At 47.4% G+C, this 144,179-nt stretch overlaps 2 protein-coding genes across 3 annotated transcripts; one reads left to right on the plus strand and one right to left on the minus strand.

The window, feature by feature from the left end:
• Positions 1–25,641: 25,641 nt before the first annotated feature.
• LOC140721197 (NACHT, LRR and PYD domains-containing protein 3-like) lies at positions 25,642–65,184 on the minus strand. Its single transcript, XM_073036056.1, has 9 exons — positions 65,072–65,184; positions 61,304–61,471; positions 49,979–50,142; positions 48,486–48,581; positions 46,149–46,490; positions 44,343–44,509; positions 38,866–39,037; positions 38,693–38,758; positions 25,642–27,383 (listed from the first exon to the last, which is right to left on the minus strand). Exons 4-9 carry the CDS (start codon positions 48,493–48,495, stop codon positions 25,642–25,644), a joined length of 2,499 nt encoding a protein of 832 aa, XP_072892157.1. The 5' UTR covers positions 48,496–48,581; positions 49,979–50,142; positions 61,304–61,471; positions 65,072–65,184.
• A 37,843-nt stretch (positions 65,185–103,027) lies between these two features.
• Positions 103,028–119,224, plus strand: LOC140721227 (cell adhesion molecule CEACAM15-like). 2 transcript variants are annotated; one of them, XM_073036081.1, is made up of 9 exons: positions 103,028–103,097; positions 103,298–103,615; positions 107,601–107,894; positions 111,783–111,903; positions 113,111–113,166; positions 113,566–113,630; positions 116,476–116,517; positions 117,174–117,217; positions 117,527–119,224. In XM_073036081.1, exons 1-9 carry the CDS (start codon positions 103,046–103,048, stop codon positions 117,582–117,584), a joined length of 1,050 nt encoding a protein of 349 aa, XP_072892182.1. In that variant the 5' UTR covers positions 103,028–103,045; the 3' UTR covers positions 117,585–119,224. The 2 variants fall into 2 exon arrangements, with proteins under 2 accessions (XP_072892182.1, XP_072892183.1); XM_073036082.1 differs by having other exon boundaries at positions 117,570–119,224.
• The last annotated feature ends 24,955 nt before the right edge of the window (positions 119,225–144,179 follow it).

A 144,179-nucleotide genomic window follows, 5' to 3' on the forward strand; every position in this document is an offset into this window, starting at 1 on the left:
GAAGAGAGAGATCCCACAGGAGGAAGGGGGATGGAGGAGAGAGATCCACAGGAGGAAGGGGGATGGCGGAGAGAGATCCCACAGGAGGAAGGGGGATGGGGGTGAGAGATGCCGCAGGAGGAAGTGGGATGGGGGAGAGAGATCCAACAGGAGGAAGGGTGACAGGGGAGAGAGATCCAACAGGAGGAAGGGTGATGGGGGAGAGAGATCCCACAGGAGGAAGGGGGACGGGGGAGAGAGATCCCTCAGGAGGAAGGGGGATGGGGAAGGGTGATCCCACAGGAGGAAGGGAGATGGGGGAGAGAGATCCACAGGAGGTAGGGGGATGGTGGAGAGAAATCCCACAGGAGGATGGGGGATGGGTGAGAGAGATCCCACAGGAGGAAGGGGGATGGAGGAGAGAGATCCCACAGGAGGAAGGGGGATGGAGGAGAGAGATCCCACAGGAGGAAGGGGGATGGGGGAGAGAGGTGCCGCAGGAGGAAAGGGGATGGGGGACAGAGATGCCGCAGGAGGAAGGGGGATGGGTAGAGAGATTTCAAAGGAGAAAGTGGGATGGGTAAGAGAGTTCCCACAGGAGGAAGGGGGATGGTGGAGTGTGATCGCACAGGAAGAAGGGGGATGGGGGAGAGAGATCCCACAGGTGGAAGGGGGATCGGGAAGAGAGATCCCAGAGGAGGCAGAGGGACGGGGGAGAGCGATCCCACAGGAGGAAGGGGGACGGGGGAGAGAGATGCCGCAGGAGGAAGGGGGGACGGGGGAAAGAGATGCCGCAGGAGAAAGGGGGACGGGAAAGAGAGATCCCAGAGGAGGAAGGAAGACGGGTGAGAGCGATCCCACAGGAGGAAGGGGGACGGGGGAGAGAGATGCCGCAGCAGGAAGGGGGACGGGGGAGAGAGGTCCAACAGGAGGAAGGGGGACAGGGGAGAGAGATCCAACAGGAGGAAGGGGGACGGGGGAGAGAGATCACTCAGGAGGAAGGCGGATGGGGAAGGGTGAGCCCACAGGAGGAAGGGGGATGGGGAAGGGTGAGCCCACAGGAGGAAGGGAGATGGGGGAGAGTGATCCCACAGGAGGTAGGGGGATGGGGGAGCGAGATCCCACAGGAGGAAGGGTGACGGGGAGAGAGATGCCGCAGGAGGAAGGGGGATGGGGAAGAGAGATGCCGCAGGAGGAATGGGGATGGGGGAGAGAGATCCCACAGGAGGAAGGGGGGATGGGGGAGAGAGATCCCACCTGAGGAAGGGAGATGGGCAGAGAGATCCCACAGGAGGAAAGGAGATGGGGGAGAGAGATGCCGCAGGAGAAAGGGGGACGGGAAAGAGAGATCCCAGAGGAGGAAGGGGGACGGGTGAGAGCGATCCCACAGGAGGAAGGAGGACGGGGGATAGAGATGCCGCAGCAGGAAGGGGGACAGGGGAGAGAGATCCAACAGGAGGAAGGGGGATAGGGGAGAGAGATCCAACAGGAGGAAGGGGGACGGGGGGAGAGATCACTCAGGAGGAAGGGGATGGGGAAGGGTGAGCCCACAGGAGGAAGGGAGATGGGGGAGAGAGATCCCACAGGAGGTAGGGGGATGGGGGAGCGAGATCCCACAGGAGGAATGGTGACGGGGGAGAGAGATGCCGCAGGAGGAAGGGGGATGGGGGAGAGAGATCCCACAGGAGGTAGGGGGATGGGGGAGCGAGATCCACAGGAGGAAGGGTGACGGGGGAGAGAGATGCCGCAGGAGGAAGGGGGATGGGGGAGAGAGTTCCCACATGAGGAAGGGGGATAGGGGAGAGAGATCCCACAGGAGGAAGGGGGGATGGGGGAGAGAGATCCCACAGGAGGAAGGGGGATGGGGGAGAGAGATGCCGCAGGAGGAAGGGGGATGGGGGAGAGAGATGCCGCAGGAGGAAGGGGGATGGGGGAGAGAGATCCCACAGGAGGAAGGGGGATGGGGCAGAGAGATCCCACAAGATGAAGGGGGAAGGGGGAGAGAGATCCCACAGGAGCAAGGGGGATGGGGGAGAGTGATGCCACAGGAGGAAGTGGGATGGGGTAGAGAGGTGCCGCAGGAGGAAGGGTGATGGGGGAGAGAGATCCCTCAGGAGGAAGGGGGATGGGTGAGAGAGGTGCCGCAGCAGGAAGGGGGATGGGGAGAGAGGTGCCGCAGGAGGAAGGGGGATGGGGGAGAGAGATGCCGCAGGAGCAAGGGGGATGGGGGAGTGAGATGCCACAGGAGGAAGGGGGATGGGGGAGAGAGATGCCGCAGGAGGAAGGGGGATGGGGGAGAGAGATGCCACAGGAGGAAGGGGGATGGGGGAGAGAGATGCTGCAGGAGGAAGGGGGATGGGGGAGAGAGATGCCGCCGGAGCAAGGGGGGATGGGGGAGAGAGATGCCGCAGGAGCAAGGGGGATGGGGGAGAGAGGTGCCGCAGGAGGAAGGGGGACGGGGGAGAGAGATGCCACAGGAGGAAGGGGGATGGGGGAGAGAGATGCCGCAGGAGGAAGGGGGATGGGGGAGAGAGGTGCCGCAGGAGGAAGGGGGATGGGGAGAGAGATGCCGCAGGAGCAAGGGGGATGGGGGAGAGAGATGCCACAGGAGGAAGGGGGATGGGGGAGAGAGATGCCGCAGGAGGAAGGGGGATGGGGGAGAGAGATGCCGCAGTAGGAAGGGGGATGGAGGAGAGAGATCCCACAGGAGGAAGGGGGATGGGGGAGAGAGTTGCCACAGGAGGAAGGGGGATGGGGGAGAGAGATGCCGCAGGAGGAAGGGGGATGGAGGAGAGAGATCCCACAGGAGCAAGGGGGATGGGGGAGAGGGATCCCAGAGGAGGAAGGGGGACGGGTGAGAGCGATCCCACAGGAGGAAGGAGGACGGGGGATAGAGATGCCGCAGCAGGAAGGGGGACAGGGGAGAGAGATCCAACAGGAGGAAGGGGGATAGGGGAGAGAGATCCAACAGGAGGAAGGGGGATGGGGAAGGGTGAGCCCACAGGAGGAAGGGAGATGGGGGAGAGAGATCCCACTGGAGGTAGGGGGATGGGGGAGCCGCAGGAGGAAGGGGGATGGGGGAGAGAGATCCCACAGGAGGAAGGGGGATGGGGGAGAGTGATGCCACAGGAGGAAGGGGGATGGGTAAGAGAGTTCCCACATGAGGAAGGGGGATAGGGGAGAGAGATCCCACAGGAGGAAGGGGGATGGGGGAGAGAGATCCCACAGGAGGAAGGGGATGGGGGAGAGAGATGCCGCAGGAGGAAGGGGGATGGGGGAGAGAGATGCCGCAGGAGGAAGGGGGATGGGGGAGAGAGATGCCGCAGGAGGAAGGGGGATGTGGGAGAGAGATCCCACGGGAGGAAGGGGGATGGGGGAGAGAGATCCCACAGGAGGAAGGGGGAAGGGGGAGAGAGATCCCACAGGAGCAAGGGGGATGTGGGAGAGTGATGCCACAGGAGGAAGTGGGATGGGGTAGAGAGGTGCCGCAGGAGGAAGGGTGATGGGGGAGAGAGATCCCTCAGGAGGAAGGGGGATGGGGGAGACAGGTGCCGCAGGAGGAAGGGGGATGGGGGAGAGAGATCCCTCAGGAGGAAGGGGGATGGGGGAGAGAGATCCCACAGGAGGTAGGGGGATGGTGGAGAGAAATCCCACAGGAGGATGGGGGATGGGGGAGAGAGATGCTGCAGGAGGAAGGGGGATGGGGGAGTGAGATCCACAGGAGGAAGGGGGATGGGGGAGAGAGATGCCGCAGGAGGAAGGGGGATGGGGGAGAGAGATGCCGCAGGAGGAAGGGGGATGGGGGAGAGAGATGCCGCAGGAGCAAGGGGGATGGGGGAGAGAGATGCCGCAGGAGGAAGGGGGATGGGGGAGAGAGATCCCACAGGAGCAAGGGGGATGGGGGAGAGAGATGCCACAGGAGGAAGGGGGATGGGGGAGAGAGATGCTGCAGGAGGAAGGGGGATGGGGGAGAGAGATGCCGCCGGAGCAAGGGGGATGGGGGAGAGAGATGCCACAGGAGGAAGGGGGATGGGGGAGAGAGATCCCACAGGAGCAAGGGGGATGGGGGAGAGAGATGCCACAGGAGGAAGGGGGATGGGGGAGAGAGATGCTGCAGGAGGAAGGGGGATGGGGGAGAGAGATGCCGCCGGAGCAAGGGGGATGGGGAGAGAGATGCCGCAGGAGCAAGGGGGATGGGGGAGAGAGGTGCCGCAGGAGGAAGGGGGATGGGGGAGAGAGATGCCACAGGAGGAAGGGGGATGGGGGAGAGAGATGCCGCAGGAGGAAGGGGGATGGGGAGAGAGATGCCGCAGTAGGAAGGGGGATGGAGGAGAGAGATCCCACAGGAGGAAGGGGGATGGGGGAGAGAGATGCCACAGGAGGAAGGGGGATGGGGGAGAGAGATGCTGCAGGAGGAAGGGGGATGGAGGAGAGAGATCCCACAGGAGCAAGGGGGATGGGGGAGAGGGATCCCAGAGGAGGAAGGGGGACGGGTGAGAGCGATCCCACAGGAGGAAGGAGGACGGGGGATAGAGATGCCGCAGCAGGAAGGGGGACAGGGGAGAGAGATCCAACAGGAGGAAGGGGGATGGGGAAGGGTGAGCCCACAGGAGGAAGGGAGATGGGGGAGAGAGATCCCACTGGAGGTAGGGGGATGGGGGAGCGAGATCCCACAGGAGGAAGGGTGACGGGGGAGAGAGATGCCGCAGGAGGAAGGGGGATGGGGGAGAGAGATCCCACAGGAGGAAGGGGGATGGGGGAGAGTGATGCCACAGGAGGAAGGGGGATGGGTAAGAGAGTTCCCACATGAGGAAGGGGGATAGGGGAGAGAGATCCCACAGGAGGAAGGGGGATGGGGGAGAGAGATCCCACAGGAGGAAGGGGGATGGGGGAGAGAGATGCCGCAGGAGGAAGGGGGATGGGGAGAGAGATGCCGCAGGAGGAAGGGGGATGGGGGAGAGAGATGCCGCAGGAGGAAGGGGGATGGGGGAGAGAGATCCCACGGGAGGAAGGGGGATGGGGGAGAGAGATCCCACAGGAGGAAGGGGGAAGGGGGAGAGAGATCCCACAGGAGCAAGGGGGAAGGGGAGAGTGATGCCACAGGAGGAAGGGGGATGGGGGAGAGAGATGCCGCAGTAGGAAGGGGGATGGAGGAGAGAGATCCCACAGGAGCAAGGGGGATGGGGGAGAGAGATGCCACAGGAGGAAGGGGGATGGGGGAGAGAGATGCTGCAGGAGGAAGGGGGATGGGGGAGAGAGATGCCGCCGGAGCAAGGGGGATGGGGGAGAGAGATGCCGCAGGAGCAAGGGGGATGGGGGAGAGAGGTGCCGCAGGAGGAAGGGGGATGGGGGAGAGAGATGCCGCAGGAGCAAGGGGGATGGGGGAGAGAGATGCCACAGGAGGAAGGGGATGGGGGAGAGAGATGCCCGCAGGAGGAAGGGGGATGGGGAGAGAGATGCCGCAGTAGGAAGGGGGATGGAGGAGATCCCACAGGAGCAAGGGGGGATGGGGGAGAGAGATGCCACAGGAGGAAGGGGGATGGGGAGAGAGATGCTGCAGGAGGAAGGGGGATGGAGGAGAGAGATCCCACAGGAGCAAGGGGGATGGGGGAGAGGGATCCCACAGGAGGAAGGGGGATGGTGGAGAGAGATGCCGCAGGAGGAAGGGGGATGGGGGTGAGAGATGCCGCAGGAGGAAGGGGGGATGGGGGAGAGAGATCCCACAGGAGGAAGGGGGATGGGGGAGAGAGATCCCACAGGAGGAAGGGGGATGGTGGAGAGAGGTGCCGCAGGAGGAAGGGGGATGGGGGAGAGAGATCCAACAGGAGGAAGGGGGATGGGGGAGAGAGATCCCACAGGAGGAAGGGGGATGGGGGAGAGAGATCCCACAGGAGGAAGGGGGATGGGGGAGAGAGATCCAACAGGAGGAAGGGTGACAGGGGAGAGAGATCCAACAGGAGGAAGGGTGACGGGGGAGAGAGATCCCACAGGAGGAAGGGGGACGGGGGAGAGAGATCCCTCAGGAGGAAGGGGGATGGGGACAGAGATCCCTCAGGAGGAAGGGGGATGGGGGAGAGAGATCCCACAGGAGGAAGGGGGACGGGGGAGAGAGATCTCTCAGGAGGAAGGGGGATGGGGGAGAGAGATGCCGCAGGAGGAAGGGTGATGGGGGTGAGAGATCCCACAGGAGGAAGGGGGATGTGGGAGAGGGATCCCAGAGGAGGAAGGGGGACGGGTGAGAGCGATCCCACAGGAGGAAGGAGGACGGGGGATAGAGATGCCGCAGCAGGAAGGGGGACAGGGGAGAGAGATCCAACAGGAGGAAGAGGGATGGGGAAGGGTGAGCCCACAGGAGGAAGGGAGATGGGGGAGAGAGATCCCACTGGAGGTAGGGGGATGGGGGAGCGAGATCCCACAGGAGGAAGGGTGACGGGGGAGAGAGATGCCGCAGGAGGAAGGGGGATGGGGAGAGAGATCCCACAGGAGGAAGGGGGATGGGGGAGAGTGATGCCACAGGAGGAAGGGGGATGGGTAAGAGAGTTCCCACATGAGGAAGGGGGATAGGGGAGAGAGATCCCACAGGAGGAAGGGGGATGGGGGAGAGAGATCCCACAGGAGGAAGGGGGATGGGGGAGAGAGATGCCGCAGGAGGAAGGGGGATGGGGGAGAGAGATGCCGCAGGAGGAAGGGGGATGGGGGAGAGAGATGCCGCAGGAGGAAGGGGGATGGGGGAGAGAGATCCCACGGAGGAAGGGGGATGGGGGAGAGAGATCCCACAGGAGGAAGGGGGAAGGGGGAGAGAGATCCCACAGGAGCAAGGGGGAAGGGGGAGAGTGATGCCACAGGAGGAAGGGGGATGGGGGAGAGAGATGCCGCAGTAGGAAGGGGGATGGAGGAGAGAGATCCCACAGGAGCAAGGGGGATGGGGGGAGAGAGATGCCACAGGAGGAAGGGGGATGGGGGAGAGAGATGCTGCAGGAGGAAGGGGGATGGGGGAGAGAGATGCCGCCGGAGCAAGGGGGATGGGGGAGAGAGATGCCGCAGGAGCAAGGGGGATGGGGGAGAGAGGTGCCGCAGGAGGAAGGGGGATGGGGGAGAGAGATGCCGCAGGAGCAAGGGGGATGGGGGAGAGAGATGCCACAGGAGGAAGGGGGATGGGGGAGAGAGATGCCGCAGGAGGAAGGGGGATGGGGGAGAGAGATGCCGCAGTAGGAAGGGGGATGGAGGAGATCCCACAGGAGCAAGGGGGATGGGGAGAGAGATGCCACAGGAGGAAGGGGGATGGGGGAGAGAGATGCTGCAGGAGGAAGGGGGATGGAGGAGAGAGATCCCACAGGAGCAAGGGGGATGGGGGAGAGGGATCCCACAGGAGGAAGGGGGATGGTGGAGAGAGATGCCGCAGGAGGAAGGGGGATGGGGGTGAGAGATGCCGCAGGAGGAAGGGGGGATGGGGGAGAGAGATCCCACAGGAGGAAGGGGGATGGGGGAGAGAGGTGCCGCAGGAGGAAGGGGGATGGGGGAGAGAGATCCAACAGGAGGAGGGGGATGGGGGAGAGAGATCCCACAGGAGGAAGGGGGATGGGGGAGAGAGATCCCACAGGAGGAAGGGGGATGGGGGAGAGAGATCCAACAGGAGGAAGGGTGACAGGGGAGAGAGATCCAACAGGAGGAAGGGTGACGGGGGAGAGAGATCCCACAGGAGGAAGGGGGACGGGGGAGAGAGATCCCTCAGGAGGAAGGGGGATGGGGGACAGAGATCCCTCAGGAGGAAGGGGGATGGGGGAGAGAGATCCCACAGGAGGAAGGGGGACGGGGAGAGAGATCTCTCAGGAGGAAGGGGGATGGGGGAGAGAGATGCCGCAGGAGGAAGGGTGATGGGGGTGAGAGATCCCACAGGAGGAAGGGGGATGTGGGCGAGTGCTCCCTCAGGTGGAAGGGGGAAGGGGAAGAGAGATCCCACGGGAGGAACGGGGATGGGGGGGAGAGATCCCACAGGAGGAAGGGGGAAGGGGGAGAGAGATCCCACAGGACGAAGGGGGATGGGGGAGAGAGATGCTGCAGGAGGAAGGGGGATGGGGCAGAGAGATCCGACAAGAGGAAGGGGGATGTGGAAGAGAGATCCCACAGGAGGAAGGGGGAAGGGAAAGAGAGATCCCACGGCAGGAAGTGGGATGGGGTAGAGAGGTGTCGCAGGAGGAAGGGGGATCGGGAGAGAGATCCCTCAGGAGGAAGGGGGATGGGTGAGAGAGGTGCCGCAGGAGGAAGGGGGATGGGGGAGAGAGGTGCCGCAGGCGTAAGGGGGATGGGGGAGAGAGATGCCGCAGGAGTATGGGGGATGGGGGATAGAGATGCCGCAGGAGGAAGGGGGATGGGGGAGAGAAATCCCGCTGGAGGAAGGGGGATGGGGGAGAGAGTTCCCACAGGAGGAAGGGGGATGGTGTAGAGAGATCCCACAGGAGCAAGGGGGATGGGGGAGAGAGATGCCACAGGAGGAAGGGGGATGGGGGAGAGAGATGCCGCAGGAGGAAGGGGGATGGGGGAGAGAGATGCCGCAGTAGGAAGGGGGATGGAGGAGAGAGATCCCACAAGAGGAAGGCGGATGGAGGAGATAGATCCCACAGGAGGAAGGGGGATGGAAGAGAGAGATCCCACAGGAGGAAGGGGGATGGAGGAGAGAGATCCCACAGGAGGTAGGGGGATGGGGGAGCGAGATCCCACAGGAGGAAGGGGGATGGGGGAGAGAGATCCAACAGGAGGAAGGGTGACAGGGGAGAGAGATCCAACAGGAGGAAGGGTGATGGGGGAGAGAGATCCCACAGGAGGAAGGGGGACGGGGGAGAGAGATCCCTCAGGAGGAAGGGGGATGGGGAAGGGTGAGCCCACAGGAGGAAGGGAGATGGGGGGAGAGAGATCCCACAGGAGGTAGGGGGATGGTGGAGAGAAATCCCACAGGAGGATGGGGGATGGGTGAGAGAGATCCCACAAGAGGAAGGGGTATGGGGGAGAGAGATCCCACAGGAGGAAGGGTGACGGGGGAGAGAGATGCCGCAGGAGGAAGCGGGATGGGGGGATAGAGATCCCACAGGAGGAAGGGGAATGGGTAGAGATGATGCCACAGGAGAAAGGGGGATGGGTAAGAGAGTTCCCACAGGAGGAAGGGGGATTGTGGAGTGTGATCACACAGGAAGAAGGGGGATGGGGGAGAGAGATCCCACAGGTGGAAGGGGGACCGGGAAGAGAGATCCCAGAGGAGGAAGGGGTACGGGGGAGAGCGATCCCACAGGAGGAAGGGGGACGGGGGAGAGAGATGCCGCAGGAGGAAGGGGGACGGGGGAAAGAGATGCCGCAGGAGGAAGGGGGACGGGGGAGAGAGATCCAACAGGAGGAAGGGGGACGGGGGAGAGAGATCCCACAGGAAGAAGGGTGACGGGGGAGAGAGATCCCACAGGAGGAAGGGGGATGGTGGAGAGAGATCCCACAGGAGGATGGGGTATGGGGGAGAGAGATCCCACAGGAGGAAGGGGGATGGGGGAGAGAGATGCGCAGGAGGAAGGGGGATGGGGGAGAGAGATCCCACAGGAGGAAGGGGGATGGGGGAGAGTGATCCCGCAGGAGGAAGGGGGATGGGGGATAGAGATGCCGCAGGAGGAAGGGGGATGGGGGAGAGAGATCCCACAGGAGCAAGGGGGATGGGGGAGAGAGATGCTGCAGGAGGAAGGGGGATGGGGGGAGAGAGATGCTGCAGGAGGAAGGGGGATGGGGGAGAGAGATGCCGCAGGAGCAAGGGGGATGGGGGAGAGGTGCCGCAGGAGGAAGGGGGATGGGGGAGAGGGATGCCGCAGGAGCAAGGGGGATGGGGGAGAGAGATGCCACAGGAGGAAGCGGGATGGGGGAGAGAGATGCCGCAGGAGGAAGGGGGATGGGGGAGAGAGATGCCGCAGTAGGAAGGGGGATGGAGGAGAGAGATCCCACAGGAGCAAGGGGGATGGGGGAGAGAGATGCCACAGGAGGAAGGGGGATGGGGGAGAGAGATGCTGCAGGAGGAAGGGGGATGGAGGAGAGAGATCCCACAGGAGCAAGGGGGATGGGGGAGAGGGATCCCACAGGAGGAAGGGGGATGGTGGAGAGAGATGCCGCAGGAGGAAGGGGGATGGGGGTGAGAGATGCCGCAGGAGGAAGGGGGGATGGGGGAGAGAGATCCCACAGGAGGAAGGGGGATGGGGGAGAGAGATCCCACAGGAGGAAGGGGGATGGTGGAGAGAGGTGCCGCAGGAGGAAGGGGGATGGGGGAGAGAGATCCAACAGGAGGAAGGGGGATGGGGGAGAGAGATCCAACAGGAGGAAGGGTGACAGGGGAGAGAGATCCAACAGGAGGAAGGGTGACGGGGGAGAGAGATCCCACAGGAGGAAGGGGGACGGGGGAGAGAGATCCCTCAGGAGGAAGGGGGATGGGGGAGAGAGATCCCACAGGAGGAAGGGGGATGTGGGCGAGTGCTCCCTCAGGTGGAAGGGGGAAGGGGAAGAGAGATCCCACGGGAGGAACGGGGATGGGGGGGAGAGATCCCACAGGAGGAAGGGGGAAGGGGGAGAGAGATCCCACAGGACGAAGGGGGATGGGGGAGAGAGATGCTGCAGGAGGAAGGGGGATGGGGCAGAGAGATCCGACAAGAGGAAGGGGGATGTGGAAGAGAGATCCCACAGGAGGAAGGGGGAAGGGAAAGAGAGATCCCACGGCAGGAAGTGGGATGGGGTAGAGAGGTGTCGCAGGAGGAAGGGGGATCGGGGAGAGAGATCCCTCAGGAGGAAGGGGGATGGGTGAGAGAGGTGCCGCAGGAGGAAGGGGGATGGGGGAGAGAGATGCCGCAGGAGGAAGGGGGATGGGGGTGAGAGATGCCGCAGGAGGAAGGGGGATGGCGGAGAGAGCAACCACAGGAGAAAGTGGGATGGGGGAGTGAGATCCCTTTAGGAGGAATTTGGAATGGGGAAGAGAGAACACACAAGAGGAAGGGGGATGAGGGAGAGAGATCCCACGGTAGGAAGGGGGATGGGGGAGAGAGATGCCGCAGGAGGAAGGGGGATGGGGAAGAGAGATCCATCAGAAGGAAGGGGGATGGGGAAGAGAGATCCAACAGGAGGAAGGGGGAAGGGGAAGAGAGATCCCATGGGAGGAAGTGGGATGGGGTAGAGAGGTGCCGCAGGAGGAAGGGGGATGGGGGAGAGAGATGCCGCAGGAGGAAGGGGGATGGGGGAGAGAGATCCCACAGGAGGAAGGGGGATGGGGGTGAGAGATCCCACAGGAGGAAGGGGGATGTGGGCGAGTGCTCCCGCAGGTGGAAGGGGGACGTGGGAGAGAGATGCCGCAAGAGGAAGGGGGATTGGGAAGAGAGTTCGCACAGAAAGAAGGGGGATGGTGGAGCGAGATCTCACAGGAGGAAGGGGGATGGGGCAAAGAGATCCCACAAGAGAAAGGGGGATGGGGAAGAGAGATCCAACAGAAGTAAGGGGGATGGGGAAGTGAGATCCCACAGGAGGAAGGGGGATGGGGAAGGGTGAGCCCACAGGAGGAAGGGAGATGGGGGAGAGATATCCCACAGGAGGTAGGGGGATGGTGGAGAGAGATACCACAGGAGGTTGGGGGATGGGTGAGAGAGATCCAACAAGAGGAAGGGGGATGGGGGAGAGAGATCCCACAGGAGGAAGGGGGATGGGGAAGAGAGATCCCACAGGAGGAAGGGGGATGGGGCAAAGAGATCCCACAAGAGAAAGGGGGATGGGGAAGAGAGATCCAACAGAAGTAAGGGGGATGGGGAAGTGAGATCCCACAGGAGGAAGGGGGATGGGGAAGGGTGAGCCCACAGGAGGAAGGGAGATGGGGGAGAGATATCCCACAGGAGGTAGGGGGATGGTGGAGAGAGATACCACAGGAGGTTGGGGGATGGGTGAGAGAGATCCAACAAGAGGAAGGGGGATGGGGGAGAGAGATCCCACAGGAGGAAGGGGGATGGGGAAGAGAGATGCCGCAGGAGGAAGGGGGATGGGGGAGAGAGATGCCGCAGGAGGAAGTGGGATGGGGCAGAGAGATCCCGCAAGAGGAAGTGGGATTGGGCAGAGAGATCCCACAGGAGGAAGTGGGATGGGGTAGTGATCGCACAGGAGGAAGGGGGATGAGGGAGAGAGATCCCACGGGAGGAAGGGGGATGGGGGAGAGAGATGCCGCAGGAGGAAGGGGGATGGGGAAGAGAGATCCCACAGGAGGAAGGGGGAAGGGGAGGAGAGATCCCACGGGACGAAGTGGGATGGGGTAGAGAGGTGCCGCAGGAGGAAGGGGGATGGGGGAGAGAGATCCCACAAGAGGAAGGGGGATGGGGAAGAGAGATCGCACAGGCGGAAGGGGGATGAGGGAGAGAGATCCCACGGGAGGACGGTGGATGGTGAGGAGAGATCCAACAGCAGGTAGGGGGAGTGGGAACAGAGAGTCCAGTGGATGAATGGAGGATGGGAAAGTAAGATCCCACAGGAGGAAGGGGGATGGGGGAGAGAGATCCCACAGGAGGGAAGGGGATAGGGGAGAGAGATCCCACAGGAGGAAGGGGGATGGGGGAGAGAGATCCCACAGGAGGAAGGGGGATGGGGGTGAGAGATCCCACAGGAGGAAGGGGGATGTGGGCGAGTGCTCCCGCAGGTGGAAGGGGGACGTGGGAGAGAGATGCCGCAAGAGGAAGGGGGATTGGGAAGAGAGTTCGCACAGAAAGAAGGGGGATGGTGGAGCGAGATCTCACAGGAGGAAGGGGGATGGGGCAAAGAGATCCCACAAGAGAAAGGGGGATGGGGAAGAGAGATCCAACAGAAGTAAGGGGGATGGGGAAGTGAGATCCCACAGGAGGAAGGGGGAAGGGGGAGAGAGATCCCACAGGAGGAAGGGGGACAGGGGAGAGAGATCCCTCAGGAGGAAGGGGGATGGGGAAGGGTGAGCCCACAGGAGGAAGGGAGATGGGGGAGAGATATCCCACAGGAGGTAGGGGGATGGTGGAGAGAGATACCACAGGAGGTTGGGGGATGGGTGAGAGAGATCCAACAAGAGGAAGGGGGATGGGGGAGAGAGATCCCACAGGAGGAAGGGGGATAGGGAAGAGAGATCCCACAGGAGGAAGGGGGATGGGGGAGAGAGATCCCACAGGACGAATGGGGATGGGGGAGAGAGATGCCGCAGGAGGAAGGGGGATGGGGGAGAGAGATGCCACAGGAGGAAGGGGGATGGGGGCGAGTTCTCCCGCAGGAGGAAGGGGGCTGGGGGAGAGAGAAGCCGCAGGAGGAAGGGGAATGGGGGAGAGAGATCCCACAGGAGGAAGGGAGATGGGCAGAGAGATCCCACAGGAGGAAAGGAGATGGGGGATAGAGATGCCGCACAAGGAAGGGGGACGGGGGAGAGCGATCCCACAGGAGGAAGGGGAACGGGGGAGAGAGATCACACAGGAGGAAGGGGGATGGGGGAGCGAGATCCCACAGGAGGAAGGGGAACGGGGGAGAGAGATGCCGCAGGAGGAAGCGGGACGGTGGAGAGAGATCCCACAGGAGCAAGGGGGATGGGGGAGAGAGATGCCGCAGTAGGAACGGGGACGGAGGAGAGAGATCCCACAAGAGGAAGGCGGATGGAGGAGATAGATCCCACAGGAGAAAGGGGGATGGAAGAGAGAGATCCCAGAGGAAGAAGGGGGATGGAGGAGAGATATCCCACAGGAGGAAGGGGGATGGAGGAGAGAGATCCCACAGGAGGAAGGGGGATGGTGGAGAGAGATCCCACAGGAGGAAGGGGGATGGGGGTGAGAGATGCCGCGGGAGGAAGTGGGATGGGGGAGAGAGATCCCACAGGAGGAAGGGGGATGGCGGAGAGAGCAACCACAGGAGAAAGTGGGATGGGGGAGTGAGATCCCTTTAGGAGGAATTTGGAATGGGGAAGAGAGAACACACAAGAGGAAGGGGGATGAGGGAGAGAGATCCCACGGTAGGAAGGGGGATGGGGGAGAGAGATGCCGCAGGAGGAAGGGGGATGGGGAAGAGAGATCCATCAGAAGGAAGGGGGATGGGGAAGAGAGATCCAACAGGAGGAAGGGGGAAGGGGAAGAGAGATCCCATGGGAGGAAGTGGGATGGGGTAGAGAGGTGCCGCAGGAGGAAGGGGGATGGGGGAGAGAGATGCCGCAGGAGGAAGGGGGATGGGGGAGAGAGATCCCACAGGAGGAAGGGGGATGGGGGTGAGAGATCCCACAGGAGGAAGGGGGATGTGGGCGAGTGCTCCCGCAGGTGGAAGGGGGACGTGGGAGAGAGATGCCGCAAGAGGAAGGGGGATTGGGAAGAGAGTTCGCACAGAAAGAAGGGGGATGGTGGAGCGAGATCTCACAGGAGGAAGGGGGATGGGGCAAAGAGATCCCACAAGAGAAAGGGGGATGGGGAAGAGAGATCCAACAGAAGTAAGGGGGATGGGGAAGTGAGATCCCACAGGAGGAAGGGGGATGGGGAAGGGTGAGCCCACAGGAGGAAGGGAGATGGGGGAGAGATATCCCACAGGAGGTAGGGGGATGGTGGAGAGAGATACCACAGGAGGTTGGGGGATGGGTGAGAGAGATCCAACAAGAGGAAGGGGGATGGGGGAGAGAGATCCCACAGGAGGAAGGGGGATGGGGAAGAGAGATCCCACAGGAGGAAGGGGGATGGGGGAGAGAGATCCCACAGGAGGAATGGGGATGGGGAAGAGATATCCCACAGGAGGAAGGGGGATAGGGGAGAGAGATCCCACAGGACGAATGGGGATGGGGGAGAGAGATGCCGCAGGAGGAAGGGGGATGGGGGAGAGAGATGCCGCAGGAGGAAGTGGGATGGGGCAGAGAGATCCCGCAAGAGGAAGTGGGATTGGGCAGAGAGATCCCACAGGAGGAAGTGGGATGGGGTAGTGATCGCACAGGAGGAAGGGGGATGAGGGAGAGAGATCCCACGGGAGGAAGGGGGATGGGGGAGAGAGATGCCGCAGGAGGAAGGGGGATGGGGAAGAGAGATCCCACAGGAGGAAGGGGGAAGGGGAGGAGAGATCCCACGGGACGAAGTGGGATGGGGTAGAGAGGTGCCGCAGGAGGAAGGGGGATGGGGGAGAGAGATCCCACAAGAGGAAGGGGGATGGGGAAGAGAGATCGCACAGGCGGAAGGGGGATGAGGGAGAGAGATCCCACGGGAGGACGGTGGATGGTGAGGAGAGATCCAACAGCAGGTAGGGGGAGTGGGAACAGAGAGTCCAGTGGATGAATGGAGGATGGGAAAGTGAGATCCCACAGGAGGAAGGGGGATGGGGGAGAGAGATCCCACAGGAGGGAAGGGGATAGGGGAGAGAGATCCCACAGGAGGAAGGGGGATGGGGGAGAGAGATCCCACAGGAGGAAGGGGGATGGGGGTGAGAGATCCCACAGGAGGAAGGGGGATGTGGGCGAGTGCTCCCGCAGGTGGAAGGGGGACGTGGGAGAGAGATGCCGCAAGAGGAAGGGGGATTGGGAAGAGAGTTCGCACAGAAAGAAGGGGGATGGTGGAGCGAGATCTCACAGGAGGAAGGGGGATGGGGCAAAGAGATCCCACAAGAGAAAGGGGGATGGGGAAGAGAGATCCAACAGAAGTAAGGGGGATGGGGAAGTGAGATCCCACAGGAGGAAGGGGGAAGGGGGAGAGAGATCCCACAGGAGGAAGGGGGACAGGGGAGAGAGATCCCTCAGGAGGAAGGGGGATGGGGAAGGGTGAGCCCACAGGAGGAAGGGAGATGGGGGAGAGATATCCCACAGGAGGTAGGGGGATGGTGGAGAGAGATACCACAGGAGGTTGGGGGATGGGTGAGAGAGATCCAACAAGAGGAAGGGGGATGGGGGAGAGAGATCCCACAGGAGGAAGGGGGATAGGGAAGAGAGATCCCACAGGAGGAAGGGGGATGGGGGAGAGAGATCCCACAGGACGAATGGGGATGGGGGAGAGAGATGCCGCAGGAGGAAGGGGGATGGGGGAGAGAGATGCCGCAGGAGGAAGTGGGATGGGGCAGAGAGATCCCACAAGAGGAAGTGGGATTGGGCAGAGAGATCCCACAGGAGGAAGTGGGATGGGGTAGTGATCGCACAGGAGGAAGGGAGATGAGGGAGAGAGATCCCACGGGAGGAAGGGGGATGGGGGAGAGAGATGCCGCAGGAGGAAGGGGGATCGGGAAGAGAGATCCCACAGGAGGAAGGGGGAAGGGGAGGAGAGATCCCACGGGACGAAGTGGGATGGGGTAGAGAGGTGCCGCAGGAGGAAGGGGGATGGGGGAGAGAGATCCCACAAGAGGAAGGGGGATGGGGAAGAGAGATCGCACAGGCGGAAGGGGGATGAGGGAGAGAGATCCCACGGGAGGACGGTGGATGGTGAGGAGAGATCCAACAGCAGGTAGGGGGAGTGGGAACAGAGAGTCCAGTGGATGAATGGAGGATGGGAAAGTGAGATCCCACAGGAGGAAGGGGGATGGGGGAGAGAGATCCCACAGGAGGGAAGGGGATAGGGGAGAGAGATCCCACAGGAGGAAGGGGGATGGGGGAGAGAGATGCCGCAGGAGGAAGGGGGATGGGGGAGAGAGATCCCGCAGGAGGAATGGGGATGGGGGAGAGAGATGCCGCAGGAGGAAGGGGGATGGGGCAGAGGGATCCCACAAGAGGAAGTGGGATTGGGCAGAGAGATCCCACAGGAGGAAGTGGGATGGGGTAGTGATCGCACAGGAGGAAGGGGGATGAGGGAGAGAGATCCCACGGGAGGAAGGGGGATGGGGGAGAGAGATCCCACAGGAGGAAGGGTGACGGGGGAGAGAGATCCCGCAGGAGGAAGGGGGATGGGGAAGAGAGATCCCACAGGAGGAAGGGGGAAGGGGAAGAGAGATCCCACGGGAGGAAGTGGGATGGGGTAGAGAGGTGCCGCAGGAGGAAGGGGGATGGGGGAGAGAGATCCCACAAGAGGAAGGGGGATGGGGAAGAGAGATCGCACAGGAAGAAGGTGGATGGTGGAGAGAGATCGCACAGGAGGAAGGGGGATGAGGGAGAGAGATCCCACGGGAGGACGGTGGATGGTGAGGAGAGATCCAACAGCAGGTAGGGTGAGTGGGAACAGAGAGTCCAGAGGATGAATGGGGGATGGGAAAGTGAGATCCCACAGGGGGATTGCTGCCCGTGCCACGTGCTAGTGAGACTAGAAATAATGCAGCTAAAGACGTGGATGAGGGGATGGTGCATGAGGGAGGGGTTCATGTTTCTGGACAATTCTGTTTTCTTCCAGGGGAGGTGGGACCAGTTCGAATTGGGCAGTTTGCACCTGAACTGGAGGGGGACTAACATCCTTGCCGGTAGGTTAGCAAGTTCTGCTCCGGGGGTTTTAAACAAGGTTGCAGGAGGAGGGGGCAGTGTGTTAGAGCAGATAGTGATGTGGAGGAGGAAAATGGTCATGTGAGGACTGCCTGTATAGACAGATATCAATGGTTTGTACGTGATAGAAATGTTCTCAGGTGCATCTATTTCAATGCAAGGAGTATTGTAGGTTAGGCAGATGAGTTTAGGGCGTGGATTGGCACATGATGATTTCTACATTACTGCTATTAGTAAGACTTGGTTTGCAGGAGGGACAGGACTGGCAGCTTCATGTTCCGAGGTTACGTTGTTTCAGATGTGATCGAGGGCAGGGATGAAAGGGGGAGGAGTGGCATTACTAGTCAGGGAGAATCTCACAGCTGTGCGTAGACCGGACAGCCCGGAGGGCTCGTCTACAGAGGCCGTATGGGTGGAGCTGAGGAACGGGAAAGGAGTGACCACACGAATAGGGTATTATTATATACGGCCCAATAGTCAGAGAGAATTGGGGGAGCAAATCTGTACAGAGTTAGCACACCAATGTAAGAAACAGAACGTTGTAATCGTAGGGGATTTTAACTTCCAACATATTGACCTGGACTCCCACTCTGTGAAAGGGTTAGATGGCGTGGAGTTTGTCAAATGTGTTCAGGAAAGTTTTCTAAATCAATATCTTGAGGTACCAACGAGAGAGGGTGCAGTACCTGATCTATTAGGGAATCAGACAGGTCAGGTGACAGAAGTATGTGTAAGCGAACATTTTGGGTCCAGTGACCATAATGTCATTAGTTTCAAGATAATTATGGATAAGGATAGGACTGGTCCACCAGTTAAGGTTCTGAACTGGAGAAGGGCCAATTTTGTGGAAATGAGAGAGGATCTGGGAAGAGTGGATTGGGATAAGTTGTTTTCTGGCAATGATGCATTCAGTAAGTGGAGTTACTGAACTGCGCTTACATCCGGAGTTTGCATGTTCCTGCCAGGATTAAAGGCAAAGTTAACAGGGATAGGGAACCTTGTTTTTCAAGGGATATTGGCGATCTGGTTAAATAGGTGTTTAGCAGATACGGGAAATGAGGAACAAATAAGATACTTGAAGAGGATAGAGAATGTAAGGGAATACTAAAGAAGGAAATCAGGAAGGCAAAAAGAAGACATGAGGTTGTGTTGGCAGATAATGTGAAGGTAAACCCGAAGGGTTTCTACGAGTATATTAAGAGTAAAAGGATAGTAAAGAACAAAATTGGTCCCCTAGAAGATCAGAGTGGTCGTCTATGTGTGGAGCATCACGAGATGGGGAAGATCTTAAACAGTTTTTTTGCATCAGTGTTTACTCAGGAAACTGGCATAGCGGATATGGAATTAAAGGAAACAAACAGTAGTGTCATGGAACGCGGCCAGTGAAGGAGTGGAAATTTGAGGCTTTGACTCGAGAGATTCTGGCAGTTTTGGCAGTTGGACTGTGCAAATCAAGACAACCAAGATTTGAATAGCTCAGACTCAGCAGAAAGCAGCTGATTGACCAAGCAGTTTGAAAAGCTCGAACAAATAAATAGAGGGGTAGCTCAAGCTGAGCGGCCTGTGGAAAGCGGCCTGAGTGAGTGGAGATTTGAGGCTTTGACAGGTCTTTACAATGCCTCCTGAGACGGTGATGTGCCTCTCCTGTGAGATGTGGCAGTCTTGGGGGAACTCCCCTCTCCCGCAGAGTCACATCTGCCAGAAGTGCTTGCGGCTGGACGATCTGGAAGACCGTGTGAGGAATGTGGAGCAGCAGCTGGATGACCTTCGACTCATAAGGCAGAATGAGGCAGACAGAGATGAGAGCTACAGAGAGGTAGTCACACCTAGGCTGCCGGAAGCAGGTCGTTGGGTGACAGTCCGAGGGGGGAAAGCGAAGGAGAGTAGACAGGTAGTGCAGAGCACCCCTGTAGCCATTCCCCTGAATAATAAGTTTACCGTCCTGGATACTGTTGGTGAGGACGACCGACCAGGTGTGAGTCACGGTGGCTGGGCCTCTGGCACTGAGTCTGACCCTGTGATGCAGAAGGGTGGGACGGAGAGGAGGAGAGCTGTCGTCATTTGAGACTCTAAAGTCAGGGGAGCAGACAGGAGATTTTGTGGACGTGAGAAGGAAACCCGCAGGGTTTGTTGCCTCCTGGGTGCCTGGGTCCGGGATGTGTCTGACCGGGTACATGACATTCTGGTACGAGAGGGAAAACAACCAGAAGTCGTGATACATTTTGGTACCAATGACATAGGCAGAAAGAGAGATGAGGTCCTGAGATGCGAGTTTCGGGAACTAGGCAGAAGTCTGAAGATCAGGACCTCAAGGGTGGCGTTCTCAGGATTGCTGCCAGTGCTACGTGATAGTGATGGTAAGAATTGGAGGAGATGGCAGTTGAATGCGTGGCTGAGGAGTTGCTGCAGGGGGCAGGGTTTTAGATTTTTGGACCATTGGGTTCTCTTCGGGGGAAGGTGGGACCTGTACAGATTGGATGGGTTGCACCTGAACTCAAGGGGGAGCAATATCCTTGCTGGTAGGTTGCAAGGGGAATGGGACCCAGAGCGATAGAGCAGTGAAAGAAGTGCATGGAGTAAAGCCAGATCTGACACATAGAGAGGCTTTGAGGAAAGATCAGCAGAATAAAGGGTATAAAGGCAGTAAGGTAGAAGGGCTAAAGTGCGTGTACTTCAATGCAAGAAGCATCAGGAACAAAGGTGATGAACTGAGAGCTTGGATACATACATGGAATTATGATGTAGTGGCCATTACGGAGACTTGGCTGGCACCAGGACAGGAATGGATTCTCAATATTCCTGGATTTCAGTGCTTTCAAAGGGATAGAGAGGGGGGGAAAGGGGAGGACGGGTGGCATTACTGGTCAGGGATACTATTACAGCTGCAGAAATGGTGGGTAATGTAGCAGGATCCTCTTTTGAGTCAGTATGGGTGGAAGTCAGGTACAGGAAGGGAGCAGTTACTCTACCGGGGGTATTCTACAGGCCCCCAGTTTGCAGCAGAGATACCGAGGAGCAGATTGGGAGGCAGATTCTGGAAAGGTGCAAAAATAACAGGGTTATTATCATGGGTGACTTTAACTTCCCTAATATTGATTGGCACTTGATTAGTTCCAAGGGTTTAGATGGGGCAGAGTTTGTTAAGTGTGTCCAGGATGGATTCCTGTCTCAGTATGTTGATAGGCCGACGAGGGGGAATGCCATTCCAGATCTAGTATTAGTAATGAACCGGGTCAGGTCACAGATCTGTCAGTGGGTGAGCATCTGGGGGACAGTGATCACCGCTTCCTGGCCTTTGGCATTATCATGAAAAAGGATAGAATCAGAGAGGACAGGAAAATTTTTAATTGGGGAAGGGCAAATTATGAGGCTATAGGACTAGAACTTGAGGGTGTGAATTAGGATGATGTTTTTGCAGGGAAATGTACTATGGACATGTGGTCGATGTTTAAGGATCTCTTGTAGGATGTTAGGGATTAATTTGTCCCGCTGAGGAAGATAAAGAATGGTAGGGTGAAGGAACCATGGGTGACAAGTGAAGTGGAAAATCTAGTCAGGTGGAAGAAGGCAGCGTACACGAGGTTTAGGAAGCAAGGATCAGATGGGTCTATTGAGGAATATAGGGTAGCAAGAAAGAAGCTTAAGAAGGGGCTGAGAAGAGCAAGAAGGGGGCATGAGAAGGTCTTGGCGAGTAGGGTAAAGGAAAACCCCAAGGCATTCTTCAATTATGTGATGAACAATAGGATGACAGGAATGATGGTAGGACCGATTAGAGATAAAACTGGGAAGATGTGCCTGGAGGCTGTGGAAGTGAGCGAGGTCCTCAATGAATACTTCTCTTCGGTATTCACCAATGAGAGGGAACATGATGACAGTGAGGACAATATGAGTGAGGTTGATGTTCTGGAGCATGTTGATATTAAGGGAGAGGAGGTGTTGGAGTTGTTAGGACGGATAAGTCCCCGGGGCCTGCCGGAATATTCCCCAGGCTGCTCCACGAGGCAAGGGAAGAGATTGCTGAACCTCTGGCTAGGATCCTTATGTTCTCGTTGTCCACGGGAATGGTACGGGAGGATTGGAGGGAGGCGAATGCTGTCCCCTTGTTCAAAAAAGGTAGTAGGGCTCGTCCAGGTAATTATAGGCCAGTGAGCCTTACATCTGTGGTGGGAAAGCTGTTGGAAAAGATTCTTAGAGATAGGATCTATGGGCATTTAGAGTATCATGGTCTGATCAGGGACAGTCAGCATGGCTTTGTGAAGGGCAGATCATGCCTAACAAGCCTGATAGATTTCTTTGAGGAGGTGACCAGGCCTATAGATGAGGCTAGTGCAGTGGATGTGAACTACAAGGATTTTAGTAAGGCATTTGACAAGGTTCCACACGGTAGGCTTACTCAGAAAGTCAGAAGGCATAGGATCCAGGGAAGTTTGGCCAGGTGGATTCAGAATTGGCTTGCCTGCAGAAGGCAGATGGTCATGGTGGAGGTAGAACAATCAGATTGGAGGGTTGTGACTAGTGGTGTCCCGCAAGGATCTGTTCTGGGACCTCTAGTTTTTGTGATTTTTATTAACGACATGGATATGGGGTTAGAAGGGTGGGTTGGCAAGTTTGCAGACGACACAAAGGTTGGTGGTGGTGTAGACAGTGTAGAGGGTTGTCGAAGATTGCAGAGAGACATTGATAGGATGCAGAAGTGGGCTGAGAAGTGGCAGATGGAGTTCAACCCGGAGAAGTGTGAGGTGGTACACTTCCAAAGGACAAACTCCAAGGCAAAGTACAAAGTAAATGGCAGGATAGTAGGTAGTGTGGAAGAGCAGAGGATCAGGGGATACATGTCCACAGATCCCTGAAAGTTGCCTCACAGGTAGATAGGGTAGTTAAGAAAGCTTATCGGGTGTTAGCTTTCATAAGTCAAGGGATAGAGTTTAAGAGACGCGATGTAAAGATGCAGCTCTATAAAACTCTAGTTAGGCCACACTTGGAGTACTGCGTCCAGTTCTGGTCGCCTCACTATAGGAAGGATGTGGAAGCATTGGAAAGGGTACAGAGGAGATTTACCAGGATTCTGCCTGGTTTAGAGAGTATGGATTATGATCAGAGATGAAGGGAGCTAGGGCTTTACTCTTTGGAAAGAAGGAGGATGAGAGGAGACATGATAGAGGTGTACAAGATATTAAGAGGAATAGACAGAGTGTACAGCCAGCGCCTCTTCCCCAGGGCACCACTGCTCAGTACAAGAGGATATGGCTTTAAGTTAAGGGGAGGGAAGTTCAAGGAACTTTTATTAGAGGAAGGTTTTTCACTCAGAGAGTGGTTGGTGCGTGGAATGCACTGCCTGAGTCAGTGGTGGAGGCAGATACACTAGTGAAGTTTAAGAGACTACTAGACAGGCATATGGAGGAATTTAAGGTGGGCGGTTATACGGCAGGCAGGGTTTGAGGGTCGGCACAACATTGTGGGCCGAAGGGCCTGTAATGTGCTGTACTATTCTATGTTTTATGGAACATATAGAGATTAAAGAGGAGGAGGTGCTTACTGCCTTACAGCAAATAAAGGTAAATAAATCCCACAGGCCTGACATGATATTTTCTCGGACCTTGAGAGAGACTAGTGTAGAAATTGCAGGGGTCCTGGCAGAAATATTTAAAATGTCCTTCACCACAAGTGCGGTGCCGGAGGATTGGAGGGTAGCTCATGTTGTTCCATTGTTTGAAAAAATCTCCAAAAGTGCACCAGGTAATTACAGGCCAGTAAGCCTGACATCGGTATTAGGTAAATTATTGGAAGGTGTTCTGAGAGACCGGATATACAAGGATTTGGACAACCAAGGGCTGTTTAAAGATAGTCAGCATGGCTTTGTTCATGGCAGATCGTGTTTAATGAATCCTGTAGAGTTTTTCGAGGAGGTTACCAAGAATGCACATGAAGGAAAGGCTGTGGATGTTGTCTACATGAACTTTAGTAAGGCTTTTGACAAGGTCCCACATGGGAGGTTAGTTCAGAAGGTTCAGACAGTAGGTATCCTTGGAGAGGTTGTAGATTGGATTCGAAATTGGCTGTGTGTGAGAAGACAGAGAGCGGTAGTGGGTCATTGCTTCTCAGACTGGAGACCTGTGACTAGTGGTGTGTCTCAGGGATCTGTGCTGGGACCATTGTTGTTTGTTGTCTATATCAATGATCTAGATGATAGTGTGATAAATTGGATCAGCAAGTTTGCTGATGACACTAAGATTGGAGGCGTTGTGGACAGCGAGGAAGGCTTTCAAAGCTTGCAGAGGGATCTGGACCAACTGGCAACATGGGCCAGAAAATGGCAGATGGAATTTAATGCAGACAAGTGTGAGTTGTTCCATTTTGTAAGGACAAATCAAGGTAGGACATACACAGTAAATGGTAGGGCACTGAGGAGTGCGCAGGAAGAAAGGGATGTGGGAGTTCAGATACATAATTCCCTGAAAGTGTTGTCACAGGGAGACAAGGTTGTAAAGAAGGCTTTTGGCATCCTGGCATTCATTAATCAAAATTGAGTATAGGAGTTGGAATGTTTTGGTGAGGTTGTATAAGACATTGGTGAGGCCAAATTTGGAGTATTGTGTGCAGTTCTGGTCACTGAACTATAGGACCGATATCAGTAAGACTGAAAGTGTGCAGAAAAGATATTTTGCTTGTAAAGATTGAACAGGTTAGGACTTTATTCCTTGGAGCGCAGAAGAATGAGGGGAGATTTGATAGAAGTTTACACAATTAGGAGGGGTATGGACAGGGTAGATGCGAATGGGCTCTTTCCACACGGATTAGGAGAGATAAATTACAAAAGGACTTTGCTTCAGGGTGAAAGTGGAAAGGTTTAGGGGGAACGTCCTCATTCAGAGAGTTGTGAGAGTGTGGAACGAGCTGCCATCTGATGTGGAGAATGCGGACACACTCTTAAGTTTTAAGAATAAGTCTGATAGATGCATGGATGGGAGAGGTCTGGAGGGCTATGGACTGGGTGCAGGTCAATGGGACTAGCGGAATAAAGTTTTGGCACAGAGCATAAGGGCCGAATGGCTTGTTTTCTGTGCTGTAGTGTTGTATGATTTTACAATTCTATGAAGGAATATGGGGAGGTCAGTTCCCACAGGAAGAAGGGAGATGGGGAAGTGAGATCCCACAGGCAGAAGGCGGATGTGGAAATGAGATCCCATAGGCGGATGGGGGATGAGAAGGGATACCACTGGAGGGAAGGGAATGTGGAAGAGAGATCCCACGGGAAGAAGGGGGATGGGGTAGAGAGATCCCACAGGTGGAAGGGGGATAGGGAAGAGAGATTCCACAGGAGGAAGGGGGATGGGGAAGAGAGATCCGACAGGAGGAAGGGGAATGGAGAGGAGAGATCCAACAGGAGGGAGGGGGATGAAGAAGTGAGATCCCACAGGATGAAGGGGGTTTGCGAAGAGAGATCCCATAGGCGGATGGGGGATGGGAAGGGATACCACTGGAGGGAACGGAATGGGGAAGAGAGAACCCACGGGAAGAAGTGGCATGGGGAAGAAAGATCCCGCAGGAAGGGGGGAAGGGAAAATACATTCCACTGGAGGATGAGGAACGGGTAATAGAGAGCCCACAGGAGGAATGGGGATGGGGACGAGATCCCTAAGAATCGAAGGGGGATTTGGATAAAAAGTCCCACAGGAGGATTCCAAAGGTAAACGATAATCCTACAAGACGAGAGGATGCAGAACATTTTTGTACGTGTGTGTTGGGTCTGAACAGAGACCCAGAGGAGATGCGGCCTCGCTCTCTGTGTATCTGGTAGTGAGCAAAGTCACACACTATCAAGGGCAGGGGAGGACAATCTCACAATGGTATTTCTTTCCTTCTCACTGGGACAGTCTGCAGACGGTCTCTTGTCCCTCACCGGGAAGGGGGTGTGAATCTCTGACCCACCTGCTGCATTCAGTGTCGGTCTGGGTGTCAGTAACAGTGAGAAGGAACATTGTCAATGGACGTGTCACAGGCAGCAGGAAACACGGCCATTCCTGTGATTTACTACCATTAAACCAATGGTCGTTGTTCACTGATCTGATGAAGTCTCCAACATCCCTTCACAAGGAACCACAGAACCCTCCCGTCCTTGGGGAATTACTGACCGATCCCCTGGGTATTTGTCACAATTCTTCACAATCTGATTTATCACAGTTTAACCCAAATCCCTTTACATTGAAATGACACAATAGAACAGTTTCACAGTTCAGAGTGAGAGATAAATCATGTTACCTCAACTCCTGGCACTTGTGCAGCCCGGGTCCCAGCCGCTGGATTCCTTCACACTGAATGTGGCAGTCCTGCAGGTCGAGGTGTTTTATTGTATCACAGAGTCCGATGGCATGAGACAGGACCGCGCAGTCAATCGGGTTCAACGTCATTCCACGGAATGAAAGTGTTTTCACAGATCCCAGTGCGGCCTGAGCCAGTCCACGATTCTGAGACTCAAACAGGTAGTGCAATGTGTTCAGGAGGCTCCTTTTACCAGCTTCACTCCCTGTGTTTCCACTCTGGCGTTTAACCTCCTCCTTCACCCAGTCAATCACCCGGCAGGTTGTTTCATGAGGAAATGGACCCAGAAACTCCACCAGGCCCCGAGCTGTCATTGGGGAGGAGAGACCAGCAACAAAACGGAGAAATACCTCAAATCGCCCATCTGTCGTGCTGTGGGCATCAGTGAGGAATTTCAGGATATTCCCGGGATGTGGATTCAGGAATTGTGCAACTGCAGCTACAAACTCTTGGATGGTGAGGTGTGGGAATGTGTACACCACGCTCTGGGCAGAATCCTCTCTCTCCAAAAGCTCCATCAGGAACCCGGACAGGAACTGGGAAGGCTGCAGATTGTAGTTGATCAAATCTCCATCTGTAAACACAATCTTCTTCTCGAACACTCCTCTGAAGGCCATCTGACCCACCCTGAGTAACACATCACGGGGTCTCTCAATCTCAAGGCTGTGGTTTTTCAGGATGTTGTAAATATAGTTGGAATACAGTTGGGTGATGGTCTTGGGAACTCGCTGTGGGTCCTTGACTCTTTGTGTGAAGAAGGGACCCAGTGCCAGAGCGAGAATCCAGCAGTAGGAGGGGTTGTAGCTCATGGTGTACAGGATCTCGTTCTCCTTCACGTGTTTGAAAACAGCTTCCGCTACCGTCTGATCTTCAAAATGTCTGATGAAATATTCCTTCCGTTCCTCATCAACAAATCCCAGGATTTCAGCCCAGACACTGATATCCGCCTTTTCCAATAAATGTAACGCAGTGGGACGGGTGGTCAACAGCACTGAACACCCTGGGAGCAGCTTGCCCTGGATTAAACTGTACACAATGTCAGACACTTCACACCACCACTCGGGATCTGGGCACTGGTGCTTGGGATCTGTATCTCTCCGACTATCCGCAAAATCGATTTTGTGTTTGAATTCATCCAAACCATCGAATATAAACAGTAATCCCTCTGGGTTCTTCCAGACTTCTCTCAGGAAATTCTCAAAGTAAGGATACTGATCCAGAATCAGTTCCCTCAGGTTTATTCTACAATTAATGGTGTTTAAATCTCGGAATTTGAAACTGAAGAGAAACTGGAATTGTTGGTATATTTTCCCCATGGCCCAGTCATAAACAATCTTTTGTACCATCGTTGTTTTCCCGATCCCCGGGACTCCGGCCACTGCTGCTGAACTCCCAGATTTGGATTTACTCCAGGAAAAGCTGCTCTGGAATAACTGATCAGTACGGATTTTTTCCAGCTGTCTGCGGAGTTGTTTCTCTCTATAATCCTCATGGTCTCTGCCTCTTGCCAGCAGCTCATGTTCCACCAGTGTCCGATCTCGAACAGTAGAAATGACCGTGAGCTCAGCGTATCGATCAGCCAGCTGGAAAACCTTCACCTTCTCCGTCATCAGGATCGTGTTCACTCTCAGTGTTTCAGTTTGTGCCCGCAGAGTCTCCTTGTGTTTCTGATGAACATCTTCCATGGGAACAGAGAACATATTCAAAACGTTAAATGGCTCATCTGACAAATAACTTTATAACGGTATTTCAGCATTCAGTGTTTGAGATTACATGAATAAATTCAATGCTTCCATGGATATTAGGACAGAAATTAAAATTCTGTTCACAGACACGGAAATGACAGCAATGGATGTCCCTGAAAATGTCCAATCCTCATGTTCTGGTTCTAGTTATTTGTGAAGGTGAACATTCCCCTGATTGCACTTTCTGAGGAAGCTTAAACAAGCATCACTCCCCACTAACATCTTAACTACATTCTGCAGAGGCGTGGTTGAGAGTGTGCTGACCTTTTGCATCACAACCTGGGACTCCAGCTGCAGTGCTGCCGACAAGAAAGCCTTGCAGGGGGTGGTTAGGGGAGCAGAGAAGGTTATTGGGGTCTCCCTACCTTCTGTCCAGGACCTCTTTCAGAATCGATGCCTCCAGAAGACACGGTACATCATTAAAGACCCCTCACACCCTCTCCATGAACTGTTTGTTCTTCTGCCATCAGGCAAACGTTACAGGAGCATCAAAACTAAAACCACAAGGCTACTAAACAGCTTCCTCCCACAGGCAGTCAGACTGCTAAATAGCTGCTCTATCTGACTCTGCTTTGGACACTTTTAACTTGCACTGGACACTTATAACTTGATTTAAAGCGACATGTGGCTGTTGTGTTTTATTACTTATTGTTGTGTTTATTATTTAGTGTTGCGTTTGTTATGTTATGATTGCACTGCTCCTGGGAAACGCTGTCTCATTCTGCCCTGCAGAGCTGATGTACGGTTGGAACGACAATAAAGTTTTTGAATCTTGAATATCCTATTGCAGTCCTGACTGCACTCCCGTTACAACAACATTTCACTATATTTAAAGCATTGTTTGCCTCATTAACAGACGATGTTAATGTTGATCTGGTTTGGAACTATGGAGAGCAGGACACTGTGCATTTTGGCCAATCTGCACACTGGGGAGTCACAGGTGTCCACTGCTCTTGCATCAAAACAGGAGCAGAATATGCGGGAAATACTCAAGTCGGGCAGTGTCTGGGGGAGAATCACAGTGAAGTTGCGGATCGATAACCCATCGGAACGACAGGAATGATGTTGTATTTATTATTTAGTGTTGTGTTTGTTATGTTATGATTGCACTGCTCCTGAGAAATCCCGTGAAGGCAGTGGAGTTTTGAGATCAGAGTTTTCTTGTTCCTGGGTGAGCTGCCAATCACAGCCGACAAGCCCCATCTGCCCAAAGCGACTGGTTATAAGGCACCAGTAACCCACCTCTGCCCCTTCTCCTGTGGGAAGAAACGCTTCCACCGGGATTAGTGGCTAAACCGCACGTGAAGGCCAAGAGCTGGACAGAGGCTACTCGCCACTGGGAGCATTTAATAGGTCGTGGCAGCTCATCCGCACTGACACCCCCCCTCCCCCCGGTTATAACTATCTTAAGCAACCAAGGGGCGCTGTATTATTGACAATGAATCGGTAAATTGGTTTATTATGCACCACTGTAAAATGGAAAACTTTTCTGCATGCGATCCAAATAGATCATTACATCACATCGGTGCAATGAGGTTGTACAAGGAAAAATGGAACAGAATAGTTCAGGGAAACAGTGCTTCAGTTGCCGAGAAAATGCAGTGCAGGCAGACGATAAGGTAGAAGGCCAAAGGATCATTGGGAGGTCAGCGTTGAGTTTTTTTGGGACCATGTTCCTAAACTAGAAATCAACACCTTAAACTACAGTACTGTGCAGAAGTCTGAGGTGTATATTAGGACTGACACATTTTGTCTTTCATTTTCTAGTTTGCACTTTATCCCGTTGTGATGTGGTTTGAACGGCATCGTCTGGATGAAAGGTGCTTTATAAATAAGTCATTATTATTATTATTATTATTATTATTATTATTATTATCATTATCATCATCATCATCATCATCATCATCTTAACCTAAACTGGTAAAACTTGACGTACAGGCATAGCCAAGCACACTCGTGTCCCAATTGATAGGAGATTTCAGACTATTCTCGTTGTGTATAGTGTTATGGGTTTTCGAAGATTTACACAAGTATCGCCGTGTGGGCCTAATTTATTAATACTATTCTGAAAAGTTATGATACCAGTTATTGATATTACGATTGGGATAAATAATACCCTGTTCGTGTTCCATAGTCTTTCATTTTGCCATTTCAATTCAACATATTTCTGGTATTGTTTTTTACTAATTCATTTCTGTAAGTTATGTGTGTTTGGAATGGCTATATATATTTAAAAAGTTGCTTTTGCTTGTTTATCCTGTAAAATTACATCCGAACGCAGATCATGTATTATCCTATCTGAAATAATGATCGGACGCAGTATGATATGAAGGACTCTAACTCTAAAAGTGGAACTCTAAAAGTAATTTACGTTTAGTAAATTATGGTGTTTTTCATCAGTTGTAGTTTAAGCAATGTTTTTGTGAATGTTGTCCGCCATTTTATTGTGCTTGTGCAAGTAATGAGATACAGTTGAACGACTGCAGGATCTTGTAAAGTCGGATTGTTTGTAGTTTCTCTTAGAATTTTCAGCATATATCGTCTTGGACCTATTAGTCGTTTATTGTGTATTATTGATAACTACATGTGTCAACAACCTTGTCCTGTATTGCTACAATGATCCCTTCTGTTTCTGGTAAGAGGTCTCCAACTCTGAGACAGGAGCTCGACGCTTCCTTGTCGACATCTATGTCAATAGAGCTAATTGTGGATTTCAGAAAAGGCGAGATGAGGGAACACGACACACCAGTCCTCACAGAGGGATCTGATGTGGAACGAGTGAGCAATTCTACATTCCTGGCTGTCAGTATCTCCGAGTATCTAACCTGGACCCAATATATCGATGCAACTACAGAGAAGGCACAACAGTGGCTATATTTCATCAGGAGTTTCCAACATCACTCGAATATTTCTACAAATGTAACTTGCAGAGCATTGTAACTGGCTGCATCACCGTCTGGTTCACGAGGAACGGAGTAAGGCGCACACTCAACGATTCAGGAGCAACTTCTCCTCTACCATGCAGTTTCCAAATGGACATTGAACCCATCGATACTGCCTCACAAATCTCTTTTTAAATTTCTATTTCTGCACTACTTATTTAGTTTAATATTTCATATAATCACACAGACATGCACAGCTATATATGTCCAACTTCCAGGCCCTGAAGCCACTTCGCTGCTCAGCCAGATCCACCGTCTGACAGGCCACATGTCTCGCATGGATAACTCCAGGTTACCGAAAGCAGTACTCTACGGAGAACTCTCTCAGGGCGAGAGAGATCGTGGTGCCCCGCGCAGGAGGTACAAGGACCAAATTAAGCAGAGGCTCTCTCAGGTAAATATGGAGGTCAACGAGTGGCAGCCGCTGATCCACGGAAAAGCCAGGAATTCTGAGGAACCCAGAAGAGCGACTGCTGAAAAGAAGAGGGGATGCAAGAAGGATCCAACTACCCAAGCGCCTGCATCCCAGCTGTCCCTGTGTCGCAGCTGCTCCCGAGTCCACAGATCCAGAATTGGCCCCTACCGTCATCAACAATCGCGTCGTCATCCAGTACCACCACACACACACACACACACACACACACACACACACACACACACACACACACACACACACACACACACACACACACACACACACACACACACACACACACACACACACACACACACACACACACACACACACACCCACCTATTTGGGAAGAGAACAGGATTTAGGGTATGTTTCATGATCATTAATGCTTGGTGGAACCCCGGAATGTCCATGCCCTCAAACCCTTTTGTTCCCCAGATCTGGAGTATCTGGTGCTGCTGTGTAAACGTTTCCGGCTGTCAAGGGAGTTCCCGGCTGTTATTATCACAGCTGTGTAATAACAACAACCCCCAGTTGTGTGTTATTGTCACAGAGGGCAGATGATTTCCTTCAGAAATCGATCAGGACTTCCCAAACCACAAAATTTGTATCAACAGTTCTGTGTGAACAGCACTTGCCGTGTGACCGACTGCTTACATTGCTGGTGATCAGCAGGAGCTCAGGAAATTCAGCTCGGATCTGTGCAAAGTCATCCAGGCAGCGAAACGACAATTCAGAGATCGTATTCAGGCACAGCTTTCCACCAACAACACACACAGCTTATGGCAAGCTCTGCACCCCAATGCAGACTTCAGAGCTAAGTGCAGTGGTGCTGCCAACATCGCTGCCTGTCTCCCAGAGGATCTAAGTCTCTTTACGCTCGGTTCGATATCGCCAACACTGAGACCCCGAGGAGAGCCGACAAAGCGACCTGCACATTGGTCATCTCTGAGGCTGAAGTTCGCAGGTGTTTCCAACGAGTGGACAGTCGCAAGCCTGCGGGACCGGACGGCGTCCCAGGGCGGGTACTCAGGATGCGCGCGGCACAACTGGCAGGTGTATTTACGGATATTTTTAATCTCACCCTCTCCTAGTGTAGAGTTCCCTCCTGCTTCAAATCATCCACCATTGTTCCTGTACCTAAAACAACTAAGGCAACGTGCCTGAACGTCTGGCGTCCTGTCGCACTCACCTCAATAATAAGCAAATGCTTTGAGAGACTGGTCAAGGACTGCATCTGCAGCTTGTTACCACCCACACTGGACCCCCTACAATTCACCTACCGACACAACCCATCAACAGATGACACAATAGCCACTGCTCTGCACACCTCCTTAAACATCTGGAGAAGAGGGATGCTTATGTGAGAATGATGTTATTAGACTACAGTTCAGCATTCAATACCATCATTCCCTCCAGGCTTGACAAGAAGCTCAGAGACCTCGGCCTTCACCCTGCCTTGTGCAGCTGGGTCCTGGATTTCCTGTCAGATCACCAGCAAGTGGTAAGAGTGGGCTCCCTCACCTCTGCCCCTCTGACCCTCAACACAGGAGCCCCTCAGGGCTGTGTCCTAAGCACCCTCCTTTACTCTCTGTATGCGCATGACTGTGTCGCCACCCACAGCTCCAATCTGCTAATTAAATTTGCTGAGGATACTATATTTATTGGCCAAATCTCAAATAATAACGAGGCAGCCGACACAGAAGAAGTCACCACCCAGACACAGTGGTGACAAGAAAACAACTTCTCCCTCAATGTCGCAAAAACAAAGGAGCTGGATGCAATGTTGCAAAGACAAGAGGAATGGAGACGGGCTAACCCCTATTGACATCAATGGATCTGGGGTTGAGAGAGTGAACAGCGTTAAGTTCCTCGGCATTCACATCACTGAGGACCTCACGTGGTCTGTACACATCAATTGTGTGGTGAAAAAAGGCACAACAGCACCTCTTTCACCTCAGATAGAACCATAGAACATTACAGCACAGAAACAGGCCTTTTGGCCCTTCTTGGCTGTGCTGAACCATTTTTCTGCTTAGTCCCACTGACCTGCACCTGGCCCACATCCCTCCCTACCCCTCTCATCCATGTACCTGTCCAAGTTTTTCTTAAATGTCAAAAGTGAGACCGCATTCACCACTTCATCTGGCAGCTCATTCCACACTCCCACCACTCTCTGAAGTGAAGAAGCACCTTCCCCAATGTTCCCTTTAAACTTTTCCCCCTTCACCCTTAACCCATGACCACTGTTTTTTTTTCTCAAGTCCCGGCAACACCTTTGTAAACGTTCTCTGCACTCTTTCAACCTTATTAATATGCTTCCTGCAATTAGGTGATCAAAACTGCATACAATACTCCAAATTCGGTCTCACCAATGTCTTATACAACCTCACCATTACATTCCAACTCTTATACTCAGTACTTTGATTTATAAAGGCCAATGTACCAAAAGCTCTCTTTATGAGCCTATCTACTTGTGACGCCACTTTTAGGGAATTATGTATCTATACTCCCAGATCCCTCTGTTCTACCGCCCTCCCCAGTGTCCTAACATTTACCTTGTATGTTCTACCTTGGTTTGACCTTCCGAAGTGCAATACCTCACACTTGTCCGCATTAAACTCTATCTGCCATTTTTCAGCCCATTCCCCCAACTGGTCCAAATCCCTCTGCAAGCTTTGAAAACCTTCCTCACTGTCCACTACACCTCCAATCTTTGTATCATCAGCAAATTTGCTGATCCAATTTGCCACATTCTCATCCAGATTATTGAGAAAGATGACAAATAACAATGGACCCAGCACTGATCCCCGTGGCACACCACTAGTCACAGGCCTCCACTCGGAGTAGCAATCCTCCACTACCACTCTCTGGCTTCTTCCATTGAGCCAATGTCTAATCCAATTTACTGCCTCTCCATGTATATCTAGCGACTGAATCTTCCTAACCAACCTCGCATGCGGGACCTTGCCAAAGGCCTTACTGAAGGCCATGTACACAACATCCACTGCCTTCCTTTCATCCACTTTCCTGGTAACTTCCTCGATAAACTCTTAATAGATTGGTTAAACATGATCTACCATGCACAAAGCCATACTGACTTTTTCTAATAAGTCCCTGTCTATCCAAATACCTGGAGATCCTATCTCTTAGTATTCCTTCCAATAATTTATCTACTACCGATGTCAAACTTACCGGCCTATAATTTCACGGCTTACTTTTTGAGCCTTTTTTAAACAACAGAACTACATGAGCTATCCTCCAATCCTCTGGCAACCGATCCGTGGATATCGACATAATATTTATGCTAGGGCCACTGCAATTTCAACATTAGTCTCCTTCAAGGTCCGAGGGAATACACTGTCAGGTCCTGGGGATTTAACTTCTCTGATTTGCCTCAAGACAGCAAGCACCTCCTCCTCTTCAATCTGTATAAGTTCCATGACCTCCCTACTTGTTTGCCTTGTTTCCATAGACTCCATTCTCGTTTCCTTAGTAAATACAGATGCAAAATACCCATTTAATATCTCTCCCATTTCTTTTGGTTCCATACATAGCCGACCACTCTGATCTTCAAGAGGATCAATTTTATCCGTTATTATCCTTTTGCTCTTAACATACTTGTAGAAGTTCTTAAAATTATCATTCACCCTGACTGCCAAAGCAACCTCATGTCTTCTTTTAGCCCTCCTGATTTCTTTCTTAAGTATTTTCTTACTCTTTTTATACTCCTCAAGCATCTTATTTCCTCCCTGTTGCCTATACATGTTAGATAGATAGATAGATAGATAGATACTTTATTCATCCCCATGGGGAAATTCAACATTTTTTCCAATGTCCCATACACTTGTTGTAGCAAAAACTCATTACATACAATACTTAACTCAGTAATAATATGATATGCATCTAAATCACTAACTCAAAAAGCATTAATAATAGCTTTAAAAAAAAGTTCTTAAGTCCTGGCAGTTGAATTGTAAAGCCTAATGGCATTGGGGAGTATTGACCTCTTCATCCTGTCTGAGGAGCATTGCATCGACAGTAACCTGTCGCTGAAACTGCTTCTCTGTCTCTGGATGGTGCTATGTAGAGGATGTTCAGGGTTTTCCATAATTGACCGTAGCCTACTCAGCGCCCTTCGCTCAGCTACCGATGTTAAACTCTCCAGTACTTTGCCCACGACAGAGCCCGCCTTCCTTATCAGCTTATTAAGACGTGAGGCGTCCTTCTTCTTAATGCTTCCTCCCCAACACGCCACCACAAAGAAGAGGGCGCTCTCAACAACTGACCTATAGAACATCATCAGCATCTCACTGCAGACATTGAATGACGCCAACCTTCTGAGGAAGTACAGTCGACTCTGTGCCTTCCTGCACAAGGCATCTGTGTTGGCAGTCCAGTCTAGCTTCTCGTCCAACTGTACTCCCAGATACTTGTAGGTCTTAACCTGCTCCACACATTCTCCATTAATGATCACTGGCTCCATATGAGGCCTAGATCTCCTAAAGTCTCTCTTCTTCTTTATAAGAGTTCCAATATCCCTCGATAGCCAAGGCTCCTTATTCTTATTCATTTTGCCTTTAACCCTGACAGGAACATACAAACTCTGCACTCTCAAAATTTCTCCTTTGAAGGTCTCCCACTTACCAATCACATCCTTGCCAGAGAACAACCTGTCCCAATCTACGAATTTATAGATCCCTTCTCATTTCTTCAAACGTGGACCTTTTCAGGTTTAGAAAGTCAACCCGAGGACCAGATCTATCTTTATCCATGATCAAGTTGAAACTAATGACGTTATGATCACTGGAACGTAAGTGTTCCCCTACACAGGCTTCCGTCACCTGCCCTAACTCATTTCCTAATAGGAGATCTAATATTGCATTCTATCTAGTTGGTACATCTATACATTGATTTAGAAAACTTTCCTGAACACATTTTACAAACTAAAAACCATCTGGACGTTTAACAGTATGGGAGTCCCAATTAATATGTGGAAAATTAAAATCCTCTACAATCACAAATTTCTGTCTCCTGCAGTTGTTTGTTATCTCTCTGCAGATTTGCTCCTCCAATTCTCGCTGACTATTGGGTAGTCCATAATACAACCCTATTAATGTGGTCATACCTTCCTGTTTCTCAGCTCCACCCATATGGCCTCAGTAGACAAGCCATCTAATCTGTCCTGCCGAAACACTGCTGTAATATTTTCCCTGACTAGCAAAGCCACCACCCACCCTTCATCCCTCGGTCTCTATCACGTCTGAAACATCGGAACCCTGGAACACTGAGCTGCCAGTCCTGCCCCTCCTGTAGCCAAGTTTCAGTAATGGCTATGATGTCATAATTCCACGTGTCAATCCAGGCCCTCAGCTCGTCTGCCTTTCCCACAATACTCCAGGCTTTGAAATATACACACCTCAGAAGATTATTACCAACACACACAATCTTGCTATTTGTGACTTTGCATGAACTACCAACATCATTTATTTTTATCCCCGTTCCACTATCTACTCTGGCACTCTGGTTCCCATCTAGTTTAAACCCTCCCCAATAACACTAGCAAACCTCCCTGCAAGTATATTGGTCCCCTTGTAGTTCAGGTGTAACCCGTCTCTCTTGTACAGGTCCCACCTGCCCCTGAAGAGGTCCGGATGATCTAGAAATCTGAAACCCTGCCCCCTACACCAGTTTCTCAGCCAAGTGTTCTTCTGCCAGAGCATCGCACTCTTACCCTCACTGGTACGTGGCACAGGCAGCAATCCGGAGATTACTACCCTCTATGTCCTGTTTGAGGTGTACAAGTTTGAGAGATAAGAGTTTGGGTCGACAGCCTGTATTTTGTTTGTTATTTTTTTTTACATATGACTGGTGTCTAATACCAGAGGGCATTTGGTTAAGGTTAGATGGGGTAAATTTACAGCAATTGTGGGTAGTTTTTAACAGAGTTCTGGGTGGCTGGAATTTACTGTCTGAGTCAACATGGCTTTGTGAAGGGAAGGTTGTGCCTCACGAGGCTAATTGAGTTTTTTGAAGAGGTAACAAAAAGCAATTGATGAAGGTACGGTAGTAGATGTGGTCTACATGGATTTTAGCAAGGCATTTGACAAGGTCCCTCACGAGAGACTCATCCAGAAAATCAAGAGGCACGGGCTAAGTGGAACCTTGGCTGTTTGAATAAATAATTGGCTTACAGGAGGAAAGCAGAGGGTAGTAGTGGAAGGAAAGTATTCTGCCTGGAGGTCGGTGACTAGTGGAGTGCCGCAGGGATCTGTCCTGGGACCCCTGCTATTTGTGATTCTTATAAATGACCTGGATGTAGAGGTGGAAGAATGGGTGAGTAAATTTGTGGATGACGTGAAGATTGGAGGAGTTGTGGATGGAGCTGTAGGTTGTCGAAAGTTACAAGAGGATATAGACAGGTTGCAGATTTGGGCAGAAAAGTGGCAGATGGGGTTCAATCCGGATAAGTGTGAGGTGACGCATTTTGGAAGGACAAACCAGAATGCTGAGTACAAGTTTAATCATTGATTTCTTAAGAGTGTGGATGAACAGAGGGACCTTGGGGTTCAAATCCATACATCCCTTAAGGTCGCTGCACGGGTTGATAGGATAGTTAAGAAGGGCTATGGGATGCTAGGCTTCATTATTAGGGGGCTTGAGTTCAAGTGTAGAGAGGCGAAGTTGCAAATCTACAAATCTCTGGTGAGACCGCACTTAGATTATTGTGTTCAGTTCCGGTCACCTCATTATAGGAAGGATGTGGAAGCTATGGAGAGGGTGCAGAGGAGATTTACCAGGATGTTGCCTGGTTTGGAGAACAAGTCATGTGAAGCAAGGTTAGCAGAGCTGGGACTTTTCTCTTTGGAGCGTAGAAGGATGAGAGGGCACTTGATAGAGGTCTATAAAATTATGAGAGGCATAGATAGGGTGGATTGCTAGTACCTGTTTCTCAGAGCACCAATAGCAAACACTGGAGGACATATGTACAAAGTTAAGGGAGGGAAGTTTAGGGGAGACATCAGGGGTAAGTTTTTTTTACAAAGGGTTGTGGGTGCCTGGAACAACTTGCCAGGGATGGTGGTGGAGGCTAAAACATTAAAGGTATTTAAGAACCTCTTGGACAGGCACATGGATGAAAGAAAAATAGAGGGTCACGGGGTAGAGTGGGTTCAGTACTCTTTTTAAAGGAAGATATGGGTCGGCACAACATCCAGGGCGGAAGAGCCTGTACTGTGCTGTAGTATTCTAGTGTCTAGAGTCTAGTGACTAGGGTCATGTCGGAGGCAACTATGTTATAGATGCTCCTAGTTATACATGAATGTGCAGGAAATGCAAGGAAATGGTCAATAATATAAGAAAGGATACCAAAGTTCTTTTTTTCTTTCCCAGATATATAAAGAGTGAAAAAAGGGAGAGGGTCGATATCGTACCATAGAAACTGCTGTTGTAGTTGCAGTAACGGGTGAAAAGGAAATGCCAGACAAACTCTGTGCAAGTCACTGGCAGAATTCCAAAAGGTAAAGAACATCAGCAAACAGAATTGCGAGTAGTGCTATTACAAAGGAAAAGGGGCTTGGAGGATGAAAGGTCTGAAGATAGAAAAGTCACCTGGACTGGGTCATACAGTGTATCAGGAGCCTGCCTGGGGTGTGTTGGGATTCCCAGAGCGTTAGGACCTGGAGTGAAGGCTTCAGCAGAACCAACAGCTGGATTAATAGAAAAATATATTGTAGAATATTCAGGCTGCAAAGAGAGATTCTTTGAATTGTTACTTGAATCCAGAGATCAGCGAATGATTAATGACGAATTTTGATTCCCAGGCTTTGCCAAGTCACAGACTAACACTTGAGATGTGGTTTGAACTGTGCATTTTATCACTCACCTATAAGCTGAGTGGGTAATTCAGATAAACCTTGGCCGATGTTCATGTATTCCTGTGGATCAGGACCTGTTTAAATATTTAAAAAAATCCATGGAAACAGAGCTAAAATAATTAAAATAACTAAAATGTTTATCTCAATGTGCCTTTGTGTTCAGTCCGTGGTTTTAACATACCGAGCTCCTGTATTTCCCTCAGTATTCTGTCCAACTTCGGTAACTCAGTCCTCCACATCAGAAAGGATTCCCACATTGCCCTCCGGGCCCGGGAGCCTTTGCCATTCACCAAACTGAGGAAGAGTCTGGAACTCTCTGCCCGGTTTCCCTTCTCTGTCAGTTCAGTGACTTTCTACAAAAGGAAACAATGGACTTATTGTGGAGCAGACAGACAGACATGGAGAATGTGCAGGAAAGTATCTGTTCATGGCCCCGGTAGCTTCAGAACAGATGCAGTCACTGGGCTGTTGCCTCTTCCTCCCTGGGTTCAGTCATTAACAGAGAAACAGTAACTGAAGGAAATTCTAAATCAATAATGTGTAAGAATAAGGATTTCCTGACACCCTGCAGTAGATGCAATGTGATTAATTTCCTCGATCTGTCAATGTGCAGCATTACATCAACAAGATGTGACAACAAGAACGGGAGAGAGGGGGGAGAGAGAGCAAAAACAAATGGATGGCGTGCATCACTGAATCGTGGCTGACAAAAGTTTATAGTTGGGTGCTTAAATACAAGGATAAATATTGAATCGAAAGGATACGCAGGTAGGTGAAACTGTTGGGTTGAAACTGCTGTCATTAAAAATGAAAAGTCCTGAGAAAGAGGTGATGTCGGATTAGACGATGTGGATGTTAAGAAACTGCGTAGATAAAATGACCCAGAAGGAAATTATATACAGGCATGTTAACAGTAGCCAGGATCTGGGCTACAAATTACAACTGGGGAGAGGAGAGGCATGGAAAAAGGTCAATGCTAAAATTGTCACGGGGAGTTTCAATATGCAGGTAGCTTTGGAAAATCAGGTTGGTGCTGAATCCCAAGTGAGGGAATTTATATAGAATGCCTATGAGATGGCTTTTGAGAGAAGCCTATGGTTGAGCCCACTATAGGAAAGGCGGATCTGGATTCTGTGTTGTGTATTGAACCAGATTTGATTAGGGAGCTTCAGCTAAATAAACCCTTAAGAGGCGGTGATCATAAAATAGCAGAACTCAGCCAGCAGGTTGAAAGGGAGAAAGTAAAGTTAGAGGTATCAGTGCTACAGTAGAATAAAGGAATTACCTCGACATGAGAGAGGTGCTGGAAATAATAAATTCGAAAATGACACTAACAGGGGCAATAACAGAGCAGGAATGGCTGAAGTTTCTCGGAGGACAAACAATCACAATGATGAAGAATTATTCTAAAGGGAGGATGATCAACCGTGGCTGACGAGGTAGTCAAAGCAGCACAAAACCAAAGGAGAGGGCACAGAATATTACAAAATATAGTAGAAAGCTGGAGGACTGGGATGTTTCTACAAATCAACAGAAGGCAATTAAAAAGCCGTAAATAGAGAAAAAATGAAATAGGAAGGCAGGCTAGAGAATGATGTAAAATAGCTTACCAAAACGTCCGTCTGATATATGAAGATTGAAAGAGAGGAGAGTGGATATTGGGCTGCTTGAAAATGACAGTGGAGAGGTACTGTCAGGGGACAAGGAAATGCCGGAAGATATTGGTCGGCATTTTGCGTCAGTCCTCACTGTAAAAACACTAGAACGTGCCAGATATTTGAGAATGTCCGGTGGCAGAAGTGAGTGTATTTGCAATTATTGCGGAGAAGGCGCTCGGAAAGCTAAAAGTTCTGAAGATAGATGAGTCCAGATCAACTCACCCGATTGCTTCTGAAAGAGGAGGCTGAAGAGATTGTGGAGACATTAGTAATGATCACTGAAGAATCACTAGATTTTGGAATGGTTCCGGAGGACTGATCATTTTAAACTATAGACCAGTTAGTCTGATCAGCGTTTGGGAAGATGTCAGCAGTCGATAATTGAGGATAAGGTTTTGGGGTATTCGAACGCACATGATAAGAAAAAGGTCAACATCCATGGAAGGGAATCCTGCCTGACAGAACTGTTGGAATTTTTTGAGAGAACAGCATGCTGGGTCGACAACAGAGAGTCAGTGCAAGTTGTTTACTTGGACTTCCCGAGGACCTTTGACTAGGTGTCCCACATGGACCGATGAAAAAATGGACACATCAGTGGCAATTGGAATGTAGTATAGTGAGGTACGTGGCCATATACTGTAGCAGAAATAATGAAGACGTAGACTATTTTTGAATCTGGGAGAAAATTCAGAAATCGGAGTTGTAAAGAGTCTCTGGAGACCTGGTGCAGGATTCCGTGCAGTTTGAGTCTGTGTTCGGAAAGGCAAATACAATGCTAGCATTCATTTCGAGAGGATCAGAATATAAGGAGAAGCACTGGCCAGACCACACTTGCATATTTTGATCCCCTGTTCAGAGAAAATATGTGATGGCATCGTGAAAAATCCAGAGAGGAATCTAAACTAACAGACCCTGTGATATTAAACCAGATTTTGATGGGAATGGATCCTGGATGCATCTGCACTGGCTGGAGTGTGGAAGGATGAGGGGGAATCTGATTGCAACCTGTGGAATATCGAAAGGCATTGAGAGGACGTGGAGATGATGTTTCTAAGTGGGGGAGTCTAGAACCAGACGGAACTGCCTCAGATTAGAGGGACGTCCATTTAGAACAGAAATGAGGAGATTACTTAGCGGAGGAGTAGTGAATCTGTAGAATTCATTGGAACTGACAGCTGCGGAGACCAGGTCATTGAGTATATTTAAAACAGAGGTTGGTATCTTCTTGACTAGTCTGGTCAGCAAAGTTCACTGGGAGAAGGCAGGAGAATGGGGTTGAGGGGGATAGTACATCACCCATGATGTAATGGCGGAGCAGAATCGATGGGCCTAATGGCCAATTGTGTTCTGATGTCTTATGGTCTCATGATGTGTAAAGACAAAAGAAGATTAAGAAATGTCAGTGCGGCTATCTTATAATGGAGATGGTTACTGCTTGGCACTCATACCGTAAAATGGTAATGACTTCCTGAATGCAGGCATGGGTTTCCTGAGTAACTGAGGAATTATGAATTAAACATTGAATAGTCTTCAAGCAACATACACCTATGATGGAATTAAGGTAACTGAATATGGATGGACTTAGGACATCGCTCTGAGAAATAAGAGAGGCAGCGTTTAAGGGTAAGCACAACATTGTGGGCCGAAGGGCATGTACTGTGCTGTACTGTTCTATGTTCTGTGTCCCGGATTTGAATGATTGATCTCCTAGAACAGATATCAGTAGGGAATAATGGACAACAATTATGAAATAAATCAGTATAATTCCCTGATGGCCCACTGCACTGTAAAATAATCCCTCAGTTTCACTGCTACCAGGTCCGAGGAGTTACAGTTGTGAAAGAAATTTAACCAGTAAAGCAGACGTCTCCAGATGATGAATTTATAGATCAGCATCATCTTTACAGATCGCCTCTTGCCTTTGGATAATGCCTGTGAGATTCATTACAGACAGCGCCAATGAATCCCAACGAGAACAGAGTTACTCACGGGTGTAACACACTTGATTTTCTAATACCACTCATGGCTGAATAGGTCAGATCTAGGACAAGACAATCACTGTTTGTGAGCTCCAAGGAGAGTGACCTGAAATGGTGTGTCCCTGTCTCTCATTAGTCAGATATTCTGCAAGTTAGCAGGTTTTTTTTTGTTTGCCCCTTCCGTTTCAGGAAATCCTATTGATCTCCTTCCCTTTCAGGACAACCTGTTGATTTCTTGGGATCATGAGATATCAGCTAGTCACCAGATTTATTTTATGTTTTGTGCTTTCTTCTGCCCTTTTAGATCAATCTATTGATTTTTGTGGTCATAAGATATCAGCTTTGTGCGTGATCTTTCACATCTAATCAATCTCAGAGATTTTCGAGGAAGTTACCAGGAAAGTTGATGAAGGCAAGGTTGTGGATATTGTCTACATGGACTTCAGCACAGTACAGGATCAACAGGTGTACCTTGTACACCTACAAGGTGCCGTACAGGACGTCGGTCTAGAAGATTCAGTTGCTTAGCATTCAAGATAAAGTAGTAAACTGGATTAGACACTAACTTTTTGGAAAGAATCCGGAGTGTCACTATAGACTGTTGCATTTCTGATTGGCCCCTGTAGCTCGTGCAGTGTCACGGGAATCGGTGCTGTGCCTGTTGTTGTTTGTCATCTATATCAATGATCTGGATGAAATTATGGTTAAGAGCATCAGCAAATTTGCTGATGGCTCCAACATTGGGAAGGAGCAGTTGACAAAGAGGTAGATTACAAGAGCTTGCAGTGAGGTCTGGACAAACCGGAGAATGGGTTTAAAAGGGGCCGATGCAATTTAATGCAGACAGTTGCAAGATGTTGCACTTTCTATGGACCAATCAGGGTAGATCTTACACAACGACCGGTAGAACAAAGTGATCTGGGAATACAGGTACATAAGCCATTGAAAGTGGCAGCAAATGTTGATAGGCTCTGAAAGTAAGTTTCTTAGCGCATTATCCTTGGTAATTGAAAATATCGTGTACGATATGATGTTGTATAAGACGTTGGAGAGGCCTAATTTGGATATTATGTGCAGTTCTGCACACCTGCCTGCAGGACAGATGGAAATGTTTGAAAGAGTACAAAAAAAAACATTACAAGGATGTTACCTGGACTGGAAGACCTAAGTTATAAGAAAAGAGTGAACTGATTAGGACTTTATTCATTGGAACATGAAAGATTGAGCGGAGATTTGATAGAAGTGTACACAATTACATTGGGATATAGATAGGATAAATGCAAGCAAGCATTTTGTACTGAGGTAAAGAGGTACTACAACAAGAGGTTATCACCAAAGGGTGAAAGGTGAAAAGTTCAAAGGGTACAAAGGTGAAACCGGTTTACTCAGAGGGTGGTGAGAGTGCGAAACTAGCTAGCAGGGCAAGTAGTGCAAGTGGTTAAGAGAATTCTGAATAGATGCTTGCGTAATGAGCGTATAGAGTGCCATGGCCCGGTGCAGGTCAATGGGAATAAGTAGATTCTGTAGTCTGGCATGGAATAGATGGGCCAAAAGGCCTGTTTCTGCACTGTACTTTGCTGTGACTATGACAAGTCAGCCACACATTGTTTGGGAACTCACGGAACCAAGACAAGCTGTGGTTAGCTGGTTTCCCTGCCTCAGGTACCGCAGTGAAGCCGGTTGGCCCAATCCTGGATTAATGAGATGAGGTGAAGCTACCCGACGGTTCAGCCAAGATTTGAAATTAGTTTCAGACCGAATGCCTTTTGGAAGTCCAGATATGCAGCCACTGCTCTTACTTCACACTGATAAATACAGCAGGTGATACAAGAAAAGGTGATGCTAAACCTGCAGTTCCCAGTGCTCCCCACCTTAAAAACTGAAACCAGATCTGCGGGAGACGAGTCAAAGATCAAAGTCTCCATTCCCAAGTCGATCTCCTAAAACGTGCAGGAGATTAATGTTGATCACTATTCCCTCTGATACCAGCAGATCAGTGACAATACACGAACTGCACTCACCTCATTTTCTTGTCTACTGAAATGTCCCTCCTTTGTCAACATCCAACCCAGTCTCTCAACCTTTTCTTCAATTGCTTGTTTGAGTCTGTCCCTGTAGAACTTTGTCAGTTGGTACAGTCGATATTCCTCCCCCTGTGCCAGGAGGTCGGAGATTGTAAACTCTGGCTCTGTGAATATAAAAAGGAAAATGTTGGCTTGAACTCAGATATCCCTCGTCTCCACCGCTCTCACCCAACTCAACAAAAAACCGTGTCTTGAAACTGCCTCCAGATACAAAATAGGATTCATTCTCCATCTCCAACACCAGCACACTGAGCACGGAGTCCCCCTACGGCTGTGGGCACAGACCACTGCTGTTCACTCTGCTGACCCACGACTGTGCTGCAACATACAGCTCGATCCACATCATCAAGTTCGCCGATGAAACGACCGTGGTGGGTCTCATCAGCAAGAACGACGAGTCAGCTTACAGAGAGGAGGTGCAGCAGCTAACGGACTGGTGCAGAGCCAACAACCTGTCTCTGAATGTGAACAAAACAAAAGCGATGGTTGTTGACTTCAGGAGGGCACGGAGTGACAAATCCCCGCTGAACATCGACGGCTCCTCGGTAGAGATTGTTAAGAGCAACTATTTTCTTGGTGTTCATCTAGCGGAGAATCTCACCTGGTCCCTCAACACCAGCTCCATAGCAAAGAATGCCCAGCAGCGTCCCCACTTTCTGCGAAGGCTGAGAAAAGTCCATCTCCCACCCCCATCCTCATCACATTCTAAGGTGGTTGTATTGAGAGCATCCTGAGCAACTGCACCACTGCCTGTTTCAGAAATTGCACCATCTCAGATCGCAAGACCCTGCAGCGTATAGTGAGGTCAGCTGAGAAGACCATCGGGGTCTCTCTTCCCGCCATTACGGACATTTACACCACACGCTGCATCCGTAAAGCCAGCAGCATTATAAAGGATCCATGCACCCCTCATACAATCTCTTCTCCCTGCTGCCATCTGGGAAAATGCACCGAAGCATTTGGGCTCTCACGACCAGACTATGTAACAGTTTCTTCCCCCAAGCTATCAGACTGCTCAATATCCAGAGCCTGGCCTGACACCTTACTGCCCTATTGTCACGTATATTATTTATTGTAATGTCTGCACTGTTTTGTGCACTTTATGCAGTCCTAGATAGGTGTGTAGTTTAGTGTAGTTGTTGTGTGTATTTTTTCTTTTCCTCTGTTGTTTTATATTACGTAGTTCAGTCTAGTTTTTGTAATGTGTCATGCAACACCATGGTCCTGAAAAACGACTCATTTTTACTATGTACTGTATCAGCAGTTATGGTCGAAATGGCAATAAAAAAGTGACTTGACTTGACTTGAATCTAACACTTGCCTTAAAGCCTACCCAACAATGTTCTAGGCATTACGTAATAGAAGGACCACATTTAATATAAACCAGTCCATCCCCCATCCGACCCATACACCTATTCAAATTTGGATGGGCATAAACGTTGGGACTGTTGGTAATATTCGCTTCCCAGAGATACTCTCTCCATCCTGGCGAATACATTTCCCCTGATGCACATCCCGGAAACACTCTCCTCATCTGGACAGCTGCATTTCCTCCAATTCACATCCTGGAAATCCTCAGAGCAGGTAGTACATTTCCTGTAGTGGGGTAACGGCTGCCCAGTGCACCACATGTACCACACCCACACATTTTCCCTCTCCTCTGACCAACACTCCAACAAGGCCTCACCTTTACCCTCCACCCTGCCGCATTCTCTGAGCGCATCACCCTCATATTTCACTCACCCGCTCCTTCTTGGGGACTTGACAGTTCTGTGTTCAATGAGCTTCCGAGCCGGCAGGCAGTCGCTTCACTTGTGCTGGTTCCAGGGTCCTGATCGGTGTCTCTGACGTCACTGTCTCTGGGCTGACAGACAGTCGTCTCACTTGTGCCATTTCCAGGGTCCTGACCAGTGTCTCTGATGTCACTGTCTCTGGGCTGAATTTTCTCCTCCTCCTCTGCGGCCGGACTGCATTCCATTGGGACATCGCTCTCAATCTGACCCTGCTTTGGTACCTTGCTTCCCGTGTCCAGATCATCTTCCCTCGATGATCCGCCTGGTAAATTCCTCTTCAGTACTTTCCATACTAGTTTCAATTTTCCACATGAAATAAATAATGAATTGCAGGTTATACAAGTATGATTTAGATCTGAGCAAAACTGATTCAGACTGCAATGGAGCCGAGACTCTGGCTGACCAGATTTGGAGTGGAACTGTGCTGGTTAATGTGAACCGTACACCCTGTCAGGTGACGATCCCGATAAGCCGGTGACTGGACACATTTACTCCCAGTAAAATAGCACGATAAGCACAGTAATACTAATCACAGCAGTTGAACACACGGATGACCACGGGATCATAATGCACCGGTGTCCGGTGATACTGGGAAATATCACTGTGATTATCTTCCACAAGCTAAAATCTCCCTCGGTCACTAACTGTCCAGTAGTCTGTGTCACACAAAGACCAACAACGGGATGACACATGGTCCAGTCTGCTGGATCACACATTCTCCAGTTGCTTTGTCACACGAGGGGCTGGAGACTGGACAAGGGGACTGGAGTTGCTTTCTCCAGTCCCCTTGGTCACAGACTGACCATTCCCTTGAGACGCACGTTGTCCGGTCCTCTGGGTCGCAGGCTGACCATTCCCTTGAGATTTTTGCTAATCTCTCCCCTGGTTCCCATCTTCTCCCCCACCTGCTGATCATCATGTAACAACTATGCATGTCATTGGCAAAGTCTTGGTTATAGAGCTTTGTGTGTAGTTGCAGTTGCTAATCTATAGGATGGAGGTGATGAAGCTGGAAAGTGTGTACACTACGGTACTGGGCAAGGGTGTTGTTTTTTGTGTTATATGGTTGGGCTGGGGCAGCTTGCCCTGGAGCTCAGGAGCTTGAAGGGAAACCTTACACAGACACACACACATACAGTAATCAGGGGTGCAGATAGGATAGATGGTCACAGTCTTTTTGCCCGGGTAAGGGAGTCTGATACTCGAGGGCAGAGATTTAAAAGGGACCAAAGGGGCATTTTTCACGTGGTGGCTGATGGGTATAAATTGCATGCATCCAGAGGAGGCCGCAAACACAAATAAAATTACAAAATTGAAAGCATGTGGGCAGGAAAAAGGGGAGAAGAAGTTTACTCGGGAAACTTGAGAAAACTGCAGGAAAATGGGACATTTAGATCAGCATGAATTATGTGGGCCGAAGGACCCGTTTCCAGGCTGGAGCATCATTTTATATTCCAGCTGGAATCTCAGATTTGAGCACAATCGCAATGTCTACAGGTGACACAGACATTTGGTCATTGGTTATGCCGGGTTTCCCAGCCAAGATCCTGGGAATTTAAATTCAGGTAGAAGATCATATCAAGAGGGAAATATTTAGAAACTCAGGTTCACCATTTATCCACAGCCCAGACATTCACTGGGGTGTTAAAACTCCGAAGCAGATCACAAATGTATCTAGAATGAGCTGCCTCCTGTTCCTCAGCCATTCCCAGCACCGGCAATGATCTCCGCTCCGCTACAGAAAACAGATTTCGGTGACACCCCTCCTCCTTTGCGTAGCAGGCAAGAAAAACCAGGGGGGGGGGGGAGTTGGTAGCTTTCCTTCCAAAACCTGAAATGCTGTGTTATCATAGAATCTCGGAAATCCCGGAAATGCTCCTTTCATCTGCTTCTGAATTTTATAAATGAAAGTTGAGGATGTCTTACACATCAGGGCCTGTCTGGAGGTGAAATGGACCCTGACCCTGAACATTCACATAAACAACAAGATCGCTGTCACATTCCTGTCTGTGTTTCACCCACAACCACCTGATTCAGGAGCCCCTGCTCCTTTCACTCAGCTGAAGCTTTGTATGATGAGCGGAGTGATTCGACCATTACTGGTGTCAGGTCCCTGCGCTGGAACTGTTGGGTTGATCAATTACTCAAGGCCGCTTTACCAGTGGGATAAATGACACTGCTGGATGAAACTTTTCTATGCACTGTTAACACCTCTGTCAGTTTTTTAATCTGAACTATTGTGTACAAATGCGACAAAAGTTTAATTCAAAGATCCCTGTGATCATACCTTTGTCCATTCTGATTTTGACTGGCGATTGTTGATTGTCGTCGTCTGATAACACTTTGGTCGCTCTGCAGGACAGCTCCACCTGCTGGTGAGGCTCTAAATTTCAGAACAAGCAGACAGTCAGACAGAGAGTACGACTACTTTGCAAATATGACAGTATTTCCATCCCCTGTAGCATTTGGCATGGGGACCAAACATTCCCTGTTAGTAACCACTTCCACACCATATCTGTCCACTGATACCTGGCGCATCTACTGACAGAGTCACAGAGCAATACAATCCAAATTCAGAGCGTTCAGCCCAACGAGACAATGCCAACCACAGTGCCCACTGAGATGGTCACAATTTCCTGTGATGGGGCCATCTCCCTTCTGGCCTCTTCACTCCATCTACACACCCCAACTGCTTTTTGAATTATGCAACTGCACCTGGCTCATCCACTTCCTCTGGCTGTTTCCTCCACATGATCCCCAACATCTGCATGAATCCGCTGCTGATCAGATTGGCTTTGCAATCTCTTTACCAGCCCCTGTCCATTTAGATCCCCTAGATGCTACGATAATCTTCTCTGTGAACAGAACTACTAATGTTGTGCATTCTGCAAACTTACCAGTCAAGTAATCCTTGTGCAACCGCATCCAAATCATTGCTATAAAATAACGAATATCAAAGGTCCCAACTTGTAGCCTCACGGCACACCGCTAATTACTCGCCTCCATTGCGAGGAGAAACCTTCAACCAGCACTCTTTGCTTGCTACCTTGAAGCTAATTTTGAATACATCCAATTTGCTCTCTCTGGACAGCATGGAACCTGATCATCGAGACCAAGCTGCCACGTGACACCTTGTCAAAGGCTTTACCGAAGTCCCATGCACAACGTCCATTGGAACATAACTTTGAATTCCCACCTCTGCTTAATGTCACGTTCACAGGTTCTGACAATGTAATTAGCAGAAAAGTACTTGATGAGGCCAAGGTATGTCAATGTAAATTATGGGTTGCCATGTGCTAGTTAGGACTGAATAAAATGCAGTGTTGGGATATTTTGCTTTATAAATGGTCCGTTCTCAGCAGAGGCCTACGCGACGATATATTCGAGGGTAAGTATACCACTGCAGATTGCAATAGCCAATGGGATCAAGGGCATGTTGCTGCAGTTCATGGCAATTCCACATTTCTACAATCACTACAACATGACACACTTGGGGCTTCTTATAAAGGAATGAAATTGTCAACGCATTTTAAGATGATTATAACGTAACAAGGAAACATCAGAACTAACCAAAAGCTACTTCAGATGATGCAGCACCTTGAAATGAGCAAACACTCAGAGAATGTGAGTGACTGTAAAGAGCTGGGCTTCTGAAAGCACATTACAAGAACCTGGAGTGATTGCAACTTGGTCTGACCGAGGCATTCCACCTATTTCGTACCTTCCTTTGTAAAGATATGTAATGTTTACAGGACCAGTGTTCGAGTGAATGAGACTCACCAAACTTTCACCTGACTGAATCAATGAAAACTCTGAGTCAGAGGGTTCTCTTCAGTTGGTACTCTCAGTCCTCGGGCTGGTTCACTTGTCGCTGTTCCCTCGTTCTCAGTCCTGGCTTCTTTCCAGCTGTGGGCTTTTCTTCCAATAAATCTCTCACCGCAGGTCTAACTTTAACCAGAGAGATAATGAAGCACATTAACAATACAAAGGAGAAAAAATATCTGTGCTCAATTTTTTCAAAAGCTAATCTCACTGAAATTTAAACGCTGAAGACAAATAAAAGAATCTCATGGAACAAATCTGTAATTGTCCCTCACACGTCACAAATCCTGATACGGGATACGAAGGACTCATCATTCAGTCATGATAAGATATCAGAGCAGAATGAAGTGATTCAGTCCATCGAGTCTCCTCCATCATTCAATCATGGCTGATTTTTTTTCCGCCCCAATGCCATATTCCTGCGTCCTCTTATAAAGTGCTGGAAACTCGGTACAGCAGATTGCATCTGTGGAAAAAGACACTGTGGAAGACCCAGTATCAGAACTGGGATTATCCAGGATGATGCGTGATATGCTGAACGCTTAATTGCGCAATTTGGCCCAGATCACATCCTTGCTCAGACCTATAATGGGGGAGGTACTACACCCAGTGTTCTGAAAAGGTAGTAAAAGTGATTATCGGGGCATTAATAGTGATCTTTCGAGAAACGAAAACGAAAAGCTCTTGAATTTATAGTAAATGGACCGTCTAGTTATTCGCTGCTCAATATTAGTTCTATATCATTCAGCACCTGAGTGTCTTTGCCTCACAGTACGCTCCCACGGACAAGGCGAAACTATTATTAATTTTTCTTGCGTTATTCATTACTATTTCCTGGATACCAGAGAGGCTCCCGGTGAAACTGTTTTGTCCACTCTATTGACTTTTAACATCTCCTCGATAACAGGAAGCACGATAATGTACCATATTCAATCGTGATTAATATGCATAGAATGTAACGTGGTTCGGTCTCCAATGTTCCCTCTAATTACTATTTCTGCAGCTACATGGATCAACCATTGCTCTGAGCCGGAAATTTTCACACGGACTGAGAAAAGCACAACATCGTAGATGTGTCCTCTTTTGTAAAATGCATCTATGAATATTTTAGGATGAAGACAGACAAGAGAAAAAAAACATTCTTTTGATTTTACTTACTAATTAAAGGACAGGATAAAAATGCAGTACAACAAAGAAAAACGTCCAGGTTTCATAAACGTTTGTCCGGCAGTGTTTAATTCCATCTGCGCTGCAACAAAGGCTCCGTTCGTGGGAGCATTTTGCTTCTGCAGACTAAAGTCCCTTCCCGTACTGAGCATGCGCGATATCGTCAGCGCGTTATCGGAGCTGTGAGCGGGGCCTCGGAAACGGACCTGCCGATGCTGCAGCCCTGCGGTACAACGGGATCACATGACGGGTGGACGGTCTCCCACGTGACTCGGTGACTCCGCTCCTCGCCCCTCACACGCTGCCCGACACCACCCCCCCCCCCCTCATAGCATTTCAAACATCATCTCATAATTACACTGGATATATTTTAAAATTTCCCTCTGCACCTTCCCCGTCCACATCCCTCCGCCCCCCGGGTCACAGTTACGGGTTTGAATCCCATCCCGGTCCGGCACACATTTTAGACCCAATCCAGAATTGTGCAGGTTTTATTTAAATCAGTCTATGTTTCTATTCACATTTCCCCGGCCTCACTGAAAAGGAACACTGAAACATCAAGCGAGAAGCAACAGGAGGTGGCCATTCAGCCCCTCTAACCATCAACAAGATGGCGGCTGCTCTCCCATCTCAGCCACATGTTTCTGCCCGATCCTCATTTCCTCCATCCCTTCGGTCTCCACACATCTGCCGGCCTCTGTTTTATGTGAGGACGATCACCGAGTCTTCACCGCCCTCTGTGGTGGGGATTTACAGAAATTCACCACCCTCGGAGTGGAGAAATTTCCCCTGATCTCAGTCCCGGACAGTCCACCCCCTTTTCCAGAGACTGGGATCCCTGTTCAACCGGTAATGATGTTGTGCATTTCAATGTGTTCACCTCTCAGTCCTCGATTCTCTAAATGAAAGGGTTATCACATTTGATCTTTCTTCATATGATGACCTCACCACTCCAGGGATCAGTCTGATGAATCTTTGTTGCACTCTCTACAACAAATACTCTCTAACCTCTTTGTTAATCCTCCATGGAATTCCACCTTCCACCTTCCCACCTCCCCCTCACCTGAATCCACCTCTCACTCCCTAGATCTTGCCCCATCCCCACCCCTCACATCTTTTCTCGGACTATTTCCCGTCCACTCTCAGGCCAGAGGGAGGGTCTCGGCTCGAAATGTTGACGGTCCATTTCCCTCCACAGATGCTGCCCGACCCACTGAGTTCCTCCGGCAGTTTGTTCTTTGGTCTATATAACCCGTGTTAGTATTGGGGTGGGGCAGGATTTTACACCATATTCCAGGTACAATCTCAACAAAGTCCAAATAATCGTTAAAGTCATTTTCATTCTTATACCTGATAACTCTTACAATAAATACAATGTACTTTCTACCTCCCTCCCTAGTCACTGCACCTCAGTCCCTCATTACTTAACGCACAGATGGTGCAGAAGAGGTTTACCAGGATATTGCCTGGATTAGAGGGCATGAGCTATAATGAGAGGTTGGACAAACTTGGGTTGTTTTCTCTGGAGCCCTGCAGGCTGGGGTGAGACGATGGAGGTGTATAACATTATGAGAGGCAGAGATAGAGAAGACAGAGAATATTTTTTATCCTGGTTAGACATGTCTAATAGAAGAGGCCATGTATTTAAAGTGAGGGGGAGTAGTTTGAAAGGAGATGTGAGGGGCAAGTGTTATTACCAGAGAGAGTGGCGGGTTGCTAGGATGTGTTGCCCGGGGTGCTGGTTCTGGCAGACACAGCGGTGACTTTTAAGAGATATTTAAATCAGCACATGAGTGTGAGGGACGTGTGGACATTGTGTTGGCAGAAGGGATTAGTTAGCCATTTGATTCCTAATTTAATTAGCTGATCAAAACGTTTTGGGCCGAATGGCCTGTTCTGGTACTGTACTGTTCAATGTTCTGTGTCTCTTGTCAAGAGGTTTCAGGGAAACTGAGGTAAAAGGAGTGAGTTGGAGAAACAGGTCAGCTGGAGCCCAATGTGGGAATTGTGAGATCACCCACTTCTGCAGCAGAAACAAATATTGAATTTATTGCCAAGTGCACAATATGGGAAGGTACAGGGACAGAGAAACACTGACTTGTAGCAGCATCACAGGCAAGTACATTCAGATGACAGATTATACAATTCTGCGCCATTATCAATATAGAAATACAAGTTTTATGTCATTAACAATATACAAATATATATGTTGTGTCAATAATCATAAATATAGATTTTCTGTCATTAACAATGTACAAATATACATTTTTTTCAAGAGCAGTCTTGAAAATGTTAAATTTGTTCCCTCAGCCAAGTTGTTGACACAGTTTGGAAACAACTGGGCTCCAAGCACCGGTCCCTAAAACACCCACTGGGACATCATGCAGACCCAAGAAGGGTCTGGTTATTCATTCTCTTTTAACACCAAGGCACCAGAAACAGGAGCAGGCCACTCAGCCCGTTCAGTTCATCCTGTCATTCAATAAGACTCCAGAACAGTTCATTCTTGCCCCCCAACACGACTCCAATCCACTTTGCCCGGACCATCGGCCACACTTGCAGATCAACAGTGTGCCGGTGTTTGCCTCCCAATGTGGTGAATCCCTCTGCTCGCCTCTGTATCCTGTCCGACCCCTCTCACACCATCTTCATCCTTTCAATAATATACCCCTTTCCCCCTGTCAATGGGCTCCTTCCCCATCCTGCTCCTTGACACAAACAACCTCTCCGACTCACCCCCCTCTCACACCATCTTCACCCCTCTTCCCCACTGTCAATGGGCTCCTTCCCCATCCTGCTCCTTGATCCCCCAAACAACCTCTCAGACTCACCCCCCTCTCACACCATCTTCACCCCCTTCCCCACTGTCAATGGGCTCCTTCCCCATCCTGCTCCTTGACACAAACAACCTCTCAGACTCACCCCCCTCTCACACCATCTTCACCCCCTTCCCCACTGTCAATGGGCTCCTTCCCCATCCTGCTCCTTGACACAAACAACCTCTCAGACTCACCCCCCTCTCACACCATCTTCACCCCCCTTCCCCACTGTCAATGGGCTCCTTCCCCAGAGACAAACAACCTCTCAGACTCACCCCCCTCTCACACCACCCTCACCCCCCTTCCCACACCACCCTCACCCCCCTTCCCCACTGTCAATGGGCTCCTTCCCCATCCTGCTCCTTGATCCGCCAAACAACCTCTCAGACTCACCCCCTCTCACACCATCTTCACCCCCCTTCCCCACTGTCAATGGACTCCTTCCCCAGAGACAAACAACCTCTCAGACTCACACCCCTCTCACACCACCCTCACCCCCCTTCCCCACTGTCAATGGGCTCCATCCCCAGAGACAAACAACCTCTCAGACTATCTTCACCCCCCTTCCCCACTGTCAATGGGTTCCTTCCATAGAGACAAACAACCTCTCAGACTCACACCCCTCTCACACCATCTTCACCCCCTTCCCCACTGTCAATGGGCTCCTTCCCCAGAGACAAACAACCTCTCAGACTATCTTCACCCCCCTTCCCCACTGTCAATGGGCTCCTTCCATAGAGACAAACAACCTGTCAGACACACCCCCCTCTCACACCATCTTCATCCTTTCAATAATATACCCCCTTCCCCCTGTCAATGGGCTCCTTCCCCATCCTGCTCCTTGACACAAACAACCTCTCAGACTCACCCCCCTCTCACACCATCTTCACCCCCTTCCCCACTGTCAATGGGCTCCTTCCCCAGAGACAAACAACCTCTCAGACACACACCCCTCTCACACCATCTTCACCCCCTTCCCCACTGTCAATGGGCTCCTTCCCCGTCCTGCTCCTTGAGACAAACAACCTCTCAGACTCACCTCCCTCTCACACCATCTTCACCCCCTTCCCCACTGTCAATGGGCTCCTTCCCCAGAGACAAACAACCTCTCAGACTCACCCCCCTCTCACACCATTTTCACCCCCCTTCCCCACTGTCAATGGGCTCCTTCCCCAGAGACAAACAACCTCTCAGACTCACACCCCTCTCACACCATCTTCACTCCCTTCCCCCCTGTCAATGGGCTCCTTCCCCAGAGACAAACAACCTCTCAGACTCACACCCCTCTCACACCATCTTCACCCCCTTCCCCACTGTCAATGGGCTCCTTCCCCAGAGACAACCTCTCAGACTCACCCCCTCTCACACCATCTTCACTCCCTTCCCCCCTGTCAATGGGCTCCTTCCCCAGAGACAAACAACCTCTCAGACTCACCCCCTCTCACACCATCTTCACTCCCTTCCCCACTGTCAATGGGCTCCTTCCCCAGAGACAAACAACCTCTCAGACTCACACCCCTCTCACACCATCCTCACCCCCATTCCCCACTGTCAATGGGCTCCTTCCCCAGAGACAAACAACCTCTCAGACTATCTTCACCCCCCTTCCCCACTGTCAATGGGCTCCTTCCATAGAGACAAACAACCTCTCAGACTCACACCCCTCTCACACCATCTTCACCCCCTTCCCCACTGTCAATGGGCTCCTTCCCCAGAGACAAACAACCTCTCAGACACACCCCCGTCTCACACCATCTTCACCCCCCTTCCCCACTGTCAATGGGCTCCTTCCCCAGAGACAAACAACCTCTCAGACTCACACCCCTCTCACACCATCTTCACCACCCTTCCCCACTGTCAATGGGCTCCTTCCCCAGAGACAAACAACCTCTCAGACTCACCCCCTCTCACACCATCTTCACACCCCTTCCTCACTGTCAATTGGCTCCTTCCCCAGAGACAAACAACCTCTCAGACTCACACCATCTTCACCCACTTCCCCACTGTCAATGGGCTCCTTCCCCATCCTGCTCCTTAAGACAAACAACCTCTCAGACTCACACCCCTCTCACACCATCTTCACCCCCCTTCCCCACTGTCAATGGGCTCCTTCCCCAGAGACAAACAACCTCTCAGACTCACCCCCCTCTCACACCATCTTCACCCCCTTCCCCACTGTCAATGGGCTCCTTTCCCATCCTGCTCCTTGAGACAAACAACCTCTCAGACTTACCCCCCTCTCACACCATCTTCACCCCATTCCCCACTGTCAATGGGCACCTTCCCCAGAGACAAACAACCTCTCAGACTCACACCCCTCTCACACCATCTTCACCCCTTCCCCACTGTCAATGGGCTCCTTCCCCAGAGACAAACAACCTCTCAGACTCACCCCCTTCTCACACCATCTTCACCCCCTTCCCCACTGTCAATGGGCTCCTTCCCCAGAGACAAACAACCTCTCAGACTCACACCCCTCTCACACCATCTTCACCCCCCTTCCCCACTGTCAATGGGCTCCTTCCCCAGAGACAAACAACCTCTCAGACTCACCCCCCTCTCACACCATCTTCACCCCCCTTCCCCACTGTCAATGGGCTCCTTCCCCAGAGACAAACAACCTCTCAGACTCACCCCCCTCTCACACCATCTTCACATCCCTTCCCCACTGTCAATGGGCTCCTTCCCCAGAGACAAACAACCTCTCAGACTCACCCCCCTCTCACACCATCTTCACCCCTTCCCCACTGTCAATGGGCTCCTTCCCCAGAGACAAACAACCTCTCAGACTCACACCCCTCTCACACCATCTTCACCCCCTTCCCCACTGTCAATGGGCTCCTTCCCCAGAGACAAACAACCTCTCAGACTCACCCCCCTCTCACACCATCTTCACCTCCTTCCCCACTGTCAAAGGGCTGCTTCCCCAGAGACAAACAACCTCTCAGACTCACACCCCTCTCACACCATCTTCACCCCCCTTCCCCACTGTCAATGGGCCCCTTCCCCATCCTGCTCCTTGATCCCCCAAACAACCTCTCAGACTCACCCCCCTCTCACACCATCTTTATCATCTCAGTAAAATCCCTCACCCTCGTCATTCTGCCATATCACTCACTCTGCGAGTAGCCTGCATCAAACCAATGGGCCGAGCGGTCTCCTCCTCTCTGTCAGCAATACATTATAATCCGGCCACAGAAGTCACTTCACGTGGAGGGAAATGTAAATAAATAAAAAGGCTGGACATTTACTTTGAGATTTGTTCTGTTTTGAATGGGAGTTTGAGGACGGGAGCGGAAGTCGGTATCAGCAGGGGTAACGCCCTCTCGGCCGGTTCATCTCCGTAATTGGGTGTAAGCAGTGATTGACATCACTTCTCACCAATGTGAAGAGGGTAACGCCTCTGTTGACTGTCGGGTGGGGTGGGTGGGTCAGGTAGCTGTTACCTTAGCCGGTAAAATTCAACTGTCTCAGCACCAGTGTGACGTAAGGAAGTGCACACGTGACGTCAGATCCTAGTGTGGGGGAGCTCACACGTGACGTCAGGCATGAGGGGACGCAGAGTGATATCAAATCCCAGTGTGCGGAATGTGAGTGATTTTAAAGAGCTGGGATACTGACAGCACATCACCTGACCTGGAGTGATTGTAACTGGTCTGACAGAGGCATAACTGGTACTTCTGGGCACTTTCAGTCTCATCCCAACTATTTACTACCTTCCTTTGTGCAGGTATGTAATGTCTAAAGGACCAGTGTTTGAGTAAATGAGACTCACGAGACTTTCTGCTGATTGAATCACTGGAAACTCTGAGTCAGATGGGTTCTCTCCAGTTGGTGCTCTCAGTCCTCGGGCAGGTTAACTTGCTGCTGTTCCCTTGTCTTCACTCGTGGTTTGCTTCCATTTGGGGCAGTTCTTCCAATAAATCTCTCACCTCAGGTCTAACTTTAACACAACGGGTTCGACGGACTCGGAGTCCGCTGCGGTCGGGGCGCTTTCACTGTGTGCTGCGTCTGCGAGGCTGGGTCTGACGGAGCTTTCATTGTCTGTGAAGCTGAGTCCACAAGCGCTTTGGAAGTCCATAGCGGGGGTAATCCCTTCTACCGACTGCGTGGGATGACGAGTCTATCGGGACCCTGAGGACTTGTGGAAACTGTGTCATGGTTTCTTTCGAACTTAGAATCTTTTATCATCTTTGGACTATTTTTTACTGTGCCCATGGTTCTTTTAAAAATCAGTTATGGTATTGGCTGCACTGTTGTAACTATACGTTAACTGTAACTATGTGGTTTTGTGTAGGTCTTGTAGCTTTAGTTTTTGGTTTGTTGGGTGGTAGAGTTGGTCTCCTGACTTGGTATGTCTGGGTAGTCTTGCTTTGTCTGGTGGGTTTGGAGCTCCTTTCCGGGGAAACACATTAAGATTGTAGCGCATTCCGGTTCACAGTCCGGTCCATGTTCCTTAGTCCAGGTTTTCCCCAGTTTCTGTTGAGGAAGCTGATTCTTGTCCATACCCCCTGTCTGTATCCCTTCCCTTCACCTTCCTCCTGGAGCCTTGCCTTGCCTTGAGCCTTGCCTTCACCGCTGTCAAGTCCAACCACCGGAGCAAGATAAGGAACTGTCTTTCATTGTTTTCAACTGGAGTTCCAAGGGTTTGCCCACCCCGATGTAACACTCACTGGTCTATAATCCCCAGGATTAAACCCATTGGGTCTATTGATGTGGCACAGAGCGACTGAGCAGAACCCAAGTGCAGGACACCGGCGTGGAGATTGAGCTGGGGATGCGGGCGCAGGCGTGAACGTTGGACAGCAAACCGGAGGAATCTTGACACGGAGCTCTGACATGGAGTCTTGACACGGTGACGGGGTTTTCATGGAATATCTTGAGACTGGAGTTGAACTTAGAACAAACAGTTCTAAGCAGTCGAGAAACAAAGTATCACATGGGAATAGACCAACAAACTGGCAACCTGTGATCGTGTCGCCATCGTATTTATTTCACAGTCTCTGATGAAAACCAGGTGTATGGTAATTGAGTAAACTAGCAGCAATGGAGATCTAATGACTGAAATTAGGGCATAATTAGGGAGAAAGGAGCGTTAAAGGGGAACAGCCAACCGGAACCATGACAATTGAATTATGGAACAACATTTGACAGCCTCCAATCATGTGTTACTATCCCTGTGGCCAGAGAGGATACAATGATCATTGTCAATGCCCGGTAACCTCCCCCCTCACTTCCTGTAGTAATGTGGTGTATATTGGTAGATTGAACATCTCTTTCTTAATATTGCCATGCTGCTATTCTATCATCACAATCACTGTCCACCTCATTGGTAACTGAAGCAAAGCATTCATTAAGCACCTCACCTATCACCGCATCCTCCAGGCACGTTTCCACCTTTGTTCCTGAGTAGTCCTAGTCCTGCCCTCAATCTATTCACCCTCCTCTTATTCACCCACATGTAGAATGCCTTGGGTTTTCCTTCGTCCTACTTCCCAAGGACTTCTCAAGTTGCCTTCGACCTCCAAGTCGCTTCTTAAGTTCCTTCCAGGATACTATATAATTCTCTAGAGCCTCGCTTGAATGTTGCTCACTGTACCTAAATAATGCTTCCTTTCCCCTCTTGCTTAAATGTTCTCATCCCTTGTGAACCACGGTTCGTTTATATAAACATTCTTTCACTGTGTGTGGAACAAATCTACCCCGAACCGCATTCAAGTGTTCCTGAAACAAACTTCACAGTTGCATCTGGCATTTCCCTTTGAAAATGTTTTCCCAATTTACACCCCCAAGATGCTTCGAATACCATTGTAACTATCCATCCACTGGTTAAATACTGCCTCGTATCGTCTGCTACTATCCTTGTCCATGACAATGATAAAAGTTGGGGTGTTGTGGTCTCTATCTCAAAAAGGTCACCCATCGTGACATCTTTCGCCTGACCAGCACCATTGCCTCATACTAGATACAGTATGGCAAATCCTCCAGTTAGCCCATCCACGTACCATGTCAAGAATCCTTCCTGGACACACAACACATTCTGCCCCATTGACGCATTTTGGAACAAGGAGGTGGGATCAACATCAGGAAAGTTGAGATCAATAATGATAATAACCTTGTTGTTTTTGCACCTTTCCCAAATCTGCCAAGTTATCTGCTCTCATTATCCCAGTGGCTTTGGGGGAGGCCTATAGAATACTCACAGAATGATAGCTCCTTTCCCTTTTCTGATTTCCACCCACATTGATGTCCTCTGTTTATGTAACTGTCATATGATTCCTAATTAGTAAAGACAATTCTCCGCCTTTCACCCCCCCCCCCACCCCATATGTATTATGAAACAAGTAAAACCTGGAGCATCAAACACCAATCCTGCCCTTGTAACAGTCCGGTCTGTGTAATGGTGATAACATGTACCATCCATGTTCTAAGTTACTCGTGTTCTTAATACATATTGTATTGAATTAAAGACATTTCCAACTGACTACATGATGCCCTGTCCACATCCGATCCTTCCACAGTCTCTGTAAACTTCGCATCTACCTTTATATCAACCCTTCTATTATCTGACCAAACACTCTGGTTCCCATCCCGCAGCGACTGAGTTTAAACTCACCCCGGCAGCTCCAGAAGTCCCGGCTGCAGGGACATCTCAAGTACAGATATAACCCATACCTTTGGTACAGGGCCAAATGGGAACATAACTTCATTATAAAACCTAAATATGCTTAATCACAGCTTCGTAGGTTCTGACAATTTATTAGCAGAAAAGCATTTGATGGCGACAGGGTATACAAATGTAAATTATTGGTTGGCATTTGCTAGTTAAGACTGAAATGTGGTGCTGGGACATTTGGCTTCAAGAGGGTTTGCGGAGGCTTGTGCGACAACATACTCGAGGGCAAGTATATCGTTGCAGCTTGCAATAGACAGAGGAGTCAATGACATGTTGCTGTAGTTCATGGTGATTCCACATTTCTGCAATCACTAGAGCAGGAGAAAACTGCGGCCTCTTATAAAGGGAGGAAATTCTCAATGCATTTTGAGATTGTTGTGACCTAACACAGCCAAGCAAGGAAACAAGCAGAACTGATAAGAGTTTGAAATGAGGAAACAATATGAGGGAATGTGCGTGGCTTCTCAGAGTAATTAGCAAATCTGCAGTGAGTGCAATTGGGTCTGACAGACGCATACTGGTATTCCGAGGCTTATTCAGTCCCACTCCAGCTATTTCCCACCTTCCTTGATACAGAAATGTAATGTCTAAAGGACCAGTGTTTGGGTAAATAAGACTCACCAAACTTTCTCCTGACTGAATCAATGGAGACGCCAAGTCAGATGGGTTATCTCCATTTGCTGCTGTCCGTCTTCGGGCTGGTTCATTGTTGCTGTTCACTCGTCTTCAGTTGTGATTTTCTTCCTGTCGTGGGCTTTTCTTCCAATAAATCTCGCAGGTCAGGTCTATCTTTAACCAGAGAGACAATGAAGCATGTTACTCATACAAAGTAGACCAAAGAAGTAAACTTATTGGAACTTAAACTTGAACTCATATATAATGATGCGAGTGAAGAAATCTGTAACTGCCCACACACTTTCCAAAGCCTGACATGGGATACAAAGAAACACACACACAATTGCTGCAGGGCCTCATCACACCAGGCAGCATCTGTACGTCGACTCTACTCTCTTCCATAGATGCTGCCTGGCCTGCTGAATTCCTCCAGCATGTTGTGTGTGTTGCTTGGCAGCATCTGAAGAGTTTCTCTTGTTTGTGATGGGACACAAAGAACTGATTACTCAGTCATGGTATAAGATACAAATCATAATGCACAGGAGTAGAATTAGGTGATTCGGTCAATCTAGTCTGCTCCAAAGTCAATCATGGAGATTTTTTTTTCCCAACACCGTATTCTTACTTCCCTGCTATAGCACGCAACCTATTTAGCAATCCAGAACATGAATATACCCAACGACAGCCTCCACCACCCTCTGTGGCATCGAATTTCACAGATCAACCAACACTTGGCTAAAGTAATTGCTCTCATCTCAGTTTTTAAAGTGAAGCTTCTTTATTCTGAGGCGGCACTCTCAGATCCCAGACTCTCCGTCTAATCAAGACACCCTCTCCATTCCCACTGCAACCAAACTTCCTGTCATTCAGTCGGTGTAAATAATCACCCCTGTCCTAACCCGCCAACCATTTGAACTCCACTGAACACAGTCCCAGGGCCATCAAATGCTCCACATGCATAATGCTTATCATTCCTCGGATTATTCCGGCAACAAAGAGCCCTGGGAGAGCTGGTGCTTGAGATACAATCTTGGGATGGGGGCTCCAGGAATATGGAACTGTCAGTGTTTGGGCTTCAGTCTCCGTTGGTGCTTTTACAGATACGGCTGGATGTTCCTCCTTCCGCAATGAAGCAGACGTCTCCGGGGGCTGGATCTTTGTAGCGTGAATCTGTCAGTGTGAGATGTGGAAACGATGTGCGAGGCTCTGGGTGCGGGCTGTGACCCTCTGAGGTTGCATCCTGGGATACCACACATGTCTGGACCCAGATAAAATGAATCAGGGAATCAAATTGTCCGCGTTTATGAGATGTTGAGCGAGTATTTCTGTTCTGTGCTCAGATGTTTGGTTCTGAAGTTCCTTTGGAAGCAAAGCAGAGAATGAGTTCCCATTCCATCTCTCACAGGGAGAGGCTGTGATTAAATACCCTGTTTTGTGTTTGCACCGGTAGAAATAGGCCGGGGTTTCAGAACTGAATTCACATTTGGAAATTCCCCCTCACTCTCACCTGTCTATCTGCCAGTGGAAGTCAAAGAGAAAGATAGACTGAAGATGCTGAAGATGTTCTATGCTGAAGATAGAACAGAACATGGAACAGTACATCACAGGAACACAATAGTGTGCCAAACCAGCTGAAAAGTAAATCAAACCCCCCCAAAAAAACTGCACTACATTTTCTGTGTAGCCATGTACATTCATATACAAATCAATGGCATGAATAGTAAATTACAGAGATCTCAACACTGACACTCACATCCCACTCGTCACAGGCCTCCATTCGTTACATTCATCCCCCTCTCCTTGTTCTCTAGCCCGGTGTGAATCCACCTCGCCAGGCCCCTGTGAATCCCACGTGACCGAACCTCCCCGATCAGCTGCCATGCAGGATCTTGTTACAGACTTTACCAAAGTTCAGATGAACAACATCACTGCCCAACTTCACCTAACGCCCTACTTCATTCTTAAATAATCTCCAAAATACTTGACAGATATGATATCCTATTGGAAAGTGTTGACTGTAATTTCCCCATAACCAATGCCCAACCGCCCGGGATTTCAGCTTCACTGCAGACTGAGAAAATTCCGATCCCAGCTGCAGAATTACCAACCTGGACTGTAGCCCGTATACTGCCAGTTCCATATCATCAGAGTCACCAGCCCAATATTATCACCCATACAAAGACGCCTTGGTGCCGGCAATTTGCCGTGGAGTTCCTGCCATTTCCGATTCACAAACTAAGGTGGAATTGGAACCTAATGACCCTCTGCCGGGGCCGGTGCTCAGGCTGGTTCCCCGGTCTGTATAGAGGATGCGGATACACTTCAGCCTGACCCCAGCAGCTAAACCGAGCACATTTGATCTCTATGTCATCGCTGTGTGGGATCTTGCACAGCAGAGCGGGCTGCCATGTTTCCTGCAGTGTAGCAGGAACAAAATGTAAAATTATAAAGTAGAAAATGCTGGGAGCTCAGTACATCAGACTACGTCTCTGAAAGGAGAAATGGTGGAAGACCCAGTTCCAGAACTGAGACTGTCCAAGATGCTGCCGATCTGCTGAGCGTCTCCAGTATTTTCCCTTCCTTACTTTAAATTTCCTGCAACTGTAGTATTTACTCCCTCTTCATTTTAATGCACAGATAGTAACTGATTGCCACCCTGAACTGTAAATGCCACCCCCACCCCAACCACTCTGTTAGTTCTGAGTTCATTCTGACCCTGGTGTAACACATCCCATACAGCCAATGCTCACAGCATCCTTTCCCCCCACTATCACTCTGTTACATTTGCTCCAGAGGCCACTGTCTCTACACTGAGAGGCGGTGACCACAGAGCGATAAAAACTGCAACACTTGCTGCAGCTCTGACGGGCCGTTACCCTGGAAACAGAGGAAATGGCTCACTGAAAATAACCGAAAAAGGAAATAACAAACTCAACATCAGATGCTGTGAGTTCCGTTATGACAAAGATTAACAGTGCAGCCATTTTGTAACGGTGAATCTAAAATTGAAATGGTTGCTTTTACCCTGTCACGTGTTGTGTCCAACTAAACCTCTGGTATTCCTAGCGAACAATAACTAACTAACTAACTAACTAACTAAATAAATAAATAAACAAACAAACAAACAGGCAGGCACACAAATAAATAAATAAATAGAAAGCTGCAATACTAAACTTCACAATGAAGACAAAGTTAAGAAGAGAGATTGCTGAAATACATCATTGCGGCATTGGGATACAGGCTGGACAAACATTGAGCAAGCAGGTTGATATATATATCATTGAGGTGGTGGGATACAGGCTGGACAGAGATTGAACTAGAAGGTTGATATATATCATTGAGGTAGTGGGATACAGGCTGGACAGAGGTGGAACAAGATGGTTGATATATATATATCATTGAGAATGATTTGTTTTACCGAACGGCCGCTTCCAGTGTGCTGGAAATATGTAAAACAATTATTGACCCCAGACGTCGATCCAGGTGGAGTTTGGATCCGATACCGGGCCGGGTGATGGAGGTAAAATTCACCAGGTACATCTTAATGGATGGGTTCAGTCTCGGCATCACCACCTCATCCCGCTCCTGGGACCAGAACACCAGGGGCTGAGCATCGGCTCATCTCAGGCGGTTCGGTGTGAAGGTCCCGTAACCCGGACCGACCACGACAGTTTGTATCCAGGAAGCGGGACCAGGCCGCCAGTTCGAGGAAGTTAACGGGACTCTCTGCCCAACATGAGGTTCCCCGCCCCCGGGATCGACTTCAGTACTCACCGATGGGAAATTGTCGGTTGCGTTCAACCCCAGTGACCGGCCGCAATACTGACCGATGAGAACTTCATCAATTTGTCCGGAGAGCAGCGAGATCCGTCCGCCTGCTCCCCACAGACGATCATCTTCAACAGAGAACGGAAAGAAAACTCCCGCCCATCCGGAGACTGTGAGAGCGGGGGCGGGGCCTCGGAAGGGAAACCACAGATGCTGCAGATCTGCGTTTGAAATGGGAGCGAGAAACCGGTGACTCTGCTCCTCGGCCCTCACACGCTGCCCGACCTACCTGCCGCATTCCCCACATTATTCCATATTTACACCAGCTACATTTTTATTCCCCCCCCCCCCCCCTGTATCTTCCCCGTCCCCATGGCTCCATCTCCCGGTTCTCAGAGTTAAGGGTTCGATTCCCATCCCGGTCCGACATACAATCCCCCCCCCCGAAAAGGAATTGTGCAGGTTTCATTGAAATCACTTCTATGTTTATAAACACTCTTTTTCTATTCACATTCCTCCGGAGCCTCACTGGACAGGAAGACTGAAACATCATGTGAGAAACAGCAGGAGGTCGCCATTCAGCCCCTCTAACCATCAACAAGATGGCGGCTGCTCTCCCATCTCAGCCACATGTTTCTGTCCGATCCTCATTTCCTCCATCCCTTCCGTCTCCACACATCTGCCGGCCTTTGTTTTTTTTTGTGAAGACGATCACTAAGGTGTTGCTCCTCCACCCTGAGGGCGGTCTGATCGAAACGTCCGAATGGGAATCAGAATTAAAACGTCTGGCCGCTGCAATGTCCCCCTTGTGGCAGATGATGCAGAGATGCTAAACAAAAACCGTCTCCCAGTTTATGGCGGGTCTCACCAATGTGGAGGAGGCCGCATCGGGAGCACGGGGCACAATAGATTCGCAGATGAAGCGTTGCCTCATCCGGAAGGACTGCTTTGTGTCTCTGAATGGAGGTGAGGGAGGAGGGGTACGGCAGGTGTAGCACTTAGGCTTATGCAGGGATAAGTATCTGGAGGAAGATTAGTGGGGAGGGATGAATGAACAAGGGAATTGTGGAGGGAGTGATCCCTGTTGAACCCTGTTTGTGACATCCTGAACAGATTTGCATGAATGCAATCCCTACATTCATTAGTTATCTCTTTCCTGCGATAGAAACGTTATATATTCCATACAGTGAATGCTCAAGACATCCGGGCCTCCACACCGGCTCCTGAGGTCACTGAGGGGCGGTGACCAGAGAGCGATAAATATGTTCAACACTCTGCAGCTCTGCTGGGCTGTTACCCTGGTGATGGAGGAACTGGCTCAGCAGAGCTATCTGAAAATAGGAAGTAAGGAATTCAACTTCACATGTTCTGTTTCATGAATTTATGAACATTTGGAGAGGCATAACATGATCAGGAATAGTCAGCTTGGCTTTGTCAAGGGCAGCTCGTGCCTTACCGGCCTGATTGAATTTTCTGAGGGTGTGACTGAACACATTTATGGAGGTAGAGCAGTTGATGTAGTGTATATGGATTTCAGCAAGGCACTTGATAAGGTACCCCATGCAAGGCTTATTAAGAAAGTAAGGAGGCATGGGATCCAAGCGGACTTTGCTTTGTGGATTCAGAAATGGCTTTGCCCACAGAACGCAAAATTGTTTGTAGATGGGTCATATTCTGCCTGGACGTCGCTGACTAGTGCTGTTCCTCAGGGATCTGTTCTGGCACCACTTCTCTTCGTCAGTTTTATAAAGGACCTGGATGAGGAAGTGGAGGGATAGGTCAGCACATTTACTGATGACACAAAGGTTAGGGGTATTGTGGATAGTGTGGAGGGCTGTCGAGGTTATAGCAGGACCCCGATTGGAAGCGAAACTGGGCTGAGAAGTGGAAGATGGAGTCTGACCCAGATAAGTGTGAGGTGGTTCACTTTAGAAGGTAAATATGATGGCAGAATATAGTATGAATTGTAAGACTCTTGGCAGTGTGGAGGATCAGAGGGATCTTGGGGTCTGAGTTCATAGGACACTCAAAAATTCTGCGCAGCCTGACTGTGTGGTTCAGAAGGCATACGGTGTATTGGCCTTCATCAACCTTGTGATTGAGTTCAAGTGCCAAGAGGTAATGTTACTGTTATATAGGACCCTGGTTAGACCCCACTTGGAGTACTGTGCTTGGAGTGCAGTTCTGGTCGCCTCACTACAGGAAGGGTGTGGAAGCGATAGAAAGGGTGCAGAGGAGATTTACAAGGATTTCTCTGGATTGGGGAGCATGACTTATGAGAATAGGATGAGTGAACTTGGCCTTTTCTTCTTGGACAGATGGAGGATGAGAGGTGACCTAATAGAGGTGTATAAGATGATGAGAGGCATAGATCGTGTGGATAGTCAGAGGCTTTTTCCTCAGGGCTGAAATGGCTAACACGAGAGGGCACAGTTTTAAGATGCTTAGGAGAAGTTACAGAGGCAATGTCAGGGGTAAGTGTTTTTACGCAGAAAGTGGTGAGTGCGTGGAATGGGCTGCCCGCGACGATGGTGGAGGCGGATACAACAGGGCCTTTTAAGAGACTTTTGGATAGGTACATGGAGATAAAAAGAAGAGGGCTGATGGGTAACCCGAGGAAATTTCTAAAGTATGTTCATGTTTGTGAGAGCACTGTTGGACGAAGAGCCTGTGTATTATGCTATGGGTTCTCTATGTTTCTCTGGTTCTATGTTCTCAGTTCATTCCACACAGCCAATGCTCACAGCATCCTTTCCTCCCACTATTATTCTGTTACATTTGCTCCCGAGGCCACTGTCTGTACGCTGAGAGGCGGTGACCACAGAGCGATAAAAAAAAATGTGCAACACTTCTTGCAGCTCTGGTGGGCCGTTACCCTGGAAACGGAGGAAGTGGCTCACCGAAAATAACCGAAAAGGGAAATAACAAACTCAACATAGTATGCTGTGAGTATAATTTTGAAAAAGGTTAACACTGCAGCCATTTTGAAATGAAGAATCTAAAATTGTAAACTCTGCTTTTAACATGCTGTATTCAATAATCCTCTGATAGTTCTGGCTAACAAAAAATGACAATAGTTAGCGATCAATAATATATTAACCTCTGCCGGAAATATATCCAGTGACAGCCCCAATCACCATCTGTTGCAACAAACTCCACAGATCGACTACTCTTTGGCTGGAGAAGTTTCTCTCAGTTTTAAAGGGAAGCTTGATTATTCCGAGGCTGTCCTCTCAGACCCCAGACTCTCCGTCTGAAGGAAACATCCTCCACGTGTCCACTGTCTCCAGGCTGTTCAGTATTCTGTGGGTTGAAATAAGATCCCGTCCACCTCTGTACTTCTGAACTCAATAGAGTACCAGCTCAGAGTCATCAAATGCTTGTCATACGAGCGGTGGTTGATACGTTCGTGGCCCAAGGTAGAAGGAGACGGGTTATACAGCTCTCGTTACATGCACATTCAAATCATCTCTTTGAGTGATTATACATAAAGTTTGAAGTTAATAACTCATCTCCTTCCACCACAGGCCACAGACTTATCAATCACCCTCGTAAAGAAACCCTGTCGTTCCTGAGATTACTCTTGTGAACCACGTGAGCCACAGTTGTACTGAACACATCAGCTTCATTTCCAACGATTGACAGACAGGAGACAATGAGGGGGGATTTCCAAACACAGTTTGAACACCAAACTCAGGGTCTATTTCTACTGTTGCAAACACGGTACAGCCCGTTTACTCACAGCCTCTCACTGTGAGGGATGGGATGGTAACCCATCCTCTCCTCGGTATAACAGTCATTTCTTCCAAAGAAACTCCCGAAACAAACATCTGAGCCCAGAACAGAAATACTGGCTCAACACCTCATAAACCTGGGCAGCTTGAACCCCGGGTCCATTGTACTTGGATCTAAAACTGTGATATCTCAGGACCTAACTTCACAGGGTCACACAGCTGAATCTGCCACTCACCGACCCCCGAATCCTCACACATCGTCCCCGCATCTCACACTGCGTGGTGTCATCAGAAATTTCCCCATAGCCAATGCCCAGCACCCCGAGGCTTTTGATTCATTGTGAAAGGAGGAACATCCAGCCCCCATCTGTGGAAGTACAGACCTGGGTCAAATCCCCGATACTGACAGCTACATAGGCCCAGTGTTTCCCAGGGTTACAGCTCAAGCAGCAACTCGCCCAGGACTCCTTGTTGCCAGTAATATGCTGCAGTGTCTCGGCCATTCAGACTTCAAACACCAACACTCCGACATCAACCTGTGTCAGAACTGGAACCTGATGAACCTCTGACTGGGCCAGAGATCTGGCTGGAAAACCTGGGCGCGGGGCAACAGCAGGCGGGTATAATGTTACACATTGTCTCCACCAGATAAACAGAACACATTTTATCATTATGCTATTGTTAAATGAGATCTTGCCCAGCACAATTGCCCGTCACATTTCCTGCAGGCTAATAGGAATAAAACATTTTAAATGTAAAATTGAAAGTCCTGTGTTGGAAACTCGGTACATCAGATTGGATGTGTGGAAAGATAAACTGTGGAAGACCCAGTATCTGAACCGGGACTGTCCAAGTCGCTGCCCGATCTGCTGAAGATTTCCACCATTTTCTCTTTTTACTTTAAATGATGCACAACTATTAACTGGTTACACGATATTTGTGACGGTCAGAACAAATTAGCACAAATGTAATACCAATATTCAATAGTTTTCTCTTCAATCAAATACAGGGATAATGCAGTCAATGCTCACAACATCCATCCCACCCCACTATCAATCTGTATTCTCTGCTTCCAACCCTCCTTCCGACAATGATTAATACAGCAGACATTTTAACTTTGAAGCTAAAATCGAAATGGCTGTCTTTAACTTACTACGTGCTGTATTCAATAAACCCTCCGGTAGTTCCAGGTAACAAACACCGATTTCAGTATCAACTCAGTGAGTCAAAAATACGTCATAATGAAGACAATGGCAGAAGAGAGATTGTTGATATATAATCGTTAATGGGATACAGGCAGGACAGATGTTGACCAAGATGGTGTATATATATATATATATATATATATATATATATATATATATATATATATATATATCTTTGAGGTGGTGGGATACAGGCTGGACAGATGTTGTCCAAGATGGTGTATATATATATATATCTTTGAGGTGGTGGGATACAGGCTGGACAATGGTTGACCAAGATAGTTACACTTACATCCTTCATATACATGAGTAAAAATCTTTACGTTTCCGTCTAAATATGCAATGTGCAATTTATAGTACTTTATAATAAATAGTATGTTCAACAATAGAACATAAAATACGATTTTGTCAGCATGAATTAATCATTCTCATAGCCTGGTGGAAGAAGCTGTCCCGGATCCTGTTGATGTCCTGGCTTTCATGTTGCGGAAACACGAGGAAATCTGCAGATGCTGGAAATTCAAACAGCACACACAAAATGCTGGTGGAACGCAACAGGCCAGACAGCATCTATAAGGAGAAGCACTGTCCACGTTTCGGGCCGAGACCCTTCGTCAGGACTAACTGAAAGGAAAGATAGTAAGAGATTTAGAAGTAGTGAGGGGAGGGGGAACTGCGAAATGATAGGAGAAGACCGGAGGGGGTGGGATGAAGCTAAGAGCTGGAAAGGTGATTGGTGAAAGTGATACCGAGCTGGAGAAGGGAAAGGATCATGGTTTCGGGAGGCCAAGGGAGAAAGAAAGGAGGGGGGGGGGAACACCAGAGGGAGATGGAAAAAAGGCAAACAACTAAATATGTCAGGGATAGTGTAAGAAGGGGAGGAGGGGCATTAACGGAAGTTAGAGAAGCCAATGCTCATGCCATCAGATTGGAGGCTACCCAGATGGAATATAAGATGTTGCTCCTCCACCCTGAGGACGGTCTCATCTTGGCACAAGAGGATGCCATTGATCGAGATCTCTGAATGGGAATCAGAATTAAAATGCAAACACAAGGAAATCTGCAGATGCTGGAAATTCAAACAACACACACAAAATGCTGGTGGAACACAGCAGGCCGGGCAGCATCTATAGGGAGAAGAACTGTCGACGTTTCGGGCCGAGACCCTTCGTCAGGACTAACTGAAAGGAAAGATAGTAAGATATCCCGTAGTGAAACAGTAAGAAAATGCTTTTAAATATAAAATTGAAAATAAATCACTGGAAACTCAGTTCAGGATTTTGCCTTTTTGATGCACGCATATTGGTTGACTGCAAGATGTTTGTGGCATCCTGAAGAGATTTGCATAAATGCAATCCCAGCATTCATTCGTTATCTCTTTATTCCAATATAAACATCATATTTTCCAGAGAGTGATTGCTGAAGGCATCCTCGCATCCACACTGCCTCCTGAAGTCACTGTCTCTCCACTGAAGGACAGTGACCAGAGAGCCATAAAAATGTTCAATACTCCTTGCAGCTCTGGTGGGCTGTTACTCTGGTGATGGAGGAAGTGGCTGAGCAGAACTAAGGGAAAATAGGAAATAAGGAACTCGACCTCACATGCTCTGAGTTTCATTATGACAAAGATGAATACTGGCCTCTCAGCCATTTTGTAATGGGGAAGCTAAAATTCCAGTAATTCCTGCTGCGAGGTGTATCCAGTAAATCTGTTGGTATTTCCATCTCTACAGAACTTCCAGCAGTGCAGAAGCTGTTCCAGAATCAAAACACGTTGTTGCATGCGGCCTATCTGCTTCAAATGGCAACTATGGGATATTTACAAAAGATATCACATGGTGATAACCATAAAGTGTACTTAATTGTTCAATTAAGTGACTAAAATTCCATCCTGTTCTTGCGGCTGCCAATAGCTTATATCTATCATCAACTCCAGGCATTGATTCATGTTCAATTCAGATCCTGCTACTGGACAGAATGATGGAAGGGAAGGTCAGCAGAAACAACTGAATATATTGAGATTGTAACCTCAGTTACTAGACTCCCCTACTGTTGAATACATCTTGTCCCTATCCGCTCTATCCGGACCTCAGGATTTCATCGAGGTTCCTGTTCGCAGAGTCATCACTCCTCCATTGAGATCAGGCCCAGAAACACCAAATGCTCCTCATACATAAAACCTTTTCAATCTAGAATCACTCTTGTGAACTTTGTAAACAACAACTGTAATGATCACATTCCCTCGGATACAGACAGTTTGCCGGGGGAATAATTTATTGAGCCTCATGTACTGTTTCGTAGTGCCCAATTAATTGTCAAAAAAGAACAATGTGCTATCTAGTCAGGGAACCGAAAGGGATGGGGTAGATCTTCAATGATTTTTGTTTGCCTGTATTTAACTGGGAGACAGATACAGAGACTATAGAAATCGGGAAAATCTAGTCTTGCTATAGATTGTATGCGAATTACAGAACAGGTGCTTGCTGAATTAGAATGGACAAATCCCCCGGGCCTGACAATTTGTTCCCTTGGACCTTGCGGGAGGCCAGTGCAGAAACTGCTCGAACACTGTCAGAGACAAATAAAATGCACAGAGCTGTCGCTGATATTGAGGTGGTAGGATACAGACTGGACAGAGTCTGAAAAAGATGTTTGATATCTATCATTGAGGTGGTGGGATACAGACATGACAGAGGTTGGACAAGATGGTTGATATGTATCATTAACTTGAAGAGATACAAGCTGGACAGATTTTGAACAAAATCGGCATGGGCTAAGCTGATGGAACCACGTGGGAGAAAGGATCAATGACAATCACAGATGGTCCTCCAGGAATGCACAGATACTAAATTAAAATCGAATGGAACGATAGAGATAGAACAAACAACGGGAACTTTGAATTGTGGCCTCTATCCCTCAGTAAATTTCATCAACCTACCACAGAGAACATCCCAACAGGATTCTTCACGCGTTCATACGGCTCCTGTTTTACTCGTAAGTGCAAGGAACTGCAGAGAGCTGTGGACAGCTGAGGACATCATAGAAACCAATCTGCCCACCATGGACTGTGCCTGCAATTCCTGTGTGACTGGTAAAGCAGGCACAACATAACCTCACAACCTGGGACAGTCTGACATCCCACTTGGGTAGGAGTTTAACAAAATGGAAAACACTGCAACCAGGCTTAAGGACGGTTTCCATTCTGTTGTTATAAGCAAAATGAACGGTGGCCAGCAAGATAAGGAGGACTTTAACCTCACAATATAACTTGTACCACATGTCTACCTGCCCTGCAATTTCTCTGAAATAATAATGGACAAGCTGGGCCGAAAGTAATCTTTTAAAAAAGGTGCAAAGAGACGTGGGAGTGCTTGTGTAGTTTTCCTGCAGGTTCATTTACAGGCCGAGTCGGCGGTGAAGAAGGCAAATGCGATCTTTGCAATCAATTCAAGAGGATTGTAATATAAAAGGAAGGATGTGCTGTTGAGAATTTATGAAGTCCTGATGAGGCAACACACAGAAACATAGAAAAATAGAAAAGTTACAGCACAATACAGGCCCTTCGGCCCACGAAGCTGTGCCCAACATGTACCTTCGAACGACCTAGGCTTTACCAAAAGTCCTCTATTTTCCTAAGCTCCATGCCCCCCTGCAGGAGTCTCTTAAATAACCGTATCGTTTCCGCGTCCAGCACCGCTGCCGGCAGCCCATTCCAAGCACTCACCACTCTGTGCAAAAAAATTACCCCTGACATCTCTTCTGTACCCACTTCCAAGCACCTTAAAACTATGTTCTCTCGTTCTCGCCGTTTCAGCCCTGGGGAAAAGCCTCTGACCATCCACACGATCAAGGCCTCTCTTTATCTTGTACACGTCTATCAGGGCACCTCTCGTCCTCCATCGCTCCAAGGGAGAAAAGGCCGAGTTCACTCAAGCTATTCTCATAAGGCATGCTCCCCAATCCAAGCATCGTCCTTGCAAATCTCCTCTACACCCTTTCCGTGGTTTCCACGTCCTTCCAATAGTGACGCGATCAGAATTTAGCACAGTACTCCATGTGGGTCGGACCTGGGTCCTATATAGCTGCAACATTAGCTGTCGGCTCCTAAATTCAATTCCACGATTAATGAAGGCCAATACACTGTACGCCTTCTGAACCACAGAGTCAACCTGCGCAGCAGCTTTGAGTGTCCTATGGACTCGGATCCCAAGATCCCGCTGATCTAGCACACTGCCAAGAGTCTTACTATTAATGCTAAATTCTGCCATCATATTTGACCTACTAAAATGAAACGCCTCGCACTTATCTGGGTTGAACTCCATCTGCCAGTTCTCAGCCCAGTTTTGCATCCTATCCAAATCCCGTTGTAACCTCTGACAGCCCTCCACACTATCCATAACACACCCAACCTTTGTGTCATCAACACATTTGCTAATCTATCCCTCTAATTCCTCACCAAGGTCATTTATAAAAATCACAAAGAGTAGGTGTCCCAGAACAGATCCCTGAGGCACACCACTGTCACCGGCCTCCATGTAGAATATGACCCGTCTACAACCACTCTTTGCCTCCTGTGGGCAAGCCACTTCTGGATCCACAAAGCAATGTCTCCTTGGATCCCATGCCATCTTACTTTCTCGTTACGCCTTGCATGGGTACCTTATCAAATGTTTTGCTAAAATCCATACATACTACATCTGCGGCTCTATTTTAGTCAATATGTTTAGTCACATCCTCAGAAAAATTCAATCAGGCGCGTAAGGCACAACCTGCTTTTGACAAAGCCATGCTGACTATTCCTAATCATATTTTACCTCTCCAAATGTTCATAAATACTGCCTCTCAGGATCCTCTCCATCAACATGCCAACCACTGAAGTCAGACTCACTAGCTTATAATTTCCCGAGCTATCCTTGAAAAGGGAACAACATCTGTAACCCTACAATCCTCCGGAACCTCTCCCGTCCTCATTGATGATGCAAAGATCATTGCCAGAGGCTCAGCAATCTCCTCCCCCGCTTCCCACAGGAACCTGGGGTACATCCAGTCCGGTCCCGGTGACTTATCCATCTTGATACTTTGTAAAAGTTCCAGCACATCCCCTTTCTTAATATCTACATTCTCAAGCTTTTCCGACCAGTGCGATCACCCTTGCCATCGCCAAGATCATTATACGCGGTGAATACTGAAGAAAAGTATTCATTAAGTACCTCTGCTATCTCGTCCGGTTCCATACACGCATTTCCACTGTCACACTTGATTGGTCCTATTCTCTCAAGTGTTATCCTCTTGTTCTTCACATGCTTGTAGAATGCCCTGGGTCTTTCCTTAATCCTGCCCGTCAAGGCCCTCGAATGGCCCCTCCTGGCTCTTCTAAGTTCCTTCCTGTTAGTCCTCTAATCTTCTCGATGACTAACATTACCTAGCTCTCTGAACCTTCTGTAAGTTTTTGTATGATTTGGCCATATTCACTCGCAAAATAAATTCCTGCTCACCACTTTCTAATAGGGCACCCCTCTATTCTGATGTAGGATCATTTGCTTGTAGACGATCCCACCAGAGGAACCATCATCTCCACATCCACTCTATCAAGTCTTTTCACCATTCGATAGGTTTTAGTAAGGTCACTCCTCATTTTCCTGAATTGCAGTGAATACAGGCTCAGAGCCCTAAAGCTCTGTTCATATGACAAGCCATTCAATCGGCGAATCATTTCCGTGAACAACCTTTGAACCCTCTACAGTTTCAGCACATTCCTTTCGAAGTTAAGAGCCCTGAACCTGCTCAGAACACTCCAAGTGCTTCATAAAGTTTCAACATTACATCCTTGCTTTTATATTCTATTCCTCTTGGGATGAATGCGAACATCACATTTGCCTTCCTCATCACAGACTCAACCTGCAAATTAACCTTTAGGGAATCCTGCACAAGGATCCCCAAGTCCATTGGCACCACAGTTTTCTTTTGTATTTAGAAAATAACTTAAGACTTTCATTTCGTCTACCGAAGTGCACGACTATACACTTCTCCAAACTGTATTCCATTTCTTTGCCCATTTTCCTAATCTGTCAATGTCCTTCTGTAGCCTTTCTAATTCCTCGAAACCTCATGCCCCTCCCCCTATGTTCATACTATCTGCAAACATTGCAACAAAGCCACTGATTCCATTGTCCAGATCATTAACATATGACGTCAAAGAATCGGTCCCAAAACAGACACCGGTGGAGTATCACTAGTCACTGGGAGCAATCCAGAAAATGATTATTTTATTCCCAGGCTTTGCCCCTTTCCAATCAACAAGTGCTTTATCCATGTCAGAATCTTTCTTGTAATACTATGATCTCGTAGCTTGTTAAACAACCTTATGTGTGGCAGCGTAACAAAGACTTTCTGAAGATCCAAACACACAGCATCAACCGATTCTCCTTTGTCTATCAGGCTTATTATTTCTTCAAAGAACTCAATCGGATTTGTCAGGCATGATTTTCCCTTGAGGAATCGTGTCCGCTGCGGCCTATTTTATGACGGGTCTCCAAATACCCTGAGACGACATCCTTAATCACCGGCTCCTATACCTTCCTAAACACTGAGGTCAGACAAACGGACAGATGGGTTCGCTTCGTTCCCATTCCTTTCCTGAAGAGTGAAGTAACATTTGCAATTTTCCAGTCTCCTCGAACCATTACAGAAGCTAGTGATCATTGAAAGAACTTTATTGATGTCTCACGATCTCTTCAGCCACCACTTTTAAAATTCTGGGGTACACGCCACCTCGTCCAGGTGACATATCTAAATTCAGACCTTTGGGTTTCCCAAGAAACCTCTCTCTAGTTATGTTAACTTCACACATTTAATGCCCCCGACACCTGGAACTTCCAATATACTTCCTCCATGAAGGCTGGTGAAAAATACTTATTCAGTTCGGCCGCCATTCCTTGTCCCCATTTACTACCTCTCCAGTGTCGTTTCCCAGCGTTCCGATATCCCGTCGTGCTTCTCTTTTACACTTTATGTATCTGAAGAAACGTTTAGTAACATCTTTACTATTATAGGTTCGTTTTCTTTGGCAGTTCACCTTTACCTTCTTAATGACTTATTGTTGCCTTTTGTTTTCTGTTTGTTTTTACAACCTGACCAATCCTCCAGCTTCCCACAAATTGCTGCTCTGTTACCATCCCTGCGAGTGATCGTTTCCAATCACTTCTGGCCAATTCCCCTCTCCTGCCTCGGTAATTCCCTGTACACCACTGTAATGCTGGTACTTCTGTAATATTGATACCTCTGTCTTTAGCTTCTCCTTCTGGAGTTTCTATTTGACTCCCACTAGCTGAGAGACAGGGGACTGTGAGAGGGACTTTCCAAACACGGATTGAACACTAAACCCCGGTCCATGCTTACTGCTGCAAACACGGAGCAGCCCGTTAACTCACAGCGTCTCACTGCGAGGGAAGGAGAGGTAACTCGTTCTCTTCTTTGCTTCCAAAGGAACTCCAGAACTAAACAGCTGAGCACAGAACATTAATACTAACTCATCACTTCATACGCCCGGGCAGCTTGATCGACAGGTCCATTTTATATGGGTCAAAACCTGGACCCGACCTGACGGGGTCCCAAGCCATGCCAAGAGATTCGCAGATCGTCGCACGTCTGACGTAGAATTCCCCGCGACCCATGCCCATCTGTCCGAAACGTTTGCTTTATTGGGGAAAGAGGAACGTCCAGTGCCATCTGTAGTAGCAATAAGCTCAGACGAATGCCAAACACTACAAATACTATATTCCTGGATTCCCCATCCCAGAATTATAACCTTGGGCCAGGACTCTTTGCTGCCGCTGACGTAATTCGGTGTCTCAGCTATTCCCAGGTCACAAACTAAAACTCCTGAACCAACCCATGACGGAATAGTAACCAGTGGAAGCTTTGTCTGGACGGGGATCGGGGTTGAATTCCGGGCCTTGGGTCACGGCGCGGACGCGGATACATTTCAGCAGGTAAACTGAAAACACTTGTTGATTATTTTATTGTTGAGTGGAGGAAGCATATTTGCCTTTCCTATCGATGCATAAATATTGACTGATTGCAAGATGTTTGTGACAGCCTAAAATGATTTTCACAAATGCAATCCCAACATTCATTACTCATCTCTTCATTCCAACACAGGCATCATATATTCCATACAGTAAATGCTCAAAGCATCCTGGAATCCACACCTGTTTCTGAGGCTACTGTGTCTCCACAGTGATTACAGTGCCATAAAATGTTTAACCCTCCTTGAAGTTCTCCTTGAACCCTACTAACTGAGCAAGAGGCCCACCAGAAGCAAATGAAAAAGGAAGTAACAGTCTGAACCTCACATGTTTTGAGTTTCCTTATGACCACAATGAATACTGAACACTCAGCAATGTTGTAATGTTGAAAATAAAATACCAGTGTCCAGTAAATCTGCTGTTAGCTCCTTCTCCACAACACTTGCAGCAGTGCCGAGGCTGGTCATTAAATACGGTCAGTCTGCTTCAAAAGTCGGTTATCTGTTATTTACAAAATACATTACACAACACATTGTGGTGATATTCATGAAGTTTCCTTCTTTGCTTAGTTAAGCGATTAAAAATTCTGACAAATTTTTGCAGCTTTGAATAACGTAAAAGTACAGTTGACAATACAGGCAACATTCTGACCCTACTACTGGATAGAATGGTGGAGGAGAAGGCTTGTAGATACATCCCAGTGGTTTGTGAGGTTTTTTTCTCTGTTCCAATACACCTCTCCTGATGAAAACATCTTTATCCGTCCACTCTATGGAGTGATCAGTATTTGCTACGTTTCAATGAGTTTCCCTCTGCTAGCGTGCCCCATCATCCATTTGAGAACGGGCCCAGGGACAGCAAATGCTTCACATACATTAAGCTTTTCATTCCAGAAATCATTATTATAAACAACTACTGTAATGAGCACATTTCCACGAGTAACAAACTATTTGGTGGCAGTATATTTATTTGAGAAAACCTGTTGTTTCCCTACTGCCACATTAGCTGGACAAACGAACTTCTGAAGATCAGCGTGCTTATGTACGCATGGAGCGAAAAAAAAATGGGGGAGATCTTCAATGATTTATCTGGGTGTGCATGTACTTGGGAGACAGAAATAGAGACGATAGAAATGAAGAAACGTTCGTCAGGTCATGGATTGTATCCAGTTTACGGAACATGTGCTTGCTCTCTTGAAGTGAGTATAGATGGATAAATCTCCAGGGCCTGACAACATAATCCCTGAAAGCATTTGGGACGCTAGTGTTGAAACTGCGTGAATGCTGGCAGAGACATATAAAATGGTCATAGCTACAGATGATGTGCCAGCCGACCAGAAGAGAGCTAAATTTTCTCATTTGTGTGGGAAAGGTTCGGTAATAGAACATAGAACAATACAGCACAGTACAGGCTATTCGGCCCACAATGTTGTGCCGACCCTTAAGCCCTGCCTCCCATATAACCCTTCACCTTAAATTCCTTCATATACCTGTCTAGTAGACTCGTAAACTTCACTAGTGTTTCTGCCTCCACCACTGAATCAGGCAGTGCATTCCACTCACCAACCACTCTGAGTAAAAAACCTTCCTCTAATATCCACCTTGAATTTTCCTCCCATTACCTAAAATCCATGTCCTCTTGTATGAGCAGTGGTGGCCTGAGGAACAGACGCTGGCTGTCCACTCTATCTATTCCTCTTAATATCTTGTATAACTCTATCATGTCTCCTGTCATCCTCCTTCTCTCCAGAGAGTAAAGCCTTAATCTCTGATCATAATGCATACTCTCTAAGCCAGGCAGCATCCTAGAAAATCTCCTCTGTACCCTTTCCAATATTTCCACATCCTTCCTAGGGTGAGGCGACCTGAACTGGATACAGTACTCCAAGTGTGGCCTAACCAGAGTTTTATAGAGCTGCATCATTACATCGCGTCTCTTAAACTCTATCCCTCCACTTATGAAAGCTAACACCCCATATGCTTTCTTAACTACCCTCTCTACCTGTGAGGCAACTTTCAGGAATCTGTGGACGTGTACCCCCAGATCCCTCTGCTCCTCTACACTCCCAAGTATCCTGCCATTTACTTTGTACTCTGCCTTGGAGTTTGTCCTTCCAAAGTGTACCACCTCACACTTCTCCGGGTTGAACTCCATCTGCCACTTCTCAGCCCAGTTCTGCATCCAATCAATGTCTCTCTGCAATCTTTGACAATCCCCAACACTATCCACAACACCACCAACTTTTGTGTCGTCTGCAAATTTGCCAACTCACCCTTCTACCCCTACATCTCGGTCGTTAATAAAAATCACGAAAAGTAGAGGTCCCAGAACAGATCCTTGTGGGACACCACAAGTCACAACCTTCCAATCCGAATGTACTCCCTCCACCGACCCTCTGCCTTCTGCAGGCAAGCCAATTCTGAATCCTTTCCCTGGATCCAATGCCTTCTGACTTTCTGAATAAGCCTACCATGTGGTACTTTGTCAAATACCTTACTAAAATCCATGTAGATCGCATCCACTGAACTCCCCTCATCAATATGCCTGGTCATATCCTGAAAGAAAACTCTTTCAGGCTTGTTAGACACGATCTGCCCTTCACAAAGCCATGCTGACTGCCCCTGATCAGGACCATGATTCTCTAAATGCCCATAGATCCTATCTCTACGAATCTTTTCCAACAGCTTTCCCACCACAAACGTAAGGCTCACTGGTCTATAATTACCCGGACTATCCGCACTACCTTTTTTGAACAAGGGGACAACATTCACCTCCCTCCAATCCACCGGTACCATTCCCGTGGACAACGAGGACATAAAGATCCTAGCCAGAGGCTCAGCAATCCTCTTCCCTCGCCTCGTAGAGCAGCCTGGGGGAATATTCCGTCAGGCCCCCTGGGGTTTATCCGTCCTGTATTTTAACAACTGCAATACCTCCTCTCTCTTATATCAACATGCTCCAGATCTTCAACCTCACTCATGTTGTCCTCACCGTCTTCAAGTTCCCTCTCATTGGTGAATACTGAAGAGAAGTATTCATTGAGGAACTTCGCTCATTTCCACAGCCTCCAGGCACATCTTCCCATCTTTATCTCTAATCGGTCCTACCTTCCCTCCTGTCATCCTTTTGTTCTTCACAGAATTGAAGAATGCCTTGAGGTTTTCCTTTACCCTACTCGCCAAGACATTCTCATACCCCCTTCTTGCTCCCCTCAGCGGCTTCTTCAGCTCCTTTCTTGCTACCCTATATTCAATAGACCCATTCTGATCCTTGCTTCCTGAACCTCATATATGATGCCTTCTTCCATGCTGACTAGATTTTCCACCTCACTTGTCACCCATGGTTCCTTCACCCTACCATTGTTTACCTTTCTTACTGGGACAAATTTATCCCTAACATCCACAAAAGATCCATAAACATCGACCACATGTCCATAGTACATTTCCCTGCAAAAACATCATCCCAATTCACACCCGCAAGTTCTAGCCTTATGGCCTCATAATTTGCTCCTCCCCAATTAAAAATTTTCCTGTCCTCGCCGATTCCATCCTTTTCCATGATAATGTTAAAGGGCGGGGAGCGGCGGGTCACTGTCCCCGAGATGCTCACCCACAGAGAGATCTGTGATTGACCCGGTTCGTTACCTAATACTAGATCCAGTATGGCATTCCCCTAGTCGGCCTGTCAACATCCTGTGACAGGAATCCGTCCTGGGCACACTTAACAAACTCTGCCCCAATTAAACCATTGAACTAATATGGTGCCAATCAATATTAGGGAAGTTAAAGTCACCCATGATGACAACCCTTTTACTTTTGCACCTTCCAAAATCTGCCCACCCAAACTGCTCCTCTGTATCTCTGCTGCTACCAGGGGGACTATAGAATACTCGAAATAGAGTGACTGCTCCCTTCCTGTTCCTGACCTACCCGTGCTGGCTCAAAATAGGATTCTGCTACATTACCCACACTTTCTGTAGCTCTAATAGTATCCCCTGACCAGTAATGCCACCCCTCCTCCCCTTTTTCCCCCCCCTCCTCTATCCCTTTTAAAACACTGAAATGCAGGAATATTGAGAATCCATTTCCTGCCCTGGTGCCAGTCAAGTCTCTGTACTGACCATTACATCATAATTCCATGTATGTACGCAAGCTCTCAGTTCATCACCTTTGTTCCTGATGCTTCTTGCATTGAAGTACACGCACTTTAGCCCTTCTACCTTTACACCCTTTATTCTGCTTATCTTTCCTCAAAGCTTTTTTTTATATGTAGATCTGGCTTTACTCCATGCACTATACTTGCAGTTCTCGCATGACTTTTATCCTTCTCAACCTCACTCTCTGCTCTAACACTCTGGATCCCCTCCCCCTGTAAATCTAGTTTAAACCCCTCGGAACATCACTAGCCAACCTTCCTGCAAGGATATTAGTCCGCTTCCAGTTTAGGTGCAACACGTCCCCGTCAGAACAGGTCCCACCTTCCCTGGAACAAGGCCCAATTGTCCAGAAACATGAAGCCGTCCCTCCTACACCAAATCCGTAGCCAAGTATTTAGCTGCATTATCTCCCTATTTCTAGCCTCACTAGCACGTGGCACTAGTAGAAATCCTGAGATTACAACCTGTCCTTCAACTTTTCACCTAACTCCCTAAACTGTCTTTGCAGGACCTCGTCCTTCTTCCTATCCATGTTATTGCTCAGCTCATTTTTAATTTTTACAGAGAGAGAGAGAAGAGAGATGAGAGAGAGAGAGAGAGAGAGAGAGAGAGAGAGGAGAGAGAGAGAGGAGAGAGAGAGAGAGAGAGAGAGAGAGAGAGAGAGAGAGAGAGGAGAGAGAGAGAGAGAGGGAGAGAGAGAGAGAGGAAAGAGAGAGAGAGGAGGGATGGGAGAGAGGGAGAGAGGAGAGAGAGAGAGAGAGAGAGAGAGAGAGAGGAGAGAGAGAGAGAGAGAGAGAGACGAGGAGGAGAGAGAGAGAGCAGGAGAGAGAGAGAGAGGAGAGAGGAGATGAGAGAGAGAGAGAGAGAGAGAAACAAAAAAATACAACGATGGGCCACCCAAAACGAGAGGCCGTGAGAGATCTGGGATCTCACTGCCTTGTCTGAACGGGTGAAAGGTGGATCTACTCAGGACAGATGGAGCAGTGTCCCGAAGGTGCAATTGCCCGGTTTAACCTTCTCTGTCTGCAAGAACACAACCGGGTGGAAGGGCCGCTTCCCGCGCCCTGGAATGATGTAAAACAATTGTAGATACCGGCTATCGATCCCGGTGAAGTTTGGACCCGATTACGGGGCTGGGTGAGGAAGGTAAAGTTTCCCGGGATAAACCTCAATGGATGAGTGCGGTCTCGGTATCATCACCCCATCACGCTCCCAGGACCCAGGGCAAGAGGGGCCGAGCGGCGGTTAATCTCAGTCGGTATGTTGTGAAGGTCCCCACACACAGACCCGACCCCTGCAGGTTCTGTCCAGCAAGCGCAGAGAGGCCGCCAGATCGGGAAGTTAACTGGGTGCATTACCTTACATCAGACGTCCGCACTCGGGACCGGCCTCAGTACCTCACCGATGAGAACTTGTTTTCACGCCCGGACAGTGAACCCTCCACCGGATTCCCGACTCTGGGGGTGATGGTCGTCTCCTAATCCGGATCCTACAGACGATCCGCCGCAGCCGCCCGACCCCGCTTCAACACAGAACTGTAGGGAAGTCAGGACTGTAATTTAACTCATCAGAGCTGGGGGCGGAGCCTCGGAAACAAGGCAGATCTGCGGTAAAAATGGGAGCGGGGAAAAGAGCTCACGTGACTTACATATATGTACGTCCACGAAATGGGGGGAAGTGTTTTGGGGAACTTCCTTTGATTCTGAGAGCAAAATGAGACTGACAGCTCCAGCTCCCCGGTAGCGGCCCATCTTCAGACACACTCTGAGCAAATCAGCGAGGACTGCTGGGAGAAGCATGCTCTCATTGGTTGAGGAGTGTCAGTGGGCTGGACGGCGTGCGCCCGGAGCGGTCTGGGGAGAGGCCGGAGATTGGGAGCTGCACTCCGGGTAAAGGCTGCAATACCGGCCGGGGTCTAGTTTGCGCATCTATTTGTCACTCATGGTTACCAACTGCGGTGGAGAACGCTCATTTTCAAAACAGAAAAGCATTAAAAATGAACTAAGGTGCACCCTGGGTCAAAACAGATTGAACAATCTCACTCCAATGAGCATTGAACATGAACTTCTGCGTGAAATAGACATTTCCAGTATCACCAACAAATATGCTCACGCTGATTATAGAAAATCTAACTTTTAAATTGTACTTTTGCTACTTTTGACATTTGAAATGGATACTTGCATGTAAGTAATACTATTGCTGAAGTGTCAGACATTTGTCGTATTATCTGGCTGTATAGCAAATGGGAATTTAGGGCCCCTTTATAACATATGATACAGGCCCTGCTCTAGCTTAATCCGTCCCTGCCACTACCCCCAGGGTTGTATAAACATAGAAAACCTAAAGCAAAATACAGGCCCTGCGGCCTAAAAGGCTGTGCCGAACATGTCACTACCTTAGAGTTACCTGGGTTTCACTCACAGTCCTCTATATTTCTCAGCTCCATGTAGCCATCTTGGAATTAAAAGATCCTATCGTTTCCGCTTCCACCACCGCGGCCGGCAGCCCATTCCACGCACTTACCGCTCTCTGCGTAAAAAAAAGATTACTGCTGACAACTCCTGTGTAACTCAGGTGTGTACACAACTCCTGTGTAACTCAGGTGTGTACACAACTCCTGTGTAACTTCCAAGCACCTTAAAATATGTCCTCTCGTGCTAGCCATTTTAGCCCTGGGGGAAAAGCCTCTGACTATCCACACGATCAGTACCTCTCAATATCTTGTACACCTCTATGAACTCACCTCTCATCCTCCGCTATCCGGACTGTGTACTCAGTCCTCTGCTCTCCAAACTAGTCAAACAGCCACAGCAGCGTCTACTGGAGCACCACGGAGAGTGTCACGTCCGTCAGTGTTGGCAATTCCTCATTGCAGCTCACAAATGCTCCTTTGTAAACTAATCACAAAAGCATGTTCTTACGAGTTTCAATTTATTTAGTCACTTATTTTAATCCGGACTGAATATCGGACGAACTGTTGAAGTTAACCCGCTGACAGCTCAAACATGAACTCAGGTCGGCCCATCGCCGTATAGAGCCAGCTCCCCTACTTCAGGAGATCTCGGCCGGTCTGACTGCAACCCCAGACTCACAGTTGGTGGGCGTCAGGAATGTACGTGCACAACTGCCTCGGTGAAAACTGCTATATTTTAGGCATCGGTGATGGGAATTGGAGTCGTGAACCAGAACCTGCTTACTTAGAGAGTTTCTTTGTTCCAGTTTGAGAGAGACCACACTGAAGCTAATGTTCTAAAGATTCCCAATCCATATAAACTCTGCTTGCCTTCAACCATTGAACCATAGAACATTACAGCATAGAAAATGGCCAAACCATTTGTCTGCCTACTCCCACTGACCTGCACCTAGACAATATCCCTCCATACATCCTTCATCCATGTACCTGTCCAAGTTTTTCTTAAAAGTTAAAGTGAGCCCGCATTTACCACTTCACACTTAACCCATGTCCTCTGGTCTTTTACTCCCCTGCCCTCAATGGAAAAAGCCTGCTTGCATTCACTCTATCTGTATCCGTCATAATTTTATACACCTCTATCAAATCTTCCCTCATTCTCCTACACTCCAGGAAATAAAGTCCTAACCTATTCAACCTTTCTCTGTAACTCAGTTTCTCAAGTGCCGGCAACATCCTCGTAAACCTTCTCTGCACTCTTTCAACCTTATTAATATCTTTCCTGTAATTCTGTGACCAAAACTGCACAAAGTACTCTAAATTCGGCCTCACCAATGTCTCATACAACCTCACCATAGCATTCCAACTCTTATTCTCAATACTTTGATTTATAAAGGCCAATGTTCCAAAAGCTCTCTTTACTACCCTATCTACCTGTGACGCCGCTTTTAGGGAATTTTGCACCTGTATTCCTAGATCCCTGTGTTCTACTGCACTCCTCAATGCCCTACCATTTACCTTGTATGTTCTACCTTGGTTTTTCCTTCCAAAGTACAATACCTCACACTTGTCTGTATTACACTACGTCTGCCATTTATCAGCCCATTTTCCAGCTGGTCCAGATCCCTCTGCAAGCTTTGAAAACCTTCTTCAGTGTCCATTACACCTCCAGTATTTGTATCTTCAGCAAAGAAAAGCCAGCTTTGCAATTGTGAATATTTAGAAAAGACTGTCAGGGGTTAAAATTTGGCTCTTTGCAAAAGGGCGCACAGAAGTAAATTGAGGAAGAAGCAAATAGCTGAGGAGGTCGGCGCATATTGTTTTGTACTTGTGGGGAAGGCGGAACTTTGTGGGGGAACAGGTGCCGTGAGAAAGCAGAGTCTAAATGAAATTGACATATGTTTATAAGCTCGGCTCTTGGATCTGACCATCTGCAACAGGAGGTTTCACAAGGCCTGACAATTGAGTGTGTTGAACCTTTGGTTGTCCTCTTCTCCAACTCCTGATGTTTTACCGAAGTTACTACAGAGCGCGGTGAAGGAGACTTTGCTGTTTCATGAAAGCGGAAGAAGCAGAAACGGAGAAATGAGGCGAGGTAAGTTTGACCTCTCGCTTGGGGAATTTGCAGCGGTCTATTATTGAGGAAACAGAACATGCACCTGCGAAATTAAGACTGCAGCAGGTCACGCACAAAATGTATTACTGGAAAGGACAGGAGAGAGAGTGTGGAAATTATGGACACAATAAATGTTGAGATATCGGCGGTCATGCAAAACCTGTGGAGGGCAATGAGCCGTCACGGGTCGTGTCGAGACCCTGCAGCGATACTGAACACCACCAGGGCAGTGAGATCGTTTACAAAGTCGGCTGGTGCAAGATCTAGTGTGGGATAAGTGATCCAGCTGCGAGGCTTTGATGGGCAGTTGCTACGGGCAGAGAGTCGAAATGGTGTTAGAAAATGTATCAATGAATTCTCCACTGTCATCGCCTGTCATCTTCTGAATGATAAAGAGGGAGATATTTATATAAAGAGTCGAGCGTGGAGGGTGCGATGGGAGCTGACACGTGACAGAGGTGTCCAGTTAAGCGCGGCTGATTGGAAAATGGGAGTGACGTCAGATGTGTAAACATGGAGACCACGGCAGGGGTTGAAAGGTGATGAACACTGGCAACAAGGGGTTGTGGATATGTAATTTGACAGTAAAACCAGGATAAACCATGGGACCCCTGGAGGGTGAAAAGGAGAGCAGATGCGCACTTTGAACAGGAAGACACTGTGGGTGGCTGTGTGTAATGCAAGATGGAGTCAGAGGAGTGAGGGTAATTAAGCTCAGTAACAGGGCGCGGTGTTTGGTGTGTACAGGAGGTTCCAGGTGGCTCAGAAACAGACTGCAGGTAGAGCTCACCTGTTTTGTTCTGTGATTTGCAGCAAAGAAACAGGCTGAAACAAGTCAATAAACCAGGAAATTAATTACTGTAATGAAATATATTCATTTTCATTTTTAAAATCTTTTTATTGATTCATAATCTTCGACAGCTATACAATGATACAGAGCTTCAACAATTAATAAAGCTGAAGAAAAAAACTTATCAAAAAGGATAATATATGATAATGATAACAAAAAAGAAAAGAAGGAAAAATAAAAAAAAATAAAAAATTGGGGAACAACTCCCGGAGCAATACGACTTGCCATCGTCCATATATATATAAAAAATGAATCATCAACCGCCAATTCATGTTTATTTTAAATGAAATCGGAAGGAAACCATATAAAATAATTCAAATTAATTGATAATATTTGGCAAAAGAGCCCCATCCTCTCTCAAAATCAAATCGAGAATCAAAAGTTCTACTTCTGATTTTTTTTCCAAACTGAGACATATCATTACTTGAGGAAACCACTGAATTAATGTAGGGACAGAGGTGTCTTTCCATTTTAATAAAATAGCCCTTGTTGCCAACAATGTAACAAATGCAATTACATGTTGGTCTGAAGATGAAATTACCTGAATATGATGCGGAACTATTCCAGATAGAGCAGTTAATGTATTAGGTTGTAAATTAATTATCAGAGCTTTAGAAATTGTAGAAAATAAAGATTTCCAAAAGGATTTTAATGAAGGACATGACCAGAACATTTGAGACAAAGTGGCTAATTCAGTTTTACACCTCTCGCAGTCATTGACTATGTTAGGAAATATTTTAGATAGTCGCTCCTTTGTTAAATAATAACGGTGAACAATTCTAAATTGAATTAAACAGTGATTGGCACAGATCAAAGAAGAATTGACCATTTTCAGAACTCGCAACCAATCTTCGTTAACAAAAGTCATATTAAGTTCTCTTTCTCAATCTTGTTTAATCTTTAGTGAAAGGTTATCTTTTGTAGTAAATATTCTACCAATATCACCTCTTACTAAAGGATTCATATTCAAAATAGTATTGAGCAAATCAGATTCGTGCAAATATGGAAGCTTAGATAAGTACTATTGAAAAAAATGTCTGAACTGAAAATATTGGAAAAAGTGTGTATGAGAGAGAGAATATTTACTAATTAACTCTTCAAAAGTCATCAATTGACCATCACAAAATAAATCTACAAACAAACAGACCCGTTATTTCTCCATAATAGAAAAATGGGATCAGTTATTGAAGGATTAAATTTTTAAAATCGACATAGAGAGCTAGACAACTTAAATTGTTTAATTTTTGTTTGTAAAAATTGCGATACTGAAACCAAATCCGTAAGGACTGCTTAATAACAGGGCAGAGAGTTAAATTTTGAATTTTAGAGAGATGTAAAGGTAATTGAGCTCCTAATGATGAGGTTTAATGAAATTGTTTGATGGCTTTTAATTCCGAATCAATCCAAGCTGGTTTTTGGCTCTTGCCATGCCAATATAGCTAAAAACATAATTGTCGAGTATTAACAGCCCAATAATACAGTATTAAATTAGGAAGTGCAAGTCCACCATTTTTTCAGATTTTTGTAAATGAACTTATTAATTCTTGATCTTTTATTATTCCAAATAAAGGACGAAATATTACAGTCAATTTGATCTATTTTTTTAATTACAAAAGATAGGAATATTTTGAAAAAAATATAAATATCTGGGTAAAATCATCCCTTTCAAGGCATGGATACGACCTATCAAAGAAAGTACAAGTGATTAAAAAACATGTAACACTGTAGGACTGGTGTCAGGCGGCGACGGGCAGCAAGTCAATGCTATTCCGAGGAATAATTGTCGTGGGCCTGTGGCCTTGCGAAACAGATAAACTGTCTGCAAATTCTCATTGACACGATGTCTGACGCCGAATAAGGAAATATCGCCCGTATTTGGTCTCATCAACTTTATTCCCCTCCGGTTGCTCAGATAGCCGACATGAATTGTGTATTGTTTCCTCAGATGACGTCACTGGTGAATGGAAGAGGACGGTTGGCCGGGAATTCACACATGAGAAGGGCAACCATCGGGGAAGAAGCCAGTGTTCAGAACTTCTACCTTTTCTTTCCAACCATTATCCCTGTCTCCGTCACACGTCTCTCGAGTGTCACATCTTCACTCCGAGACATCACTGAAGGGTGTGGCTCATATTTTTATCGCAGCGGCTCAGTTCTCTCACCGCAACCCGGACTCCTACATCCCATGATAGGCAGCCTCATGCTTCCACCAACCTTTGCCCTCTCAACGTTGCTGTGCGATATGATCTCAATAATCTCATTGCCCACATTATAGGCGGTTCCGTTTCTAAAGTCATGCTTCGCTAGGATCTGAAACACAGCAGTGTGTGACTCTCAACCTTCAGACTCGCCTCGATTTTCTCTTGTCCGGGAGCCTGGAGCAGCGGCTGAAACGGTCACGTGACAATAATTCCAATGAATTCATCCGACCCGTCCGGGGCTTCTTATTAGCAAGGTACAACTATTCGCTCACTAAATACCGTGTGATATGATGTGAGAATCCTCTGGTCGAACAACTAGATATTTATCAGCACTTTTACCCCCGACACTTGTCTTGGGATTATTCTGGACCGCAATAGACACCTTGATGCCAGTTTATACATCCAGCAGTTGCCAGGAACGACTCCTCCGCCTTCCGCCACAAACCGCGGTCACAGAGGCACAAGAGCATTTGGAAAGGGTGGGAGGTGGGCGGGGGGGGGGGGGGGCGGTGGGGTTGGTGCACGAACATGGACAGCAGAAGGGAATTCCAGGCATTGTAAAGTACAGAGTTAGCGGTCAGGTTTGGAAAATAAACAACAATGTAACGTAAGCAAGGAGTCTTGGGAAGAATGATAACACTTTGTGGTGGCAAATTCACAGAAAATTCAGGCCCATGACCATGACCGTGAGTAGAACATTAATACCAGGATGACGTGTTTGACGTGTCTGAGATATTGACAAAATGCAACACTCGGTCGGTGATTGAATAAACACACGAATGTCTGGTGGGATTGCAGAAGGTGCATCCTTTGTTGTTGAACACGTGTCTCTACAACGCTGTTATTCTCATGCAGTATGAGCGGATGGTGAATGGATGTGTCATGGGCGCTCAGGTAAAATGGCTCCGAGTTAGAGTTGAAATTCCTTTGCGCCTCAATGGATGCTGTCTGACAAATTGACTATGTCATGGATTGTATGTTTTGTATGAGAAAGCATTTTAAAGCCTATTCCACTGCGGTGCGCCACCATAGTGTAGCTGGTCGCAGGTCGCGGGCCAGCAGGTTCATTGGCCATTATCAGATCATATTAAATAGAAACATCAGATGCCCATCCGACCCCACCGGACGGTGACTAAAACATCACTCAGGAACCTCGCGGCTGATTGGCCAGAAGCGTTGATGTAACGTTCTAACTCATCCCCTCAGTGTCCAGAATTTTTTTCATACTATCTCTCCTAAATATGTTCAGAATTTCAAGGCCTCTATCTCCTGGTCGGGAATTGAAAGAAAAAGACAGATTAGTAACAGCCATTGTAAAGAACTTATTCCTGCTTTCTGATTGGCTCCCTATGTTGATGGCCGTGAACCCTGTCTGCAGTGCAATCAGAGGCTGTACATCTGTGCTCTTGTCCAACCAAGTCCCCGCAAGTTCCCACGTGGTTCACGATGGTGACGTCACTATTGGCAAATCCTAACTGCAGCTCACAAATACTCCTTTGTAAACTGATCGCAAAAACACGTTTTTTACGAGTTTCAATCTATTTATTCGCTTATTTTAATCCGGACAGAATATCGGACGAACTGTTGAAGTTAACCCACTGACATTTCAAACATGAACTCAGGTCGGCTAATCGCCATATAGAGTCAGCTCGCCGACTGCAGGAGATCTCGGCCGATCTGACTGCAACCTCAGACTCACAGTCGGTGGGCGTCAGGAATATACGGGCACGAATGCCTTGGTGATAAATAATGACGTAACTGCGATATAACTGCGATATTCCCATCCGTGATGGGAATTGGAGGCGAGAACCAGAACCTGTTTACTTAGAGAGTTTCTTTCTTCCAATTTGAGAGACATTACACTGAAAAAACAAATTCTCCCTGCAGCTGAAGTTCTAAATGCTCCCAATCTATATAATCTGTGCTGCCTTCAACAAAAGCCAGCTTTGCAATTGTGAATATTTAGAACAGATTGTCAAGGGTTAAAATTCAGCTCTTTGCAAAAGGTCGCACAGAAGTAAAATGAGGAAGAAGGCAAATAGCTGAGGAGGTTGGCGCATATTGTTTTGTACTTGTGTGGAAGGTGGAACTTTGTGGGGGAACAGGTGCGGAGAGAAAGCAGAGTCTAAATGAAATTGACATATGTTTATAAGCACGACTCTTGGATCTGACCATCTGCAACAGGAGGTTTCACAAGGTCTGACAACGGAGTGTGTTGAAACTTTGGTTGTCCTCTTCTCAAACTCCTTATGTTTTACCGAAGTTACTCCAGAGCGCGGTGAAGGAGACTTCGCTTTTTCACGAAAGCGGAAGAAGCAGAAACGGAGAAATGAGGCGAGGTAAGTTTGATCTCTAGCTTGGAGAATCTGCAGCGGTCTATTATTGAGGAAACAGAACATGCACCTGAGAAATTAAGACTGCAGCAGGTCACGTACAAAGGGTATTACTGGAAAAGACAGGAGAGAGAGTGTGGAAATTATGGACACAATAAGTGTTGGGATATCAGCGGTCATGCAAAACCTGTGGAGGGCAATGAGCCGTCACGGGTCGTGTCGAGACCCTGCAGCGATACTGAACACCACCAGGGCAGTGAGATCGTTTACAAAGTCGGCTGGTGCAAGATCTAGTGTGGGATAAGTGATCCAGCTGCGAGACTTTGATGGGCAGTTGCTCCGGGCAGAGAGTCGAAATGGTGTTAGAAAATGTATCAAAGAATTCTCCACTGTCATCGCCTGTCATCTTCTGAATGATAAAGAGGGAGATATTTATATAAAGAGTCGAGAGTGGAGGGTGCGCTGGGAGCTGACACGTGACAGAGGTATCCAGTTAAACGCGGCTGATTGGAAGATGGGAGTGACGTCAGATGTGTAAACATGGAGACCACGGCAGGGGTTGAGAGGTGATGGACAGTGGTAACAAGGGGTGGTGGATATGTAATTTGACAGTAAAACCAGGATAAACCATGGGACCCCTGGAGTGTGAAAAGGAGAGCAGATGCGCACTTTGAACAGGAAGACACTGTGGGTGTGTGAGTAATGTAAAATGGAGTCAGAGGAGGGAGCGTAATTAAGCTCAGTAACAGGGCGCGGGAGTGTTTGGTGTGTACAGGAGGTTCCAGGTGGCTCAGAAACAGACTGCAGGTAGAGCTCACCTGTTTAGTTTTGTGATTTACGGCAAAGAAACAGGCTGAAACAAATCAATAAACCAGGAAATTAATTACTGTAATGAAATATATTCATTTTCAATTTTAAAATCTTTTTATTGATACATAATCTTCTACAGCTATAACATGATACATCACCAATATATACAATTAATAAAGCTGAAGAAAATAACTTATCAAAAAAGGATAATATATGATAATTTAAAAATTATATAAAGAAAAGACGGAAAGAAGAGAACCCCGCTAACTACAAGAGAAAGAAAAAGAAAAAGAAAACATTAGGAATCAACTCCCCAAGCAATAAGAATTACCATCGTCCATATACATAAACAATTAATCATCAACCGCCAATTCATGTTTATTTTAAATGAAATCGGAAGGAAACCATATAAAATAATTCAAATTAAATGATAATATTTGGCAAAAGATCCCCATCCTCTACCAAAATCAAATCGAGGATCAAAAGTTCTACTTCTGAGTTTTTCCAATCTGAGACATAACATTACTTGAGTAAACCATTGAATTAATGTAGGGACAGAGGTGTCTTTCCATTTTAATAAAATAGCCCTTCTGCCAACAATGTAACAAATGCAATTACATGTTGGTCTGAAGATGAAATACCCTGAATATGACGCGGAACTATTCCAGATAGAGCAGTTAATGTATTAGGTTGTAAATTAATTTTCAGAGCTTTAGAAATTGTAGAAAATTAAGTTTCCAAAAGGATTTTAATGAAGGACATGACCAGAACATTTGAGACAAAGTGGCTAATTCAGTTTTACACCTATCGCAGTAGTTGTCTATGTTAGGAAATATTTTAGATAGTCTCTCCTTTGTTACATAATAACAGTGAACAATTTTAAATTGAACAAAACAGTGATTGGCACATATCAAAGAAGAACTGACAATTTTCAGAACTCGCAACCAATCTTCGTTAACAAAAGTCATATTAAATTCTCTCTCTCAATCTTGTTTAACCTTTAGTGAGAGGTTATCTTTTGTAGTAAAAATAAATTATAAATTCAACCAATAGAACCTCTTACTAAAGGATTCATATTCAAAATAGTATTGAGCAAATCAGATTCGTGCAAATATAGAAGCTTAGATAAGTATTATTGTAAAAAAGTCTAAACTGAAAATATTGCAAAAAAGTGTTTGAGAGAGAAAATATTTACTAATTAACTCTTCAAAAGTCATCAATCGACCATCACAATATAAATCAGCAAAAAAACAGACCCCTTATTTCTCAATAATAGAAAAATGGGACCAGTTATTGGTTTAATTAAAAAATCGATATAGAGAGCTAGGTAATTTAAATTGTTTAAAATTTTAAAAAATTGCGAAACTGAAACCAAATCCATAAGGACTGTTTAATAACAGGGTAGAGATTAAATTTGGAATTTTAGAGAGATGTAAAGGTAATGGAGCTCCGAATAGTGAGGTTAAATGAAATTGTTTGATAGCTTTTAATTCCAAATCAATCCAAGCTGGTTTTTGGCTCTTGTCGTGCAAAAACATAATTGTCGAGTATTAACAGCCCAATAATACAGTCTTAAATTAGGAAGTGCAAGTCCACCATCTCTTTTAGATTTTTGTAAACGGTGCTTATTAATTCTTGGTCTTTTATTATTCCAAATAAAGGACGAAATAATACATTCAATATGATCTAATTTTTTTAATTTAAAAAGATAGGTATATTTTGAAAAATTTATAAATGTCTGGTTAAAATCATCACTTTCACGGCATGGATACGACCTATCAAAGAAAGTGTGAGTGGTTTCCATCCAGAAAATAATTGATTCACAATTTACATTAATGGAACTACATTAACTTTTTAAAGATCATTATATTTTTACTAATTATAATACCTAAATATTTAAAAGAATCAACAATTCTAAATTGAATATCGTTATATATAACCATATAACATATAACCATATAACAATCACAGCACGGAAACAGGCCATTCCGGTCCTCCTAGTCCGTGCCGAACTCTTAATCTCACCTAGTCCCACCTACCCGCACTCAGCCCATAACCCTCCACTCCTTTCCTGTCCATATACCTATCCAATTTTACCTTAAATGACACAACTGAACTGGCCTCTACTACTTCTATAGGAAGCTCATTCCACACAGCTATCACTCTCTGAGTAAAGAAATACCCCCTCGTGTTTCCCTTAAACTTTTGCCCCCTAACTCTCAAATCATGTCCTCTCGTTTGAATCTCCCCTACTCTCAATGGAAACAGCCTATTCACGTTAACTCTATCTATCCCTCTCAACATTTTAAATACCTCGATCAAATCCCCCCTCAACCTTCTACGCTCCAATGAGTAGAGACCTAACTTGTTCAACCTTTCTCTGTAACTTAAGTGCTGAAACCCAGGTAACATCCTAGTAAATCGTCTCTGCACTCTCTCTAATTTATTGATATCTTTCCTATAATTCGGTGACCAGAACTGTACACAATATTCCAAATTTGGCCTTACCAATGCCTTGTACAATTTTAACATTACATCCCAACTTCTGTACTCAATGCTCTGATTTATAAAGGCCAGCGTTCCAAAAGCCTTCTTCACCACCCTATCTACATGCGACTCCACCTTCAGGGAACTATGCACTGTTATTCCTAGATCTCTCTGTTCCACTGCATTCCTCAATGCCCTACCATTTACCCTGTATGTTCTATTTGGATTATTCCTGCCAAAATGTAGAACCTCACACTTCTCAGCATTAAACTCCATCTGCCAACGTTCAGCCCATTCTTCTAACCGGCATAAATCTCCCTGCAAGCTTTGAAAACCCACCTCATTATCCACAACACCTCCTACCTTAGTATCATCAGCATACTTACTAATCCAATTTACCACCCCATCATCCAGATCATTTATGTATATTACAAACAACATTGGGCCAAAAACAGATCCCTGAGGCACCCCGCTAGTCACCGGCCTCCATCCCGATAAACAATTATCCACCACTACTCTCTGACTTCTCCCATCTAGCCACTGTTGAATCCATTTTATTACTCCAGCATTAATACCTAACGACTGAACCTTCTTAACTAACCTTCCATGTGGAACTTTGTCAAAGGCCTTGCTGAAGTCCATATAGACTACATCCACTGCCTTACCCTCGTCAACATTCCTCGTAACTACTTCAAAAAATTCAATAAGGTTTGTCAAACATGACCTTCCACGCACAAATCCATGCTGGCTACTCCTAATCAGATCCTGTCTATCCAGATAATTATAAATACTATCTCTAAGAATACTTTCCATTAATTTACCCACCACTGATGTCAAACTGACAGGTCTATAATTGCCAGGCTTACTTCTAGAACCCTTTTTAAACAATGGAACCACATGAGCAATACGCCAATCCTCCGGCACAATCCCCGTTTCTAATGACATCTGAAAGATCTCCGTCAGAGCTCCTGCTATCTCTACACAAACTTCCCTCAAGGTCCTGGGGAATATTCGGTCAGGATCCGGAGATTTAACCACTTTTAAATTTCTTAAAAGCGCCAGTACTTCCACCTCTTTAATTGTCATAGGTTCCATAACTTCCTTACTTGTTTCCCACACCTTACACCATTCAATATCCTTCTCCTTGGTGAATACCGAAGAGAAGAAATCGTTCAAAATCTCTCCCATCTCCCTCGGCTCCACACATAGCTGACCACCCTGATTCTCTAAGGGACCAATTTTATCCCTCACTATCCTCTTGCTTTTAATATAACTGTAGAAGCCTTTCGGATTTACTTCCACCTTATTTGCCAAACCAAACTCGTAACTTCTTTTAGCTTTTCTAATCTCTTTCTTAAGTTTCCTTTTACATTCTTTATATTCCTCGAGCAATTCCTTTACTCCATGCTGCCTATATCTATTGTAGACATCCCTCTTTTTTCGAACCAAGTTTCTAATATCCCTTGAAAACCATGGCGCTTTCAAACCTTTAACCTTTCCTTTCAACCGAACAAGAACATAAAGATTCTGTACCCTCATAATTTCACCCTTAAATGACCTCCATTTCTCTATTACATCCTTCCCATAAAACAACTTGACCCAATTCACTCTCTCTAAATCCCTGCGCATCTCCTCAAAGTTAGCCTTTCTCCAATAAAAAATCTCAACTCTAGGTCCAGTCCTGTCCTTCTCCATAATTATATTGAAGCTAATGCTATTGTGATCACTGGACCCGAAGTGCTCCCCAACACATACATCTGTCAGCTGACCTATCGCATTCCCTAACAGGAGATCCAACACTGCCCCATCTCTAGTCGGTACGTCTATGTATTGTTGCAAAAAACTATCCTGCACACATTTCACAAACTCTAAACCATCCAGCCCTTTTACAGAATGAGCTTCCCAATCTATGTATGGAAAATTAAAATCTCCCACAATCACCACCTTGTGTTTACTACAAATATCTGCTATCTCCTTACACATTTGCTCTTCCAACTCACGCTCCCCATTAGCGTGGAAATAGAAGCATTTAGTGTAAACAATGCAATTTTATTTAAGTCAAGTTTATATCCTGAAAATTGTCCAAAATCATTTATTATGTCCATAAGATGAGGAATGGATTCTTCAGGGTTCTAAATATAAACCAAAAGATCATCTGCGGAAAGAGAAATCTTATGTATAGTCCCATTTATAGAGATACCATGAATATTTTTACCTTCACGAAGTTTTATGGCCAAAGGCTCCCGTACAAGATTAAATAATAAAGGGCTTAATGGACATCCCTGTCTAGTACCTCGTGAAAGTGAAATAAAGAGGACCTAAGATTATCCGTAATAACAGTAGCAGTAGGATTCTTATGGATCATTTGAATCCATCTATTAAATTAATACCAAAACATTTTTTTTCTAATACCTTAAACAGATATGCCCACTCAACTCTATCAAATGCTTTTCTGCATCAATAGAAATAACACATTGGGGTTTCTTAGATAATGATGAATATATAATTTTAATCAATCTCGGAACATTGGGCAAAGAGTAGCGGCCTTTAATAAAGCCTGTTTGTGCCATAGAAATAATTTTGTTATAATTTCAAAACCGTTAGCCATATCCTAGAGAGAATTTTTGCGTCCACGTTTAATTTTGAAATATGTCTATATGATGAACATTCAGTAGGATCTTTATCTTTCTTAAGGATTACGGAAACAGAAGCTTCAAAAAAAGAATAATGTAAAATGCCCTTCTCAAAAGATTCATGAAATATTTCCAATAGATATGGAGAGAGTAATTGTTTTTTGTAAAATCCTACCAAATAGCCATCAAGTCCAGGAGCTTTAGCTGATTGCATTGACAACATAGCTTTCTGAATTTCATGCTCAGTGATTGGAGCATCAAGCATCTGTTGATCTTCATCCGTAATTTGAGGAAATTAAATCTTATGTAAAAAAGCATTCATGTTAGAGGAATCTGCTAGAAACTGAGATTTATAAACATCAGAATAAAAATCCTGAAAAACATGATTAATGTCTTCATGGTTACTACCTAAATCCCCATTATCTTTACGAATCTTTAAAATCCGTCCTTTAGCTCTCGCTGCCCTTAATTGGGAAGCTAAGTGCTTATTGTTTTCTCCCCAGAAATATAAAACTGAATTTTCAATTTAAGCAAATATCGTTCAATAGGATAAGTTAACGATAAGTTATATTGTAGTTGTAATTCCACACTTCTTTTAAACAAATCGATATTTGGAGAGGTTGCATTGGTGTAATCTAAATCTTTAATTTGTTTAGAAATTTTATCCGATTCCATTCTTGTCTGTTTCTTCAGCATACCTTCCTACGAAATAATCTGATCACGTAAATAAGCTTTTAATGTATCCCAAATCACTGACTTTGAAACGTTTCCTGTATTATCAAAGATGAAAAAAAATCTGTTTTATCTGAGTTTCAATAAACTCAACAAATTCTGAACTTTGTAACAAATGTTCTGGGAGGCGACAAAGTGGTCTTGTAGAAGCAAACTTTTTCGGTTCAAATAATTGGTTTAAAGGATATTGATTTTAAATAGTGAAATTAAAATAGCGGAAAACAGAAATGATATGAAAGGGTGAGGTAATGTTCATGGGTTCAATGTCCATTTATAACCCGACGGCAGAGGGGTGGGGTGGGGTGAAGCTGTTACTGAATCCCTCAGCGTGTGTCTTCAGGTTTCTGTTCCTCCTTCCCGATCGATGATGACGTTGAGAGGAGGGGATGTCCAGGGTGACGGGATTCCTTTTTGATGAACGCCGCCTTTATGCGGCACCTCTCCTTGAAGGTGTCTTGGATACAAAGGAGGATGGTACCCATGATGATTTTACAATATTCTGTAGCTTCTTTCGATCCTCCGGAGTTGCCAACCTACCCCCTACCCCTCTCCACCATCGCACCGCAGCCAGTCCGAATGCCCCCCACTGCACACCTGTAGACCTTTTCCAGTGTTTTAGTTGAAAAACCAAATTTCCTCAAACACTTTAGGAAATACTGCCGCATCAATGTGTTGGGACCATTTTAGATCCACAGACATCTTGACGCACAGGAACCTGAAATTACTGATTTTCTCCAGTTCTGATCCCCCTGTGAGAATTGGCCCGTGTTCCCTCGTCCTACTCTTTCTGAAGTCGACAATCAGCTTTTTGGTCTCCCTGAGACTAACTGCAAGCCTGCTGCTGTGACATCACACAACCAGTAGGTGTCGCTGCAGCAACACCTCCCTGTACTTCCCTGCATTCATTTTACCCTCTAACTTCACAAGCCTTCCAGGGCCTGCTGTAGTGAAGCATCCCCACGGCATGATGCAGCCACAACCATGCTTCACGGTGTTTGACGGTGTGCTGTGCTTGGCTCATGGCAAACATAGCATTTATTCTGACGGCCAAAATTTAGGTTAGGTAATGCTAATGGGGAGATATTAAACAACAGTTCGGAGGGGGCGAAGAGAAGAGACGGAGGATGGGGCGGTTGGCGCACAAGTAGGGGCAGCTTGCAGGGAGTTTGTGAGGAAGGATAGGCAGGTGACAGAACACGGAAACACTCAGCCTGGTGATTTGAGATGAGTCTACTTTAATGTAAAGAGTATCTTAAACAAGGCAACTGTTCTTAGAGCACGGGACAATACGTGAGACTATGACTTTCTAGACATTGCAGGGACTTGGATATCTCAGTGGCAGGAAAGTTGAGTGTACCGGGTTTTATATATTTCACAACGGACAGGAAGGGAGGTAAAAGAGGGGGAGCGTGGAATTGTTAATCAGGGATATTGTCTGGTTTGCAGAAAAGGAGGAAGTCATGGAATTATTCTGCACTGAGGGAGTGTAGGCGGAAAGCAGAAACAGGAAACAGGCAAAAACTCTCCTATAGACCCATCAATCCTAACAGGGATATCGAGGAGAAAATACAGTACAGAGGCAGATTCTGGAACGGTGAAATAATGATAGGGTTCTTCTGATGGGAGATTTTAATTTTCCTGATATTGACTGGTCCTTAGTGCAGAGGGTTTCGTTTGTTTTGTCTGCTCGTGAAGTTTTCCGGTCTCAATATGTCGACTGCGTGGTCGCTTTTCCCGCGCCCATGCTGATGCAACAAATTCATCAACTTCGCCTCAAAATTCCAACTGTCCTCAACTTTGCTGTTGAATTTCTGACACTTCTCTGATCCCCTCTCCTTTAACATACCCCATTCCGCTTTCCCTTTCTACCTCCTTACCTCCCCGTAACCTCCCTCTGTTCCTCTTCTCCCTTCCCCTTTCTTCCGTAGTCTTATTTCCTCTCCAGTTAGACAGCCTCCCTCTCCTGCCCTCTATCTCTTCCGCAAACCAAGTGAACAGCTCCTGACCTCAGCCCACCCCCTTACCCTTTTTCGGCCTACCACATGCCACCTTGTTCTTCTTCCTCCACTTCCGGTACTCTCTTAGTCTGACTCCTTCGAACTTCCTTTCCAGTCCTGATGAAGGGACTGGGGCCCCGAAATGTCGGATGTTTACTATATTCCAGTTCTACCTTCTGCTGCCGAGCCTGCTGAGTTCCTCCGGCATTTTCTGCGTCTGACGTACACGCAACGCTGTGAAAGCATCGGCAGCAATGGAACACACCCGGAGTCTGGTTTTGCTGTTAACAAACCACTATTTTATTAGTAACTACGTCATCTAGTAACCTAAACCAGGTAAATCAAGAGTTAACGGTGTTATAGGTGTAAATATATAAATCCACAAAACTTCATCAAACTCAGGTGGTAAGTGATACAGTTTTGCTATGTTGTGTTAGACAGTTCAGTTTAAATGCACAGGTTAATTAATGCGAGCTGTTTGTCATCCAAAGGCGAATGTTGTGAGAGGGCAATTACATCGATATTCCACGACAGCAATGCGAAATAGCAATTGCAGGAGGTTTTATCTCTGAAGTTGTTCCACTCCACACACGAAATATCACCGACAGTGATCTTCAACGAACATCCTTTCAACACATGTGGTACCACACCCGGATTCAGCTGCGGGAAATCCCAGAGTGGCGGCCACAGCATACTCAACAGAATCCACGCATGGATTATCACCAACAGTAGCTTATCACAAAGGGGCCATCTTCCAAGGAAAACTACCACCCAGGCAAGGGTAAGCACACCGGCAGATTCCACAAGGTTACCCCAATCACACACCGCGTGATAGCCACTTATCCAGCTCCACGACGCAGGAAATAACTCCAACAGTGATTTGCCACAGGGGTGCCTTTCTTCAGTGAAATACCACACCCAGACAAAAGGGTAAACACACACGTCATATTCACAAAGGATTCCCCTCACCAGAGAACCCACTCCGGTGGATTAACCATGTGACCATCACACTTTCGTATCTGAATGGAAACGAACTCACCCCTTACGGGGAAAGAGAGTCCGAACAGTGACCTCATTGTCACTAGGTTTCTTCAGTTTCAAGCCTTCCTCTCCTCTCTTCTCTTCTCTGCAAAACATCTTGTTGCAGAACTTGTGAGAGTCATTTGTCAATACTCAGGATCGATCTTAATTCACACCCTTTTGGGCTACTGATAGTTTAAACCAGCGACCCACTCACTCGTGTCTTCCATTGACCGAATCCATCTTGACTCTGAACTGTGTGAGTCTGTGTGTCCGTGACTGTCCCTGTGAAAAGTAAACCTCTCTCACCTGGCGTTTAATGAGATTAATAGTTGTAATGAGACAAGACCATACACCTGACGGTGATCGCCCTTAATTATGGACCTGGTATTCCTGAGGAACCACCTTCTGAAGATGTTCTTGATTATGAAGAGGCTTGCACTGTGATGAATGTGATTGTTGTACACAAGCCTCTGCAATCTGTGTCGATCCTGTGCATTGCAGCCTGCACACCAGACGGTGATGGAAACAGTCAGAATACTCTCCGCCTTGCATGTGCGAACATTTCCCAGTTTTTGGTGACATACCCATACCAAATCTCTTAAACCTGCTCACCCTCACCACCGCCGACCCTTCAATGAGGATTGGTGTGTGATCTCCCGACATCTCCTTCGCGGCGTTCACAATCACATCCTTGGTCTTGCTGTCCTTGTGTGCAAGATTATTGCGGCGACAACACTCAGCCAGTCTACCTATCCCGGAGGGAAGTAGTTTTGAGGAAAATTCCACGTGAGCTGGTGGAGGACGACAGCAGAGTATCGATGGGCCGAGTAGACTTCTGCTTCTCCAGCGTTTTAGTTTCGTTCATTCTCCGCCTTCTCGCTCTGCGCTCCAGACAGCTCCGTCTTTTCAGATAACAGGCTCTCGGGATCTCTCATGGAGACCAGGAAATGAGGCTCACTCTCCGAATGTAACAGAGACAGGCGCCGCTCTCTCGGGATCGCGTGGATGACGTTCACTTTACTCTCTCTCTTTCTCTTCATGTCGGTGGGTGAGAGAAACTCTCTTTGAGATCATTATCGGATTCCACACAGCAGCAGATAGTTGTAGAACAGCACACAGGATTTGATGTAGATTTGAGCAAAGTACAGACTCTCTGATCCAATCTGCGCTGCCGCTTGTGACGTCAGAATCCAGATATCTGACACGCAAACCAGGAAGTGCGGCTCAGTCTCCGAGTGTAACAGAGATCGGCGCTGCTCTCTCGGGATGTCGGGACTGGCCTTCGCAGCTCTCGTTCTTTGTCTCCACATAACGGCGGGTGAGGGTCACTCTCTCGAACCCTCAGTGGCGGATAACCATCAGAGTGACGGGTGGTAGGAGGCATGAAGATCAGGTTATAATTATCGACCTTACTGAGCTAAGAACAGATCCCTGGTATCTGTACAGATTGAGTTAAGTGCAGTTCCCAAGTCTATCCGCGTCTGTCGCTTTTCCCTCATATGATTTTCTCTTTCTCAGGTGAGTCCCAGCAGTTTACTATTATCGTTGAGCACAGCCAGATAAATGTCACCGCTGGGGCTGATGCGCTTTTTTCAGTCCTGCCGTCGTCCAACGTCAGGAGTGGAAGCTGGATTTTTGAAGGGAGAACAGTCGCCCAGTGGATCGGTCAAAACGAGATTCTAGATAATGAGTACCGATCGCGGGTTGAGTTATTCACCTCCAACGGGTCGTTTCTGCTGAAGTCGGTGAACACCGCGGACAGCGGGGAATACCGTGTGAATATGGTTCCAACGAATGGCTCCCAAACCTTAGCTACCGTCACTCTGCGTGTCACTGGTAAGTGAGACAGAGTCATGCGATCTCGGACTATAACTTTCATTTTATTTCTGTGGTGATAGAATACAATACAACCTTTACGGTGGTCGCAGAACCTGGACTCCAGTGAACTCTGCCAGACCTGCTCTCGGACTGTTCAGTTCTCACTGTTGTGCCTGGCTGTGTATCGCCGTTTCTGCTTGCAGGCTGCTCGCACTTATCCGTGCCGGATGTCCGTTCCGTCTTCAAGGCCATCAAGTAATCATTTTTGCTGTATTTTAGTCTATCTTTTGCCGAACATGTCCCTACCTTAGAAATTACAAGGCTTACCCATAACCCTCTATTTTTCTAAGCTCCATGTACCTATCCAGAAGTCTCTTAAAAGACCCTATCGTATCCGCCTCCACCAGCGTTGCCGGCAGCCCATTCCACGCACTCACCACTCTCTGTGTGAAAAACGTACCCCGACATCTCCTCCGTACCTTAATTAAGATCATATTAGGAGATCTAATATGATCTCCTAATATGATATCTAATAAGATATCTATCTTCTGTGTCATCGTCATATTAAGATCTCCACCTTAAACCTGTGTCCTCTTGTGGCAACCATTTCAGCCCTGTGAAAAAGCCTCTTCCTATCCATACGATCAATGCCTCTAATCATCTTATACACCTCTAACAGGTCAACTCTCATCCTCCGTCGGTCCAAGGAGAAAAGGCCGAGTTCACTCAACTTGTTCTCATACGGTATGCTCCCCAATCCAGGCAACATCCTTGTAAATCTCTTCTGCACCCTTTCTATGGCTTCCACGTCTTTCCTGTCGTGAGGCGACCGGAATATTGACAACATTATGTAGTTTTATCTCTGATCTGTGCGTCCGTACTATATTGCTTTAAGCAGAATATATATCCTTGGAGCCATCATTTCATCACAGTACATTACACGTGATCCATGATCTGTGGTATTTTTACAGAATCCGTATCCAGGCCCAACATCACATCGAATGACGCTGACTCAGTAGAACACAATGACACAGTTAGTTTGGAGTGCACGGCAAGAGGGAGACATGCTTCCTATTCATGGTGAATGAAAAGCAAAACAGACAGCTGTAACGTTAGGATTACCGTGAGCATCACATCGACTGAACGTTTACCGCCAGTATCACTGTATTAGCCCATGTGTCAAACACTGATTATAGTTTAAATGAACAAAAAAACAACAAAAATAATTATGTGCAAAGGGACTTGTCAGTCCTTTGTGTAGGATTGTATAAAGGTTAATTTAGAGGTTGAGTCTTTTGTGAGGAAGGGAAATGCGATATTAGCATTCATTTCAAGAAGACAAGAATATAAAAGTAACCATATAATATTGAAAGTTTATAAAGCACTGGCGAGGCCTCACTTGGAGTATTGTGAACAGTTTTTGGCCCCTTACCCGAGAATGGATGTGCTGAAATTGGAGAGGGTTCAAAGGGGGTTCACGAAAATGATTCCAGGATTGAAAGACTAGTCATAATATGAGCCTTTAATGTCTCTGAGCCTGTATTCAGTAGAATCCAGAAGAGCTGAGAGGAAGGAATCTGTCTATCAGGTCACCCCTCATTCTTCTGATTCCAGTAAATACAGACCCAAAGCCATCAAATGCTCTTCATATGAAAACCATTCAATGTTAGACTCATGTGAGTGAATTTCCAAGAAAAATGGCCTAAATCTGCTCACAGTACTCCGGGTGAGACCTCACTGGTGCTTAAAAATTGAAAGATTACATCGTTGCTTTTATAATCTCGTCCACTTGAAATGAATGCTAACATTGCATTTGCCTTCCTGACCACAAAATCAACAAGAAAATTAACCTTTACTGGATCTTGCACAAGGACTCCCAAGTCCCAATGCACTTCGATACTTTGTATTTCCCTCCACTGATTTATCTCCCATTTATTCAAACAAAGTGCATGACCGTTCGCTAACCGGCACTGTATTCCATCTGTCATTTCTCTGGCCATTCTCCTAATATGTTTTGTAGCAAGATTTAAATAAGATTTACAATGAGATTTACAAGGATGTTTCTCGGATTGGGGAGCGTGCCCTATGAAAGTAGGTTGAGTGAACTCGGCCTTTTCTCCTTGGAGCGTCGGAGGATGAGAGGTGACCGGACAGTGGTGTCTCAGATGACGAGAGGCATTGATGGTGTGCATAGTCAGAGTTTTTTTTTCCCAGGGCTGAAATGGTTGCCACAAGAGGACACAGGTTTAAGGTGCTGGGCAGTAGGTACAGAGGAGATGTCAGGGGTAAGTTTATTACTCAGAGAGTGGTGAGTACGTGGAATGGGCTGCTGGCAATAGTGGTGGAGTCGGATACGATAGGGTCTTTTAAGTGACTTTTGGATAAGGACATGGAGCTGGAAAAATATAGGGCTATGGGTAGGACTAGTAATTTCATTGGTCGGGACATGTCCGGCACAACTTTCTGGGCCGAAGGCTTTGTATTATGCTGTAGGTTTTCTATGTTTCTGCATGATGGCACTATTCCACCTGCCATTTCTTTTCCCATTCCCCAAATATGTCTAAGTTCTTGTGTGGCCTCTCTAATTCCTCAATGCGAAATGCCCATCACACGTGTATTCATGTCGTCTGCAAACTTAACAAGAGTGCAATCAATTCCATCGTCCAAATCTTTGACATGTAACAGGAAAATAATCGGCTCCAACACGGACCACCGTGGAACACCACTGGTCACTGGCAGAGAGCATGAAAAGATCACTCTTTGGCTTTCGCCAATCTGCCACTACTTTATCCATGCTAAATCTTCCATGTAATACCATTAACTCGAAGCTTGTAAAACAGCATCATGTATGGCATCTTGTCATGGGCTTCTGAAAATTCCCGAACACAACATCGACCGGTTATCCTTTGTCTATCCTGCCTGTTATTTCTTCAAACGATACCAACAGATTTGTCAGGCAAGATTTCCCCCTGAGGGAAACATGCTGACTGCAGCCTATTTTATCATGTGCCCCCATGTCCCCTGAGACCTCATCCTTAATAATCGACTCCTTTCCAAACAGTTCTGACCAACTCCCGTCCCATGGGTCTGTAATTCAATTTACCCCATTGTAATACTGACACATATGACTTCAGCTTCTCCTTCACAAATTTCAGTGTGAATTCGATCACGTTATAAAGACTTTCCCGAAGTTCTTTGTTTTATTTCCCCTAAAGGTCTCTGTTCAATTCTGTATCTTTGCTCAACACCAAATCCAGAATAGATGATCCTCTACTTGGTTCAACCACCAGCTGCCCTGAAACACCAGATCGCAGGGACTCTACAAGATCACCTGCTGGGATCCAGCACCAACCTGATTTTCCAAATCTATCTTCCTATTGAAATCCCCCATCACTTATTGTAACATTGCACACTTGACATGCATTTTCTATCACACGTTGTAGTTTTAGGCCTCATCATTATTCTGTTTGGCGGTCTCTGTGCCATTCCTATCAGGGACATTTTACCCTCGCTGTTCCACAGCTCTCTGCACATCGGTTTAATACATTCCCACCCATTTTCACCTCTTTCTAATAATTTAACTTCATGTTTCACCAACACAGCAACGCCGGCGCGCCTGTCCTCCTGCCGGTCCTGTCGATACAATATGTATCAAACACCCGGCTAAAGCCTTGATTCGGTGTTGCCAACAATATTATAGGACTAATTTTGTAGGTGTAATAAGATGCAAAAAGACAGAGTATACGGGGAGACCAGCTTATTCGCATTTGTTCCAGAGGACAATTAAAGTATAGCCAAGTTACTTATTCCCCCTGTGAAACAGCAGTAAAGTTTTAAACTCCGCCGGAGTTTCATTCAGTCCGCGATCTGATCTGAAATCGAAACACATGGGGATAAGAGACAGGAATGACGACAGAGGCAGGGATCTTGATTTGGCGAACCAATTGTTATGAACATGATGTCGCTGAAACCAAGTGTAACTCCATTCGAAATTTAATTTTAGGTCCAGGGCCAGTGACAGGGGTTGCCGTGGTGACCAATGATTCCACTCCCCTGGAAAACCTCGATACCATCGCACTGAGTTGTGACGCGTCGGGCACTGTTCAGACACGGACATGGTTCAAGGATAACCAACCCATCCGGGAAAACGGCAGAATATTTACATCTCCCGACAGGGCGAAACTGACTATAATCAGTGTGAACAGAAACGACGTAGGGACGTACAAGTGCATCGCCAGCAACTCTTTCAGCAGTGATGCTGGACAGACCTACGTAGAGGTTTACTGCAAGTACACAGGTAAGCAGCAACCATCATTTGTAGCGGATGCTCCACAGGTATTCTCCTTTTATAGATAAGCCAGAGAAGGTCAGAATTGTACCGGAGCGTCCAGTTGTTTCAAATATTGTGTCAAACCTGATGTTAATTTGCCAAGTGGAAGTCAGTCCAGAACCAGCCTATTGGCTCAAAGTGTCTGACACTCCGAGGGAGGAGTTGTAAAGTTTGATGGCCACAGGCAAGAATGACTTCCTATGACGCTCAGTGTTACATCTCGGTGGAATGAATCTCTGGCTGAATGTACTCCTGTGCCTAACCAGTACATTATGGAGTGGATGGGAGTCATTGTCCAAGATGGCATGCAACTTGGACAGCATCCTCTTTTCCGACACCACCGTCAGAGAGTCCAGTTCCACCCCCACAACATCACTGGCCTTACGAATGAGTTTGTTGATTCTGTTGGAGTCTGCTACCCTCAGCCTGCTGCCCCAGCACACAACAGCAAACATGATAGCACTGGCCATCACAGATTCGTAGAACATCCTCTGCATCGTCCGGCAGATCTTAAAGGACCTCAGTCTCCGCAGGAAATAGACGACTCCGACCCTTCTTGTAGACAGCCTCAGTGTTCATACACCAGTCCAGTTTATTGTCAATTCGTATCCCAAGGTATTTGTAATCCTCCACTATGACCACACAGACCCCTTGGATGGAAACAGGGGTCACCGTTGCCTTGGCCCTCCTCAGGTCCACCACCAGCTCCTTAGTCCTTTTTACATTAAGCTGCAGATGATTCTGCTCGCACCATGTGACAAAGTTTCCCACCGTAGCCCTGTACTCAGCCTCATCTGCCTTGCTGATGCATCCAACTATGGCAGAGTCATCAGAAAACTTCTGAAGCTGGCAAGACTCGGTGCAGTAGTTGAAGTCCGAGGTGTAGATGATGAAGAGAAAAGGAGACAGGACAGTCCCGTGTGGAGCCCCAGTGCTGCTGACCACTCTGTCTGACACACAGTGTTGTAAGCACTGTGTGCCAGTGCTTGAAAGTACAAGAAAAGATCTAAAAACCATAGATTAGGACAGGTTGTTCTCTGGCACGGATGTCGTTGGTAAGTGGGAGGCCTTCAACGGAGAAATTTTGAGAGTGCAGAGTTTGTATGTTCCTGTCAGGGTTAAAGGCCAAACGAATAATAATAAGGAACCTTGGTTCTCGAGTGATATTGGAACTCTGATAATGAAGAAGAGAGAGATGTATAACATATATAGGCAACAGCGAGGAAATAAGGTGCTTGAGGAGTATAAAAAGTGCTAAAAATACTTAAGAAAGAAATTAGGAGAGCTAAAAGAAGGCATGTGGTTGCTTTGCCAGTCAAGGTGAAGGATAATCCTAAGAGCGTCTACAGATATGTTAAGAGCAAAAGGATAGTAAGGGATAAAATTGGTCCGCTTGAAGATCAGAGTGGTCGGCTATGTACGGAAACAAAAGAAATGGGGGAGATCTTAAATGTTTTTTTGCATCTCTATTTACTAAGGAAATTGGTATGGAGTCTATGGAAATAATGCAAACAGGTAGTGAGGACATGGAACTTATACAAATTAAACAGGAGGAGGTACTCGCTGTCTTGAGGCAAATCAGAGTAGATAAATCCCCGGAACCTGACAGGGTATTCCCTCGGACCTTGTTGGAGACTTGTGTTGAAATTGTAGGGGTCCTGACAGATATATTTAAAATGTCGGTATCTACGGGTGAGGTGTTCATGTTGTTCCGTTGTTTAAAAAAAAGCCTCTAAAAGTAATCCGAGAAATTATAGGCCGGTAAGTTTGACGTTAGTAGCAGGTAAATTATTTGAAGGATTACTAAGAGAAAGGCTTTACAAGTATTTCGATAGACAGGGACTTACCAGGAAGAGTCAAGATGGCTTTGTGCGTGGTCGGTCATGTTCAAGCCAATCTATTAGAGTTTCTCGAGGAAGTTACGAGGAAAGCAGATGAAGGGAAGTCAGTGGATGTTGTCTACATGGACTTCAGTGAGGCCTTTGATATGGGAGGTTAGTTATTAAGATTCAGTCGCTAGTTATACATGGAGAGGTAGTAAATTGGATTAGATATTTTCTCAATGGGAGAAGCCAGACAGTGGTAGTGGAGGTTTGCTTCGCTGAGTGGAGGCCTGTGACTAGTGGTGTGCCACAGGGATCAGTGCTGGGTCCACTGTTATTTGCCATCTATATCAATGATCTCGATGACAATGTGGTAAATTGGATCAGCTAATTTGCTGATGATACAAAGATTGGAGGTGTAGTGGACAAGTGAGGAAGGTTTTCAAAGCTTGCAGAGGGATTTGGACCAGTTGGGGGAATGAGCTGTAAAATGGCTGATGGTAGTTTACTGCAGACAAATCTGAGGTATTGTACTTTGGAAGGACAAACCAAGGTAGAACAGAAAAGGTAAATGGTAGGATACTGAGGAATGCAGTAGAACAGAGGGATTAAGAAATACAGATACAAAAATCACTGAAAGCTGTGTCACAGGTAGATTGGGTCGTAAAGAGAGATTTTGGCACATTGGCCTTTATAAGATAGATAGATAGATAGATAGATAGATAGATAGATAGATAGATAGATAGATAGATAGATAGATAGATAGATAGATACTTTATTCATCCCCATGGGGAAATTCAACCTTTTTTCCAATGTCCCATACACTTGTTGTAGCAAAAACTAATTACATACAATACTTAACTCAGTAATAATATGATATGCATCTAAATCACTAACTCAAAAAGCATTAATAATAGCTTTAAGAAAAAAAAAGTTCTTAAGTCCTGGCAGTTGAATTGTAAAGCCTAATGGCATTGGGGAGTATTGACCTCTTCATCCTGTCTGAGGAGCATTGCATCGATAGTAACCTGTCGCTGAAACTGCTTCTCTGTCTCTGGATGGTGCTATGTAGAGGATGTTCAGGGTTTTCCATAATTGACCGTAGCCTACTCAGCGCCCTTCGCTCAGCTACCGATGTTAAACTCTCCAGTACTTTGCCCAAAGTACTGAGTATAAGAGTTGGAATGTTATGGTGAGGTTGTATAAGACATTGGTGAGGCCAAATTTGGAGTATTGCATGTAGTTTTGGTCACCTAATTACAGGAAAAAAAAACATTAGTAAGGTTGAAAGAGTGCAGAGAAGGTTTTGAAGGATGTTTCCGCGACTTGAGAAACTGAGTTACAGAGAAAGTTTGAATAGCTTTGGACTTTATTCCCGAGCGTAGAAGAACGAGGGGAGATTTGATAGAGGAAAATAAAATAATGATGGGTATATATAGGGTTAATGCAAGCCGACTTTTTCCACTGAGGCCGGGGGAGAAAAAATAAATAAACAGAGGGTATGAGTTACGTGTGAAGGGGGAAAAGTTTAAAGGGAACATTGTTGGGGCTTCTTCACACAGAGAGTGGGTGGGAATGTGGAATGAGCTGACAGATGAACTGGTAATTGAGGGCTCATTTTTAATATTCAAGAGAAGCTTGGATAGGTACATGGATGAGAGGTGTATGTAGGGATATGCTCCAGGTGCAGGTCAGTGGGACTAGGCAGAAGACTGGCTCCACACAGCCAAGAAGGGCCGAAGGGCCTTTTTCTGTGCTGTAATGTTCTATGTTTCTATGGGTCCATTCGAAATGTTGCAATGGGATATCCACACACACCCCCCCCCACCATCCTTCTATATTCAAACGAGTACACACCCAGAGCAATTAAATGTTCCTCGGATGTTAACCCTCTCATTCCCGGAATGATCCTTGCGACACAATATACGACTCCAAACTGACTCAGTCAAATTGTTGTGAAAATGAATTTGCCACTGATAAAGACGTGTTCTCGGAATGTAGATATATATATTTTCCCCATGTGTGTTACCAGCAAAAACAGATGGCAATTGTACCCTCGGTTCTGGCGCCATCGTGGGCATTGTACTTGGTTTACTTGGCGTGGGCCTGATCGGCGGAGTCAGTGGATGGTTGGTCGCGAGGAAAGCTGGCGGGTAAATGCATGTTTTCTCCTAATGTCGCCTCTGCTTTTAATTGGTGCGGTAGAATTCTGTTTTCTTTTTCTTTTTTTTGCAAAAGTGTTATACCAAAAGCTTTAATGCGAGTTTGAGATGCGACAGGTGAATGAAGCAAATTACACAAATTGAAGAGGGAAATAGATAAATATCTGGTGACGGGACATGTGAAATGCTCAGGAACGGAACACGAGCGGTGCATGGGTGGAGATGTCCACCAGGCACTGATGTCCTTTCTGTAGACGGTAACTGATATCAGACCATAAGACCATGACTCTGCCCCGCCATTCAATCATGGACTGACCCAATTCGTCCAGTCAACACCACTCCCCTGCCTTCTCCCCAGACCCTTTGATGCCCAAGAAACTATCGATCTCTGCTTTAAATACACCCAGTGACTTGGCCTCCACAGACACGTGTGGCAACAAATTCCACAGATTTACCAGAGTCTGCCTAAAGTAATTTCTCTGCATTTCTGTTCTAAATTGACGCCCTTCAATCCTGAAGTCGCCCTTCAATCCCCTCCCATGGGAAATAACTTTGCCATATGTGACTGAATATTACCCTGTCGACAACAATCAACTTGCAGCTGGTCAACTCCCGCCTCTCGTCTGGTGATTGAAAAAAAACGGGGTCCGCTCGGGCTCCAACTTTTTGCAATTTTTTTTTTACATCTCATTTCCCAAAAGCTACTAAAATTGATCAGCAATTCTGAAATCATTCCACAGATCAGGGACAGTCCGTGGACAGAATCAGCATTAAGCTTTCACGTGGGCGTTGTTTTCCAGAAATTTGAACGTTTGTCTGAAAGCGGAAGCGTTCAGTGATACATGTGTCACTTTCCCCTGACAAACTGAGATCTGAAGGCCCGAAACACTTTCTCCTGACAATTTTCTTTCTCCTGAATATTTTTCTCTGAAAGAGGCTTCCATTCAGTTACACGTGTCACGCTCTCCTGGAAAACTGAGATCCGAAAGGACAAACCGTTATCTCTGAGTAACACATTATGGCCATTATTGTTGATATCGAGTAGGACTGGAATCGGGCATCTGATAACCTGAACAGTTTTCAGGAATAACTAGGAAGTATTGAATGGACTTATAGGAATTATATCATCCGGAGTATCAGTGCAAGAATGTCACTTCGTGCCGGATTCATGGTTTGACATTTGTTTCTGTTTATTCAGGATCAGAGATCCGCCACAATCCCAATACGACACGAGCGTCAATTCCGGAAGGAAAGGTGAGTGAACTGCATTTCAACTGTTCTGCTACTGAGCTCCTGGAAATCTTAACATTTCATTTAAATATGGCAGTTCCTAGTGCACAGAAGCTGGAGGTTTTCATCTGAGCGAATGGGCGCGAATAATGCCGCTTGGGTTGTTGGGATGTCCAGTTAAATAAGTGGACATTTTCTACTCAAGATTACAATATAATTAGAGGGGCGGTATGAGATTTACCTTTCTGTTTCTGACCTAAATTATTGGTCGTCTATACAGGGTTTTACCGGTTTCTGGCGTTTGTGGGAATGTAGTTCATGTTATCGCTGGCATTTTGTTTTGTGGCCGGATTGACATCCGCTGTGTTAACAACGGCCCATGATGCTCTTCACCGCTGTGACGTATCTGTATTGTTCCCGCAGGCACCTTGGATACAAACACTGTGAACGCATCGGGAAACTATGAAAATCTCTCAAGGATTGAACAGGTTGGATCTTTGTATTATGTTCCTGATATAAAATATAACCATATAACAATTACATCACGGAAACAGGCCATCTCGGCCCTTCCAGTCCATGCCGAACGCTTACTCTCACCTGGTCCCACCGACCTGCACTCAGCCCATAACCCTCCATTCTTTTCCTGTCCATATACCTATCCATTTTGTTTTAAATGACAAAATCGAACCTGCCTCTACCAGTTCTACTGGATGCTCGTTCCACACAGCAACCACTCTCTGAATAAAGAAGTTCCCCCTCGTGTTACCCCTAAACTTTTGCCCCTTAACTCTCAAATCATCTCCTCTTGTTGGAATCTCCCCTACTCTCAATGGAAAAAGCCTATCCACGTCAACTCTATCTATCCCCCTCATAATTTTAAAAAACTCCATCAAGTACCCCCGAACTTTCTACGCTCCAAAGAATAAAGACCTAACTTGTTCAACCTTTCCCTGGAACTTGTGTGCTGAAACCCAGGTAACATTCTAGTAAATCTGCTCTGCTCTGTCTGTAATTTGTTGACATCTTTCCTGTAATTCGGTGACGAGAACTGTACACAATACTCCAAATTCGGCCTTACCAAAGTCTTGTACAATTTTAACATTACAACCCAAACCCTATACTCAATGCTCTGATATATAAGGGCCGGCATACCAAAAGCTTTCTTCACCACCCTATCCACATGAGATTCCACCTTCAGGGAACTATTCCCCATCATTTCTAGATCACTCTATTCTACTGAATTCCTCAATGCCCTACCATTTGCCATGTATGTCCTATTTTGATTATTCCTACCAAATTGGAGCACCTCACACTTATCAGCATTAAACACCATCTGCCATCTTTCAGCCCACTCTTCGAACTGGCCTAAATCCCTCTGCAAGTTTGAAAACCTACTTCATTATCCACAACGCCACCTATCTTAGTATGATCTGCATACGTACTAATCCAATTGACAACCCCATCATCCAGATCATTAATGTACATGACAAACAGCATTGGAGACAGTACAGATCCCTGAGGCACACCACTTGTCACCGGCCTCCAATCTGACAAACAGTTATCCACCACTACTCTCTGGCATCTCCCACTGAGCCACTGTTGAATCCATTTTACTACATCAATATTCATACCTAACAATTGAACCTTCCTTAATAACCTTCCGTGTGGAACCTTGTCAAAGGCCTTACTGAAGTCCATATAGACAACATCCACTGCTTTACCCTCGTCAACATTCCCAGTAACCTCTTCAAAAATTCAATAATATTTGTCAAACATGGCCTTCCACGCACAAATCCATGTTGACTGCTCTTCATCAGACCCTATCTATCCAAATAAATATATATATATACCATCTCTGAGAATACTTTCCATTCATTTACCCACCACTGACGTCAAACTGACAGGTCTATAATTGCTAGGTTTACTCTTAGAAACCTTTTTGAACAATTCAACCACATGAGCAATACGCCAATCCTCCGGCACCATCCCCGTTTCTAATGACATTTGAAATATCTCTGACAGAGCCCCTGCTATTTCTACACTGACCTTCCTCAAGGTCCTTGGGAAAATCCTGTCAGGATCCGGAGATTTATCCACTTTTATATTCTTTGAAAGCTCTAATACTCAGTTATCGTTTTGCAAAGGATACTGATTGTGGATGATCACCCATGATCACATTTAATGGCGATGCTCTGTCGAAGGGCCTGATGAGCTACTCCTGCACCAATTGTCTATTGTCTATTGACAAGAACATAAGTAATCTGACGGGTGGCAACCATCGGCCCCTTCTGCTCTGATTGGTCATTTATTAAGATCATGGATGATCTATCCCGGTTCCCATTTCCATTTACCTGGGAACAACACTTCATAACGGAAACCAAACTTGATGGCATGAACGTCGACATTTTCCTACCGGCATTTTGTTCACTTCCCACATATTCACCAATCTGGACTCAAATATGTGCCCTCCACCTGCCAGCAACTTCCCCTGGTGACCCTCTTCCTTCTGCCATGGTCCAGTCTCCTCTTCAGCCCTTTACCTTTCCCCACTCTCCAGGCCCACCTTTCACCTTCCAGCTGGAAAACCGTCCTATCCACTACTGCTCCCGCTTTTCCGCTTACTTTCCAGTTCAGTAGAAGGGTCTCGACCCAAAACGGCGACTGTTTATTAATTTCCATTGATGCTACCTGAAACGCTGAGTTCCTCCGCCATTTTGTGGGTGTTGCTCTGCATCTGCAGAAAGACGTCACTGGAGACACCTGCGGTGTGCGCAGAATCCATAATTCTTGTTCTCTGCAAAGACATATCTTACTCTGACTGGAACATATTTCATGAATGAGTTTGTAAATGTCCGGTCCACGCGGGTAAGACACAGAGGGAAAGCATGGTCAGGTCTGCACAGGCCCATTGTGATCAGCAGTGATCTCTGTGAGCGTTTACGAGAAAGAGCAAATACGGTCAGCGTCCTGAGGCCACAAGTCCGTATCCCCAATCTGTCACGTGCACATTCTGATCCAGACTTATCTCCCAAGATGAATGGTTTTGGAGACGAGTTCCTCGTTAAGTAACATACATCATGCTACCCTTATTGCTGAGTGATTACGAATGATTTAATATCGTTCGGCAGTGTTCCTATGTCAAAGAAAATATATATTACTCTCACACTGAATCTGAAGCACGCAGCACGTAGATTGGCGAATGGTGCAATATTGCTCCAAGCAGGAAAGAATGTGAAAATTGATACTCGTGGTGTTTATATGTTGAGAGACAGAATACAAATGTTGAGCACTTGGTTAAACCTCTCAATAGAAATTTTCAATTTCTCTTTTCAGGGCGCAAGGAACAAGGCAGAAGATGGAAGCTCTACTTATATGGTAAGGGCTATATTTGCGTCAATCACTTTTTATAGTAATTGTTCCATTTCACACAGAAAGAAACAAATCCCGAAGTGAGACATTCGATAGTGAGAATGACGTCGAAGAGGCAACTGTAGGGGACACAGAAATGCCGGATGAACTCATGTTATATTGTAATATGTGACAGATTTTACTGCGGAGCAGACCATCAGTATGACAGTGTCAGGGCACCGGAGTGGTTGCAGTCACTATAATAAGGAGAAGATGCAAGGCAAGCTGGAAGGGCTGAAGGTGGAGAAATCACCGGGATTAACTGCACCCCAGCATTCTGAAATGGGCCGCTGAAGAGGTAGTGGAGGGAATTGTACTGGTATTCCAAGCTGCAGATTACTATGGGATTGTTTTTGAGGACTAGAAAGTTGCAAATATCACTCTGAACTTCTTGACGGAAGGGAAGCAAAGGACAAGGGATTACGTGCCCTTTCGCTTGGGGACCATGACTGTCTGTCTCGGATCCTCTGTTCATCATGATCCGAGTGTTCCGTGTTACTTTCAGACATAATTTATTAAATGAGCGCAGGTACTCCTTAATATTCTTGCAGTTTTCTTCAGACAAGAAATGCTTTTGATTTTAAAAAAATCTGCTAATGATGCTGATTTCCTCACATTTACAGGGACTTGTCCTGGAGAACCAATCTGTTTACAGTGATCTGAAGAGGTAAGTGAACGGGATATTGGGCTGCCGATACATAGTGTCACCTGTAAAGGAAACGTATGCACTAGTTTCAGTTCTGTGAGCCGTGCAGGGCCATGGTTGTGCCGTGTATATATTACCCTGTCGTTAGCAGTTTCGAAACACAGTATAAGACTGGAGTTGGGCGACATCGTACAGCGATATGCTGATATTGCAAGTAACAAATTTGCTGGGCCCGTGGCGATATGAAATATACTAGTTCTATGCAATGCTCCATTGTCACGATGTTTGGCACAGATTCAAAAATCATCATCTCGTGTTTGTCCTCACCAGCAGCCGCACTTTCGGATTGCTGACGTGTGAATTGTTCCCGCAGATGACGTCACTCTAGAAGAGAAGTGGATGGTTGGCACGTGATTTGACCCAGAGGAAGGGCAACCATCGAGGGAAACGCCATCGTTCAGAATGTCCTTCAATGTTTCTTTATAATTGTTCTCCATCTCTCCGATATACCTTTTATGCGTTTCACATCCTCACGACGAAGTCATCAGTGAAGGTTTTGACTCGTTTGTATCACAGCAGCTTAGTTCCCTCACCTCAGCCCAGACTCCTATGTCCCATAATTGACACCTTCACACTGCCGCCGACATTTTCCCTCTCAACTTTGCTGTGTGATCTAACCTCTACACCGTCTTCACCCACATCATGGTCCGGTAGGTTTCTGACTACTGGTTACGCTGAAAAACATGAATTATCTTAGCGCTTCACGCTCAACCCACAGCTTAGATTCGTTCTTCACTTGGCCTGAGGCCAATGCCGCGGCACAAGCGGCCAAGTGGTTTTAATTCCATTAATTTCACGCTCAGCGTCACAGAGCTCGCTATGAGCAGGGGATCCGTATTCGTCACTTTCCTGGCATTCACCTTCCATTAGTGTCTCAGAGGCCCAAACCCATTTGGACAGAGTGGGCGGGATACGAGCATGGACGGCGGAAGTGCCTTTCCAGGGATTAGGAAACACCTAATGAGCTTCAGCGTCTGATTAACAGACAGGAAATGACATAGTCTCTGTGCTCTTAAGACTCAATCAAGGAGCCTTGAACAGGAAGATAAAGAATTATGGTGACCAATACAGAGAAACATCAGATTCTGTCCGAGACCAGGGCCGGGAATAGACCATTAATACCATGGTCACGTATTTCAGGTGTTACTCGTGTGCTCCCGCTGTTATCCGAATGCGTTGTAAGAGACTGGTCTATTGACCTGTCATGGGCATTTTGATAAAATGACCCCTGGTCGAATCTCTGTCTACTTCGTACTCTATTCATGCTACCTGAGCAGCTGATTATGTGCTGTAATGTGTGATTTAAATGGCAAAAATATTTTAAGCCTATTCAACTCAGGTGTGGTTAGCATAGCGTCGTTCGGATTCATCTGACCACCCAAAGTCCAGGAAGGTTAATTGGTCATTGCAAGTTGCCCTGTGATTAGGTCAGCGTTGGAACATAGAACATGGCGCACAGAAACTCTACAGCACATTACAGGATCTTCGGCCTACATCGTTGTGCCGACCATATAACTTGCTCTAGAAACTGCCGAGATTTTTCCCTTACCGCACAGCCTTCTATGTTTCGAAGCTCCATGTATCCATACAAATGGCTCTTAAAAGACCTTATTGTATCCGCCTCTATCACCGTCTCTGGCTCTGCCATCTCACCCATCACTCTCTGTGTGAAGAACCTACCTCTGACTCTCCCCTTGACCTACGTCCGAGACCCATAAAGCTACACTATCCCGTGTTGGCCATTTCAGCACTAGGAAAAGGCTTCTGGGTATCCACACCATCAATACCACTCATCATCTTATACACCTCTGTCAGGACACCCCTCATCCTCCGTCACTCGAGGGAGAAAAGGCCGAGGTCACTCAACCTATTTCCATGGGGCATGCTCTCCCACCCAGGCAACGTCCTTGTAAATCTCCTCTGTGATCGGGTTTGTCGTCGGTCGCTGAACGGCTACTCCGCGCTTTATGGCTGAATAATAAATGTAATAAAATAGAAAACGGTGCTGAAACCCTGAGTTGACTCCTGATTTGCTGCGTGAATTGGCTCAGTGAATGTTTATCCATCCGAGACACTGATTCAGACATTTTTCTCCATGTGACGTCGCTTCTTATTTGCAGAGTGTTGATTGATCCCATAACCCGTTCACTTTACGTGGATCTTCCATCAGCCTCCCTCGTGTCTGTGTTTCACTCCACCGTAGTTACGTGATTTTTTGTTGCGTTTTTTGGCTTCAATCTTCCTCCTTCTTTGCTCTTTGGTTCGCACAGCTGAACGTGTCTGGGAAAAGAAAAACATTATGTGATAAGGGAACAATATAACTGCCGATATGAGATCAGCACCCCTCCATTCCCCGCGTAAATGTCCAGATGACACCTAAGCTGCCATTCTCTGCTTCCACTGACAGTGCGTTCAAGGCACCGACCACTCTCGGTATTTAAAACATGTAATGCAAATCTGGACTTCACTTTTCCCTCTCTCATCTGGTCGCTAATTCCTATCGCATTCCCCTCCACCCCGCCCCCTAATTTGTGCTTTCCTTATTTACTTTTCTTTCATTTGGATAACATGTATCAACTTATATCAGTGTGGGCTCCTGTAGCCAATAACGCACAGTATTCAAAATGTCTTTTCTCCCTGTTGGAATTCAACCTCTCGCCATGCTGCTCTCTACTGAATATAATCCAGGAACCCAGGAACTTCTGTAGGGGTCCTGTTTGTTGTCTTCAGCTCGGCGTTTAACACCATCGTCCCAGAAATGCTCCACTCCAAACTCACCCAGCTGAATGTCTCCCCCGCCATCTGTCAGTGGATCACAACCTTCCTGACTGACAGGGTGCAGCAAGAGAGGCTGGGGAGCATCATCTCTTGCAACCGGACAATCAGTACCGGTGCGCACCCCCCCCCCCCCCAAGGGCACCGTGTGCTCTCCACACTGCTCTTCTCCCTTTACACTGATGACTGCACCTCACAGGATCCATCTGTTAAACTCCTGAAGTTTGCAGCCGACACAACTGTCATTGGCCTTATCCGAGACGGTGATGAGTCTGCATACAGACGGGAGGTGGAATGGTTGGCCCTCTGGTGTGGTCAGAGCAATCTGGAGCTAAGTACGCTCAAGACTGTGGAGATGACAGTGGACTGCAGGAGGAGCCCCCCAATACTCCCCCCCCACTCACTATACTAAACAGTATTGTGTCTGCTGTGGAGACCTTCAGATTTCTGGGTGTCACAATCTCCCAGGACCTGAAGTGGACACCCAACGCGGACACTCTTATCAGAAAGGCTCAGCAGAGGTTGTATTCCCTAAGTGATCAGGAGACACGGGTAGGAGTGGTCGTGCATTCATAATGGCTGTGACCTCTGCCATTGGTGTGCCCAGTACCTCGTGGGTCGATCGGATGCTTTGCTGCATCTCAGGTCTCCTTTTCGTGGTTTTTTGCAAGGGCGTGAACCGCTTGACTGCCTGCTCTTTGTTGTTTGGCAAGCACTGGCGTGGTTCTCTGAAAGGTAGTGGGACGACCCCACTATTTGCTTTGTCTCTGAAGACCTTGGTGTCCTCCGTTTTTAAGATGGTGGCGTCTTGAGCCGATGGAGCGAGTTTATTATCATGCTCCTTTTGAGCAAAGACAGACTGACCGAGCGTCTCGTCAGTTACTTTGCGCTTGTTAAAGCCTTGTGGTGCTTCCTGGACGCACATGGAACTTGTGCGGGGTTGAAGAATCATATGGCGGCTACTCTCTAGCACATTGGTCTTGAGTGTGTTAGCCGTTGATTTGTGTTCGTTGCCAGGGCACACCTCTCCTATCACCACCCAGCCCAGATCCAGGCGTTGGGCGAAGGGGGCGTCGTGTGGTCCATTGACCTGCTGCCTAACCTGCTGATTCAATTCTATTCAGGAATAATCCAGTCTGTTCTCTGTTCGTCCATCACTGTCTGGTTTGAATCAGCTACCAAAGAAAACAAGAATAGACTCCAAAGAACCGTCAGGACTGCGGGAACGATCACTGGTGTGAAGCTGCCCTCGATCCAAGACTGAAATGCATCAAGAGTCAGGAAGCGAGCAAGCAGCATTATTGTAGACCCATCACACCCTGGACATCACCTGTTCCAACTCTGTCCTTCTAGTAGGCGCTTTAGATCACTATATGTTGACATTCATAGCAAAAGGATTTGAGTACGGGAGCAGGGAGGTTCTACTGCAGTTGTACAAGGCCTTGGTGAGACGGGACCTAGAGCATTGTGGGCAGTTTTTGTCCCCTAATCTGAGGAAAGACATTCTTGCCATTGAAGGAGTACAAAGAATGTTCACCAGATTGATTCCTGGGATGGCAGGACTTTCATATGAAGAAAGATTGGATCGACTAGGCTTATACTCACTGGAATTTAGAAGACTGAGGGGGGATCTTATTGAAAAGTATAAAATTTTAAACGGATTGGACAGGCCAGATGCAGGAAGATTGCTTCCGATGTTAGGGAAGTCCAGCAAGTCCAGTAAGAGGGGTTACAGTTTAAGGATAAAGGGGAAGCCTTTTAGGACCGAGATGAGGAAGAACTTCTTCACACAACGAGTGGTGAATTTGTGAATTCTCTGCCACAGGAAACAGTTGAGGCCGGTTAATTGGTTATATTTAAGAGGAAGTTAGATATTGCCCTTGTGGCTAAAGGGATCGGGGGTATGGAGGGAAAGCAGGTACAGGGTTCTGAGTTGGATGATCAGCCATCATCATACTGAATGGCGGTGCTGGCTCGAAGGGCCGAATGGCCTACTCCTGCACCTATTTTCTATCTTTCTAAATATTTATGCCAGGACAAATAGGTACAAGATCAGTTTCTTTCCGGATGCCATCAGTCTTATGAACACTTGAATTTTAGTCTATTATGAATCAAGTCCACCTGTACATCCAGTGAGGTGGATCTCATTGTATATAGTTTATGATTAACACATATCCCGGGAAGGAGGCAAAGAGTGGGAATACAGGAAGCCTTTTCTCAGTTGCAAACGGTGACGAGTGGTGTTTCACGGGAGTCTGTGTTGGGAACGGATCCGTTACGTCAGATGTCAATGATTGGGATGGTGGCATTGTGTCTTTGTTGTAAGATTTGCAGACCATTTGAAGATAGATGAAGGGACATGAAGCAGAGAGGCTAAAGAAGGACTTAGACAGATTTGGAGAATGGGCAAAGAAGGCAGATAGAATGTACTTCCGGGGTTGTTTGAGCATGCACATTGGGGGGGGGGGTGTGAAATAGAAGGCTGACTCGTTTCTAAATGAAATTAAAATACAAAAGAAAAACTGGGGAAGAAAGGGACATGGGATTCCCTGTGCTGGATTCGCTGAAGGATAATTTGCGGGATCAGGCTGTGATGAGCAAGGTAAATGTAGTGTTAGCCTTCATTTCAAGAAGACTCCAACATAAAAGATGTTAATATTGAAACTTTATAATGAACTGTTGACTGCTCACTTGCAGCACAGTAAGCAGGCTTGAGCCACCGTCTGACAAACGATGTGCTGACACTGATGAAGGTGACAAAGAAGCTTTACGTAAGATATTCCAGGATGGAAAGGCTTGTCCTACGAAGAGCTTTCAATGGCTCTGGGTCTGTATTCAGAGAATTCAGAAAGATCAGGGTTGGTGTCAGTGAAACCTTTCGAACCGTGAAAGGGATTGATAGCTTGGATATGGAGAGAACGTTTCCTGCAGTGGGTAGTCTAGGACCAGAGGACACAGATAGAGTGGATGTGGAGAGGATGTTTCCTATAGTGGGGGAGTCTAGGAGCAGAGGACACAGATAGAGTGGATGTGGAGAGGATGTTTCCTATAATGGGGGAGTCTAGGACCAGAGGACACAGATAGAGTGGATGTGGAGAGGATGTTTCCTATAGTGGGGGAGTCTAGGACCAGAGGACACAGATAGAGTGGATGTGGAGAGGATGTTTCCTGTAGTGGGGGGGTCTAGGACCAGAGGACACAGATAGAGTGGATGTGGAGAGGATGTTTCCTATCGTGGGGGAGTCTAGGACCAGAGGACACAGATAGAGTGGATGTGGAGAGGATGTTTCCTGTAGTGAGGGAGTCTAGGACCAGAGGACACAGATAGAGTGGATGTGGAGATGATGTTTCCTATAGTGGGGGAGTCTAGGACCAGAGGACACAGATAGAGTGGATGTGCAGAGGATGTTTCCTATAGTGGGGGAGTCTAGGACCAGAGGACACAGAGATGGTGGAAGTGGAGAGGATGTTTCCTGTGGTGAGGGAGTCTAGGACCAGAGGGCACCGATAGAGTGGATGTGGAGAGGGTGTATGCCATGTTGGGACAATCTCATACGGCACAGCTTCAGGATTAAGGGACGTACTTTTAAGAAGAAAATGACACTAGGAAACAAAGCTGTGACAGAGGATCAGGGATGGATGTGTTCTGTTGTGCCGCAGCCGCGGTGACCCATGGTCAGTCACACTCCCCACCCTCTCTATCTCTCTCTTGATGTTTACAAAGAGTTACGTTTCTGTGGATCTGGTTTCTGCAGGTTGCAATCGGCTGCTTCCGTTGTTGTAAACAACGTTGTTTCGAGCACTCTGGTATGGTGTAACAAAAACTTCCCGTGCTCAGTTCTAAGAAAAACAAGTGAAAAAAACATCTCATGAACGTCAGCCTTTGACGAGCTTCGGCCTGTGTTGTCAGATCAGAGATCCTGTCTAAAACCTGGTTTTATCCTTATACCGTCCGCAGCATCTGTTGTCAGGTGAGCACAGGGTAACAACAACAGATCGAAATTCTCTGATACTCCAACATGCCCAACCATTCAGTAAAATCTCTCCAAAACACTTCACTCCCAGTTCCCCATCACGCTCGACCCCCTGCCAACTCAACCACCCCGACCATTCCATCATTCATCTCCCAGACTTTAATTACCTCCCAGTAATCTGCCCTCCACCTGCGCCTCCTCATGTTTGGGCTCCTTATCTTGGAAAAGATGTGCTGGCATTGAGGGTACAGCCTCAGACTTTGACAACCTTAATCCTCTGTTGTCCGATCAGAGATCCTGTCTAATTCCTTTTTCCACCCTTATACGCTCCGCAGCGTCTATTGTCGGATGGGCACAGGGTAACAGCAACACAAGGAAATTCTGCGGTCCTCTACCATGCCCAACCATTCAGTAGAATCTGTCAAAACACTTCACTCCCAGTTCCCCATCATCCTCGACCCCTTGCCAGCTCAACTCTTATGACCATCATTCATCTCCCAGATTTGTTTTTCTCCCAGTAATCTGCCCTCTACCTTCGCTTCTTCATGTTTGGGCTCCATATCTTGGAATAGATGTGCTGGAATTGGAGAGGGTCCAGAGGAGGTTAGCCAGGATGATTCGAGGAACGAAAGGGTTATCATACGAAAAATGTTTGATGACTCTCTGCCTTTACTCGCGGGAATTCAGAAGGATGAGCGGTGACGTCATTGAAACCTTTCGACTGTTTAAAGGCCCAGACGGAGTAGAAGTGGAAAGCGAGAGTCCAGGACAGGGGGGTACAGCTTCAGGATAGATGGGCGCCCTTTCAAAAGAGAGATGCGGTGAATCTTCTTTAACCAGAAGATGGTGAATTTGTGGAATTTGTTGCCACGGGCAGCTATGGAGACCAAGTCGTTGGGATTATTGAAGGCAGAAATTGATAGTTTTTTGATTGGACACGACATCAAAGGTTATGGGCAGAATATAGAAAATAGAACATATTGGGCTTTTCGGCCCACAATGATGTGCGGACCCACAAACCCTGCCTCCCATATAACCCCCCACCTTAAATTCCTCCATATACCAGTCTCTTGAACTTCACTAGTGTATCTGCCTCCACCACTGACACAGGCAGTGCATTCCACGCACCAACCACTCTCTGAGTGAAAAACCTTCCTCAAATATCCCCCTTGAACTTCCCTCCCCTTACCTTAAACCAATGTCTTCTTGTACTGAGCTGTGGTGCCCTGGGGAAGAGGCGCTGGCTGTCCACTCTGTCTATTCCTCTTAATATCTTGAACACCTCTATCATGTCTCCTCTCATCCTCCTTCTCTCCAAAGAGTAAAGCCCTAAGTCCCTGAATCGCTAATCATAATCCATACTCGCGAAACCAGGCAGCATCCTGGTAAATCTCCTCTGTACCCTTTCCAATGCTTCCACGTCCTTCCTATACTGAGGCAGCCAGAACTGTACACAGTACTCCAGGTGGGGCTTAACTAGAGTTTTATAGAGCTGCATCATTACATCGCGTCTCTTAGGCTCTATCCCTCGACTTATAAAAGCTAACACACCATAAGCTTTCTTAACTACCCTATCTACCTGTGAGGCAACTTTCAGGGATCTGTGGACATGTACCCCCAGATCGCAGTGCTCCTCCACAATGCCATGTATCATGCCATTTACTTTGTACTCTGTCTTGGAGTTTGCCCTTCCAAAATGTACCACCTCACACTTCTCCGGGTTGAACTCCATCTGTCACTTCTCAGCCCACTTCTGCATCCTATCAAAGTCTCTCTGCAATCTTCGACAATTCTATACACTATCTACAACACCACCAACCTTTGTGTCGTCTGCAAACTTGCCAACCCACTCTTCCACCTCCACATCCAGGTCGTTAATAAAAATCACAAAAAGTAGAGGTCCCAGAACAGATATTTGTGGGACACCACTAGTCACAACCCTCCAATCTGAATGTACCCCCTCCACCACAACCCTCTGCCTTCTGCAGGCAAGCCAATTCTGAATCCACCTGGCCAAACCTACCCGGATCCCATGCCTTCTGACTTTCTGAATAAGCATAACAGTGTGGAAGGCCGGGAACTGCGGTTGAGGAGAAGAAAATTAAAGGATCAGCCATGATTGAATGGCGGAGCTGATTCGATGGGCCAGATGACCTAATTCTGCTCCTACGTCTTATGGTCTATCCCGCGCCCAGAATTCCGCTACTCTGGACCGTCTCACAAAAGGCTTCATCCACACCGGGTTCAAACTTGCAATTTGCTCCATCAACAAATACTTGCGACGAGTGAAAATGTAATCTCCACATTTGCAGAGTCATATCTCCCGGGGATGTTACATGTTTCAATGAGTGTGCATGCGTTTTCAGGGATGTGGAAGGCGATAGGGGCCGGAGAAGGTTACAGAGACAGTGAGGGGTGTAGTAATTTAGATGGACACAGAGAACCAGTCCTTAATGTTGGATCAGCAGTGGAAACGTAATCGATTTCATGCTCCAATCTGATGGCGTGAACATTGAAATCTCTACCTTTCGTTAATGCCCCTCCTCCCGTCCATACCCCATCCTGATATATTCAGTTTTCTTCGGACCTCCTCCCTTCTCTCTCTCTCTCTCTCTGCCCATCAGTCTGCCTGTTCTCCATCTCCCTCTGGTGCTCCCCTCCCTCTTTCTTTCTCCCGAGGCCTCCCGTCCCATGATCCTTTCCCTTCTCCGGCTCTGTATCCCTTTTGCCAATCACCTTTCCGGCTCTCAGCTTCAACCCAACCCCTCCGGTCTTCCCCTGTCATCTCGCATTTCCCCTTCCCCCTCCTGCTTTCAAACCTCTTGCTCTCTTTCCTTTCAGTTAGTCCTGACGAAGGGTCTCGGCCCGAAACGTCGACAGCGCTTCTCCCTATAGATGCTGCCCGGCCTGCTGTGTTCCACCGGCATTTTGCGTGTATTGGCTGTCAACATCTCAGGGAACCTAATCTGTGTCAAGCACATTGATGCCATGTCAGAAGATGAATAAAAAAAAACATATATTTAACTGGGAGTTTAGGAATACTTGGTACGTCACCAAGGATTGTAGAATAATACTTGTACCAGAGAGAGCCTTTTAACGGCAAGGAGCAGACAGATTCAGCAGGAAGGGTTGATCTACTCAGGATCGGGTGGCACGGGAGGTTGGCTGATATTTCCAATATCGATGTCTGTTGAGATTAAACAAAGAGCTTATTCTCTCCTCGGACAGATATCACAGCGAGAAACGGTCACCAGTAAAACAATTCCCAGAACGATATTTTCACCGGAGAGTGAAGTGGCTTATTCCTCAAAATTTTAAGGGATGAAAATGGGTGTTGCTGGTAAGGGTGTAATTTATCGCCCCTCCCTCACCAAACCCCTCACTGAGAGGCTGTCTGGTGGGCTCCCCCCTTAAACTGTCAGAAGCTGTCTGGGAAAGGTGGTTCAAAAGTGCTGTCAGGTAGCGGGTTCAGGAATCGGACCCGCACCGAGATGCAGGCCGGTCAGGCAGATTTCCGAGTGGCGGGAGAAGCGGGTGGCGCTGTTCATCGTTGTTCTTGCTGCCATTCGCCCTCAGGGCGAGAGCGGTTGTTAGGGTGTGAGGTCGAGAAGGGGGGAAGTGATATTGTGTAGGGGGAAGTGTGTGATGGGACTGGTGGTCCGCAGGGTCCCGTAGAATAGCCCTGGTGAGTAACTGTGTTGCATTCTATAGACTGTGCACACATTGGCCATTATGTGACGGTGGTGGAGGCAGGGGACTTGCATGTTGCAATTGCATTCGTTAGTTCTGTAGCAGTGTCTCACGGTCTGCTCACAACAGATAAGAGAGAAATGGGAAACTGTGGTAATCACTTCCCATATATTTATCAACAGTTCAACTGAAACAGAAATAATGACAAAAACAACCCAGTTCCCCCTCCATCGATCACTCGACCCCACAGACCAGCTCATGTTGCAAAACATAAGGACGGTTTTACAGATCGATGTCAGTGATAGGTTGATTTTCCCTCCAGAACTGTAGGCTGCAGTACATATAATATTCACAACTCGCCCAAACCCTTCTGCACCCACTCTCAAGCATAAAGTCAGTTCTACGGGACTGTAAAAAATATTAAACCACGGGCCACACTACCCATCCCCCAGGAAGTTTCCAGGGCGTCGCAGGAGGACCGAACACACAACGCTGGAGGAACTCGGCAGGTCCAGCATCACCGATGGAAGATCAACGTTGTAGGGCGAGACCCTTCAGCAGGATCGGGAAGGAAGGGGGCCAAGAAGCCTGAATAAGAATGTCGGGGAGTGCAGGTCGGTCAGGCTGAAAGGCCAGTGATGATGACGTCAGTGGTGACCGGATTGTTTAGGCCTCTGACTATCCACACGATCAATGCCTCTCATTACCTTATACACCTCTATCATGTCACCTCTCATCCTCCATCGCTCCAAGGAGAAAAAGCCGAGTTCACTCAACCTATTCTCATAAGGCAAGCTCCCCAATCCTACAATTTCCACATCCTTTCTCCGGAGAGGCGACCAGAACTGAGCACAGTCCTCCAAGTGGGTTCTGACCAGGGTCCTATATCGCTACAACATTACTTCTCGGCCCTTAAACTCAATCCCACGACTGATGATGGCCAGCACACCATATGCCTTCATTTTCTTTTTTGATCAGCATAAAAACAACTTTCAATTTCCAGGCCCATTTACATTTCTTCCCCTCACAGATGTCACCTATCTGAATACTTCCATCAAAATATGGACATCACCACAACATGCTATACAAAAGCCGTCATTAGGATAGCAGTCAGGTTTACATCTAAATACTGCAGAAACGGTTGCCATGTTTCATGAAAACTATTGGTTTTTGAGTGTACCATACATGTCAAAAAGTCCAAAGGAATGTATTCCATGACTAATTTACGCCAGTCAAATAGTCCTTCGGCCTTATCGGATTACCAGCAATGTAAAATGCTCTTCCCCGCACAAGAAGTCAAGATGAATCCTCTTTGAATCCTTTTTGGCTGCAGGGGAAGTGCCGGAGGACTAGAGAATGGCAAACGTAGTTCCCTTGTTCAAAAACGGTAACAGCGAGAAACCTGGGAACTATAGACCGGTGAGTCTAACGTCGGTGGTATGCAAACTGCTGGAAAGGACTCTTAAGGATAGGATCTAGGAGCATTTGGAGAAGAACAGATTACTCATGGATAGTCAACATGGCTTTGTGAAGGGAAGATCGTGCCTCACGAGCCTGAATGGTAACAAAATAAATTGATGAAGGTAGGGTAGTGGACGTGGTCAACATGAACTTTAGCAAAGCATTTGACAAGGTCCCTCATGACAGACTCATCCAGAAAGTCATGAGGCATGGGATATGTGGAACCTTGGCTGTTTGGATAACAAAAATGGCTTAAAGGAAGAAAGCAGAGGGTATTTGTGGAAGGAAAGTATTCTGCCTGGAGGTCGGTGACTAGTAGAGTGCCGCAGGGATCTGTCCTAGGAACACTGCTATTTGTGATTTTTTATAAATGACCTGGATGTAGAGGCAGAGGGATGGGTGAGTAAGTTTGCGGATGACTGAACATTGGAGGAGTTGTGGATGGAGCTGCAGGTTGTTGAAGGTTACACGAGGATATAGACAGGGTGCAAATTTGGGCAAAAAAATGGCAGATGGAGTTCAATCCGGAGAAGTGTGGGGTGATGCAGTTTGCAAGGACAAACCAGAAGACTGAGTACAGGATTAATGGTCAGTTACTTAAGAGTGTGGATGAACAAGGGGATCTTGGGGTTCAAATCCATACATCCCTCAAGGTCGCTGCACAGGTTGATAGGGTAGTTAAGAAGGCCTATGGGATGCTAGGCTTCATTAACAGGGAGATTGAGTTCAAGAGTAGAGAGTCATGTCGCAACTCTACAAATCTCTGGTAAGACCGCACTTAGAGTATTGTGTTCAATTCTGGTCAACTCATTATAGGAAGGATGTGGAAGCAATGGAGAGGGTGCAGAGGAGATTTACCAGGATGTTGCCTGGTTTGGAGAACAAGTTATATGAAGCAAGATTAGCAGAGCTGGGACTTTTCTCTTTGGAGCGTAGAAGAATAAGAGGGGACTTGATAGAGGTCCACAAGATTATGAGGGGCATAGATAGGGTGGATTGCTAGAATCTGTTTCCCAGGGCACCAACAGCAAACACTGGAGGACATATGTACAAAGTTAGGGGAAGGAAGTTTAGGGGAGACATCAGGGGTAAGTATTTTTTACACAGAGGGTTGTGAATGCCTGGAATGACTTCCCAGCGATGGTGGTGGAGGCTAAAACATTAGGGGTATTTATGAGCCTCTTGGACAGGCAGATGGATGAAAGAAAAATGGAGGGTAATGGGGTAGTGTGGGATTAGTACTTTTTCTAAAGGATTATATGGTTCGGCACAACATGGAGGACTCCAACGTGTGGTTCTGGAGTGTCAGAGAGAGCGGACCCAGCCTCTCATCCATCACTTTGACTATGTTCTCCGTAACTTCCTGAGCTACTTGAGGAAAATCAGGGTCCAACGCGTTAGCCCAGCTAGCTGCTTAGCTCAGGGCGAGCGCTCTGGGCAGTCCATATTGACCGCCATTTTAACTTTCCGGTGGCATGGTGTTGAGGCAGCTCAAAAGTAAAAACACATCGATGTTCATGTTGTTAAAACCGACACTTGGGCATTAAAAACCAGTGAAACGGATAGGTTTACATGCGAAATCATCAGAGTTACGGTGCTGAGCTCAGCAAAGCAGACTTCTCACTGCGCCGCCATCTTGAAAAGCCCCCGCATGCCTTCTTCACCACAGAGTCAACCTGGGCAGCAGATTTGAGTGACCTCTGGTGCTGCAGATACTAACGTTGTTCTCTCTCCCGCCACCACCGCCGACCTTCTTCATCTTCCTCGTTCCTGAAGCAGGTTTGAGCCATCGTCTGACAAACGATGTGATAACACTGATAAAGGTGCTTTGAGAAAGTTATTCCCAAATAGAATGGGTTGTCCTATAGTGGGGGAGTCTAGGACCAGAGGACACAGATAGAGTGGATGTGGAGAGGTTGTTTCCTATAGCTGGGGGGGGGGGGGTCTAGGACCAGATAGAGTGGATGTGGGGAGGATGTTTCCTATAGTGGGGGAGTCTAGGACCAGAGGACACAGATAGAGAGGATGTGGAGAGGATGTTTCCTATAGTGGGGGAGTCTAGGACCAGAGGACACAGATAGAGTGGATGTGGAGAGGTTGTTTCCTATAGCTGGGGGGGGGGGGTCTAGGAGCAGATAGAGTGGATGTGGGGAGGATGTTTCCTATAGTGGGGGAGTCTAGGACCAGAGGACACAGATGGAGTGAATGTGGGGAGGATATTTCCTATAGTGGGGGAAGCCAGGAACAGAGGACGCAGATAGAGTGGATGTAAACAAGATGTTTCCAATGTTTGGGGAATCTCAGATGGCTCATCTTCAGTGTTAAGGGGCGTATTGTTCAGAAGATGATGACACTTGGAAACAAAGCAGTGACAGGAGATCAGGGATGGATGTGTTCTGCAGTGGGTAGGAGCGGTGACCCATGTTTAATCACACTCCCCACCCTCTCTATCACTCTCTCGGTGTTTATAAACAGTTACATTTCTGTAAATCTAGCTTCTGTGATTGCAATCGGCTGCTTCCTTTGTTGTAAATAAATATGGTTCCGAACAAACTAGTATTGTGTAACAGACACTTCCCGAGCTCAATTCTAAGAAAAGCAAGAGAGAAAAATAAAAACAGCCCACGGTTGTCAGTCTTTGACAACCTTAATCCTGTGTTATCAGATCAGAGATCTTGTCTAATACCTTTTTTAACCCTTATACGCTCCGCAGCGTCTATTGTCGGATGAGCACAGGGTAACAGCAATACAGGGAAATTCAACGGTCCTCTATCATGCCCAACCATTCAGTAGAATCTGTCAAAACAATTCACTCCCAGTTCCCCATCACCCTCGACCCCTTACCAGCTCAACCCTTATGACCATCATTCATCTCCCAGATTTGTTTATCTCCCAGTAGTCTGCCCTCTACCTTCGCGTCTTCATGTTTGGGCTCCATATCTTGGAAAAGATGTGCTGGAATTGGAGAGGGTCCAGAGGAGGTTCACCAGGATGATTCGTGGAACGAAAAGGTTATCATACGAAAAATGTTTGATGACTCTCTGACATTACTCGCTGGAATTCAGAAGGATGAGGGGTGACGTCATTGAAACCTTTCGACTGTTCAAAGGCCCAGACGGAGTAGAAGTGGGAAGCGAGAGTCCAGGACTGGAGGGTACAGCCTCAGGATAGATGGGCGCCCTTTCAAAAGAGAGATGCGGAGAATCTTCTTTAACCAAAAGGTGGTGAATTTGTGGAATTTGTTGCCACGGGCAGCTGTCGAGACCAGATCTTTGGGATTATTGAAGGCAGAAGTTGATAGTTCCTTGACTGGACACGGCATCAAAGGTTATGGGCAGAACATAGAAAATAGAACATAGATTAGCACAGCACATTACAGGCTTTTCGGCTCACAATGTTGTGCGAACCCACAAACCCTGCATCCCATAAAACCCCCCACCTTAAATTCCTCCATATACCTGTCTAGTAGTCTCTTAAACTTCACTGGTGTATCTGCTTCCAACACTGACTCAGGCAGTGCATTCCACGCACCAACAACTCTCTGAGTGAAAATCCTTCCTCTAATATCCCCCTTGAACTTCCCTGCCCTTACTTTAAAGCCATGTCTTCTTGTACTGAGCAGTGGTGCCCTGGGGAAGAGGCGCTGGCTGTCCACTCTGTCTATTCCTCTTAATATCTTGTACAACTTTATCATGTCTCATCCTCTTTCTCTCCAAAGAATAAAGCCCTAGATCCCTTAATCTCTGATCATAATCCATGCTCTCTAAACCAGTCAGCATCCTGGTAAATCTCCTCTGTACGCTTTCCTTTGCTTCCACATCATTCCCATACTGAGGAGACCAGAACTCTACACAGTACTCCACGTGTGGCCTAACTAGAGTTTTATAGAGCTGCATCATTGCATTGCGTCTCTTAAACTCTATCCGTCGACTTATGAAAGCTAACACCCCATTAACTTTCTTAACTACCCTATCTACATGTGAGGGAACTTTCAGGGATCTGTGGACATGTACCCCCAGATCGCTCTGCTCCTGCACACTACCAAGTATCCTGCCATTTCTTTGTACTCTGCCTTGGAGTTTGCCCTTCCAAAATGTACCACCTCACACTTCTCCGGGTTGAACTCCATCTGCCACTTCTCAGCCCACTTCTGCATCCTCTCAATGTCTCTAAGCAATCTTCGACAATCCTCTACACTATCTACAACACCACCAACCTTTGTGTCGACTGGATATATGCCAACCCACTCTTCCATCCCCACATCCAGGTCGTTAATAAAAATCACAAAAAAGTAGAGGTCCCAGAACAGATCCTTGTGGGACACCACTAGTCACAACCCTCCAATCTGAATGTACCCCCTCCACTACGACCCTCTGCCTTCTGCTAGCAAGCCAATTCTGAATCCACCTGGCCAAACTTCCCTGGATCCCATGCCTTCTGACTTTCTGAATAAGCCTAACCGTGTGGAAGGCCGGGAACTGCGGGTGAGGAGAAGAACATTAAAGGATCAGCCATGATTGAATGGCGGAGCAGACTCGATAGGCCAGATGACGAAATTCTGCTCCTATGTCTTATGGTCTATCCCGCGCCAAGAATTCCGCTATTCTGAACCCTCTCACAGAAGGCTTCATCCACAAAGGGTTCAAACTTGCAATTTGTCCAATCAACAAATACTTCCGACGAGTGAAAATGTAATCTCCACATGTGCACGGTCATATCTCCCGGGGATGTTACATGTTTCAATGAGGGTGCAGGCGGTTTCAGGGATGTGGAAGGCGATAGGGGCCGGAGAAGGTTACAGAGACTGAGAGGGGTGTAGTAATTTAGATGGACACTGAGAACCAGTCCTTAGTGATGGAACAGCAATGGAAACGTGATCGATTTCATGCTCCATCCTGATGGCGTGAACATTGACTCCTCTAACTTCCGTTAATGCCCCTCCTCCCCTCCATACCCCATCCTGATATATTCAGTTTTCTTCCGACCTCCTCCTTTCTCTCTCTCTCTCTCTCTGCCCAACACTCTGCCTGTTTCTCCATCTCCCTGTGGTGCTCCCCCCCCCCCCTCTATCTTCCTCCCGAGGCCTCCCGTCCCCTGATCCTCTCCCTTCTCCGGCTCTGTATCCCTTTTGCAATCAACTTTCCGGCTCTCAGCTTCACTCCAACCCCTCCGGTCTTCCCCTGTCATTTCACATTTCCCCTTCCCCCTCCTACTTTCAAACCTCTTACTCTCTTTCCTTTAAGTTAGTAACTGACGAAGGGTCTCGGCCCGAAACGTCGACAGCGCTTCTCCCTATAGATGCTGCCTGGCCTGCTGCGTTCCACCGGCATTTTGTGTGTGTTGTTTGAATTGTGGTTCGCAGAGCTGGGACTTTTCTCTTTGGAGCGTAGAAGAATGAGAGGGGACTTGATAGAGGTCTGCAAGATTATGAGATGCATAGATAGGGTGGTTAGTCAGTACCTGTTTCCCAGGGCACCAATAGCAAACACCAGAGGGCATATGTACAAAATTAAGGGAGGGTAGTTTAGGGGAGACATCAGGGGTAAGTATTTTTACACAGAGGGTTGTGAATGCCTGGAATGACTTCCCAGCGATGGTGCTGGAGGCTTAAACATTGGGGGTATTCATGAGCCTCTTGGACAGGCACACGGATGAATGAAAAATGATGGGTAATGGGGTAGTGTGGGATTAGTACTTTTTTTTAAGGATTATATGGTTCGGCACAACATGGAGGACTCCAATGTGTGGTTCTGGAGTGTCAGAGAGAGCGGACCCAGCTTCTCGTCCATCACTTTGACTACGTTCTCCGTAACTTCCTGAGCTACTTGACGAAAATCAGGGTCCAACGCGTTAGCCCAGCTAGCTGCTTAGCTCAGGGTGAGCTCTCTGTGCAGTCCATATTGACCGCCATTTTAACTTTCCGATGGCATGGTGTTGAAGCAGCTCAAAAGTAAAAACTCATCGATGTTCATGTTGTTAAATCCGACACTTGGGCATTAAAAACCAGTGAAACGGATAGGTTTACATGCGAAATCATCAGAGTTACGGTGCTGAGCTCAGCAAAACAGACTTCTCACTGCGTCACCATATTGAAAAGCCCCCCGCATGCCTTCTTCACCACAGAGTTAACCTGGGCAGCAGATTTGAGTGACCTCTGGTGCTGCAGATACTAACGTTGTTCTCTCTCCCGCCACCACCGCCGATCTTCATCCTCTTCCCCGGTCCTGATCACCACTGCTTCTTTCTCTCTTCCATCGTGTGTGAACCCGACATGATGCAGGACCACAGCCTATTTCGTAATGATAAGCCGCAGCATTTGAATGGACGATATTATATTATAATTAATTCAGAACGACACAACCTGGCGGAGGTATGCTAATAGGAACAGGATGAAATGGCCGCTTGCCCGCTCTAACCTTGCCCCACCAGTCATTAATCAGCTCCAGATCTCATCCTCTGTCTCCTTTTGACTGACACTGAATCCCCTGACTTTCAAACATTTATCTCCTCCCTATCTTCGAATCGCTACAATCATGGAGGAGGTGCGGGGGCATGGAGACGGCAGGCACGCAGTGAACATTCCGTGAACAGCTTCCTCCCCTCCGCCAGATGAGTTCAGACCGGACAATGAATCCATGAACGCAATCCCCACATTATGTTTCCACTCGTCCTGCAGGTGTCACAAGCTCGCCCCAGGCTCAGTACAACCAACCCCTCATTCTGAGATAAACAACGGGACCTCATCTCACAAGTGTCAGCCTCTGATGTGTTCAGTCCCGTTTTGTCAGATTACAGATCCTGCCCGAAACCTTTGCTTCATACCGACACTTCCCACAACATCTGATGTCGGATGTGTCCACACGGAAACATCAACACACCCGGCTCCTCCGGACTCCACAGGCGTTCCTAGGATCTGCGCCAGACTCTTCCGCCCCAGTTCTCAATCACCCTCGGTTCTCTGCCAGCTCACCGCCCCAACCGTTCAATCATGAATCTTTGCTCCTTCAATTCCCACCCAGGTATCAGCCTCCGATCTCCACAGGGACAGGGAATTCCTAAATTCTGCACATCTGCCAGACGTTCTCACCCACAATTGATTCAATCTTGCAATTCAGACCCATACTTACCAAGAGTGAAACAAAAACTTCCCCACAACGGCGCCGTCAAGTGTCTCCGGGGAAATTAAATGTTTCACTAAGGGTGCAGGCCGTTTCAGAGATATGGAAGGTGACAGGGTTTGGGAGAGGCGTATCGAGACTGTGGGGGGGGGGGGGGGTGAGAAGCCATTGTGATGGACACAGAGAGGCTACAGGGGCCAGGAAGGTTTTCGGAAACAGGGAGCTGTGTGGTACTTGCAGGATGTTACAAGAACAGGCCATCGTTGAGGAATGGAGGCGGTTCAGATCGAATGGTGTCGAGGCAGGAGACATTTACGAACAGGGAGTAAGGAATCGGCAGGAGGGACTTTTACAGTGACATAGAGGGGTTTTGGGGCAGGAGGGGCACGACAGTCAGATCGTTACAGAGACAAGAAGGGGGTGAATATGCTGGGAGGGGTTTCAGAGATGCAGTTGTGTGAAGGTTGGAATCCCAGAGACGGAGACAGTATTCATCCAAGTGGGTGCACGGAATGCACTGCCAGCGACAGCGGTAGAGGCAGATACAACAGGATCTTTTAAGGGACTCATGGATTGGTACATGGATCTTTGAGAAATAGAGGGCTATGCGGCAGGAGAATTCTAGGCTGATTCTGGAGTAGGTAACCTGGTCGGCACAATATTGTGACCGAAAGACCTGTAGCCTGCTGGTGATTTCCCTGTCTATGCCCTCTGTTTTGTGTTGTTTCCTCAAATCTCAGCGCTCTCCATTTGTTTTGTTTCCATAGTGACTGACGAGATTATACTGACTGTTTACATTTGAGAGACAGAGTTCAGACTGGACAGACGGAGACTGATGAAGAGATTTGGAGGTGGAGTTTTGAAAATTATATGAAACCGGAGCGTTCTGGAGCATTGGAGAGGGCGCCGAGGAAGTTCACCAGGATGCTGCCTAGATCAGAGGACCGTGTGCGTTGAAGAGAGTTCGGTTAATCCTGTGTTATCCACTCCGGGGTGTTGGAAGCCGAACGGATATCGGTCACGGGTTCCCAGCCGAGGGTCCATGGGTGCCTCGGTTATTGACAGAGATCTGTGCAGTAAAACAGAAACTCAGGAATCGCTGCGACTGAGGTTCATAATATTATGGGATGTACAGTTAAGGGAGACAATCCGCAAAATTTACCCGTGGAAGAATTGTGAAATAATGGGGCTTATATATTAGAGGGGGGGGGGGTGATAATAGGATGCACAGTTAAGATAGACAATCAACATAATTCACTCATGGTAGGATTGTGAAATATTGGGGGTTATATATTAGAGGGGGGAGTGTGAGATTTGTAGGAGGTGCATGGGGAAGTTTCTTTTCACAGAGTTTTGTGGCCCATTGGCACTCACATACTCTGAGATAAAGGACTTTAAGAGGCTGGTCATCGCCTGAGTCAACTCGTGGCTCTGCAAAGATCTGAATCCCGCTGCAAGTTACCGACCACCACAATAGTTCAACGGTATTGCATTTGTAACTGGCTCTCCACCTGGTCTTCGATGAACAGCACAGCAACCTACGTCAGACAGACAGACAGACAGACATACTTTATTGATCCCGAGGGAAATTGGGTTTCGCTACAGCCGCACCAACCAAGAATAGTGCAGAAATATAGCAATATAAAACCATAAATAATTAAATAATAAGTTAATCATGGTAAGTGGAAATAAGTCCAGGACCTGCCTACTGGCTCAGGGTGTCTGATACTCCGAGGGAGGATTTGTAAAGTTTGAATGCCACAGGTAGGAATGACTTCCTATGACGCTCAGTGTTACATCTCGGTGGAATGTGTCTCTGACTGAATGTACTCCTGTGCCTAACCAGTACATTATGGAGTGGATGGGAGACATTGTCCAAGATGACATGCAACTTAGACAGCATCCTCTTTTCAGACACCACCGTCAGAGAGTCCAGTTCCACCCCCACAACATCACTGGCCTTACGAATGAGTTTGTTAATTCTATTGGTGTCTGCTACCCTCAGCCTGCTGCCCCAGCACACAACAGCTATTGATTGTTACCAGATCAGAATTGAACACCATCATTACCTCAGTACTCAGCTACATGATTCCAATTCCAGCCTCTAGGCGGCGTTCGGCACCTCGGTCCTTGATTCCCTCAGCAGCAGGCCACAGTCAGCCAGGATTGGAAATACCATCCCCACTTCACTGATCATCAGTGCAAGTATAGCAAAAGGATGCTTGCTTAGCCGACTGCTCCAAACTCTCTACGATCAAGACTTTGTAGCGAGACAGCTCAGTCGCCATCTATCTATTCATCACTTGACACAACAGTTCGCAGATTCTCTGAAGCTGACGAAGAGCCATCATGTTGTGAGGTAGTTGGGTTGATAGCGTCGTGTTGCAACGGTGCACTCAATGCCAATAAATTCAAGTGAATAAATTTGTGCCTCAGGGAGAGGATTTCGGGAGAACACACACCAGTCCTCAACGATGGATCAGAAATGGAATGGTGACCAGTTTCATGGTTTTGGGTGTCAGCATCTCAGAGGATCCATCCCGTGACGGGCATATTGATAGAATGAGAACAAAGAGATTGATCTACTTCACTGGGAGGTTAAGAAGTCTTGGTATTTCACCAATGATTGGCTGAAAGTTCTTCACACACACACACACACACACACATCTCGGGAGGTACTCGGGAGCTGTCCGGCATCGGCCCCACCCATGGGTGCACTGTGACCGATGTTGCAGAAGCGACAGACTCCAACATGTTGTCGCTTCTGAAGGATTGAATACTGTCAGGGACCCGGGTGGGTGGCAATAATTGGGTGATGCGGGTTCAGACTCCTCTGCATTCCTTGTAAATTGTCGAACACGTTTTTTTAAATAATTTGAGAGTTGTTTTCACACGCCCAGCAGTTACACACACACAATGCTCGAGGGATTCAGCATGTCTTGAAGAATACATGGAAGGACAGTGTTGCAGTCCAAAGCCCTTCACCAAGACTGGAAAAGAAATGACAAGAAACCAGCACAGGAATGTTGGGGGAGGGAAAGCGGGTCAAACTGAAACGCCAGTGATCGCGTCTTCAGCAGTAACTAGACTCTTGTTCAAATCCAGCTGACGTGCAGTTTACAAATCTAGTTTCCCCTCCGCTGATCAACAGGATCCCAATACTGGCCCCAGCAGCCAGAAGACCGTCAGAGACATTGCAGATGTTCCAGAAAGCGGTTGGGGAAAGGTAATGTCCAGTTTGGGTGTGTTAAAGTACACGTGGAACTCCGCCTACCGTCTGGCTGGGAGAACCAGCTGATGGTTTGGGTCCTGGTACCTTCATTCGGGATCTCGGACCCGAAACGCAGACTGCGTCTCTCTCCACAGCTGCTGCCTGAACCAGCGTGTCCTTACAGTAATTTGTCCCCATTCCAGGAAGAAATGACACTCGGACACAAAGCACTGACAGGAGATCAGAGACCAAAGTGTTCTGCTGTGGCTCAGCTGCCGAGTCCCGTGTTCAATCTCGCTCTCCGCCCTCTCTCTCTCTCTCTCTCGGCGTTTATAAAGGGTGAATAAGGTTGCTGTGGGCCTGATTTCTGCAGCTGCAATCGGCTCCATCCTTTGTTGTAAATAAAGTCGGTTCTGAGCAAACTGGCATTGTGTAACCAACACTTCCCGAGTTCAATTCAACGAACACTTAATTGTACCGAAAACAATGGAAAAACATTTCACGACAGTCAACCTTTGACGTGCTTCATCCTGTTTTGTCAGATCAGAGACTTGTTTTGTACCTGCAGTGTCCAGAACATCTGATGTCGGATGCACACATGGAGACAACAACGCAAGCGCTGGCGATGTTGGAAGTATCAAAAAGAAAAAGGAAATCCCGGAATACACTCAGGCTGTCGAGCAGCCTCCGTGGATATGGAACGGTTAAGATTTCAAGTCGAAGATGCTCTGTCAGAACTGCTGCACGAGTCCCATCGGCCCCATTTCCCTCTCTCTCCGGTGAAGGTTCATTTAATACTTCATTGTTTCTCCACCTCCCAGTCCTGCATTGCAATGTCGACTTCTGTTTTCCCTTTCACAGATGCTTCCCGACCTGCTCACTGTCTCCATCAGATTCTGTTTCTGCCCCTTAATGTTATGTGACTTATACCCCGGGTAACTGGCTCCAAGATTAGTTCCTTCAATATGCACAGCGGCTGTATTTCATTCACAAAGGGGTTGTTTCCTTAACTTCGTGAAATCAGGCTTGCACTGCTCGGGGATCTGTATTCTGAGAAACGCATCGACTTCTCAAAACGTCAGGAGTTTCACTCGACAATACGTCGTGACGTCAACTGAAGCTGCTACTGTGAAGAACGGCTTTGAGCGATCCTGCTGACAGGCCTGGGCACAGTGTGTCCCTCGGGTACTGAAGCAGATAAGCCGACATGGCTCTCCGTAATTTGAACCGAGTAGTTCTGCCTGCTCTTTAGTTCTCCGGGCTCTGGGAAACATGAAATACTCTTCGCCGTAGGGTTAAATGAAGATATTAAATTTCGGGCAAATTGACTTCTAAATAAATCACTCCAGACCTTCCATGAAGTTGGTTCTGAGCAAACCGGCATTGTGTAACCAACACTTCCCGAGCTCAATTCAACGAACACTCAATTGTACCGAAAACAATGGAAATGCATCTCGCGAATGTCATCCTGTTTCGTCAGGTCACAGGACATGAAACAGTATTGGGAACTGACTGGACAGGACAAGTTATTTTCAGACTTGTGACAGTATTTTGAAAACAGAACCCTGCAGCTGAATCCTGATGTTGTCTGGCCCATCTACAACAGAAATAGTGATTGTATGCTGTTTCTGTGATCGGTAATATTGAATGTAAACTAATGTAATGAGCAACCTGCGTACCTACAATTAACTTGCAGGTAGATCTCTGCACTGTCGCTGTTGCAAAGAATATTGACAGTACGCCTATAATTTCCTGTGTCATTTCTGTTCAGACGGGTTATGTTCAGACTAGGTTTTCTGAAAATCGAGATATTGATGTTAGATGTCTTGTAATGATGTTTTATCTGAATTGCACCCTTAACGTCACAGGTGTATACAACTGTATCGTTGTTTTTCTGAGTGTAATAGTTGATGTTTACATTGACACGAGACACGGGCTCTGCCAATAGAACTGAAAGAGGAATGGAATCACTCCTTTCTACTGCAGTCCAATCACACCAGCTGGGCTCGGTAGACCCAATTTGTATCCTGTCCAACATATTAGCCTGAATGGCAAACGAATTGGAGTTTATAAAAAGGAGTTCCCGGATATAATTCTACGGAATCATGGAGAGGATACGTTTCATTTTGTCCGCCTCTTTTTTTCCACTGCCTAATTAATTTAGTTTGCATAAGATTGGTTCGTTCAGTTTGTGCAGTGGCTGAATTTCATTCACAAATGGATCGATTCCTTAACGTCGTGAAGTCACGTCGGCACAGCACGAAGGTCTGAACTCTGAGAAAGAGATCGGCTTCTGAAAACTTCAAGAGCTTCATTTCAGTCAGTGGTGATTCCAAATGAAGCTGCCGGTGTGACGAGAAGCGATGGGCAAATCCTGCTTACAAACATGGGCTCAGAATGTCCCTCTGTGACAGAGGCAGATAAACCGGCGCGGTTCTCCATTATTTTAAATGAAGGGTTAAAATGTTTTGGCAAGCATGGGACTTTATTCGCTGTAGACTTAAATGAACATCTGTGGAAATTTGACATAAATAAATCCCGGAACTTGACTTACAATTAAAAAGCCCTGAGGGACCTCTAGTATATCTGTTACTCTGCTCCACCTTCCCTATCCCTGATAAAGTTTTTTACTTAATATGACGAATAAAGTAGATAGAATAGAGCTGCAAAGTAAAATTGCTCAGAAGTTGAAGCGGTGGTTGGAAGTTGAATATTGACGGAAACTTTCACTTGCCCTGTACTGTAATCTTTACAGAAAAGCCGCTGTGTTTCATGGTTACTTTGATCTCAATCTGAGAAGTATAATTTCTACGGTCAACGTTGTTTACCGACTCGGTGGGGTTGTCCTGGCCTGCATGCACATAGGTTATCCCATTGCGCCATCTATTGTCAGCAGTGGGAACTGACTGGGCAGAACAAGATAATTTCAGGCTTGTAACGATATCTGTAACAGGTGGACCCTGAAGCTGAATCATGAAGTTGTCTGGTCCATCTTCAAAGGGAATCGATATGGTATGCTGTTTCTGTAATCAGTAATACTGAAGGCAATTTGATGTAATGAGCCATCTGCAAACTTACAGTTAACATGCAGGTAGATCTCAGCTCTGTCACTACTGAACTCATTGTTTATCGTACATTTATATTTTCCTATGTCATTTCTGTGAACACGGGTTATGTTCAGATTAGAATTTTCTGAATACTGAGACCTCCTTTCATTATCCCGAACGGGTTTGTTATCATTTGTCCATGTTCGTCTTTGAAGAATTCTCTTGTTCGTCACAAGTGACTTCAACTTTTTTTCGATGACCGAAGGCTCTGCTCCTGCACTGTCCCGCTCTATGTGTGATATTAAATTGTTTTCACCCGAGGGAGAGTCACGAGCAAAGTGACGTAATCATCAGATAAATGTTCGGCCTTTGAGAAACCAGCGGTCCATGCGCCAGTAATCAGCAGAGGATCAGAGGTGGAGAGGGTCAGTAACTTTAAATTTCTGGGTACGACTCTCTCCGAGAACCAGTCCTGGAACCCCCGTATAAATATCATTGCGAGGAAAGCACGCCAACACTTTTAAACCCGCAGGAGCCTGCCGAGTTTCGGCATCTCAGCAAGTACCTCGGCAAACCGCTGCAGATATGTCGAGTGAAGTGTAATGACGGCCTGCAGTAAGATATCGTCTGGGAAGAAGAGGCACAACTGCACACTGTGATAACTAACGCCGGTGGCAATACAGTGACGGCCGTTCTTCCATTGGCAAAGTTGAAAGAGCAACAGCACAGAAAGGAGGCGGCACAGTGTCACCACAAGGGGGCAGTGTCGGAATGCGGAGACGAGGTCAGAATGGGAGCAATGGTCACACGGTCCCTGAGCCGCTCAAACCTTGCAGTCTGATCTCGCACCTCGTCTCCTTCTCTCTCCAGTGTACGGATCAGTCGAGGCATTACAGGATATGCCGAGGAGACAGGTGCATGGGGTTGAGTGAGAACTGGGATCAGCCATGATAGAACGGCGGAGCAGACTCGATAGGGCTGAGTGGCCTAATTCTGCTCCTATGTCTGATAGTCTTATACTGCGAGTGTCTGACACAGTGAAGATTGACACAAGATACTTATTACATTCGGCCGCGATTTCTTTGCTCTATTACTAACTCATCAGCATCATCTTCCAGTGGTACAATATCAACTCTTGTCCCTCTTTTACTCTTTATATATCTGAACAACTTTTGATACCTGATATGTTTGGCTCACTTACCTTAATTTTAAATCATGTCTCTCCTGTGTGTGTGTGTGCTTTTTTTGTTGTCTCCTGTTGGTTATGTAAAAGATTTCCAATCCTCTCACTTCCCACTGTTTTCTTGCTATATTACGTGACCCCGCTTTTGCTTTTATCAAAAACAGGAGAGAATCTGTGGATGCTGGAAATCCAAGCAACACATACACAAAATGCTGGAGTAAGCTAGGAGGCCAGGCAGCATATATGGGAAATAGTAAACAGTCGACGTTTCGGGCCGAGACCCTTCATCAGGACTGGGAACAAAGAAGATGAGACGTCAGAGGAAGAAGTGTGGGGGTTGGAGGGGTGGAAGACGTGGTAGGTGATGGGTGAAACTGGGAGAGGGGGAGCAGTGAAGGAAAAATCTTCTTTGGATTTTATTTCCTTAACGATTCTCGAAGGATCATTGCCAATGCCTCCACATC

The sequence above is a fragment of the Hemitrygon akajei genome, unplaced genomic scaffold (assembly GCF_048418815.1).
Source record: "Hemitrygon akajei unplaced genomic scaffold, sHemAka1.3 Scf000052, whole genome shotgun sequence".
Taxonomy (NCBI): domain Eukaryota; kingdom Metazoa; phylum Chordata; class Chondrichthyes; order Myliobatiformes; family Dasyatidae; genus Hemitrygon; species Hemitrygon akajei.

Excerpts from the sequence above, each read along its gene's own strand:
- LOC140721197 (XM_073036056.1), bottom strand. Across the intron at positions 44,510-46,148 it reads AAGTCCCCAAGAAGGAGCGG|AGCCAGAGTTTACAATCTCC; the intron begins GTGAGTGAAATA and ends TTATATTCACAG. Across the intron at positions 39,038-44,342 it reads TCAGTAGACAAGAAAATGAG|AAAGTCACTGAACTGACAGA; the intron begins GTGAGTGCAGTT and ends TTCCTTTTGTAG.
- LOC140721227 (XM_073036081.1), top strand. The coding sequence starts at position 103,046 with ATGTCGGGACTGGCCTTCGCAGCTCTCGTTCTTTGTCTCCACATAACG. Across the intron at positions 113,631-116,475 it reads ATCTCTCAAGGATTGAACAG|GGCGCAAGGAACAAGGCAGA; the intron begins GTTGGATCTTTG and ends TTCTCTTTTCAG. Across the intron at positions 117,218-117,526 it reads GTTTACAGTGATCTGAAGAG|CAGCCGCACTTTCGGATTGC; the intron begins GTAAGTGAACGG and ends TGTCCTCACCAG.